At 33.7% G+C, this 131,430-nt stretch overlaps 11 protein-coding genes across 12 annotated transcripts in view; 6 read left to right on the forward strand and 5 right to left on the reverse strand.

Moving 5' to 3' along the window:
* The first annotated feature begins 11,911 nt into the window (after positions 1-11,911).
* LOC134253275 (uncharacterized) lies at positions 11,912-14,535 on the forward strand. The gene is made up of 5 exons (XM_062735790.1): positions 11,912-12,016; positions 12,271-12,360; positions 13,494-13,586; positions 14,152-14,241; positions 14,413-14,535. The coding sequence occupies exons 1-5, from the start codon at positions 11,912-11,914 to the stop codon at positions 14,533-14,535; spliced, it is 501 nt and encodes a 166-aa protein (XP_062591774.1).
* Positions 14,536-16,288: 1,753 nt separating this feature from the next.
* On the forward strand, positions 16,289-17,734 carry LOC134253243 (neuronal acetylcholine receptor subunit alpha-9-like). The gene has a single exon (XM_062735758.1). It carries the CDS (start codon positions 16,289-16,291, stop codon positions 17,732-17,734), a length of 1,446 nt encoding a protein of 481 aa, XP_062591742.1.
* A 5,898-nt stretch (positions 17,735-23,632) lies between these two features.
* On the forward strand, positions 23,633-26,018 carry LOC134253229 (neuronal acetylcholine receptor subunit alpha-10-like). Its single transcript, XM_062735745.1, has one exon. The coding sequence runs from the start codon at positions 23,653-23,655 to the stop codon at positions 25,096-25,098; it is 1,446 nt and encodes a 481-aa protein (XP_062591729.1). The 5' UTR covers positions 23,633-23,652; the 3' UTR covers positions 25,099-26,018.
* Positions 26,019-29,977: 3,959 nt separating this feature from the next.
* On the forward strand, positions 29,978-31,518 carry LOC134253226 (neuronal acetylcholine receptor subunit alpha-10-like). The gene has a single exon (XM_062735739.1). It carries the CDS (start codon positions 30,003-30,005, stop codon positions 31,431-31,433), a length of 1,431 nt encoding a protein of 476 aa, XP_062591723.1. The 5' UTR covers positions 29,978-30,002; the 3' UTR covers positions 31,434-31,518.
* Positions 31,519-33,210: 1,692 nt separating this feature from the next.
* LOC134253244 (nuclear factor of activated T-cells 5-like) lies at positions 33,211-62,962 on the reverse strand. Its single transcript, XM_062735759.1, has 15 exons — positions 62,763-62,962; positions 60,443-60,523; positions 58,964-59,032; positions 52,708-52,755; positions 49,786-50,716; positions 49,259-49,538; positions 48,701-48,891; positions 47,285-47,457; positions 46,896-47,095; positions 46,459-46,582; positions 41,260-41,358; positions 40,328-41,151; positions 39,681-40,107; positions 39,314-39,544; positions 33,211-35,854 (listed from the first exon to the last, which is right to left on the reverse strand). Exons 2-15 carry the CDS (start codon positions 60,513-60,515, stop codon positions 35,796-35,798), a joined length of 3,729 nt encoding a protein of 1,242 aa, XP_062591743.1. The 5' UTR covers positions 60,516-60,523; positions 62,763-62,962; the 3' UTR covers positions 33,211-35,795.
* Positions 62,545-75,277, forward strand: LOC134253261 (uncharacterized Nudix hydrolase NudL-like). Of its 2 annotated transcripts, none has more exons than XM_062735773.1 (3): positions 62,545-62,592; positions 73,779-73,902; positions 74,479-75,277. In XM_062735773.1, exons 2-3 carry the CDS (start codon positions 73,875-73,877, stop codon positions 75,183-75,185), a joined length of 735 nt encoding a protein of 244 aa, XP_062591757.1. In that variant the 5' UTR covers positions 62,545-62,592; positions 73,779-73,874; the 3' UTR covers positions 75,186-75,277. The 2 variants fall into 2 exon arrangements, with proteins under 2 accessions (XP_062591757.1, XP_062591758.1); XM_062735774.1 differs by having other exon boundaries at positions 62,569-62,617.
* On the forward strand, positions 63,798-66,718 carry LOC134253245 (uncharacterized). The gene is made up of 5 exons (XM_062735760.1): positions 63,798-64,090; positions 64,678-64,811; positions 65,035-65,198; positions 65,346-66,348; positions 66,663-66,718. The coding sequence occupies exons 1-5, from the start codon at positions 63,798-63,800 to the stop codon at positions 66,716-66,718; spliced, it is 1,650 nt and encodes a 549-aa protein (XP_062591744.1).
* Positions 66,830-68,942, reverse strand: LOC134253246 (uncharacterized). Its single transcript, XM_062735762.1, has 2 exons — positions 68,373-68,942; positions 66,830-67,967 (listed from the first exon to the last, which is right to left on the reverse strand). Exons 1-2 carry the CDS (start codon positions 68,906-68,908, stop codon positions 66,830-66,832), a joined length of 1,674 nt encoding a protein of 557 aa, XP_062591746.1. The 5' UTR covers positions 68,909-68,942.
* Positions 75,278-78,545: 3,268 nt separating the features above from the next.
* LOC134253247 (multidrug and toxin extrusion protein 1-like) lies at positions 78,546-92,524 on the reverse strand. Its single transcript, XM_062735763.1, has 18 exons — positions 92,435-92,524; positions 91,155-91,256; positions 88,409-88,477; positions 87,892-87,940; positions 86,893-86,992; positions 85,576-85,618; positions 85,362-85,406; positions 85,165-85,262; positions 84,732-84,829; positions 82,811-82,924; positions 82,456-82,523; positions 80,857-80,965; positions 80,668-80,743; positions 80,239-80,308; positions 79,737-79,869; positions 79,546-79,640; positions 78,934-78,988; positions 78,546-78,787 (listed from the first exon to the last, which is right to left on the reverse strand). Exons 1-18 carry the CDS (start codon positions 92,522-92,524, stop codon positions 78,558-78,560), a joined length of 1,644 nt encoding a protein of 547 aa, XP_062591747.1. The 3' UTR covers positions 78,546-78,557.
* A 2,479-nt stretch (positions 92,525-95,003) lies between these two features.
* Positions 95,004-107,680, reverse strand: LOC134253219 (multidrug and toxin extrusion protein 1-like). The gene is made up of 18 exons (XM_062735732.1): positions 107,594-107,680; positions 105,601-105,702; positions 105,310-105,378; positions 101,935-101,983; positions 101,722-101,821; positions 99,932-99,974; positions 99,783-99,827; positions 99,578-99,675; positions 99,251-99,348; positions 98,467-98,580; positions 98,184-98,251; positions 97,474-97,582; positions 97,192-97,267; positions 96,351-96,420; positions 95,860-95,992; positions 95,635-95,729; positions 95,466-95,526; positions 95,004-95,224 (listed from the first exon to the last, which is right to left on the reverse strand). The coding sequence occupies exons 1-18, from the start codon at positions 107,606-107,608 to the stop codon at positions 95,004-95,006; spliced, it is 1,566 nt and encodes a 521-aa protein (XP_062591716.1). The 5' UTR covers positions 107,609-107,680.
* A 22,053-nt stretch (positions 107,681-129,733) lies between these two features.
* The window catches only part of LOC134253279 (C-signal-like), a 3,285-nt gene continuing 1,588 nt past the window's right edge, over positions 129,734-131,430 (reverse strand). Inside the window, exons 3-5 of the mRNA XM_062735794.1 lie at positions 130,920-131,107; positions 130,385-130,525; positions 129,734-130,232 (exon numbers count right to left, since the gene is read on the reverse strand). Coding sequence (XP_062591778.1) covers positions 130,008-130,232; positions 130,385-130,525; positions 130,920-131,107 — 554 coding nt within the window. The 3' untranslated portion in view covers positions 129,734-130,007. The remainder of the gene's footprint in view (positions 130,233-130,384; positions 130,526-130,919; positions 131,108-131,430) is intronic.

Here is a 131,430-nt window from a genome sequence, read left to right on the forward strand (position 1 = left end):
TCAATTCTGTGGGACTACTTTCCCTTCGATTAATGACATAGGGTTGTAGCTTAGCCTAATGCTGAGCTGATGTAATTTCATTCTTTTGTGAAAAGATTTTTTTCTCTCTCAGATAAGCTTCTGTCTCTCTCTGTGTGTCGAATAGCTACATGTACAGGAGTCTTATTGTCCAAAAAAAAAAAAATAAATAAATAAATAAATCGGAATTTTTTTTTTACTCACCCTCAACTGAAAAAACATTTTTTTTCATTTGAGGGTGGGAAAATTTTTTTCCGGATTTTTTTTTACAATAAAAATTTCAGACTCCTTTTACATGTCAATCGGAACATCACTCGGCCTTTTCCGTCAAGTCGAGTTTTTTTTTCTCGACGGAAAAGGCAGAGACTCAGTGATGTTCCGATTGGCTATATGTCAGTGATTGTGACGTCACAATTGCTATCCTTTGTATTACGTTAGTTGTAATTACGGATGAGCTGAAAAGAAAGAAAGCGATAAATTTACATCAAGGATAACTTGTCTTTTACAGTGTGCAGTAAAATGAGGAAAGAAACGAAAAAGAGGGTAATGCCTTATTTTGAGAATTTTTTTTTTAAAATGAACTCCGTTTTCTTAAATGATTTTATTTTATCGGTCGATGTATGTCACTTGTCTCCTTCAAACTTGCAAAGAATAAATTAAGTTTATGCCTTGATTATAAAATCGAACAAAATATGACACTCTGGCGTCATTAAACTGTAAATTATTCTTTAAAAAGTTTACAGTATAGCCCCTTACAATTTTGATTTTGATTTATATTTGTTTAAATAAGTCAACCTTTGGTAACCCTCGCCCCCGTATTAAATAGTCAGGGTTTTTAAATGGATGCAATGCATTTGTCAAATAAACATAAACAATTTTTATCATCGATATTTCATTTGAAATCTATAGAAACTAAACGTAGTCTATGATATCACATATTATAAATAAAATTATTATTTAGCTATCAAAATTAAGGCATTTAAAAAAAAAATTCTTTACTCAGTCAAATTGTTGGGATAAATGGATATAGTTTAGGAATAAGCTAATATAGAGTTGTAGCCTAGCCTATTGCTGAACTGTCGTAATTTCATTCTTTCGTGAAAAGGGATCTTTGATCACCCCCCCCCCCCCCCTTTTCTGATACGCTATATCAGCGATTGTTACGTCACAATTGCTTTTCTTGGTATTACGTCAGTTGTAGTTACGGATCATTTCCAAAGGTTCAGCTGAAAAGAAAGAAAGTGGTTTATTTCAAGGATAACTTGTCTTTTACGGTCTGCAGTCTGCAGTAAAATGGGGAAAGAAACGAAAGAGAGGGTAATTAATGCCTTGTTTTGAGAAATGTTTGTAAAATATATCATGGCGTTATAAAAATGTAAATAATTGTTTTTTCTTCTTCATTTTTCTTAATGCATGTATCCCCTTATATTTTTGATTTTGTTTGATGATATTTGTTTAAATGAGTGTAGCTATAGTAATTTTCCCCATATTTAATAGATTGGGTTTTTGAATGGTCTTAAAGTGTAATATCGGTATATAATAATTTTCAACATCGATATTTGATTTGAAATCTATATACACTCGTAACGTGGGCGATGATATCACATATTTCATATTATTATTTAACCATAAAAATTAATGCATCTTTCAAAAGCAGATCTTACATGACAAGTCTTTGTACAATTAACCTTATTTTCTTTACTCCTGAACTTAACATACATTTTAATCCTCAACAGAGTATATAAATTTTGTCACACGGGACCCAAGTTCCAGGTATGGTTTTTAGCTCTACTGGTCAGAGACCAGAAGAGCTTATGCGATAGTAATGCGTCCGTCGTCCGTCTGTCTGTCTGTCTGTAAACAATTTTTCAAAATGCTACTCCTCCTACAGTTTTGGTCTGATTTCAATATAACTTGGCACACAAGTAGACTACACTAAGATACATAATTCTGTGTATCGGTTTTTGATTTCAATGAACGGTGTTGCCGTGGTTACTAAAAATAGAAATTTCTGTGAAATTCTTTCAAAATGCTACTCCTCCAACAGTTTTAGTCTGATTTCAATATAACTTGGCACACAAGTAGACTACACTAAGATACATAATTCTGTGTATCGGTTTTTGATTTCGATGAACGGTGTTGCCGTGGTTACTAAAAATAGAAATTTCTGTGAAATTCTTTCAAAATGCTACTCCTCCTACAGTTTTAGTCTGATTTCAATATAAATTGGCACACAAGTAGACTACACTAAGATACACAATTCTGTGTATCGGTTTTTGATTTCGATGAACGGTGTTGCCGTGGTTACTAAAAATAGAAATTTCTGTGAAATTCTTTCAAAATGCTACTCCTTCTACAGTTTTAGTCTAATTTCAATATAACTTGGCACACAAGTAGACTACACTAAGATACACAATTCTGTATATCGGTTTTTGATTTCGATGAACGGTGTTGCCGTGGTTACTAAAAATAGAAATTTCTGTGAAATTCTTTCAAAATGCTACTCCTTCTACAGTTTTAGTCTGATTTCAATATAACTTGGCACACAAGTAGACTACAATAAGATACATAATTTTGTGTATCAGTTTTTGATTTCGATGAACGGTGTTCTGTGGTTACTAAAAATAGAAATTTCTGTGAAATTCTTTCAAAATGCTACTCCTTCTACAGTTTTGGTCTGATTTCAATATAACTTGGCACACAAGTAGACTACACTAAGATACATAATTCTGTGTATCGGTTTTTGATTTCGATGAACAGTGTTGCCGTGGTTACTAAAAATAGAAATTTCTGTGAAATTCTTTCAAAATGCTACTCCAAATACAATTTTAGTCTGATTATAATATAAATGTGGCATGCAAGTAGACTGCACTAAGAACATAAAGAGACTTAATCAAGGATCATTATTCTATTTATTGCTGTTGAAAAGTTTCAATTTCCAACTGCTTAAGTACTTTTCTCTTCCTTTGCTATAAGTACAAACCAGTAGAGCTTCAGTCTCGACAGGGACTTCTGGTTATGGTCATATCCTGAAAATCCCGATACTTTAATAGGTGAGTGTCAAGGCCCATGGGCCTCTGTTAAGACCAGATTCAATACATTACCTTCCCAACTGTAGTATAAGCTTAAGACATATTTGTGTAACATTTTTCATGCGCCCGGATCGATAGATCCCGGTCGTATATTGTTTTTGTCCTGTCTGTCTGTCTGTCTGTTTGTCTGCAAACTTTAATCTTCGCCATAACTTTTGAACCATGAAAGATAGAGACTTCATATTTGGTATGCATACTCCACTAATGAGGTTCTGTCAAACGACACCAAGGTCAATGACTTTGTGACCTTGACTGTGACATATGCTAAAAGTAGTTTTTTTCTCCTGCAAACTTTAACCTTCGCCGTAACCCTTGAACCGTGAAAGATAGAGACTCCATATTTAGTATGCTTAATCCACTACTTAGGCTCTTTCCAATGATATTAATGTCAATGACCATGTGACCTTGACTGTGACCTGTATGCTAAAAATAACTTTTTTTGAATTCAAACTTTAATCTTCCGCCATAACTTTTGAACCATGAAAGATAGAGACTTCATATTTAAAATGCTTACTTCACTCATTAAGTTCTTTCAAATGACACCAGGGTCAATGACCTTGTTACCTTGACTGTGACCTATATGCTAAAAATAGCTTTCTTGAACCTCAACCATAACTTTTGAACCATGAGAGATAGGGATTTCATATTTGGTATGCATACCCCACGAATCAAGTTCTTTCATATGATTCCAAGGTCAGTGACCTTGTGACCTTGACCTATATGCTTATATAATTTTTTTCGAACTTTGTGCTGCTGGGCGCATAGTGTTTCACAAACACATCTTGTTTTTCATATATATTTCAGAGTGTTGATGATTGTAACATTCCAGGATGTACCCCAGAGTCTGCTTTTAAGAAGATGGCATCTGACGAGGTTCAATTTTTGGATCATTTTTTGGATCAATGAATTTTAATCATCAAATTAAAGGAACTACCATAATCTGAAATCAGATTTGCCTCACTTTAAGGTATTTATACTTTTCATTTCTGCAGATCACACGAAAGATTTCGAAAACACGACCAAAACAAAAGACTAGATCATGGAAACAGAAGGTGAGAAAAAATTTATAACATATATTGTTATTTATTTTTAGGATGTCTGTCTGTATTGTTATGTAAACTTCAACCCATAAACCTCAAAACTGCCCCCCTCCCCATTTTCTTTAAAAAAATAACAAAAAGCAAAGAAATTCTTTTTTTCATTGAATTTCATTAAACATGAAATATATAAGGAGAAAACTAACAATAACTAAGCTCCAAAGTCAATTGAAAAAATACAGATTTACAAATTTAGAGCTGTTCAAACATGAACCTCTGTTTGAAATATTAGAGGTGGAATCAGGGGCCTTGTAGTGGAAAGCATTGCATTTCGTATGGTCACATTTGCCGTGTGTTCCCTGTTATGATCGGAAAAATAAGAAAAAACCAAAATACAATATAGTATGTAAACAAAATGTGTTTGTGAAACACTATGCGCTCGGCGGCTACAAAGTTCGAAAAAGCTATTTTTAGCATATAGGTCACAAGGTCATTGACCTTGGCATTATTTGAAAGAGCTTAATTGTAGGAGTATGCGTACCAAATATGAAGACTCTATGTGCTATGGTTCAAAAGTAATGGCAAAAGTTCGAAAAAGCTATTTTTAGCATATAATTATGTCACAGTCAAGGTCACAAGGTCAATGGCCATTGTGTCAGATGAAAGAGCGTAATTAATGAAGTATGCATATCAAATATGAAGTCTCTATCTTTCACGGTTCAAACGTTATGGCGAAGGTTAAAGTTGACAACAGACAGACAAATAGACATACAGGAAAAAACAATATACGCTCCGAATCTATCGATTCTGGCACATAAAAATAACCTAACAGTAAGTTTGAAAAAAAACGCCAGTCAGCATTCGACTAAATAGTAAATTGTATTTGCTAACAAGGTCATCGTATAGACCATAGAATTGCAAAAGGATGACTTAAACGAATCTTATAATATTCTTGTTTCATCAATTTGTTCACAACTTGACTTGCTTTGAAAATTGGACGTACGACGTATGACACACGTAGAACACGCCTTTGCGTATTTGATTCAGTCATATGGAATGCATAAACTCCATATGAAGGTGAACAAGCTAATTCAGAGAATTTGTGTCCCCCGCTTAAGGAAAAAGTAAAACATGCCCAGTTCGGGGGGAGGGAGGGGGGAGAGTTGGATCCCCCTCACTGAATTTGTAGAATTATTAAATGTATACATGCATGTATACTGAAGCAAATAAAATATACCATTATGGATATAAAGATTTAATTGCTTATTCTTTATTATGTGTATAGAAGATTCTTTTTATATGGAATATTTATCACACTGTAATGATGATTTTATGAGTCAACTTTGTACAAGCCAGACCTCGTAAATTTTTCATTTCGCGTGCTGAATACTATTATTTAGTAAAAAAAAAGTATTTCAAAAAAAAAAAAGTTGTCCGTCCGGGACTTGAACTCGGGACCTCTCACATTGGAAGCGAGAAACATACCACTAGACCACGGAATCGCTTTACATGGAGTCAAGTATATGCAGAAGTGAAGTCACATACATGTATATATTCATGTTCGGTATTGTCAAAATTTTGCACAATCCATGGTGCTTGATTTATTTAGCCTTTATTAAACGGTTCTAATAGATGTAATAAGAACAGTCCGCAGAGAACCTGTTTTATACGCAATAACTCTCCTCATGCCACTGTGCTAAAAATAGCGACATAAAATACATAAATACTAATAAAACAAACGGGGCAGGGCACTTTGAGAGGGGTGAGAGAGGTCCTAGGGAGTTTTGGTATAAAATTACATCGAATAAGCTCAAAATCCTCTTGAAATATCGCCCGCAAATGATAGTGTTACACACAGACAGAATGTGTAAATTGAACTTTGACCTTTTGACCTCAAAATCAATAGGGGTCTTAATTAGGCCACAGGAAGTTGTTATGTAAAATTTCATTGCAATAGCTCAAATGGTTCTAGAGATATCGTGTGGAAACGCAAGTATTATAACAGACAGAATTTGCTTATTTATGACCTTGACCTTTGACCTTTTGACCTCAAAATCAATAGGGTTCTTCTTTAATCTATAGGGAGTTGCTATGCTTAATTTCATTGCAAAAGCTCAAAGGATTCTCGAGATATCGTGTGGAAACGAAAGCGTTACAGACAGACAGAAAGACGGACGGACGGACGGACAAACCCAAATTAATATCCCCCACTTTTCAAGCGGGGGACAAAAAGGGTATACTATGATGTATATTTATAATTCTTCATTACATAGAGCGAGTTTCACTATGGGGACAATCAGGAGACAAAACATACAGACAATTATACTTTGAAACTGGATGAGCAGATTTCCAAGATGTTGAAGAAGATCAAAGCGGAAACTGTAAATAAATGACTTTGTAGAATTCTTCATTCTTTATTTTTTTTTCTCTGAAACGAAATTCATATGCAATTTTACAACGTACACTGTACAAGTCAACATTTCTTTTTTTCAAAATTATTGAAGATAAAAGGTTACTAATATGTAAACTGGGCAAAAAGTTACAGAAGGGAAATAATCAGCCAATATACACAAGATGCTATTTAAACGTTTGTGCATTTTTTATCGTATTTAAATGCCCATTGCCGCAACAGCATCGCACTCTTTAATTAATGATAAAATAAGATCTGTTTAAGCACTTTTAACATTACTTTACATATATGTTACTATATGCTTCAATTGTTTCAATATGAAATCTTGTATAACATGTGTGAACATTTCCATCTATAAACTTGTATAATTTTTTCCACAGGAATCTGTAAATTCAGTTCCGTCTTCGCCTTCCACCTTTGTTGAATCTCAGTTGCCCTCCACTTCAGGCCAGAATAAGGAGGCCAGCGAGTCGGTATACACCTGAAATATTAAAATTTAGTTATTTCATTCTTTTATGTCAACCGACAATTCACAGAATGAACCCTTTTCGAAAAAAAAACCACATTCACGCATTATGTTACATATAAGTAGTAACACAAAAGAAAAGATACTTACAATCTCATATTTTCATTGGGTCAATTTTTTTAGGTTTGAGAATTGGTTAATGGGGATTTCTTGATTGGACGAATTTTGAATAGTTATGTATATAAGAGTTTTAAATTTATCGAAAGACATGCATGATTTTATGGGTCCCTTTGTACATTGAAATCAACGAAAAGTAAACCCCCCAGTAATCTGTAATTTGTCATATTTTTCAATGATATGGCAAGTGTTTTAAAATGACCCCTTTTTGGCAATAAGAAAGGTGGGAGAAGTCATGAGAGTAATGGTTAAAAATTAAATTGAAAAGCTTCTCGGGATATTGCCCAGAAAGTTTTACACACAAAAAGAATGAATTAACGACTTTGGCCATTTGACTTCAAAACTAGTAGGAATCTTCTTCAGGCCATACCCAGGGAGTTATTATCTGAAACAGACAGACAAACTGAAATTAAAGACCCTCACTGTTAGTGTAAGTAGGGGACAATAACAAAAGAACTGCAACACCCTCTTTAATTTCATGTTAGGTAAAGATGCTTTTAACATTATGTGATGCAAGAATGCTGCTATACTAACTCGAACAATATTTGTACATTTCCATCTTTGCTAACTTGTAAGCTTCCTTTCCAAAGGTCTCTGCAAATTCAGTTCCATCTTCGCCATCCTCCTCTGATGGGTCTCAGCCGTCTCCCACTTTAGGCCAGCAGAAAGCCACCAAGTGGGTACGTAATCATTGACTTGAAACAAAGTTTTCAAGATGGCTATTTCATTTTTTATAATATTAACCAACAATTCATACAATCATTGAAGCATCCTCCTGAGACAACAAACTCACACATCATGTAACACATAAGTAGTAACATGATTTTTGAATGATATGCAAAGTGAATGATCCTCCTTTTAGCACTACTTTACACATGTTCTTAAATCATATATTACCTAATTCTCACTTGTCAAGTGGCGTAAAGTTGTAGCAATTAAAAAAAACGTACTGCATATTAATTCATCTGTATGTGCCTTTTGTAGAAAAGTATATTGACAAAAAGGTGTTTGAATGACAATCAGGAACAAGAAGATCATTATACGCCGTCTAAAAGAATAAAAGTTCAAACTGAGGTAAACACAATGGAGAAATACATGTAACGCAAAACTTCAAGAAGTTCATGTATTTATTCTGCTAGAAGAGAAAGTTGAGGAATTGATGAGTGACAAAAAAGTGTCTTTCATAAGATCATTAACAAATATGCAGTCTTGTAAAATAGTTTGCATTCTATCAGAAGTTATCCTCTTATGATAACTACACATGATAATTTTTCAGGGAACTTAATACTGAACCTGAATGATGAGTTTCCCTCCCTTGAAAAAATAAGCCCCAGACATACTTATGTAACACTTATTTTCATATATTTCAGAGGTTTGATGATATTGACATTGCAGAATGTACCTCTGCGTTTAAAAAGATGACAGTTTAGTGTGCATCCTGTGGCATCTGTCGATATTCGGTTATTTGTATTTAGGATATACGAGCTTTTTCTGAAATAAAATTCTAAATTAAATATTATAATATGAAATTATGAAATTTTTCTCATTTTAATGTTTTTCTGTTTGTTTTTCATTTTTCTAGATCAAACCAAAGATTTTCAAACTAAGATTAAAACAAAAGACCGTATTGTGGAAACAGAAGGTAAAAAATATACATCATATATAGTATTGACCAACAATATTAAACACGTCGGTTAGTATTCGTCTTAAAGACAGGTTGTATTCCCTAATAAGGTGATTGTATCAACCATAGAATTTGTAAAATGATAACTTAAACGAGTCTGTTAAAGCTGAACACTACTCGTAAAAAGGCACAGTCCGTCATATTTCCCGTTCTTCAACGCTCTCCCTACAAGAAGGATATAGAGATAACAAACACTATTCAATCTCAAAGTCCATAAAACAATACAAAATAAGAGCAGAGCAAACACGGACCTCCGAAACATCAGAGGTGGGATCAGGTGCCATGGTGGAGTGAGCATCCCCTGCCGACCGGTCACACCCGCCATGTGCTCATTGTCATGATTAGGAAATAACGGAAACATTCGTCGTCAATTCAGTGTGTAAATAATAGACTGACAATTGGTATGAAAAACGTCAGTCAGCATTTGACTCAATGATAAATTGTATTTGCTGACAAGGTCATTGTATCGACCATAGAACTTACGAAATGATGATTTTAAACGAAACTGCTGTGTTCTTGTTTCATCAACTTGCTTGTCAATAATTTACCTCTTTTTAGAAATTGTTCGTACGTAGAGCATTCTCTTGCGTATCGAATCAACCGAGATATATATACTCCGTATGCAGGTGATGAAGGTATATTGCTGCATAAGTAAGGGAAGTTGACGATAGAAAAGTTAAAGTCATCACGTTTATCATATAGTTTGGTTGTTAGATTACCATTAGCGTCTTTTTCAAGTAAAATATCCAAGTATGAAACAGAAGTGTCAGACTCTGTGATATCTTCTATCTCAAGCTCACCAGGATATATCGTATCGACGTAGGGATGGAAATTACCATTGTTAATTGGCAATACGTCGTCGATATATCTAAATGTCGAGTTGAAGGCCACGGCAAGTGTTTTCTTCTTTTCACGCATAAGATTTTGCATAAATTCTGCTTCATATGAATATAAAAATAAGTCTGCTAATAACGGAGCGCAATTTGTACCCATGGGAATTCCAATAGATTGTTGGAATACCTGGTCTCCAAAAACCACATAGATATTTTCAATAAGAAACTCAAGCACCTTCTTGATGTCATTCAACTTCAGAGTACTTATGTGTGCAATCAGAATCTGTTTTAACAAAATAATTTTGCAAATGACCAATGACGAGGTAAGTAAATTTACAACCCATATATAAGGAGCAGATCGCTTATCAGTTCAATGTACTTTGCTGTAGAGATCCAACGAGTGTAGACGTACATCTTACACAGCCGTGCGACTCGGTCGCGATGAAATTATCGAATTTAACGTATTTTTTTCCAAAACAGGACAAAAGTATCATGCAAAATACAGGTCAACACATTATTTATAAACAGAAAATGCACATAAAACAAGGAATAAGCGCAAAAAATCTAAGACCCCGAAAGGAATACTACATGTCGGCCACGAGTTTCGAGAGTGCAATCGGGTGTAACGAAATCGAACGGTTTATATACCCGTCTGACAGTGCCTATTTATGAGAAGTGTTCAGCTTTAATATTCTTGTTTTGTCAACTTGTTTGTCCATAGATTGACTTGTTTTAAAATGTGGTCATAAGAGGTATGACATACGCAGAACATGCTTTACTGAGAGACATTAACCTCATACTGTTTGTAGATGATAGGGGTATATTATAATGAATATTTATTATTCTTCATTATATAGAGCGAGTGTCAGCATGGGGACACTCCAAAGACAAAACATACAGACAATTTTACTTTAAAACTGGATGAGCAGATTTCCATGACGTTGAAGAAGATCAGAGCGGACACTGTAAGTAAATGGCTTTTAATTTAGAATTTCTCTAACTTAGAAAAAGAACTTAGGTACTTTCAAGCATTTTAACATTATTTTATAGAAGTGTTAATATATAATTATTCTTCAGTGTTTTACACTATTAGCTCGTAAAATATATTTACATTTCCATCTATGTTTACTTGAACGTTTTTCCCCACAGGAATCTGCAAATTCAGTTCCGACTTCACCATCCACCTCTGATAGTTCTCAGCTGTCTCCCACTTTAGGCCAGATGAAGAATAAAGCCAGCAAGTCGGATAGTACCTGAAATATTAAGTTTTGACATTTCATTCTTTTATATTAACCATCAATTTATACAATGACACCCCCTCGAAATAGCACATCATGTTACACATTAGTAGTAACACAATAAAAAAACCTGTATAATCTCATATTTTCATTCTTTATTGGTGGACATAAATTTGTGAGTCTCTATGTACAATGAAAACAACGAAAATTTAACCCCTACAAAAATAGTGACGTTAAAGCAATCTTAAATTCTCATATTTTTGAATGATATGGTAAGTATTAAATGACCTTCTTTTTGGCAATAAGAGAGAGAGAGAGAGAGAGAGAGAGAGAGAGAGAGAGAGAGAGAGAGAGAGAGAGAGAGAGAGAGAGAGAGAGAGCGGGTCATACGGAGGTGGAATGGTAAAAAAAATGAATTGCAAAACTCAAAAGCTTCTTCATATATCGCCTGGAAATAAAAGCTTTACACACAACAAGAATGTTTGAATTAACGTCCTTGATGATTGACCTTTTGACCTCAAAATAAATAGAAGTCTTTCTTAGCCCATTGAGAGCTGTAGTGTAGAATTTCAATTTAAAAGCTTTAAGGCTTTTTCAGATATTGCGTGGAAACGAAAGCGTGAAAACAGACAGAATTTATATACTTATGCCCTTAACGTTTTGACCTCAAAATTAATAAGGTTATTCCTAGAGAGTTGTTGTTTCTTTGAAAAAGCCCTAAAGCTTCTCGAGATATCACACAGGAACAAAAGTGTTTAGACAGACAGAGATACAGCAAGACAGACAGACTGAAATTAATATCCCCCACTTTTAGTGAAAGCAGGGGACAATAACAAAAGAACTGCAACACCATCTTTAATTTGAGGTTAGGTAAAAATGCTTTTAACACTATGTGAAACAAGAATGATTCAGTGTTTAACCATACTAAAACTTACAATATACGTACATTTCCATCTATGTCTACACAGGACTCTGCAATTTCAATTCCATCCTCGCCCTCCGCCTCAGATAATTCTCAGCTGTCTCCAACTTTAGGCCAGGAGAAGAAAGCCAGAAAAAGGGTACGTAATCATTGACCTGAAATAAAGTTTGGTTATTTCATTCTATTATATTAACCAACAATTCATACTTTGAAGAATCCACCCAGAGAAACACACACACGAATCATGTTACACACTAGTAGTAACACGATTGAAAATTTTCGAGGCTTTAGGATTTAGTATAATACCAAATTCTCCGGTGTAAAATGACGTTAAGCTGTAGCAGTAGAGCAACTTTATGCATATATATGATCATTTTTTGGTGTACTTTGTAGAAAAGTATAATGACAAAAAGGTGTCTAGATGACAGTGGGATACAAGAAGATTATAATACGCCACCCAAAAGAGGAAAAGTTCAAACTGAGGTAAGCACACGTAAAATCAGGGAAATACATGTAAAGCAAAACTTTTCCGAAGTTCATATATTCATTCTGCCAGAGGAGAAAGTTGTGTATTTGATGGGTGACAAAGAAGTACATTTCATTTCATAAGATCATTACCTAAAATGAAGTCTTGTAGAGTAATTTGTATTCTATTAGAAATTATCCTCTTTGCTTATCAATATGGTTGGTACGTAAAATATTACGTTTAGCTATTTCATTCTTTTATATTAACAAAACAATTCATATGAGGGACCGTCGCCCCCTGTCGAAAAGACACACGAACGCATCAAGTTACACATTAGTTGTAGCATAATAGAAAAAGAAACTGTACAATCTCATATTTTCATTGAGTCTTTTCAAGGTTGGGGGATAAAATATTGGTTAATGGGAATTTCTTCATTTGAAAAGTTGAAGAAGTGGACATGTAAGCTGGGTCCCTTTGTACCTTGAAAACAACGAAAATTAAACCCCTCACAAAAAGAGTGATGTCACAGTAATATGTAATTTTACATATTTTTTAATGATATGGTAAGTGTTAAATGACCCCTCCTTTTTGGCAAAATGAAAGATGGGAGGGACAACAGGGAGTTATGAGAAAACATTGAATTGATAAAACTTCTAATACTTGAGATATCGCCCTGAAAGTTTTGCACACAAAAAGAATGTATGAATTAACGACCTTCACCTTTATAATTATCTTTTTGACAGTAAAATAAATAGGATTTTTTTCTTATCCCATATGCAGCTGTGCTATAAAATTTCACTGCTCAAAGGCTTCAGGAGATATTGGTTGGAAACATAAGTGTGAAAACAAAAAGAATTTCTGAAATTTCCCTTTAGACCTCAAAACTAATAGGGATCTTCATTGGGCTATGTTCAGGGAGTTAGTTAAATTAACTTCGCAATAGCTCAAAAGCTTCTCCACACAAGGCGCGGATACGAGTGTTAAAACAGACAGAAATATTATTATCTCCAACTTTCAGTGAAAGCAGGAGACAATAAAAAAAGAACAGCAACATCCTCTTTTATTTGATGCTTCAGTGTTTCACTATGCTAACTCGTACAATATAAGTACATTTCCATCTATATATACTTGCATGCTTTTTTTCCAACAGGACTCTGCAGATTCAGTCCAGTCTTCGCCCTCCGCCTCGGATAATTCTCAGCTGTCTCCAACTTTAGGCCAGGAGAAGGAAGCCAGGAAGTCGGTAAGTAATTATTGATCTGAAATAAAGTTTGATTATTTAATTTTTTTTAAAAAAATTAAACAATTTTTAATACGATGAAGTCACCCCCCCCCCCCCCCCCGAAAAATCACGAAAAACACAATTATGAACTAGTAGTAACACAATTAAACCTCATACTTTTATTGGGTCAAAATTTCGAAGTTTGGTGATAAAATATTGGTTTATGAAGATTTTTTTATTTCACAAGTTCTGAGTAGTGATTGGACATGGAGTTGGGGGTCTCTTTGTACCTCAAAAACAACGAAAATTAAACCCCTACAAAAATTAGTGGAATCACAGTCATCCGCGTCTTCCAACGATCGAATATCTGTAATTTCGCAAATTTCTGAATGATATGTTTAGTAAATGGCCCCTATTTTTTTTTTTTTTTGGTATTACTTTTCACGTCTCTTGAAATCATTTGGTTCATGACACAGTGACAATGTTGTAAAATATACTTGTAATTCATAATGTTAAATGGCGTAAATTTGTTAGCAGTATGGGAACTTTATGTATAGTTATTTTCATCCCTTTGTGTTCTTTGTAGAAAAATGTAGAGACAAAAACGCATCTGGTTGACAATCAGGTACAAAAGGATCATTCTCCGCCATCTAACGCAGAAAAAGTGCAAACTGAGGTAAAATACAACAGAGAAATATTCATCATTTAATGATGCTTCTCCATCTATAAATAATCTGATGTAGATACAAACTATAACATTATATATTTACTCCCATCCCTCGTAAATTTGGCCTTTTAAGTTTTATTTTATCATGTTTCTTACATAGTGTTTTTCTGTGTTATTTAGAAACAGGTTACTAGAAAAAAGCAAAAGCAGGATGGTCTGGATGCTTCTTCAGGGTGGACAGAAGCTGATAATGATGGAATGTTAGACCAGCTGGTCTGTCTGTTTGCCAAGCTGATCTTATAGGGAGAACACTGTCGAGAGCTTGTCATGTTAACATTAACATGCACGATGTTTTATCATACATTTTGTATGAATTTTAACTGCACTATATATACATTTTAATTACTGGTATATAGCATGTATATAGAATTTGTTTTGATTATATACTATGTATATATATATGAATTTTATACTATGTATTTATATGAATTTTATACTATGTATATATATATATATGAATTTTATACTGTGTATATATATATATGAATTTTATACTATGTATATAGAACACAATTTAATTATATAATATATATAATGATTGTATTTTAATTAGATACTTAGTGTCTAAAAATCTTGATTATATACTATGTATATGTTTATCAATACTATTATATTTTATCCATATAGCAATGTGTTTCATGCCTACTAAATTATTTTTAATCTTGTTGTTTTGCGTTTTGAACAATCATGCAATAAGTTTAAGAATTCTGTTTGTTTGGTCTTTCACTTTTGAGAAAATTTCCTGCATTTTTTAAATTCACTTGTAGCTTAGAACCACATAATTTTTAATAACTTATACGATGTCAGCTGTTTTAAAGTTTCTTAACATATATTTTTAGATTTCATATACTTTGAAGTATTCAAGTATTTTTGTTTTTAAAAAATAAGCTGGTGACTTTGTGAATACTTTGTTTTATTTGCAATAAACAGCGGGGAAACAGTAGGCGTTGTATTTGTTTATTCATTCCAAATGTATTCTTGGATTAAATTTTGTATTGCATGTTTAAATTTATAAAAAAAAAAAGAAGTCAAAAGATATTTGTAAAAAAAGTTTAAAGATTGAGGATAACATAACATTTTTATAATCATTAACAATTCATTTTTTTTTTAATGAAGCCTTTTGAATACACTGTGTCTTTACTTTAAAAATAGTCGCTTTTTTAAAATCATGCATTAAAACTACCAATTCTTTCCCAAATGTAATATTAAAATCAAGGACATTATAATTAACTGCGCGTCTGCTTCCTTATCAATGTGCATTGATGCAGTTTATCAGTCTTGAAAGCAGAAATAGTTTAAAATAAATGCAAAGTTACAAGATTCAAAAGATAAATGATCTGTATCTTACACTTTACACGGTTCTTTTGAAAAAAAAAATAGGTAATCCTCTTTTATAAAAAAAAATCCCCAATATTTTCCATGCAAAATAGTTTGATAAAAATCAAAGAATTTCTGTCTTGAAAACTGTAAGAAATTACAGGAATTTTACAGAAATAAGGAAAAATTTTCTTTTGTTTAACTTCTTATTTTTACACCCACAATCTGTTTAAAATGCGTTTGCTCTGCTCCTATTTTGTATTGTTTAATGGAGTTTTGATCTTGAATACTGTTCGTTATCTCCGTATATTTGACTTAAACTCTTTAAATAAAAAGCAGTTTACATAATTTGATATTTTTTTTGTAAAAGGTTGAATTACCAGACTAAGAGTTTCCGCATGATAGAGAAGTGCAAAATATTTTGATAAAAATATTTCCTTAAAACAAATAGATAGGAAATAATTAATAAAATATGTAATTAAACACTAAAAGGAACCATTGAAACAATATGCTTCATCAAAAAAATGCCGGTAATAACCTTCTAAGTTTGACCAGAGAATAGTGAATTCTATAACAAAGCTAACAGGAATAGTTTTCTAAACAGGAAACAAAAATTACCTTTAAAAAAACTTCACACCTTCATTTATTCTGTAGACAATTGAGCTGCTTAGAACTGATAATGTCGTCAAAACGTGTATTGACCGCTGTCAGCTTCTTTATTTTAGTCCCCATGGCTATATCTACTGATAACCAGAGCCATTTTGCTTCAGTTTTATACAAAACATTGTTTGATGATAACTACACATCAGCTATTCATCCGTACTGCAGTAAAAATGCTGTTAACGTAACAATAGACATGGGACTTCGAGAAATTGTGGATTTATCAGAAAAATACGAGACCATAAAACTCAAGATCTGGGTCAGACTTAGCTGGAAGGACTGCAAGCTCACGTGGAATTCTTCCGAATTTGATGGAATTTCCAAACTAGGAGTCCCATACGACAAACTCTGGATCCCAGATGTGACTTTTTTTGAAGGTATTGATGATATTGCAAACATGCCTGATATGAAACAATACAGGGCCTTGATAACAAATATAGGCGAAATTCAATATCAGTTTCCAACAACAGTACACATGACATGCGGAATGAATATTTCCATGTTCCCATACGATCATCAAATGTGTACTCTAACATTTGGTTCATGGATTCATTCAAACAGCGAAATAGAAATATTCAGTAAATCTGAAAGCGGAGACCTCTCTTCCTTTGTCAACCACCAAGAGTGGGTCGTCGTTAGTCTGAAAGCAACTAAGGTGACAGAACTATACACTTGCTGTGAAGAACCTTTCTCCAGCATTTCATATAAACTAGTGATAAAACGGAAAGCCACCTTCTACATAATCACAATGATTTTACCTTTCTTTGCACTCACTATATTATCCATCGCTGGGTTCGTTTTGCCATCTATCTCTGGAGAAAAGATATCATTCCACATGAACATTCTTCTGGCAGTCACAGTCTTTTTGCTACTGATTCAGGATACGTTACCATCATCATCTGAGTTCTTTCCCAAAATTGGAATTTACTTCCTCAATACCCTTCTGCTCACTTGCTTGTCTTGTCTGATGTCAGCGATCGTAGTATATCTATTCTACCACGATCTCAGTGGTAGAGAGATGCCCAAATGGGTCAAAAGATTTCTGGTGGATGGACTGGGTCGACTGATGTTCATCACGCCGGAAACCATCGTACGCTTCAGAGCTCAACAAACCGGGAATACGGATATCACAGATCAGGGGCAGGTGGTAAGAAAATCCGTGATCCCAGTAGACAAAGTCAAAAAGAGTCGGAAGAGCATAAAGGAAATGGCTCTGAGTGGAATTCAGAACGCTGTTTACGATGGATGGGAGGTCGAAGTAGGGGAGGTGCGGCGACGGGACGATAACCGCGTCAACTTCATGGAAACCGACAAGTCTGCGTTCTCGGATGCCAGCAAGAAGATGAACGAGTGGGAATTGCTGGCCTATACACTGGATCGATTCTTCACGGTTTTCTACATCATTGTCATATCTCTGAACACATTTGTTTTTCTTATTGTGCTGAGTCAAAATGATCAACCCTGATTTTGCAGAACTTGTGAACACAATATTAGTCTTAAAAAGAGGACTTTATAGTGTTCCTATTTAAATTACACTAATAGAAAGTATGTTTTTTCGTTTTGGTGTACTTTTTGTAATTCTTACATTCTTAACCGTAATGTGCAGGAGAATTTAACAACATCTATCTTTAGATATAAATAGAAAATTGTGTGAAGTATGAAGTGTTGCTTACCCTTCAATAATGAACATTGTGTCATTATATTATATCATGATATGATGAAAATTTAAGACAATGAATAACAAGATCAATGATTTTTTTCATCTCAACATACGGTAATAAAATATTAAGTAAATATGAAAATAACATATATTGCAGTATATACAAGTATTTGAATCATGTAAGAAATCATAATCACCGTGTAAAGGGGCACATGTGGGGTTTCGGCTAAGGGACTCCGATCCTCAGCCAGGAAGAACAACTCTTTATTTTATAATTCAATTCAAAAAGTCTTAAAATGAAGCTTGAAAATTAAATCTTTCCATGCAACAATTTTCATTATATACCTCTCAATGTGCGTCAAGGTTCTTTGAAGCTCTCAGAAAGGTGTTCTAAAAAGTAGAAATTTTTACCCCGGAAAAGCATATTAAAATTACATATATCAAGAAAGTGGTGTTCATTTTAATCTAACCATAGACATAATCTAACCATAGATACCAATGTTTATTATCATGATATGTAATTAGAGGTGATTCATGGTGCTTTGCAATGACAGGAGAATCTTTAATCACTTTGCATTTTAAAATGATCGAAGTAAATAAAAGAAATTAAAGTACACTATATGTATAAAATTTGTGGAATTTCTTCAAAAGCCTGGATACTTATGATTTTTATTTTTAAAATAATTGATAAATTTCAATTGGAAAATGCAAAGCAGGTGTTTTTATTCGCAATTCCTGAAAATATATTTGAAACTTACCAATTTTCCCTATATAATATGATTAACTTGAAAGATGAAGTTTGACGAATTATTGTGAGTAAAAACACGTTACTTTGAAAATTCAGAGACATTTTTGTGAGCATTTTCAATTAGTCAGTGCTTGATTTTCAGAACCTGAAGATCGGAGTACCTCAAGTATCATATGGGGTTTCAAATCCGAACCGGTGATTTTTGGATTTGGAAAATATATTTGTAAAAATTCTTTGCTAATGAATTCTTTGGGTCCAAATGACATGCGCACGGGTTGTAAGAATGTATTACCTTCCAATTTAGTGCAATAGACAGTTTGAAAGCCGTATGGATTGTGCTAACACTTCTGAACAGTTGCGTCCACTGGAAAAGGTTGTGTTTCTGACATTCTTTGCTCTTTAATTTAAAAAAAAAATCCGGACTTCTAAAGCTTAATTTAAGGATGAAAGATAAAGATTGATGCACAACCAATCCATGCAAACTTTTTTCTCCTTTAACAATCTCAATTTCTGTAAGAAATCTAAACTTTTGTGGCTAAATCCTATTGTGCCTAACGGGGTTTCAAGGTTTGTTAACAAGGGGTTTCAACTCAAAGGCTTTTTCCATGTTTAAATCTTTGTTTTCTTTCAAGAATATGGATTTCGTACATTTACTACGAAAAAAAGTGAATGGGCATGTGGTAGGCAAAAAGTTTGTTTGTCACCTATGTGCATAGATGAACAGATATGAAAGCCCGAGGCAGGTTGTGTCTTCTACACAAGGAAATAGAGTTCCCCTTTAGTAAATCTGGGGAGGAATTTGCTCGTAGCTTTCGGGGGGAGGCTTCTTCAAAGCATAAGTTTTTACTATTGAGAATCTTCATTGAAAGACCCCTTTTGTGTTGCAGTATCGTCATGTAAGGGTAGTATAGTAGTGCATGAATAAAATTTGGTACTGAAAAAAATGGATTCTAACACCTCCCCCTCCCTCACTCCTCACATTATTAGAAATAATATACATGTAGAGGAATTATTTTTAAAAAGTCTCTAAAGAAATGATCTTTTAAAAGTTGTTCATGAAATCATCAATAGATTTTAATTGTTTAATAAGCAAAGGTAGTTCGTTCCATGATTTTAGGTACGATGGTACTAAAATTTCCGTCGCTGAACTTTTTTCAGGTCAACCGCGAGGCGCAGTGGTTAGAGTGTCTGCTCTAGAGTCGCGAATTAGGCGTTAATCCTTACGTCGCGGGTTCGAATCCAACTGTGGGACGTGGAGACCGGTCTTTCGGATGAGACCGTATAAAACAAGGCCCCGTGTCGCAGTAGGAGCTGGCACGAAAAAGATCCCTCCCTGCTCAATAGCCCTGAGTCCCGAGTATAGTTAAAAATTTGCAGCTCTCCACTGGCAAGTGGTGGCGTCTCCTTATGAGTAAAAAATTCTCGAGAGGGACGCTAAACAATATACGATCAATCAGTCAATCGGAATTTCGGGAAAACGCAATTTTTTTATTTGAATTTTACTTTTATAAAAGTTTAATTAGATATCTAGTGCTTGGTCCATTGAACAATTACTGTAAATGTATTATATTTAGTGCGTACGATATTTGGCGGAAGTTGATACAAGATTCAAAAGATAAGTGATCTGCACCTTACACCCTACACGGTTCTTTTAAACAAAACAGGTAATCATCTTTACAAAAATCCCCATTATTTTCCATGCAAAGAAGTTTGATAAAAAATCAAAGAATTTCTGTCTTAGAAACTGTAAGAAATTACAGGAATTTAACAGTAAAATTGAAAGAATTTACATCCACAAGCTGTATAAAATGATCTAACAACCAGCTTTATGACAAACGTGATGACTGTAACTTTCCAATTTTAACTTTCCTTCCTTATTTAAGAAATAAACAACGTTATTCATTGAACATGGCGTTATGAATAGCAATTGCTCTGCTGGCATATTCCATGATGCGCGCTAGTGCATCATGGAAAATATGTCAGCAGAGCTATTGCTATTCATAATGCCATGTTCAATGAATAACCATTGTTTATTACTTATAGTTTAATTCTGGTTGTAACGCTGTATTTGATTGGATAAAAAATTTACTTTCTATCGTATAAAATAGGTTGCCTACGTCACAATGACTTGCGTCAAAAACGTATCAATCCGCCTTACGTTACATTCAATTTTTTTACAAACTGAAGTCATTTTGTTAGAACAATCATCTTTTTTTTTACTTCAAATGAATGAAAATTAAATTATAAGCAATGAATTTAATAGCTACCCATTTTATACGGTATAAACTGGGTTGGAACAGTTTACGCTTTTTTAAATAACCGCTTCGCGTTGTTGCATTCTTTGATGTTGTCAAGAATAGCTGAGGAAATCCTGGCTTACATAAGCAACGGCTTTTTGTCTTCAGTAAAGAAATACACACGGCTATAAAATCAGTATACATGTACTTGATCATTGCACCTTTTCTCTAATAAATCACAAACAATTTATAAAGTAATTGCCTCTTATTAACACAGTTATCTGAATACAAGCTGCGCCGTCGTCACATTCTCGTTTAAAAATTTTTGTTTTGATGCAGTTGTGACGTCATCGATCAACGTTATTGAAATCCTATGAAAAAAATCAATAATTTAACGCTATGATGAAAAAAAAACAAAGCTTTGATAAAGATTTTAACTCCAGAATGCTTTCTTTGATTTTCTTAAGTTCTATTCATTTTTACAGCCGAAATCCTTCTTGAAATAGATATACTATTTTTAAAAAATGTGGCTTTTTTCTGAATGTTAAAACGCCCAAGTGTGAAGAGTTATCGTTTTTTGTACAAAAAAATGCGAAAATATGACAAGAAAATGTAATAAATTGGCAGTTTTCTTCGATTTTTAAAAAGTTTTATTGACCAAAATTAATTTTTTAAAGATAGATCTATAAATCAGCAATTTTAAATTATTCTGAAATTCTTTTTTCCAAATAATATTAAATTAAAAACTTATATATTCCTTTTGCAAAACATTTCATATATATACTACTGAAAGCGTTTTGATTATGTAGTAGAGAATGTACTATACGAGTGTGAAATAGGACTTGCACTCATAGCAGAGGTAGTTGCGTTAAGACTGCATGTGGGTATGCAAATATGCAGCAATATACTTTCATCACTTGCATACGTGGTTTATAAATCTTCGTTGGTTCGATACACAAGTGCATGCTCTATGTATGAACCATTTTTAAAACGAGGTAAGTAATCATTGACAAACAGTTCGCTAAAACAAGAAATCAGCAAAATCAGCACAACAGTCTCGTTTAAAGTTATCATTTAGTTAGTTCTATGGCCGATACAAAGACCTTGTCAGCTTATACAAATTATCATTGGACCAAATGCTGAATGAGGTTTTTCATACCTATTGTTGGGCTATTATTTACACAAAACATTGTCGACGGATTTTTCTGTCAATTTTTAATAATAACAAGGGGCACACGGGGGATGTGACCGGTCGGCAAGGGATATGCCGGCACCTGATCCCACCTCTTGAGTTTTGGAGGTCCGCATGTGTTCTGCTCCTACTAGTATTTTTTAATGGTCTTTTGATCTTGAATACGAGGGGTGATCAAAAAGTTCGCGAACTAATTGAATAACTTCCAAAAAAGAAATGATATAGGGTTTCAATGTTGAAAATGTTTCAAAGTAGTCCTCTTCGATTTTAATTCGCATCTGCAACCATTCTTCCCATGCGCGGATCACGTGATATAGGAGGTCACGTGACATGCTCCTCAGCGTTCTGTCACAGAAGCTTAAAATTTTTTCCGACTCTTACATTTCTAACCATGCAAGTTATTTTTTCCAACAAAAACGGTCTAATTGTGAGAAATGGCCTAATCTCTGAAATACTATGGGTGGATAATGATTTCCTTTTGCAGAATGAGCATAATGACCATCAAAATCCAAGTCCTCTGTCTTTTGAGCGTCGTCTATTTCATGTGGATAAAGTATGGATGCCTTCACTTTTTCATATCTGATATGTTGAAAGTCTAAAGTAAACGATATTTTAGGGATTTGATAATTATATTATTGTAAAGATATGCATCTATTTTTCCAACTATAAATTGGCGATATTTTATATCAAATTGCTTAACAAAGGATAGGTCTCTCTCCAAGTTTGCTTTCACTAGGCAACAGAGCAAACATCATTTCTAAACATATCCCTTCCTTCACTCAAACAATCAATACAATTAATGAAAAAACTTCTGGCAAGTCTTTTGTCTTCATAAACCGTATACAAATCATTATCAACTTCTATAAAGGAATTTCCAAGATATACGTTTAACTTTACAGCCGTTCTTTTCTCGAATACGACTGAGTCAACCATTTTTTGTCACAACTGATCTACCATATGACGTGATTTTTTAATTGTAACGTCACAAACACGGGGGAAAACGTTCCATTGAATATTCTATTTATAGAACACGTGTATGACTTTATGTGTGCCAACTTTCATTCTGATCTGAATTGTGGTTTTGTAAATATAGAGATATAGTTCGCGAACTTTTTGATCACCCCTCGTACTCTTCGTTGTCTCCATATGTTTCACTCTAATTCTTTAAATGAAAAGCAATTTACATAAGCTGACATTTTTTGGTAAAAAGTGGAATTACCAGACTAAGAATTTCCGCATGAAAGAGAAGTGCAAAAGTAATCAAAAACGTTAACCGTTTCAATACTTTTTGGTAAAATATTTCCCTTATGATAAATAGATGGGAAATAATAGAAATCAAAATGTAATTTAACACTAAACGGAACCATAGAAACATTATGCTTCATTAAAAAAATGCCGGTAATATTCTTCTAGTTTTGACCAGAAAGTAGTATATTCTATAATGAAGCAAACAGGAACAGTTTTCAAAACAGGAAAAAAAAATTACCTTTAAAAAAATTTACACCTTCGTTTATTCTGTAGACAGTTGAGATGCTTAGAACCGATAATGTCGTCAAAACGTATATTGAATGCTTTCAGCTTCTTCATTTTAGTTCCTATGGTTATTTCCACTGACAACCTGAGCCATTTTGCCTCAGTGTTACACAAGACTTTGTTTGATGGTAGCTACACATCAGATATTCATCCGTACTGCAGTAGAAATGCTGTTAACGTAAAAATAGACGTAGGACTTCGAGAAATTGTGGATTTATCAGAAAAATACGAGACCATAAAGCTCAAGATTTGGGTCAGACTTAGCTGGAATGACTGCAAGCTCATGTGGAATTCTTCTGAATTTGGTGGAATTTCCAAGCTAGGAGTCCCATACGACAAACTCTGGATCCCAGATGTGACCTTATACGAAGGTATTGATGATATTGCAAACATGCCTGATATGAAACAATACAGGGCCTTGGTATCAAACACAGGAGACATTCAATATCAGTTTCCTTCGACTATACACATGGCATGTGGAATGAATATCTCGATGTTCCCATATGATCATCAAATGTGCACTTTGACATTTGGTTCATGGATACATTCAAACAGCGAAATAGAGATGTTCAGTAAATCTGAAAGCGGAGACCTCTCTTCCTTTGTCAACCACCAAGAATGGGTCGTCGTTAGTCTGAAAGCCACTAAGGTGACAGAACTATACACGTGCTGTGAAGAACCTTTCTCCAGCATTTCCTATAAACTAGTGATAAAACGGAAAGCCACCTTCTACATAATCACAATGATTTTACCTTTCTTTGCACTCACTATATTATCCATCGCTGGGTTCGTTTTGCCATCCATCTCTGGAGAAAAAATAACATTCCACATGAATATTCTTCTGGCAGTCACAGTCTTTTTGCTTCTGATACAGGATAAGCTGCCATCATCATCTGAGTTCTTTCCCAAAATTGGAATTTACTTCCTCAATACCCTTCTGCTCACTTGCTTGTCTTGTCTGATGTCAACAATCGTAGTATATCTGTTCTACCACGATCTCAGTGGTAGAGAGATGCCCAAATGGGTCAAAAGAGTCCTGGTGGATGGACTGGGTCGACTGATGTTCATCACACCAGAAACCATCGTACGTTTCAGAGCTCAACAAACCGGGAATACGGATTCCACAGATCAGGGCCAGGTGGTTAGAAAAACTGTGATCCCAGTAGACAAAGCCAAAAAGAATCGGAAGAGCATAAAGCCAACGGCTCTAAGTGGGATTCAGAACGCTGTATACGATGGATGGGAGATCGAAGTAGGAGAGGTACGGCGACGGGACGATAATCGAGTCAGCTTCATGGAAACCGACAAGTCTGCATTCTCTGATGCCAGCAAGAAGATGAACGAGTGGGAATTGCTGGCCTATACACTGGATCGATTCTTCACAGTATTCTATATCATAGTCATATCTCTGAACACATTTGTTTTTCTTATTGTGCTGAGTCAAAATGATCAACCCTGATTTTGCAGAACTAGTAAGCACAATATTAGTCTTAAAAGAGAGGACTTTAGAGTGTTCCTATATAGATTACACTAATTGAAAGTATGTTTCCTCCTTTTTGTATACTTTTTTAATTTTTACATCCTTAACCGTAATGTGCAGGAGAATTCAACAACATGAAGCTTAAAATGTCAACGGAAAATTGTGTGAAGTATGAAGCGTTTGTGGCAACGCTTTTTGAAAAAATTACGCACTTTGAAAAATTTTTTTAAAGTGCGTTAAAATTGGGACAAAATCAATACAATTTGAAAAAAAATTTCAAAGTGCGTTAAGAGTGTGCATCAACATTTTTTACCAAGGGGAAATTTAACGCACTTTGAAAAAAATATGTATAAAACAAAAATTCTAGACTAAGATTTTAGTAATTGAGAGAATTACTTTGTAATAATTATATCTTTCGAAAAAACTTTTTAATTTACATGTATTGAGTAAACTTCATTGAGACAAAAGAGAAGACGAGTAGAAGGTCTCTCAGCCCAACTCTTTTTTTTTCAAAGCCGTCGGTAGCAAATTAAACGTGGACAACCCCCAACCCCAACCCCCCTAAGTAAGCCCAAATTTTCAATGTCTATATTATGTATATCTTTGTAAAACATTTTTGTGTCTACTAAGCCCCCCTCCCGGTACTGATGCCTATACTACACCCAAATATATGTATTTGCATAACTATTGTGACGTTGAAAACTTTCAATAAATAAATGCATGCAAACTGGAAAAAATTAAGCACAATAAAACATTTAAGAGAGAAAAATTTGTCAAAGTATGGAAAAATCAAAATCGCTCATTTTTACATCCTGAAGTGAACTTTACACCGAAAAATTATCCAGTAGGTTCAATTATTTATCATACCTAAGATTTGCAAGAATATCGACCATACACATTTCTTTCAAAGTGCGTTAAGATGGTCGATATTAATGCACTTTGAAAAAGAAATTTTATTTTTTCAAAGTGCGTTGATTTAGTCCCAAATTTAACGCACCTTGAAATTTTTTTTCAAAGTGCCTAATTTTTCAAAGTGCGTTGTAACAAGCGTTGCTTACCTTTCAATAATGAACATTATGTTATTATATTATATCATGATATGATGAAAATTTAAGAAATGAATAAAAAGATCAATTTTTTTTTTTTTTATCTCAACATAAAATAAAACATTAGCTAATTATGAAAATAATATTTATTGCAGTATATACATGTACCAGAATTTAATTCATGTAATTGCTTTTTAAATCGAAATGCATGTATTATAATATATTATTGTTAACGTTTTCGGTATTTGTAAAAAAAAAAATTTCCCATCTTCAAGTCTTATCTTTCCTGCTACCAGATCTATATATACTCAACAAAAAGAGAAACACATATTCAGATTAATCATGATAATCTAAGTTTTTAGTTTAAACCTTAATAACTTGAGTGTGTTATGATAAAATTGTCGCATATCTGCAGTGATTTTCTTTGATCTTTGTGTGGTGATATATCCCATATCACATATCCGATAAAACTTTCCATGCCCCTTCATATATCACTGCAGGAGGCAAAAATCAGGTCATGAGAAAAAAAACTAATTTTATATTTCACAAGTTCATAACTACAGAAAAATGGAGATGTTAAGCTATTTCTTAGCCTTTAACTAAATTAAAACACATGTATTGAACTCGGTTGAAAGTTCCCAGTCGTTCAAAAGATTAATAAATTTTGAAATTTTGAAAGTTACGGAAAAATCTCCAAACTTTATATCGTTAAACTCCTTGATATTTGCTTCTTTGATTTCACATTTGTCGAATGCTAACCTCAAATACAAATTGTCAAAATCTTCAAACTCAGTTAAAAAGTCAAAGACAAATTCACTAAGAACGTCCGACATGTTGGAGAGCCAGCTTGAAATGAATTTTAAGTTTATGACTCTGAATATCTTTTTTTTAATTTTGACACTCTCAATGAAATTTACGTCATCAGACATGCGACAAGTTGCTTACATCATAGAAGCCGAGTAGTATTGATTATATCGTTTTCATGGGGCGTGGAAATAGAGGGCGCGGGGCGCCCGAGATTTACACGCCCCATGAAAACGATATAATCAATACTACTCGGCTTCTATGATGTAACCTATACATCAAACATGTCCTGTTTGTTCCAAATTGGCAAGTAAAGTTGGCGTCATTGACATTGACGTCGCCTCCAAATTCCAGAGGCATACGTCTTAACCAATCCATGTGTCCTTTGCGACCTCTAAGCGCTGGTGGATTTCCCATGCACGGACGTTGTGCACGAATACCAGCTCCTCTCAGTCTCTTGTAGCTGCAATAATGTAGCGCTCTCCGAATTTTTTAATCTGATGTTTTCTGGAGACCCCCCCCCCCCCCCCCCCCCAAAAAAAAGGAGAGGGTTGTACATTTCTTGCGAACAATTTGTGCACTTTATGTTGATTTCAGCAGTTTGTATAGCAGTTCTGAGTCGATTGCTTCAGGGGCTGAAGGAGGATCTGACGGTCCTGTCTAGGTGTGGTAACCCGGTGACGGCTGTTCTTGCTCAGTCATCCGTGTTCCTAGCTGGTGGAGACGTGCGTTTAACTGCTGCAAAGCCGATTGATGTACGCCAAATGCAGTTGCAACTTCCAGTTGCGTAGCTCCGGTTAGTATCATTGTTAGAGCCTTGTTGCGTTCATCTTTGTTTAGGCGTGGCATTGCAGCATCAACATTAATTCCAATCAAAGCAAAAATATGGGTTTAATAGGAGTGTTTATTATTTCTCTAAATCCAAAATTTCAGTGAAAATAGATCCCGGATTTACAAGAAATCAATGAAAAAACTATTTTCATAAACATGATTAATCAAGGGAAATAATTCAACGATTGGGATTTAAAAGCCCATGATGTACTTTAAATAGGTCACAGCTATCCAATGATAAAAAAGATAGTTGTTAAACAATATGTGTTTCTTTTTTGTTGAGTATATATTTTTCTTCAAAACATGTAAAGGGAAAAAATATTAGTAATCAATTATTGAATTAGGAAAAAATCAGCATCTGATACAGTACATGATAAATTCCTTTGTTAATAAAAAAAAATGTCGAGAGATAAATGTATCGCAATTAAAAATCGGTTTTAACAGTTTCAAGGAACTGAAAGCAGAGATTTTAGGTAAACTATTATAAACTATTGTGAATACTACAAAAATATTGACAAAGGAAAGTAGAAATAATCATTTGTAAGATCATTCTAATTTGGTGAAAATGACTAAAATGGTTCTCATTATCAAACTCTAATAGGACAATTCATTGTATTCATTCGAATATTTACTTCGAAAGTTACTCTTAACATGGGTTCATTTATAATAGAGAACACTACCTGATACTGTATTGACATTTTCTTGCTTCCTTAATGTTAAAGTAAATGCCGAATAAAAACATGAATGGTATTGTTTTCATTTTGAATAATTTGTCTTACTAACAATTTAATCAGTCAGAAGATAAGGAACATTGATCAATCAAGTAAACAAAACGAACCGTAACAGGACCAAAGCATTGTCCTTTAAATGCAACGGAGATAAGATCAGGTGCCTAGGAGGAGTAAGCAGCCCCAGTTTACGGGTCACACATGCCCTTATACATGTATTTATGAAGTAAGATTGTCATCCAGTGGCAGAGATTCACAACACCAAAGTCCAAGGTGTATCATTTCTCGATTATTTTTGTTTATTGTATGATGTAGCCACATCTTATTGCATGTCTGACCTTGGTTTTTATCGCAAACACTTCACAGCTTATACAGTGTGAAGACTGTCTGATAATTAAATAAAATGTACAAATGATGGCACAATATTATGTGCAATAATAATGACAGTAGCTTGACTTTGACAAAAGATAATAGATTTTTTTTCTTCTTGAAAACTTTGAAACGGCAGTTCAGATTATTCAAGGAATGAGAAACATTATTTTTTTTTAGGAGGCAGTTTTTAAAAATTCTGTAAGATTTGTGCTTGCTGTATTTTTTTTCTTCTAAATGATGGTTGTCAATCTAAACTTTGTCGCTTACTTTTACATTAGGGATGCAAACGGGGTAAGTTTTATAATGTAAATTTAAATGAACTACGTATTAAGTAAGGTCTATCTTCACCGGAGTTGTTAATTACTGAGTATTTAAATGAGTATATCATTTTAAATAAGGCCCCCAAAAGCAATAGTTTCCTGCTAACAGCCTGGAAAAAAATAGATAGCGAGCTAAGGTATGTAGGAAAAATGTTTATTTTTTTAATTTAATTTCATTTTTTCACAACTGTATTTTTTGGATATGAACTAACACAAACCCAAATTAAACATCAATATTGTCTTTCAAAATTAAATTCCTTGCCTTTTGATGCATAACTCAAGTAGTATTGTATTAAAGTCCATATTTAAAACATATATTTCATGAAATACCACTTGTATATAAATTTTTTCACTTTTGAAACATGAAATTCCAGATTTTTCCCCCAAAACTAAAAAAACTTAAGGGTCGGGTGCAAATAATAGGGTAGGTCGGGTAGCAGGAAACAAGACTTTTTTCAGCCTTAACATGCTAAACTTTTCATTAGTACATGTTAATATCCGATAACAATGGTAATGCAATTTAATCAATATTAATTTTGTAAAATTGAAAATAGTTTCCCTAATTATAAATAGATAGGAAATATTTCATTCAAATGCTTTTTAATTTAAAAGAAAGAAAGAGAACACCCATTTCTTGTAAAATTAAAACATAAAGAAATACTAGTAACTTTTGAGCTACCCATTCTCTAATTATGTAATCAAGAACAATTTGTGAACAGGAAAATATCTTTCAGATATCATACATTGATTAGGATAATGCATGTTACGTTGTTGGACGCAAAATGTCGTCAAGATGTGCATTGAATGCTTTAAGCCTCTTCATTTCAGCATTAATGGTTATTTCCAGTAATGGCCAGAGCCAATTTGCTTCAGTTTTGCACGATTCTTTGTTCAAAGGTAACTACACACCTTATATTCATCCTCACGTTAACTGTGGTAAGAATGCTACTTATGTAACGATCGATCTTGGCTTGCGAGAAATTGTGGATTTATCCGAAAAACAAGAGACCATTAAACTGAAGATTTGGGTAAGACTTAACTGGAAGGACTGCAACTTCGTCTGGAATTCTTCTAAATTTAAAGGAATTTCGCAGATAGGACTCCCGTATGACAAACTCTGGGTTCCAGATGTGACCTTATATGAAAGTATTGATGATATTGCAAACATGCCGGATATGAAACAGTACAGAGCCTTGATAACAAACACAGGAGCCATTCAATATCAGTTTCCAACAACAGTACACGTGACATGCGGAATGAATATTTCCATGTTCCCATACGATCAGCAAATGTGTACTCTAACATTTGGTTCATGGATTCATTCAAACAGCGAAATAGAGATGTTCAGTAAATCTGAAAGCGGAGATCTCTCTTCCTTTGTCAACCACCAAGAGTGGATCGTCGTTAGTCTAAAAGCAACTAAGCTGACAGAACTATACACGTGTTGTAAAGAACCTTTCTCCAGCATTTCCTATAAACTGGTGATAAAACGCAAGGCCACCTTCTACATAATCACAATGATTTTGCCTTTCTTTGCACTCACTATATTATCTATTGCTGGGTTCATCTTGCCATCCGCCTCTGGAGAAAAAATAGACTTCCACATGAACATTCTTTTAGCAGTCACAGTCTATTTGCTCCTCATTCAGAACTCACTGCCCGCATCGTCTGAGTTCTTTCCAAAAATCGGAATCTACTTCATTATTACCCTCCTTTTAATTTGTTTGTCCTGCGTGATGTCAGCAATCGTAGTATACCTGTTCTACCATGATCTCGGTGGGAAACAGATGCCCAAATGGGTCAAAAGAGTTTTGGTGGATGGACTAGGTCGACTGATGTTCATCACACAAGACAATGTGATACGCTTCAAAGCTCAACAATCTTGTGAAAAGGAACCAGCAGAAAAGAAATTGGAGGACATGAAAAGACCAAAGGTCAAAAAGAGTAGGAAGATTGTAAAGCCAGCAGTTTTATGTGAAATTCAGAACGCTGTTTATGAAGGCTGGGAAAGCGAAGTAGGAAAGGTACGTCCGCGAGACCCTAATAGTGTGGGCTTCTGGGAAACCGAAAGGTCCAACAAAAAGATGAATGAGTGGGAATTGCTGGCCTATATATTGGATAGATTCTTTACCGTTCTTTATACTATTGCCGTATTCCTTAATACGGTTGCCTTTCTTATTGTCTTTAGTCAAAATGATGCACCCTCAACTTAATTTTTATATGAGGCATGTCACTCGCAATTTTTATATGAGGCATGTCACTCGCCTGCTCTTGAGAAATAAATTCATTTGATCAGAACTTCTAACATTATTAATATGCATTTCAATTTAACTTTTATAACATATTTGATTTTAAATAAAAGCAAATTAAACATTTTTTTAAAAAATTGTCTTAGTGAGATGCATGGGGAATATTAAAGGCAGGATATTAAAAAGAAAATTCACAAAAAAAGTTTTGTTTTATTTAAACTACATGTATGTTTAAACTTTGGTTCTGAATGTTTCACTAAAAGAAAATTTCATGTTATTATTTTTATGGCAGGTCCATCCAAAATAGGTTTCGAATGATATTTTAGAATAAATTGCATAAACACCGTTTAAAAAAATTGCAGCTTTATTGGAAAGTCGATGAACTTACTTTATTTTCTGCTAATAAATGATCATAATTTTATCCATGCCTGAAAATTTACATCACTGTCCCAAAAATAATTAAACTGCTGTAAAAAAAAAATTCAGACGCATTGTATTATAGCATATTCTAGAAGTGGTGTAAATAAGACTTGGATTCTAAGAAAATCGAGAGAACTTTTAGAAAAGGTTAAAATCTCTAACTTCTCAAACGTCAGCAGCAGGAAACGTACGAATTTTCTACACGTACACAACTTTTCCAAACAATGAATAAAAGTACTATGCTTTTTGATTGATGCTGTTGGAAAGCATTGCAACAATGTGTGTATATGAACCAATAATTGAATACACACAATAAGCTAAAATTATTCCAATAGTTTCCAATAACCAGAAGTCTCTGACAAGACTGTAGCTATACTGGTTTATGCTTATAACGAAGGAAGAGAAAGGTAGCGTTTGAATTTGATTTGCAACAGCAATAAATTTTTATCATTGTTTAGTCATTTTCTTGGCAAGATTACTAGTAATTGAAAACTGACCAAAACTGTAGGAGGAATAGCACTCTGAAAGTATTTCAAAATTTTTCTCTACTTTTAGTAATCATGGCAATCAAAAAACCGATATACAGAATTATGAATCCAAGTGAAGTCTACTTGGATGCTAAATTATATTGAAATCAGACCTAAACTGTAGGAGTAGCATTCTGAAAATAATTCAAAGAAATTTCTTTTTCTAGTAACCATGGCCACACCATTCATAGAATATATAGAATTGTGTTCCTTGTTGTAGTATACTTGTGTGTAAACTTATATTGAATTCAGGCCCAAAATGTAAAAGGAGTAGCATTTTGAAATATGTCGCAGAAATTTCTGTTTTTAGTAACCATGGCAACACCGTTCATCGACATCTAATACCGATAAAGTGAATGACGAATCTTACGGTTTTCAACGTGTGTGCCAACTTATATTGAAATCAGATCAAATCTGTTGAAAGGGTAGCATTTTGCAAATATTTCAAAGAATTTTCTTTTTTAGTACACTATATACGCAACACTGTTCATTCATATCAAAAACTGATTAACAAAATCATATATCTCAGTGTAGTCTTCTTTTATGCAAAGTTATATTGAAATCAGACAAAAACTGTAGGAGGGGTCTTCGTCCAGTAGAGCTTAAAATGTGCAACTTCTTTTTATTCCATAAAACAATATTGACTGGCAAAATTCAAAACTTTTACAGAAGAAATAAAATAACACTATTATTAATTCGTTTGTTTTTTTTAATACTCAATGTGACATCTAGTAAACAAAGATAAAAATCAGTAGAGTAAAGAATTTTCTATGGGGAGAAGCATGCTGTTTTAAAATAAAAAGTTTCCAATTAATTACCTTTGGTAACAAGTCAGCAACAGTATGAAAGTGATAGTCAAATTTGAAAAAAGCGCATCACTTTAATAACATTGAAAAGCCAATGGAAGAACATGGCCTTAAACTAATGGTGGAACACGTTCTGTGTTAGTTATAGTTAAGATTTGTAGCAATTTTTGTCAGGATTTCACTTCTTGATTAAAACATAACAAATAAAAACTGTAACAAGCTGAGAACATAATAATAAAAACAATACATATATATGTGTAAAACAAATCTATTGTCTCTCTTAATAATTAAACTGAGGCCAACACTACATATAATGCAATGAGGAATGAAAATACTAAAGCCATCCGGCAAGCATTTCTGCGCCATTTATATTAGTAATAATGAGAAATTACAAGACACAATGAATTTGATTTGACTTGGATACAAGCAAAATGATGTCAATATCACAAAGTACGAAGCAATCTAAAAACAAACATGTTAACTGTACACGGCAGACTTAGGCTCGAGATTCAGTTCCCCGAATTTTACATATATATGTCCATCAACCTCTACAATGTACAGAAACCCTCTTCCAACTCTTTCTAAAGGATACATGTATGTTCAACGGTAACTCCCAAAGGACTAAAAAAGAATCCTTATACATTGCTGCTATGCATAATCCACTATAAAAAATTTCAAGCATTTTTACATTTCATTTTTGAGATTGAAAAACTGGAAATTTATAAAATTTAAGGGCTAGTTCCAATATTATAATCAACAATATACAAGTTTATTTTTCTATGCTGCAAAAATTTACTATTTATGTTACAAATCTTAAATATTCTATTGAAATTGACTAAAAAAGCACTTCTTTTCTTGAAATAAACTTTCAAAGGTGAACACATGTATGGAAAGATTCAATATCTTCCACAAAAACTCTCTAGTTCTGTAACCCCTCGGGACTTCGGGTGAACTTTCCCTATTATGCCATAAAAATCATCAGATTTTAAATAACATACAATGTGCTCTAAAAGGTTAAAGTGTTGCTGAACCAAACACAGTGTAGCTATTTATGAGCAGTGATAAAATTCTGTGATTAAAATGACAACATTGACAGTGCATGAAATAATCTCACAGGATATGTACATCTAAAGATACCAATTAACCGGTATATAGGAAAATATAATGACTTTGTCCAAGGAACGATGAAAAATAATCACAGCACCAATCCATCTAGTTAATACTAATCTGATATAGAGGCCATGATGTCCAATCCTAGCACTAAGTTAATATCACAAGAAGGTGGAAAAATATCTGATTCACAGAACTCTGAAAAAGTGTTATTACACGAAAAAGTCTGTTTAAATTAAATACATTGTACAGATATAAAAGACAATACAAGGTATAAAGTCGTTTTTGCCTCTAATATATTTGATTCATATAAAAGACTATGACTTAAGCCATTAATTTTGCAATGGACAAATTTAAGTAGGGTTACAATGAAGATGAGTGATAAAAAATGCTTTGTGGTTGAGAATTGAACACAGTGAAATTTGTATCAGAGAAAATTTGTAATTTTTTTTTGAATAAGTAAAAAGCTAATGCAATGTATCAAAAATTGTTTGGCTGTTTCAAAACTTTATTGTTTCCTATCAATTCATGGTAGTATACAAAAGTACCTTTTTTCACTAAAAGCAGTTTCATTGGGAAAGAGAAATTTGATAATGATATATTTCTTTAAAATTAAATTTCAATGTTCTAAGACTCAAAAGGTGAAAGAATACATATGTAAAATACCATGCACAAACATTTTCTTACATCAATGATTTAATTGACATAATATTTTTGAACATCCTACTCCCAAAAAACAAAAATTTAACTGGAGAAATAAGAAGAATGATTACAATAAAAAATAATAATACTAATAAATATGAATAGGTACACACAAATGTTGAAGCTGCCAAAGTAAATTCTACTTTCTTCTAAAATTCAAAAATTTTTCAATGTACAAGAACACATGTGAAAAGGGAAAAGATACAGTTACCTTTAAATTTCTAGTTTTCAATATATGGGTATAATCTTTAATTAAAGTGACACTTTCCTTGCAGCATCAACTATAACCTTACCCTTTCTTAAACCTTCAAAAATAATCTGTACCCTTACAAACAACCTTTTCAAAAATTTTAACAACCATGCTTTGTGGTCCTGCTTCCATCAAAAACAATTTTCATTACAGCAGAAAATTTCCCCAAATATTATGAAAGTAGTTTGAAAAATCTAATTACTACACAAAAGTAAAGTATAGCATTGAGATCTGATAAATTATGTGACTCTAAAACATTGAAAAGAAATTTAGAGTGTATACATCGTTAAGACAAATTTGGGATCATATACAAGTCCTGTGCTGTGAAATTTTGCTTGGCTCTTTGACATTTAAAGTAACTACATCAACAATAGAATAACTAAAGGAAAAAATTACCAACATAAACAAACACAATAAAGTTTTATCACAAAATAATTGTTGAATAAATACTGAAAAATCAATCTGCAGGATCCGTCTGTCTTTTTAATACCGTCATTTTGGTGACAAAAAATTATGTGCTGCCACCTTGTGGACGCAGACTGTCTAAAATGGATCTCAGGATGTTTTCAACTGTAAAAGAAAATAAAACCTAAATTAGAACTATAAATATTCATCAATACAACACTGTAAAATAAATTTTACGATGGTATGCACATTTTACAGCCATTTTAAATCTCTTCCAGTTTATAAGTCAAATTCACAAAGGCCAGAAAAAATGGATATTTACAAATCATTTTATAGTATTTCTAATAATTCTTACAAAAAGTTTCATTTTTTAAGACAAGTTTTTTTATACATCTGGGTTGCACAGGAAGAATTTCAATGGATTGTTTATGTCACAGATTATTCATATAGATGTAAATATTAGATCTATATACCTTTATTCATAACTCTTCCTTTTTTTAATTGCTTAATTAAATATCACTTCCTAGAGATTATGGATACAAACATGCATAACCAGAACAGAAATGTTCTACCTTCCTTAAAAATATGATTTTTATCTGGAGCAGTTTACAAGTTAAAAAGATGCAGACAAAAAGGCAATTAAAATATGAATTAATGGACAAAAAAATTTGACCGTAGGTGACTTTTTTAATAATGAAAAAATGGTGTGGCATTTTGTATATGATGCATTATTCCTAAAAAAAGGTCGATTTAGTTTGTTAGGTGTTCTATGAAAAGGGAATCATAATAATACAAGCACAGTAAGTCTTTCGAAGGAAGTCAGAGGAGCATATTGCAAAAACAAAATTAAAAAAAAAAGAAATATTTCCTGTGTGATTTTTCTTTCAATTCTTATTCTTTTTAACCGCTTACAAAACATTTTTCCCTTCTCTGAAATTTCAATCAACAGGAACACAATAAATGAATAAGCTGTTATATATTACATTGTAAAAAGCATTAACGACTTTAATTAACAGGACACATAGGTCCTCATAGCAAAGCAGTAACAGGAAAGTGTAGATGTCTTTTATAATACATGTACTAATATTTCCTCATTTGGTTAGGTTCCTTTGAAACATCTGTGAAAGAAACATGTGGTCAACATTGCTATGGAGCATTTGCATTTTATTTATCTTAACACCTTTGAATGTTTCAAGTGTTAATCAGAACATCTCACTGTTATACAAGACTTTGTTTGGAGGTGACTACATACCAACTCTTCACCCTCACTGTAGTGAAAATGCCATGAACGTAACAATTGATGTTGGCCTGCGAGAAATCGTGGAATTATCTGAGAAAAATGAGGCCATTAAACTCAAAATTTGGGTCAGGCTTATATGGAATGACTGTAACTTTGTATGGAATGCTTCAGAATTTGGTGGAATTTCTGAAATAGGAGTACCGTATGACAAACTCTGGATCCCAGATGTGACTTTGTTTGAAGGTATTGATGATATTGCAAACATGCCGGATATGAAACAATACAGGGCCTTGATAACAAACACAGGAGAAATTCAGTACCACTTTCCAACAACAGTGCACATGACATGTGGAATGAATATTTCTATGTTCCCATACGATCATCAATTGTGTACTATGACATTTGGTTCATGGATACATTCAAACAGGTATATAGAGATGTTCAGCAAATCAGATAATGGGGATCTCACTTCCTTTGTCAACCACCAAGAATGGATAGTGGTCAGTCTAAAAGCCGCTAAAAGGATCAATGCATACATCTCCCGTAAAGACCCCTTCTCCAGTGTTTCCTACAAACTGGAGATAAAACGCAAGGCCACCTTCTACATAATCACCATGATTTTGCCTTTCTTTGCCCTTACTATATTATCCATTGCCGGATTCTTTTTGCCATCCATCTCTGGAGAAAAAATAACATTCCACATGAACATTCTTCTGGCAGTCACCGTCTTCTTGCTTGTCATCCAGGATACACTACCGTCATCTTCTGAATTCTTTCCCAAAATAGGAATCTACTTTCTAATCACCCTTCTGCTCACCTGTCTGTCCTGTGTGATGTCTGCCATAGTTCTGCACTTGTTCTACCACGACTTCAGTGGTCAACAGGTGCCAGAGTGGGCCAGTCTAATTCTGATTGAGAAACTTGGTCGCCTGATGGGCATGAAACAACATTATCTTCATCCTGCCCAATCTCATGAAAGTAGTCTTAAAGAAAGAAGCGAGGAACTGGCTGAAAGAAGCAGTGTGATTCCCACAAACAAAAGCAAAAAGAATAGAAAGAGTATCAAGTCACTCTACTCTCAGGCCTTTGAGAATTCTGTCTATGACAATTGGGAAAAGGGTGAAGTTCAGGGACAAGACCAAAAGAGAACTAGTTTCCAGGAAACGGACAAGTCTGCATCCTCTGAAGCCAGGAAGAAACTGAACGAGTGGGAAATGCTGGCCTATACATTGGATCGATTCTTTACCGTTTTCTATGTTTTTGTTACAACTATTAACACTATTGCTTTCCTTATTGTAATGAGTGAAAATGATAATTAGCAAATCAGTTAAAACAAGATTTTGGAGGAAATATATTCCCAAGGGGAAGAGAATTGTAATTGTGTCATATATTGCCTTTTTGTACTATAGAAACAAAATCTTTCTAGTAAATCAAATTTCAGCACAATATACATGTAGGAAAGTAATGCGTCATATTTAAAAGAAATATAAAACAAATCAAAAAATATTTTCATGTGGACAAAGATTTGTGGTTTGTTAAAAAAAATATAGTTTGAGAATTGCTTTCACGGTTAAATATTTGCTGGGTAAAATTATCTTTGTAAATTTTACATTTATATTTCATGGTCCCCATACCTTGAAAACAATAAAAATTAAGCCCATTTAAAAAAATCCTTGAAAAAAGTCTTAAAATATTCTTATGTTTATCAAGTGTTTATTTGATACAATGAATTTATTCTTTGAAATGAGTGTACATGCTGTAGTTGTGCCACTGACGCCATTAAACCTGAATAACAATTCATGTGTGCAGATTTTTCTGAATTTTAAATTAATTATGTTTTCAGCAATTATGATAACTCTCTTTCATTCATTTATTTTTTTAATGTAATTTTGAACTTTACAGTTGTAAACAGCACACAGACAATAACACTTAATTAATGATATGTTACAGTAAAACACATGTTGTTAACAGTGCTATGGATGAACAATTCTGATTTGTAATCATGTAATTCTGATAATGAAATCTTAAAGTGCTTTAATGTTAGTATACAATGTGTTTAGTGTACATGTATCTATCAATTATTGTATAAACACTACACTGCGAAGTATCAGAGATCTTAGATATGTAAAAACTTAAAAGATACTGGAATTACACTTCTAGTCAAATTTATAAAGCCCATACTGAGCATTTCCAAAAAATTATGCATGCATGAATTTATCATTACCGGTACTTTTTTTATTTTATACTGATCTGTTTTAGAATACATGCATTTTATCACAGTGTTTTTTTCCTTGTTCAAATAAATCTATACATTACCTAAAGACTGAGTTCTCTGATAAGCATGGATAAAGCAGTGTAACAAGGAGACATAATGAAAGCTCTACCTTGTAATTGGTCATTACCCTGTGAGGAAGGATTGCTCCCCTGACCGCCCAGTATAACAATACTAGGGGGCTGTGCTGGGGCAGGGTTTGGCACAAAGTTATTAGCTGAGGAGGGCTGGGGTTGTTGACCCAGAGTCGGGGCAGCAGCAGGTGGTGGGTTACAGATGATGATCTGGGGTACATTCTGCTGCTGTTGCTGTTGTTGAAGCTGTGGCTGTTGCACATTTAGATCTAAAATCATAAAATGTTTATAATTACTTTGAAGTTTCTTTCAGTAAAAAAAATGCTAGATGATTTGGTTTAAATGAAATGTGTGCACAGTTTTGAGGTCTGGCATTGTATCAGTAAACTGCAAAGATTGCCTTACTATGTGTGGGAATAGAACTGCTGTTTATAAGCTGGGGCTGTGGAACAGACATTTGAACCTTCATTTCAGGGGCCGATTCTCCAGTCATCGATGTGATGGTATGGAGAGGAACATTCATGTTCCTCAGAAGAGTCTGTGTGATGGACGTATTTACACCACTGTTAGCAATCCCTGCTAGTCCAATCCCTTGACTGAGGTTGAAGCTCTGCTGGCCACTTTGTATAAAGCTGTTATGAGTCTGGAAGGAGGAGGTTGTCGGGAAGCTAGCGGGAGAGCTGACTCTGTTGGACTGGATGGAAGCTAGATGTGTGGCCAGTAGCTGAGCTATACTGGAGGAGGCCTGGTAGTTGTTCTGTGAGAACTGAGGAGCCACCTCTGGTGCGGGGGTGTGGGGCTGCTCATGGATCTCATGGTGGTTCCATTTCTCCTGAAAAATATGAATGTTACATACATTGTGTATGTTTAAAAAAAAAATTCTTTGGTAATGTGCAAATTGAAAATATTAAATATTTATAAGAATTCAAACTTTATGTTATCTGGAAATTTTAAAGAGGGGTTCTTCAAGTGTATATTTTTCCTGTATATTGTTATAAAGTTCATTTTCTTTACAGAAATTTCACAAGGATTTCAATGTCTTAGGTACTCACATTCAGGATAGCTTCAGCCATTTTGTCTATGTTTTCTGGGTGATCCTTTTTGGCATCTTGTAAAATATTTGCAAAGTCATGTGAAACATCTAGAATATTGGCATGGGAATTAAATGAATTTGAACCATTGGATGCCAAAGAGGTGTTACTGTTCTGTCGGCTAAGTTGTCTTGATGGTTGTGTGCTTGTTACCGTGGTTCCACCATAATGACTAGAGTTGATTTCATGTGTATTTGTGTTCATACCTCCTAGTTTTACATTAGAATTAAGACCGGCATTAAGTATTTTATCCACATCAATTTGCGAGACACTTAAGTTTGCCTGGGATACAAGGTTGTTCATATTAAGCCCAAACCCTTGCTGTTGATTTCCATTTCTCACATGATCTGGGATACTATGTACTCCATGCTGTTGCATTGTGGGAGTTGTTCCTTGAATCATGGGACTTTGCACTTGCTGGTGCATGACTTGATTCCCTTGTTGCAGAATGCTGTCAATGGCTTCTTGTTTGCTTACCACCACTTGCTGGAAGATAGCACTCTCTAGGCTAACAGGAGGACTCATTATGGAAACAGGGGTGTGAATCACCTGTTGATTGAGGTCTCCCATTGACAGAGAGCTAGCCATGTTACCAGAATGCTGCATCAACTGTGACTGAACAAGATTTTCTTTTGTGTCCATGTTCTGCTGGGCGTTCATAGGAGAGGCATCCACCTGCATCTTCATGTCCATGTTGAGGGTCCCTGGGGGCAGCTGGAACATTCCTGATCCATTCTCTGTTTGTTGTTGTGTCTGTTGAATTTGATTATTCAGCTCCAAGGCCTCTGTGAAATGAACGGCATTGAAAATTAAGAAACGAAACCAAAACAACTTTACTTCAGAAATTTCAATAAAAAAAACTCATTTAAACTTCAGAAGATGGCCATCTTTACCTGGAGAAATTGTAAATGAAACTCTACGCTTTTGGAACGTGTCTGTCTCCATCGGTGTTTCATGCTGTTTCCGAGGGGTAGTTGGAGCTTGTTGTACAACTATAAGTATTCATTATCAAAGATTAGATATTTATAACTTAGTGACATCTAAGACACTTTCAACTGACTATATCCATGTCTAAAGGAACAAAAACAAAAAAAAATTTTCATGCAGTATATGAGTATCAGCTGAGAATGATAGAATTATTTGACCTCTAACATTAATTATACACAGAGAGAGAGTACACTGGGAGACCCATGAAATGTCAGGACCATTGTGTAGTCATAGGATGACATGTTTCATACCAGACAAGGTTAGGACACTCAGAGCACAATCACACCGTTCTACATTAAGCTACAAGTTTTGAATTTTGATGACATTCAAACAAAAACACTCAACATGTCATCCATTGTACAGATGCACAGTTGTGACAGGATAATCTTTTTTTTTTAAATAAACATTTGAAATTCAATATTCCATGCAAGTAAGCAAGACATTTTGGATATAGCAAATTGAAAGGTTTATGTTTATTTTTTGGTCTTCTCCTGCAGGTCTGAAAGAAAACATTATGTAAACATCATATATTTCCAAATCTGAAAGATATTTAACACCCCTTACACTATGCATATGAAAATTCACAGATATTCAGGTTACAATTGTAATCAGAAATACCTAACCAACAGTAAAAGCAAGGGTTTGTTCCCGTTTTGCACACATTTGAATTACAGGTAATTAAAATATGTGTGAAAACAGGAATTAGACCAGGTGAGATAATTACTTAATTGCTATAGTCTATACCATACTTAGTAAGTAGGTGAAAGGTGAACTTATAGTGAAAAAATAAGAGAATAAATACAAAGTTAATGTATTTAATATTTATTTATCTTAAGACCTTCTTGGCTTGGGCATTATTTTTCAAATTAATTTTTATTCTCTATTTTTTTATTTGTTGTATCTTTAATTCATTTTGAATTTTATCAAGATTGAAAAGTATTCTTTTTTTAAGAAATTGGACTTAAAAAATAAATATTAATAATTTATTTAACAAAATATTCAATAAAATCAAATTTTTTCCCATAAATATATATAGAATTTTAATAAAATGCTTATAAAATTATATCAATTTAACAAAATATTCAATAAAATCAATTCTTTTCCCATAAATATATATAGAATTTTAATAAAATGCTTATAAAATTGTATTTAATCTCTTAAAAATACATTAAGCTAAATCAGATATGCACAGGTAAATCCAAACCAAAAATCAGACTATAACTGCTATCAAAACACACTTCACACCTATTGTTCTATACCTAATTACAAATGTGTGCAAAACGGGAACACACCAAAGCAAGAAACATACCCAAGTTTAACAATTATCAGAACATTATGATAATTGCTTAATTACAAAAAAAAAACTTGATGGTAGAACCACCTGTTTGTGGCAACTCTTGACCTCTGGCTTCCTGACGGGAGAACCTCAAAAAAAGGCTCAAGGTCATCATTTGAATATCAGCCACAGTTCCGTCGAACAAGTGCGTCTAAGGGAAGATCACATTTAAACAATGTTAGCACAATCTCCCCCCAAACAAATAACTAAAACCACAGCATATCAAATGGCCTCGGTGTTTTTTAATCAGAGATTCTGTTTTTCATGTTTAAACATGTTAAAGTAAACTTTCCAAGCTTTCGAAATTTTGTTCCTGAGTAAAGTGAAAAGATACACACAGAAAAATCAAATTTTCAAAGTTTGGGCCATATATGTCAAACCTCGAGTTTGGAACTGTTAGTGTACTTAAAGAGTTTTCTTCAGGCCAATTAATGAACAGAAGTGTCTTCAACTCTATGCAAATGTTTTCAAATAAATTACTGTAGATCACTTAGTTTTCGCGACACCTTATTTTCGCGAGATAGTCATTGACTATTTATTAGCGAGACAAAATTTCCACGAATTGTGGTCATTGCTCTATATAATCTTAAGGAATTCTATTATACGCGAGAATGAAATTTTTGCGAGCATACCGTCTCGCGTAATTACGCGAAAATAAAGTTCTCGCGAATAAAAAGTGATTTACAGTAATGAATTGTGACTTTTTACTAGGGCTGGGCAATAATATCGATATTTCAATATATTGCAATACAATGACAAACAATATCGTTTCGCAATACGATTTTGTAAAATCGATATATTGGCAATATGCTTAGATTAAGGAATTTTGTCATTAAATGTAAAAATGGACTTATGAATGTTTGTTATTAAGCCAAACATTAAGACAGAAGTTGTTTTGTGGGAGCATTTCAGAGCATAACTTAAAGAAATCAAGATTTTTTTCCGTGTAGGTTATTTATCTTGGTTATGTACATTCTGCGTGTAAATTAAAATATTTACATTTGCAAATGTTTTCCGTTATATAACACTACTGAAAGCAAGCGTTTTTATAACTGTATAAATACAGGTACGGGGTCAAGAGGTCATAGATGTTCGTATGGATAAACTTTCGACGTAATTTCTCTGTGACGTCATAAAGGGTCGACGCGCGGTCAGTGGATTTGCCGTTGGGTTTGAAAAATAATGCTTTTCACACGTTTAAAGTCACTATCAGGCAAATTTAAAGTATGAAAAAGTCACAAATGTAAATATAAGTAATAAGGTATCATTTTTTGAGTGTTATTGGGATGTAAAACGGGTTGGCACATGATCAAATCTTCCATAAAGCCCTTCGGGCTTTATGGGATTTGATCACGTGATCAACCCGTTTTACATTTCAATAAAACTCAAAAAATGATACCTTATTTCTTAAGTAAATATAGTGAAAAAATGCCATTTTTATTACGTTGAAAATATTGCAATACATATCGCAATACAGTTCAAAATATCGCAATATATCGCAATACGAAATCTCCGGCCAATACCCAGCCCTACTTTTTACAGATAAAACTCTGAATGATTATAAATAGATGTAATTAATTATTAAAGGTATAAATGGAAGAAAATGGTAAAATTAATCATTCACGTAAAATTTCAAGACTAAAGCAAAAAAATAAAACTCAGGAAAAAAACATTCTTAGGAAAAAAAAAAAGCATCTTTCACTAAGTGGTAACGAGATGGAAAAAATGGTGCTGCAGCTATATCTGTGGATTTGAAGTACATTTATGTACTAAATGACATAATTAACAATCATAAAAACTTAAAAAACATTTTCAGCCATAAAATATGCATGTAAAAGTGAAATATTTCCTTACAATACCTCATGGTTCCCGATCCTGGATTCACACAAAAGTTACTAATTTATTCTTGATAGGCATCCCTGTACAGAACACATTTGGAAACAGAAATTTTCCTGCCCAATTTTTGTTCTGTTGGCTTGTAAAATTTATCATGTGAATTTTAAAAACTAAATCCATGTACAATTCTAAAGTTAAATAATTCCAAATCCAAATTTCAGTTGTCTCTGTAAAGCTAAATTGAAACTTCCCCCCCTTGATATTTTTTCTTTCTCCTTGACAATTTTATAAACATGCGTTTTCATGAACTATTTTCAAAGATTTTCAATTAACATGGTTTTCAATAAGTAAAGTCTGAAAATTTGGCAGGAAAATGCTGAAAACTAATTCTTGCATTATTAATATCAATATCAATATTGAACATGGTGCTTGAACACGGATGCCAATCTAAAAATGAAAGATCATTGATTACACATCAGAAACCATCCACACGCCATCTTTCAATCACAAAAGTTAAGAAATAATATAAAGAATAGAGAAAATTCAATCTGAATAGCTTGGTTTCCTCCATTCATTGTCTTGCCTACAACTCTGACACGTCAAATATTCACTTGAACCCAGAATCGGAAATTTCATCCCTTGTTACTTTCATCTCTCACATGCCACACACACAAAAAAGAGTTCCAAGTTTTAACCCCTGCCTCCATTCTGCATACACTGGACATGAACTTTCAGAAACAAATGTTAAATCCACCACCTCTTAGTATAACCTTTATAGTTTCCAGTGATAAAAAAGACACCATATTCTGAATTTTTTTTCAAACCACCATTGCATTCTGAATCTCCTTTCATCACAAGTCATTAACACACTCGCACTGTACAGAATATTGTTAATTGAAGAAAATGAGATTCTAAAAAAAAATCATCAAGACCATGAAATAAAACCTTGGGCAGACAAAAGGAATAATGCCTTCAGCTAAACACAGAGGTCTTATTACTAGTGTAACATGGTAAAGAAATCATACTTGAAACAATACAATAACCATCTCTCTTTCAAATATTTCTTACACAATTGCTGGCAAGAAAATGAACAAGTAATTCCAGTTCACATTTAATGCACCACTCTTTCTGAGAGCAAACCCATATTGTGGCATTTTCTGAACCTATCATTGAATTAAGGATTTCCTCAACTTAAATGAAAATGTGGATGGTTCCTAATCTGTCAGTCTTGTGGGCTGTTCTCTGGGCTTTTTCTAAAAAGTATCCCATCCCCCTTCTTTTCCGAACATCAATTTTGTAAATGGGACTTGTTAATTGGTGGTCTTCTGCCACTAAGGGTCAGCAAGAACCACTGAGAGATGAGACACAACACACGTGTGACCTCCTTCGAGCTATGAGGGTTCTGAATATATACACAGCAGCAATTTACAAGTACAGCTTTGCCTTCGTGTTCGCATCAGCGCTATATAGACAGCAATTTCAATTTTTTGGTAAGATTTTAGCCTTAATTTAGTCTCAATTCCATTTCAAGGTTCAACTACATGCAAGAGCAAAGCAAGGGAAGTGACTCTAGTTGTAGCTAGACTGTTCTCACAATCAGGCGTACTGCTGCCAGCACTGTTGATACCAACAAGAAAACATTCAGATTAACCATTTACCCATTACACCTTATTCATTATTCTCTCCATTTCCCATTTATCCTTATCATAGCATTCTTATGAAATAGTAAATAATTGAATTATCTTCACTAATGACACCTGTAATGGTACTTGTGCCACTCTTTCTATGTCATAAGGAGACATTACATCATTAATCCCCGAAACATTTGTTAATTAACTGAATACCTTTACCCCTCACTGCCCAAAGGAGGTTTTCAGACTGACCATCATTTCTATGAGGTTTAGGAGGGAGATTTTGAAACTTGTGTCCTTACCTTGAGTGTATGTGAACTGGGTGGGGTCGCTTGCCTTACCAGCACAATGAACAACCAGTTGAACCTTTTTGGATTTGATAAGTTCCAGGTTATGGTATGGTGGTATAGTACATACTAAATGAGTCTGCAAGAATTAAGAATCAAATATAATCAAAAGGGAAACAGATGCAAAATTTTAAAATAAATACTAGCTTCCCTACTGTTCAAAATTATTGAATATCATTGCAGGGGATGCTTACTCCTTCATGGCACCTAATCCCATCTCTCACTTTTTTGAGGTCCATGTTTGCTTTGCTACTGATTTACATTGTTACAATGGACTTTTCAACTTGATTACTGTTCGTTATCTCCATATTTCATGTAAGATCATTTAAAGAAAAATGATGATGAATGAAAAATTGATTCTGAAGCAATGACAGCATCTTTAAAAAGCTAACCTGCTGGAAGTAATCTTTATCAATATCTGCCTCTTTCTGCCATGTGATTTCTCCTTCTTCGTCGTCATCCTCTCTCTCCTGGAAGAAAACTTTGGTCCCCTTCATGAAGTTTTTACCGATGATAAATATCTCTCCTCCGCCCTCCACGGTGGACTCCCGGCAACTAATCTTACAGATCTCAGGCTGACCAATGGGCTGAGCTGTTATAAAGATAGATTTTTTACAGATCTCAGGCTGACCAATGGGCTGACTGTTACAAAAATAGTCTCCATCATGAATTTTATAATTATTTTTAAATGTACTAACTGTTTATAACATTCAACTTTGACTACAAACAAGTATCATGTCTCCTAAATTTAAATAATTGTTCCTCTCATTTATGTACTTACTACAGAGTATGGAATTGGAGGAAATCTGCAGAGTTTGCATGTTGCCATCAGCTTTCTGAAACATCACACGGAATATCAAGCGAGCCTTAGTGCTCTTTTTCTTGGCTTTGGCCAGTCCTATTCGTTGTTCAACATCAGCATTTCTTAGCTTAAGAATTCCTACGTTGTCAACCCTATAGAAAATGAATCACATTTATGTATATAATTCCATATATAAATTCAACTGCAGATCACCTTCAAAAAAGCAACATGATTGTTGAACCCCCCCCCCCCCTTTCCAAAAAAAAAGAGTTATATACATTTTAAAATGCTTCCTCCAAGAAATGGATGATAACCTTTAATAATTTATTAACTTTGATCCAAATCTGACAAGCAGACTTAACTTTATTCTGACAAAAAAATCTTTATAACCATATTTAAAATTGTGAACAGCAAAATGATGTTTTTTCCCTCCATTTCCTTTCAACAACTCTTTATATACAAGTTTTATTTTTTCCATATACATGTACTTACAATAAACAAAAAACGAAAAAATTAAAAAAATCCATAACACAATGTAAGAAAGTGTTGGTGATCTGTTTTATATCTGAAAGAAAGTAAGTAAACTTGCAGTATAACTTTCCTTAGCAGATCGAATTTTCTTTTCTCTCTTGCTACTGACTTAAACGTAAATTTCCTTGGTATACTTTTATTTTTGAAGAGTATAAATTAAGTAACATAACAAAATCTAGGAAATGTAAAATACACATAAATACAAGTATAATGACTATCATTATGTGGGTGTATTCATATTGAGCACATATTAGTTAAAAAAAAGCATGATGCACTATTACCGAGTGCCTTTTAAGGCATGAGTTGTGGCTGAAATATATGACTCATTGATGAAAACAATTGGTTTTTATTAAGGAATGAAGCTTATTTCAACTTATTTTATACGATATAACATAACTTGGGGCAGTTTACGCTTTATAAACCGCGAAGCGGTTTATAAAAAAGGGTAAACTGCCCCAAGTTTTGTTATATCGTATAATAAAAGTTGAAATAAGCTTCATTCCTTATAATGTAATTTCAGTGCAGACAATGAAACAATTTTCACCTCAGAATAAGGCTTCACATTGATTAGATTTTAAAAGTAACATCAAGCGGAGTAATACGTTTATTGACGTAACTCATTGTGACGTAGGCAAGTTATGTTATACAAAATGGATAAAATCTTTTATCCAATCAAATGACGTGTTACAAGTTAAATTAAATTATATGAAAATAATCCTAAAAAACAAGTGCTTGAAATTTTTCCATTTCCTTTTAACAACCTTTTAAATATAAATGTCTATTATTTCCATATACTTACAATAAACAAAACAAAGTTTAATTCTGGTCATAACTGATAACTGCAATATTACTACTGGTACTTACGATACACTCATATCTTCTACTGCCTTCATATTCATCTCTATGACAGTTGTTCCCTCGATGTCCCTTTCACGACAGGGTGTAGAGTTTTTTCCGCAGACTTTACAAGCTTGGTAGAAGCCGTGTGGCTTCACTCTGCCTGAATCATTGCCCACAAACACCCACAGTACAGCAGATTCCACCTTTCCTATCAGCTGAAAACAGGACAAGCCATATACAAGTATATAAATTATGGATTTCCATATAAACCTTTTATTCATATAGTGTTTTTTTAAAATTTCCTTTCCAGAAAATCTTTATCTCTGAAGTTTCTCTCTTTTCTCAAATACTGTTAAATCACTTATTTTTGTGGGGTCCAATTTTCATGGTTTGATGATAAATAACAGGGTCTGGGGGATTAAATCTTGTGGTTAAAGGAGAAATATCATTCTGCAGTACGAAATATACTGGGATATGAATTCGTGGGTCTGACACTTCATTCTATGAAAATAACGAAATTAAACAACCATGGAAATAGTTCATTTCACTGTAGTTATTTAAACAGAGGTAGGAGTTTTGTACCTTGACCATAGCATGTCCATCCCCGGCTTTGTTTTTGACAGCTCCCCTGCTTCCCTCCGTCAGATATCTAGCTCTGTGTTGTTCCTCAGGCTGGTCCACTATCTGAAGTTCGTAACCAGGCACGCGACACGGGAATTGTTGATTCAGGGAGAGTTCTCGTAGCCTGTGACGGGAGCGAGTCACATGATTTGTACCCACTTTAGGAGAAAGCTGTATATGTGTGATCTCAGGGACGTTCACCTCGTCTGCTTCAAAGTCTGGTCTCAAGGAAGATATTATGCTGAAATAGCAAAAAGTTATCTCCATCAAAAATTGAAAATAATGAGATTTGTACCTATTTTTAACAGGTCTTTCACCCATGAAGTCTGCTTTGTCAAAAATTTATCTGTAAAAACACATTTGAAAATTGTCAATTAAAAATCTGAAAACTGTGTCTCAAATTTGAGGCTTAATGACAATAGAAATATCTTAAATAATCATTACAATTAAATATTCAGTCAAGAAGATGAAACCAAATGTTACAGTACCTTACAGAAGATGTACAGTCAGTGTCATCTTTCTCTCCACTGAATGTAAACACTGGAGATACATCTGCCCCAAACTTGGTAAAAGTAAATTCTGTCGTGCAGGCCGTCGCACTTCCGCCATCAAACAAACTATCAGGTTCAGAATCTGCTAATGAAGTCCCAGCGTTGGAATTCCTGTGAGTTTTTAGTGATTTGTTTGGTTCGTGATCCACAGTATCCCAAGCAAATTCTTCCACTTTCACATCATCGCCATGCTCTATCCGCAGCTGTTCTGATTTAGCTATCAATGTAGACTGTGTATTTGTCTCAAACAAGGACACAGGGGATGACATGGAGCTTCTGATCTCTGGACTTAGCTGACTACAGTTAGATGTAGGACTGTCAATCATTGAAGAGTCCACCCCACTGGTCAGAAGATTATGCAGCACAGACCCTTTGTCCTGTGAGGATTCGTCCTTTGATGTGAGTCCATTGTAATTCATGAACGACTGAGAACTGTGAGGGTTCTGTTGGTACAGCACTGAATCACTTGTGGTAGAATCCACTCTGTCCATTTGTACAGTCAGTGTCCTGTTGCTGTTTCCGTGATCATTTAGGAATATATCCGAGGACGTCCTGACTTCTCCGTAATTACTGGAGCTACTGAGGAACACATCAGAGCTCCCTAAACTAGAGACTGTACAAGGACTGGAGACTTGTGTGAGAGTAGGCTGGACTGCAGCTGTGTTGATGGAGAGGGAATGGATGGGGGAGGTGACACCAGGGATTTTGAACACATTCCCAGCATTTCCAGAGGAAGATGTGGGGGAAGCCACCTTAAGAGGGGTGGCGGTCAGGAGGGCCTTCAACTTGTTCATACCTTCCAGTTTCTCTGGTGAAAACTTCACATCTTGGGCAGGGTTGGATACAGGCAAAGCTGGTGATAAAAATAAGATGAGGATAAATAAAAAGGCACATATTAATATTATTGATTACAGACTCTTTGTTGTACCATTTGTTCATAAAATATACTGAAATTTCAATTCCACTGAGATGAGTAAATAGATGTATTGTCAAAAGACATTAATTTTATGTAAAAAAAATTACAGGACTGTACATCACTTTTTATTCGCAAGAATTTTATTTTCGCATTATTACTTTCTAAGATGTTGTTTAAAAATTAAAATCTAATGGCAAAACAGAAAGTGTCAACTTTAATATAAAGGACTGAGCATTATGCAACAACTTTCCAGTCATTGAATTTGATTCATATTTTAAGCCAGATGCTATGGCATTCACAATTTTGAAAGAGAATCATAACTATTAACAGTTGCTTTTCAAAAAATGCTTTTCAACTAATCAGTAATATTCAGCAATAATCAGTAGTGTCCCTACCACACATGAACCCCTGACCCTTAGGCCTAGCTCCACACATTGCACAATTTTTGTACAGGCATTATTGCTTTTCAAAAATATTTGATTAATACCAAGGAGCAGGTTTCAAACAATTCATTATATATTATATTTTCAGTATATACATACAGCCCCCCTCTATGGAACCCCTGACCCTGGGGCCTTGAAATTCACAATTCTGGAAGATTATCATAACTATATAGGTTATATAGTTCATTCTGCTTAATACCCAGGAGCAAAGAAGAAATTTATCAAAGATTTCATGCATTTGCACTATATAATTAACACCAGAATCCCTGACTGGGGCCATAAAATTTATAATTTTTAAAGAGTGCTCATCATAACTACATAGGTAGTTCATCTGCTTAATACCCAGGAGCAAAGAAGAAATTTTTCAAAGATTTAATGTATTTTCACTATATAATCAAAAGAGCCCCGCCCTAACACCAGAACTCCTGACCCTGGGGCCATAAAATTCATAATTTTGGTAGAGGCACTCTTGCTCATCATAACTATGCACGTAGTCGGTTTATTTAATACCTAGGAGCAGAGAAGAAGATTTTCAAAGAATTCAATCATGTATTTTCACTATATAATCAATAGAGCCCCACCCTAACACCAGAACCCCTGACCCTGGGGCCATAAAATTCACAAATTTGGTAGAGGCACTCTTTTTCATCATAACTATGCATTTACTTAGTTTATTTAATACCCAGGAGCAGAGAAGAAGATTTTCAAAGAATTCATGTATTTTCACTATATATCAATTTGACCCTGGGGCCATAAAATTCAAAATAGAGGCACTCTTGTTCATCATAACTATGTACTTAGTTAGTTTATTTAATATTTTTTTCATGTATTTTCACTATACATAACTAACACCAGAACCCCTGACCAGACAATTTTGGTAAAGGCACTCTTGCACATCATAACTATGCACTTAGTATTAAAGTTTATTTTATACCCAGGAGCAGAAAAGATTTTCAAGGAATTCATGTAGTTTCACTATATAATCAATAGAGCCCCGCCCTAACACCAGAAACCCTGACCCTGGGGCCATAAAATTCACAATTTTGGTAGAGGCACTCTTGCTCATCATAACTATGTACTTAGTTGGTTTATTTAATGCCCAGGAGCCAAAGAAATAATGCATTTTCACTATATACTTATTTAGCCCCGCCCTAGCACTAGAACCCCTGACCCCAGGGTCATGAATTTCACAATTTTGGTAGAGGACTCGGTGCTGATTACAATCATGCAAACAGTTTGACTGCTTGATGTCCAGGAGTAAAGAAGAAGATTTTTTAAGATTACATTAATTTTAGTGGTTTTCAGGGATCATGAAATTCACAAACACCCATAGATGCTTTGTGCTAAATTTGGTTGAAATTGGTTCAGTGGTTGCAGAGAAGAAGCTGAAAATGTTCAAATGTTAACGCACAACGCACGACGACGGACGAAAACAGATAGCAATAGGTCACCTGAGTTTACTCAGGTGACCTAAAAATTATGCTTAAATCGTCATTTGGCTTATGAGAATTATCCCATTGGTTCCAGACACCTGTATGGCAGTCAACCCTGCAAAATGGAGATTAATTATAAAATTATAATCAATACACAATACTTTATTTCATTACAGGTTGGCTTTTTCTAAACAGGATATGCAGCTGATGAATAAATCAGTCTAATGTAATGTCTCAAAATGCTTCTGAATCAAGCATGAAGTGATAGCTAAGCTGTTGAAAAATCTGTGTTTTTGTCACTGATACAGACCTGGAAAACAGTAAATCAAGTGACACAGCATAAATAAATGTATTTTACCAATTTCTTTGCATGTTAACTCTGCTGATTCAATGCATATAAATAGTAATTTTTTTAACTGCTCAGACATTTTTATAAACAGCAAATGAAGATCACAAGAAGATCTTTCCTTGGACATGTTGGATGAAAACAATTGAAATATTATACCGGTACACAGATTATTCATAATTCCTTTAAATTCTTTCGAATGTATTTGGGAAATTCCTGTAGAATGACTGAAAAACTGTTCAGGTCGAACACATTTTTCCTGTTTGTAAAATGAAATGACAATTGTTCTCTTGCCAAGTTACTGCCCATGTGGGGCTTAATATTCAAGATCAAACCTGATCCATCAACTTTAGTCTGGATATTCATTTAGAAAAACATTTCATTTGAAAAATCCAAAAATTATTAATATTATGTATCCATATTTGCACCATTCTAAAGTATAACAAATCTAATCATTATTTTCTATCCTCTTATTTTAGCTCTCTTAAGAATTGCAAATTGATGTGTTTACATGTAAAGGCTCGCTATGATGGGCTCTATCCTTATAAAAAAAGAATATTTTCTGGTTTTTTTGGGATGACAAATCCCATTGTGTATCCTTTCTACCGGGGCTAGTGAATTTTTAGGGTTGGGCAAGTGAAATTTTAACTGACAAGTAAAAAGTCTCTCACTTGCACCGTGGTAAATTAAGTAAGATATTAACAAAATATAACATAATCAATTATCAAAACTAATATATCAATATCTATGCCAATATTCTACGCCTATGTAGTATTTTTTATATATAAATCATATATAAAAATACATATAAAATTTAATGGTAGGGCAGGCAAAAATTCAGGTAGGGCAAGTGAATTTTGACCATGTACTTGCCCTTGGTCAAGTGCCTTAAAAATCTATTTGTCAGCCCCTGATTTTTACGAGGCATACACCTTGAATAATAACTGAATTTATACTATTCCTATGAAAGTTTTGGAAGAATTTTCCTGTGCATTCAGGAGGAAAATAAGCTTCCTGAAGTGTTACCCTTGTTAAGGGGATCCTTCTGACAAACAGACATTGGCCAACATCTTATACTGTGTTCACTCTAACCAATCAACAGCAAATCCCCATCCTTTAGCATTATCTCAAGAATTAAAACCTTGGCAATGGTAATGATGATGGATTTTTATGCAGATAATTATTATTTCCAAGAAATATCTTTAATAAAACATCTGCACATTTTAGGGTATGATTACCTCATTTTAATTCAAATCATTTATAAGACCAGAAAGAGGTTTAAATGTGCCAGGCCCACCAGTCGATTTAATAACACTGTCAAACAGTAACAAATTAGGCATTATGACCTGTGTGTACAAACATATTTCTCGATCTGTTCCTTTTCACTAAATCAAACAAAGTTTTTATAAAAATTTAAAACAGAATGAAATGAAATACAAGGTCAATCACTCATACAAACAGAAATCAGTGACCTATAACACGTGGGAGAGAGTTGTCCTGCAACAAACCTATTGACCAAATTTGGTCACTCTGACACACTTTTAATACACAATGTCATAACATTACGAAGCTTAGATCAAGAGATCAACCAAACTCAATGATAACAATACCACCTTGTCGGCCCATAGTACACTGGTGACCAAGCTAGTGGACATGTACTTAACCAATAAATCATGATAATTGACCTCTTTCTACTGTGAAATTTAACGGTGTTGCAATCTTAATGGTTTATAGTCACTCAAAGGTTGATGTCACATCATTTTTATCTTGAGCCAAATTTATCACAGCAACATCTGTAAGCTGACATAACCTAACTTTGGCAGCAACTATGAACTATCTCTGTCATTTTGTTCTTGACTATTACCAGTAGATCAGAAGTACATGTACTTGCCACAGTGAGTTCATGTGTCATTGGACTGACTTCATTTGCTTTGCAGATAACAGCTGTGAAGAATTAGGGCCAACACTTTCTAGGTTAAGAATTTATGTCTGCTTGCAACTTCTTGCTGTTCTATTTCATGCTTGACTTCTTATTACTAGGATTACAAATGGGATTCCCATATAAAATTTAGCTTCTGTTCATTCAGAAACAATAACTAGCGCTTTAAATTGAAGCATATATTCGTGTGCTATCTTGTGTAAGCATTGATTATTTTATACTGTTGTATGTCTTCTCTCAAAAAGGAAGTTATAAATATGCCGCATTATGCAAATCCGTTTACTGAAATGTTTATACATGGCATCTCTTACAACCTATTGTTCCTACAACATAGAAGATTACTGCACTGTATAGGTGTTTCAACCATCTGCGTCACATACTGATTTTAAATCGCATTTGTCTGTGCCAGTTATGAACAATGACCCAGATAGCCTATCCTTCTTTTCACCCCACTGACCAAGATAAAAAAAACGGTAAACACTGCGTATTAAAATACTAAGCATATACTATGAATATGGGCCAAGATCTATTTTTGAAACATTTGGGTCACTGTTAAAACACTGCGCTAAAATCAATTTCAATTCCTAATGTTAATCAATTGAATGGAGTTTTGATCAGTGCACTAGCTTTTAAAACCTGTCTGGTTTGAGCACGTCTTCAAAGATCTTATCAGATGAAAAACCCTCGGTTGTCAGAAAACATTCAGAAAAATAAAAAAAATAACATGAACTTTTCAACCTATGAATATTATCTGTAGACAAAATAAAGACCATTAATGAAAAAACTGCATACAAATGAGTCTCTCAATGCAATCACAGCTAGCAGACAATTTTATTAGGCTATGCAAAACATCGAGATAAACATCTTCAAGTGCATTTGAGGACTAGCAAATCTTACAGCTGTGCTTTACAACTCACATTCCATTATGTCTGGTATGTGTATTCTCCTCATTTCTCCCGTAGTGAACACCTCATAATGATGAGTAGGGAAAAAAATTACAAACTTTGAAGCATTTTCACAGAACACTTTAAAAGAGTAATTTCAATTTTCCTCCTATCACTAGAATCAACTACAAGTTTTCTAAATGATGATTAACACATACTACTCATCTTCATTACTGATAGATCACCCATAGGCCGAGAAAGAAGCCAGGTCACTGGGCATAGTTCTGTTTGATCTTTCCATGTTTACAGCACACTACTGTTTGCAGAACATGGAACATGGAGGAGGATACTTATTAGTTAGTATTGACCTTGGAGCAGAGAACGCCAACACTGCACATATACCTTGTATCACTTAACCAAATTTTCTCTGCCAAATACAATACTGACGAAAGCCTTGTTACTGGGTAACACACGGCTTCTGCCATATTTAACCGACACGTGAATTCCGTGCTCAGAAAAAGCAAACTCAGGAATAAAAGTAGATGATCCGCGGGTACAGAAACGCAAAAGAATCACCAGTGTGTCATTGGACAAAAGTCGAATAAACCGTGATGAAGCTCAGAGCGACTCTGTCCCAAGTTCTCTCTATACTTTGGCATTTGAAGTTCAATAAACACACTTCAGCACAAAGGATCAATGACTCCGTGCATGTTTATCGAACTCTCTCGATTGATATTGCAGACCTTGAGGGCAACAAACAATATCTTATCTGGTTTCTGAGGTACATTCAAAACAATATCATTTGGTGTTTTGTCATTTTTTCTCTCTCAGAAAAAGATGCTACACTCTTTCCTCTATTTTATATTACATTAAGAGGCCCATAGGCTACAACACTAACCTGAACTATCAAAATTTGGAGAAGAGAATTACAAAAACAAGAAACAGATCTTGTTTTCATTAACTTAATAAAAAAATGGCCAATTTTTAAATAAAAAATCAAATTAATTTTTCAATCTACTAAAACTATGGTGCCCAAAACAATATCAGGGTCACTTGGAAACATATTATGCCAAGACATAACTTCACAATATTCTTTTCAATTACTAGAGATATTTTTTAATTTAATTTTAGAAATAATAAAAATTTCTACTAGTTTACAAATTTGCTGTTATTTCTAAAATCAAGGTAACATTTTCACTTGGTATTCCTACAATACACATATTTTTAAATTACACTAATTTAAAATAATGAAGATTTTAATTCAAAATTGCATAGGATTTAAAAAAAAAAAAGTTCCTTATAGATTAAAAGAAGTTGGAAAAGAAATCCCATGATCAGAAAAAAAAAGAGAGAATAAACTGAGAAACAACAGCTACTAAAAAAATCAACAAATAAAATGGGCGTATTTCACTCAAGTACATGTAATATGTTACCTTCAAAATTACTATTTAAAAAAAAACAAGACCAAAAAAAAATTTCTAGACATCCTAGAATAAAAGAATGCTTAAAATTTCTATTTATTGGTATTTAATAAGCCTCAAAATTTTAATGTAAAAAAAATGATACTTGCCCTATCAAAAAAGTATTCAGTATGTCTTTATCATTAGAGAGACACAGCCCATAGCCATGCAGCAGGGCAGAAGACCAAAGGCCGACAGCTGATAGAGAGAGAGGAAATTCTGTTATTGGTGGAGCTATCATTGAACCTATTCAAATACTGCCTGATAACGAATCTGTAACAACCAACAAACACACAAGTACATACAGTGCACCTCACATCATTTTATTTCACCTCAATCCAAATCAATCAAAAATTTTTCTAACGTTTCATTCACCGACTCTGAAATTCGAGTTCATTCAGTGACACCCCACCTACAGCCATACCGACCAGCATAAACACTCTGAATCAAATTAAATGTAATCGATTTTTCTCCCTGCATTCATTGATTTTTTTTTTAAAAAGTTCTTCTTTTGTGTTATGTAATACAGGTCCCTGTCTGAGAGAAGACAAATATTGTCTACCTTATACAACACTAAATCCCCAGGAACTATTCATTTTCTATACTTCTCAGACAAAATGTTGTACTGTCACCCACAGCACATTCATTTAGCCTGCAGACACAGTGTATTATATCATCATATACCATCTCATATTAACAACAGCCCTTTAAATCTTTCAAATTCAAGAAAACCTACTCTGCACCTTTTATCTGCCATACAGAAATGGTATAAAAAATCTGAGTGGATTGCATCACGAACAAGGATGTTTAATCTCTAGAGAAGGCACAACAACAAACTATTAAAACATACATAATTAGACAAACTATATTTAATTTCCTCTTTCTACAACAGCTGGTCTGCCATGATTTCAGTCCCTAATGAGCACTTCTATCACAAGGAGGAGTTCTGTATCATTCTGATAACATTGGTCTGTACATATGTTATATACATGTACTATACTTTGTATGCAGAACAAATCAGGATTCTGATCAAATTCTTCATTGAAGGGAAAAAACACAAAGATTAAACCAAAAGCAGCATGCTGATAATTAACATGACATCATTTCGTTTAAAAAAAAAACATCCTTTAGATTTCCAGGCAACATTACGTTTAAATGTCCCTCAAATGTAAAACCATCTATATTTCTTATCACTGCATGAGGACACCCCTCTCGGTTCACCAGCTTCTAGAATGTTCACTGTCATATGATCATCTTGCTTATAATGTTTAGGAGATCAAAGACTTAATATTAAATCCATGCAAACTTTTGCATTGCTTGCAATTTTCACGCATTTAAGTACAAGTGCCAAACTTGCAGCACATTATTAAATGAAAATATGTTATTTGGTTAATAATAATATATGTGCAACTTATATGAAATGCTTTCATGTCAGAGCTATTTTTACATGTGATGTGAAAATATGAATGTCTTACTTCAACTTGGAGAGTACCTTTCTAATCATTTGATATAACATTTTAAAGCACAACAAGAATATGATATGTATTTTTAATACAAATTACTGAATTTTTTTGTTTATCTACTTGATTGCCTTTGTCTACACATGTACCTTTCATGCCTCTCTGGGGGCCCTTAATTGGAAATAAAATATTGTCTATTTTTATTGCTGATTCAACTTAAAAAACTCTTCTCACCTAAAGATGATGGTGCTGTTGACACCCCCTCCATATTGCTTGTCACAATTCCATTCAGTGTAGAGGTTCCTGAAGGAAAAGAATGTTACCACATCAGCATCACATTTACCATGTCTACTGTGTGTGTCATAATGGAAGTATGTATCACAAAAACATCAATACATTTACAAAGGTCACCAAGCATCAAAACAACGTACCTGAACTGTTCTCTGTAATGAATATTGATGACTAATACAGCTATAGATACACATGTATATATACCAAAATAACTGAAAATATACACTACGTGCTATATGTGCTATAAGAGACAATGCTTTAAATCCTTAATGAGTGTGTAATTATGAATTAAAATATGTTTTTAATTTGTTTCTGTACTTTACTCTCTCTCCCAGTGGGATACAGATTCAATTCTGGATACATGTTTATCCTTATTCAATAAAATGTCAGCAAAATGCCATGATGTGCTTGTACACGACTGGTTCCAATACCATGGTCTATAATTACAACTTTATATATGTAAGATACCGTCTCCAATATTATTTTGTTATGCATGTACATGTAGAGTCAGATTTATATGTTCCTGTTTTAAATGTATTCCTATTTATATATAAAAATATTCATTCTCACACCTAGCATACACTGAAATACTTATCTCCTAAGCATTAAATCGTCATGCAAAGTGATAAATTGCGAGACCAACTTAAATTTGTACAAGTCTATACAGTCTATACCAGCACAATAAAATAATGTCTAGTGTATTAGAGTCATGTGATTCTTAATGAAAACATTATCATTCATCATGTCCTAATGTGTACCTTCCAGATTGCATGGTCTTCTTTAACTCATGTTTGTCAATGACAGTATCCTTTAAAATACAGATATATAGTCATAAATTATCCTCCGTTCTATCAATAAATCAATAATATTTGCCAGTGAAATGTGTAGAAATTAAAAAAATTTGATTTATTTTAACACACATTGATCTATGCATTTACATTTTCACAGTGCACTTTTATATATAAAGCACTGATTAAATGCCAATAGACTTGTATGTCACTAACAGCTCTCTGCATTGGTACTAATTGTGCTGACTATATAAAGTCTGTCAGAACTGTCATACACACTAACAGTTCTGCTAAATATATATGAACATTGATTGATTGCATAAAATATTTCTTCCATTCTCCTCTTTAACCATTCCTAAAAAAAATAATGATACCCAGTTTCAAACATCTACAGTGCCATATAAATTTGCAACTAAAACATGCAATGCTTTTAATTAAAACCTGGGTATCCAATGACCAGTCATACAGTATGGTGAACCTTTAAGTAATATTGAGGTCACATGCCACAGGTGCAGAGTAACAATTAATCTGACATGCTTGTCTTGGTGGGGGATTAGATAAGTTCACCGATATTCCTCCAGCCTTGCCCCTTTACTCACCTTTACCCCCCCCCCCTTTGGGGACCCCTACTCACCTGAGACACGTGCCCCACTACTGGTCCCCAGTAAACCATTGAGTAAGTTGGACTGATTCCCTGGAAGGTCCATCTTCTCTTCTGAAATTCAAAAGAGCTATACTCATTGGTGTTCAAATGTCAGAATGTACCGGTCAGTTCTGGTCCTGAATCACTAAATTTACCTACATAGCATTGGTCACCTACCTGAAGTAGCTTTATTTAGCTACCAATGCAAACATTATTTCTTTTGAATTATCATTTTTCTCAGCATGTACAGAAAATCACAATTTGGTGCAATGATAATTTTCAGCTTTAAACTCATCTGAAAACAATTCATGAAGAAATCACTCTTGAAAATGTGACTTTCTCTGCACATTGCAATCAAAGTTAGAATTGAGGCTATAAACAACAGTTAATTTAGGATCAAACAGTTACTTCTTGAATGAAATGACAAAGAAAACCTGTGAGTTCTGGTTAACATGATAATGGATTGGCAATTATTCAACACAATTTGAAGTGATCATACTTTAATATCAACACCTCACCGAACAATGTGGTGGACAGTTACTCAAACAAATTGAAATACATGTACATCTTTTGCTCAAAAGTGTTCAAACACAGCAATGTTTGAACTATCTCTGCCTTAATGGATTGTATCTTTAAGACCCCTCTCTACACTGCACACTAAAGAGTTCTCTTTCTATGGTATTTTTCTGAGTTAGAGTGATCTGCCCTTAGATCTAAATTCTAAAAAATAGAAATTTACAGTATATTACTCAATTTGTAATTAATTCAAGTATTCTAAAAATCTTCACATTTTAAAATGCCAAGATAAATTAATTGAACATGTTATTTACATGTATTGTCTATATGGAAGTAAACAACAGTGATTTTTATTCACTGATACTGTGTTGTCTTTGAATATTTTTCCCTAGGGTAAATGCCACGCACCATACAGTGAAAATTACCAGTAAATAAATATTAAAATAAGCTGAATATTAACTCTTTTATATAATATATTTTTCTCAATGTCCAAAAAAGATTTTGCACTGGTGTAGAGAGGGTCCTTAATATCCCTAGTATAAATATTAGAAAATATGTCTTATTTCTCTTCATTCTTTGCTTACTTTGAAGCTCATTATTACCACCTAAGCTTTGCATCATATTTAGGCATCTTGTCATAATTAAGACTGAATGATACATAGCTCTCTGATTGGCTGAAATCCAACTGTCCAGAAATCATAATGCAAACTTCACCTGCCTATGACCTTCCAAGTGAACATTATATTGATTTTTAGATGAGGTCTCGTGACTCCATTAGGCCTCTATTATTTTAGAGTGACATCAAAAATTGCTTGTTCGAATATCATATGACATTTTAAAATCATATTTTAAAGGGGAAGTTTTGATAATTTATAGATGAATTTTTTGGCTATACACTGAACACATCCCTATCCAGTACTAACTTCATATTTCCAGACTGAGTCGGGAGAGGACATGCAAACATTTTTTCTAAAGTTGGCCCAATGCAATTATATATAGTAATGAAGGGATATTTGAACAATTTTAAATTATTTTAAGCAACATATTAAGCAAAATATGGCCAATGTTCAGGTAAGATTTCCAGAGTTACCTTTTTTGGCAGGCATTGTTGACACGTCTGAGATTCAGAAGAAGTGTCAGTCCAATACTTTTAGTTTCGACAAAATTCACGAATCTCACCAAGATAGCATGGATAAGGCAAAGATAATGTTAATGATGGTGCAAGGAAAATATGTGCAAAATATTAAATTTATACCTAAATCACTTAGGTCTATAGTTTTAAAGATATTATGTTAGATATCATTAACAGACAGACAGACGGACACAGAGTTAGGTGATCCCTCAGTGTTAATGTGATTTTTGCCCTACATCATTTATTATTTTATATGTCATCAATAAATTGTTTGTGTTCAAGAGAACATATGCTTTATGTGTTTGTAACTTCAATACTTCATTCCCAGTACTTAGTAAACCATAACGGTAATCAAATAACACATGGAGGTGGGGGAAGGACACTGTGATCCGCCACTTAATTAATGTTGTTACTATCGTTCCCACGTGATCGAATGATTAAAATAACTTTGAACTTTGCCTTTATCAGGTATCCACCGAAGATATCAAAACAGGTAAATGCGCACTCGTCAGATACATGTAAGTTGCAAAAACCTTAATAATTTTTCAATATTTTCACTTCAGGTTATTGAATTTTTGTATACAGTTCCTATATTAATGCGCTAAGGGTGCAAAATGGCTCCGACAGCCATCTTGAATTTTTTCAATGACTGAATATACATACCTTATTATATGTTTCGTCCTTATATTCCCTTGATGAACGTATTGATATATTAAAATTTATCTCTTTTTGCATAACTATGTCCACAGTTTCTTTATACATCACAGTCTTTAGCTATGTCACAATATTTTTAAGCCAAATAACACATTTCCCGTTTCCGAATTGCCCTTCTACTTCATGAATACATTAACCTGTTAACCCATAAGCTTCGCCAAGAAGGATTGTTATTTCTCTGCATTCTGATTGGTTGATTTTCCACAACAAATTACGTAATAATATATATTTATAGAGATGTGATTTAAGAATCAAAACATAATTAACATAAGAATGTATTTTACAAAAAAGTTTTGTCATTCCATGAATTATGATCAAATTTCTCGGGGTGGGCCCAAACGATCGATGGTTTAAAAAGAGATATCTTTAAAAAAAATAATAACAAACGAAAAATTTTGCTTTTTAATATTGGAAATTCGAAGTACCTTTATTTTATGTTTAAAAAAGAGTTATCAGCCCAGGAATCTATGTGTAGGCCTAGTATACAGGTTCCTGGCCAGTCGACAGATTTTTATATGGGAGATGAAAAAAATCCTCAAGTTTTGAAAAATAATAAGGGGACGACCATTTGATTCTGAGCAGCTGAGGGGGGGGGGGCCTGGCAAATTTTTTTGAGACGGATTATTTATTTTCATGCCTGTCAAGGACAGATTATTTATTTTCAAGATTATCGAGGACAGACTATTTATTTTCTTCTTTGTCTTACGGCACCTTGATCGATTGATTCTAATAGCCAACATCGGAACTATTATTTCGTCTTTAATTCCGTCGCGGTTTTAATATTTAGTGTGTCTAACGAGATCTCGTTTTTGGCGTGAACTTGGGCAACATTTTGTAAACAAGGACGCGCTGCAGAACTTGTCATGTCTTATGATGTCAAATAACCGCGTCTTACCTGCAAATAACCATGGTAAATTACCATTGTATTGCCGTGGGATGTAACAATGACTCCAGGAAATCTAACAGATCAGTAAATACCCGCATATGGTAGATAAAAATGGAAATGTTGTCAATTTTTATGTATTGCCTTCCGCAACTAAAAATCCAAAACTTCGGCGCCAGTGGATAAATGCGGTACGTCGTAAAAATTTCAAACCTAGTAACACAGATCATTGGCACGCAGTATGCTCCAGACATTTTGTAGATGGAAGACCCACTGACACTAACCCAATACCAACTTTATTTGAATATAATAACTACATGCATGACCAGGCCCAGGGTCAAGGAAAGAGGAAAACGTTGACTTCAAAATACAACAGTACTTCATCTTCCCAGGGGTTTGTATTTTAGCTTCTCGATCAATGATAATTTTACATAAAAATGTGATACCCATATTTCTATTATCAGATTATTAGGCCAAACGAAAATATATATTCTTGTTTCCTGTTCCCTGACCAAAAAAGAAATAGGGTAGGTAGGTAGGGAAAAAATTAATTTCATAGCTCAATGGATGGAGAATATGTATCATGTAATAACAAGAAAACAGTATGTTTACACTTTACAGAGCAGGTTTATTAATAAAGATTTATAAAATAAAGGTATCCTGTGCACTTTATATGTATTATCTCTTTTAATATTGTTGGCCGGGTGTCTTTAGTATTTCAGGAAAATATCCCCCCCTCCCCCCCCCCCCCCCAATGAATATAAAAAAAAGTTAGGGTTGCAGGGTAAAATGTTAGGGTAGCTCGGGTGACAGGAAACAAGAGTACATATTAATTTCTTGCGTAAAGAATATATTCAATATAATTTGCATGAATAATCAATATCTAAATTTCATTCAGAAACACACACACACACAAATATCTTTTTATATAGCATGAATTATGTTGTAATAAAAACTGTTAATCAAACATTTTACGTGCAGAAATGAAAGTCACTCTGAAGGAAAAAAACAAAGGACTTCACAGACTAGTGTATTTGTCCAGCCAGTACCAGTGGCAGAGTTATATCAAGGCATACAGCATGAAATCATTATTCCTGACAAGGAAGGAGGAAAAGGTTGGAAGACACAGTTTTCTTTAAAATAACTAAAAACATAACACTTCTTTGATTTTGTTTAAAAAGTTTGTCATTTATCTATGTTTTTTTTTCTATTATCAGAAATGTCTGGATTAAAGAAACTTGCATAATCAATAATAACAAATATATCCAAAAAGATCATAACCAGTATATTTTCATATGCATAAAAATATGCTTTTGTATATGTATTTTTCTTTCACAGTTCCAATTACAACTGATACACCATATTCCCTACCTGGTATCATGCAACATGACCACCCATATGTAGCGAGTCCTGTGTCAGGTTCATCTCATCTTAGTGACACAGACTGGGCAGATGCTGATACCCAAATAACAAATTTGGAACATGAAAATAGGCATCTGAAGGTATTTTTACAGCAGAGCAATTGTTTTTTTTTAAATTATTTCATGTTATGTCACATAAATACATGTACAGGGTGTTTGAGCAAATATGTATTCTCTATTGTTTTTAATGTTTGTTTAAAAAAATTTAATGTGTGCTTAACTTTGTAGGTTCATTGTGAACAACTTGAGGAGAGGGTAGTGGCTTTTCAAGAGGAAAACACACAACTGAAAAATCAGTTAAATGAAAGTGAAAGACAAAGAAAGGAAGTTGAATCCAAACTTCAAAACAAAGACAAACTTTTCCGAGAGATTTTAATAGATAAACTAACGAAGTGTGACAACCATGTAAGACTTTTTCTTGGGCTGCCTTCTCTTCTGTTTTTAAAGGGTTTGTTCGACATATTGAATGGCGCAGCTTCCAGTATGAAGTATTGGACTCGTAGATCATCAAGTCATGAAAAAAAGTGGCACTCAGAAAATTTAAGGAGACCTGGTAAACAAAGAAAACTGCAGTTATTTGAAGAATTCATTTTGGCACTACTTCGTCTGCGTTTAGGCCTGAACACCATGTTCTGTTCAGTTTTGTTTGGCGTGTCTCAGTCCACAGTTTCTTCCATATTCACCACATGGATGTGTTTCCTAGATCAGCAATTAAAACCATTACTTAAGTGGCCATCAAGGCAAAAAATAAAAAAGCATATGCCTCTTTCCTTCCGTTTAAAATACCCAAACACAAGAGTCATAATTGATGCAACAGAGATCTTTGTTCAACGTCCGAGAAATCCTTCAGCTCAGAGCAGAACTTGGTCAAATTACAAAAACAAGAACACTTTCAAAGCACTGGTTGGGATTTCACCAAATGGGGCCTTTACATTCATATCTGAATTATGGTCTGGAAACATTTCAGATCGCAGCATTACTCTGAGAAGTGGATTTCTAGATCTTATTCAGCGAGGTGATCATGTTATGGCAGATCGCGGATTTCTAATTAATGACCTCCTTCTTCAAAGGGGAGCCCAGCTGAATATGCCACCATTTTGTCGGCCATGTCAGTATGGAAAAGGCAAATACTTGACATCTAAACAAATTAAGGAGTCGAAAAACATTGCCTCATTGCGCATTCATGTGGAGCGTGCAATTCAGAGACTGAAAAGTTACAAATTCTTTGATGGTATTATGTACATAAAATCATTGTCTGTTGCAAATCAAGCCTTACAAGTAGCGGGTATTTTTTGTAATTTTATGGCTCCCCTTGTCAGCAAAGTTCAGAAAAAATAAGATTTTCTAACTAAGTAAATAAAATACCATGATTATTGTTTGCAAGTGCTATAACATTACAAGTGCAACAACTTAAATTTTGTGCCAAAAGTTCATTCTTTCACATTATTTATTTGATATTTATTTAGTTCACTGTTTTGAATGAAGGAAGTTTTATGTTAGTGTTATCTGTTATGTACTGTTATATTGACATATCTATTATTACAGATTTACTGATTAAAAGTTTATATGAAGGACAAATCTTTTTTATCAGTGTTCCGTAATGCTGCACTAAGTCTGCAATATTCAAAGCATGTAGGAAAAAAAATGACTGATTTGGATATGTTTCGAACAATTTCTTTAATTTTTTAAATATAAATTGCATAATAATAAATTCAGTTGATGATGATTTTTGGAAATATAAATGTCTTATAAAACTTGACAATTTTTTCTTTCATACATTCCCATATTTGTCCATTGAAGAACACTCTTTCAGAAAAAATTCCTGAGTGTGTGTACAAAATAAAATCACAATAGGTACGTTTTGTAACAGCCATTTGACACATCATTTGACAATAATATGGTGAGTTACTGTTTTTCCTTAAAACAGGAAATCCATTTCTTAGTTCAAAATTTTTTAAATCACATGCTGCTGCCTCCTTTGGATTTTTATCTTTATACTTGTATGGACATTTAATTTCGAGGCACCCCGGTAAACAACAATCACACTCTAGTAAACCATCTGGTGAGGCACCAATGAAAGGAAGCTCATCATCGATTATCAGGCCTGCACTGGAATATCTTAGATTAGTGTGAATTTTCCCATTTAACTCCAAATACATATCTCTAGCTTTTGCTTCATATTTCCTACCATGTACAAGTGCAGGAATACAATTAGATTCTAAAGTAGCATATTTTTTACAAAGAATTTGTGTAACAAGGCTACCATTTTCATTCCGACCACTGAAATGCAGGCAGTTAAACACAGATGATGCAGTAATGCGACCTGCTCTTTGATGATGCCATACATCTGATGAGTTTTGACCAACTGTACATTTTGAAATTTTGACTGCAAGATTTCTGTCAAAATAAACTCTAAGACCATCAACAAATTCTTCAAAGGAAGCATTTGGATTCATCACATAAAAATTTTGAGCAAATTCAGTCACATTCTCACACACACTTTCTTCAAATTCATACTCAGAATCAGAACTATCAGATAGGGTATATGCTGCACATGCAGCCAATTTTTCTGCTTTTAAAAGTTTGTATATATCTTTTTCAGTTCGATTGTTTAATTGTTCATTAGTAACAGGTGTGTATTCTTCATCACATGCCATGGGCTGAGGTTGGTTGTTTGGTTGCTGTCTTAGATCAAGGTCAGTAATTTTTACTGGTCTTGTTGACCTCACAGGATTTGTCCACTTAGCCTTTTTATCAGTGACACCAATCTCTGTTCGATCATTCAGTCCTAGGCAAAATTGTTGAAGTCCAAACAGCAAAGCAGCAATATGCTTACATGTACCATCACCACTACAAAAAAAATTATGGTACTGCTATTTATATTATGAAGTCAAAATTTGGCATCTTTATTCATGCTTTGATACCTTTGCTATCGTTTAAAAAAAAATACCATTTATTCATGCAGAATTTTAATTTTGCGAATCGTTGAATGCTTTAAGAAATATATTATACTTTTAAAAAAAATCATTACAGCTTTTCTTCTGGAGAACAGTTAGTTATTTCCGCAATCTGATAATTTTTTCTTTTAAAAACATTGGATAGAAAATTCTGATCTGTATAAATATAAAATGCTTATAGAGCAGCCAACATTTAAGAAAAACACTGATATCATGTCACAACCTAGAATTATAATTTCAATCCAATGTTTTCTCAAACGTCCGCGACGAATTATAGTATAATAGATCTAGTACATACGCAACACATGTGCACTCTCCAGAGACAATTGTTCCATTCTCTTGTACCAACAGCCACATTTTGTAGGGCTCAGCTGTCTGTCGTTCCTCTGGAGTGGATGAACCTCTGATATAGCATAGATTAGAGTCGAGTTTAGACATGGCCACGTTACTAATGTGACCATTTGAATGCAAGCGGTAGCTGTTGTCGGATTTGTAATTTTTCAGTCTTTCATTTGTCCACAGGCAACTGGTTTTTAAATAATACTGAATATCATACGCCTCAATGGACGGTATTTTATCTAAACAATCATCCCATTTAATATTTGGGGAACTGGGATGTGGATATGTTACGCCATGGACAGTCCTACGTTTCAGTCGATCTGCAGAATCTTGTGCTAAATCGCATTTTGGCTGCAAATTTTGTCTACACGCTTCGCGAGCTAAGTCTAATAACTCATGTTTTCTGTAGCCCGATACCCTTATACCACGATCTGTCAAAAATTTCTTTAAATCGGGCAAAGATTTTTGCACAAGAAATGATTCGTTCTCTGCCATTAGATTAGCTACCGATTTGTTTACAAAAGTTGCCCAAGTTACGCCTCATTTTTGTGACTTCTTTTTTAAAAGAGTTCCACAATTTTGGAGTTCCGATATTCCGTAAAGACTAATCATTTATATACCATATGCGGATTCAGGATGGGGGGCGTGTATAACTTCGTTCAGGCAAGAGGTCTAGGGCCGCCTTAAGGCCCCCAGTGGGTCTGGATGAAGCACTGGTGGAGGCCAAGGGAGGGAAATTCCCCAGAAGCTCTGGGGTTTTCGGGTATTTTAAGAGTAAAACAGGTACAATTATAGTGGTATTGGTTATTATGTAGCAAAGTGTGACATTATTAATGTTGGTCATATCATACTTTGAATGAAGGGGGTTCAGGGGGCGAAGACCCCTGAAGCTCGTGGGTTTTTGTGTATTTTAAGAGTAAAAACAGGCACAATTATTTAGGAATTGGTTAGTTATGTTCCAAAGTATGACATAATTAATACTAGTGATACCATACTTTGAATGAAGGGGGCCCAGGGGGCGAAGCCCCCTGAAGCTCTTGGGTTTTTCACGTGTATTTTAAGAGTAAAACTAGGCACAAAAATATTGGTATTGTACTAAAGTATGGCAATATTAATATAATTCATATCATACTTTGAAATTTTAGGGGAGGGGTCATACACATGTATGCCTTCCTTAAATCCGCCACTGAATACTTTGTATTAATTTATCGGGAAGTATAATTCTTTGACAAGAAAATTTATCTTTTGTGGAGTTTAAGAATTGGCTTGTATTTAAAGTGATTCATCACATCTACTGAGTGCACATTGTCATGTTGATCAACTGACTACAAGTATCCAGTCTGGTAATATTTGGTTCTAAAATGGCGAGCGAAGCGAGCCAAAAAAAAAACAACTGAATTGAAGATTCTGAGGTTAAATTACACGGAAATAAAAAGGTGTTTTCACAATATTTAAATATCATAAGTCAGGGTCAGATTATTTATTTTCTTTGCAGAGGAGGACAGATTATTTATTTTCAACATTTTCAGGGACAGATTATTTATTTCCAAAATCTGCCAGCCCCCCCCTTCCCCCCCCCCCTCAGAATCAAATGGTCGTCCCCTAACCTGATATTCAAATTCCTGGCTGCAGAACTCTTTAGCGAGAGGGATTCCAACCCGGAAAATTGAATCTTGTTTGGAATTCCCGCACGTAAAATATATCCTACTCTACGATCATTTTTTGGTGGAGGAAATTCTACAGATACAGAAAATATCCCACTATAAAACAGTTTTCCGAAGTGGGAGGAAGATTTTAGAGGGAGAATCGTACTTTAAAAGACCACAAAATCAGCAACAGCACACGCCTCACCAAAATAAAAACTTTTTCCTCTCATTTTCCATAGGGAGGCATCCCTGCCTGGTTTCTGGCTAGATCTAACAGTGACTATACAGTTTTGGCGGAACGGCAGCGCATGAAATTTTCTTCTCTGCCACTCAAATTTATTATAAAACAATGAATTTTGTTAGAATTTTTACACAATCGAAGACTTGAAGAAATTTTCAAATGTAAGTTAAATTAATAGTTAGGGACTAAAGTTAATAAATATATCAATTAAATAATTATGATTTCCATACAAACGTACAATAATGTTAGCTTTTAAAAGCTTCGAATGATCCAATCTAAGTACAGATTTGGGCAAAAAAAATCCTTAGAATTGTTTTTCTCTTTTAGTAAACTATCTTTTTTTTTTGGTATATTTTGTATCTTTATATGACAACTTTACCATATATGAAAAGAAGAAAATCATGATTGTAAAAATAATATATCCTAAAAATATAAGAAAAAATAGAGAAAATTCAGATTAGCCAATGTCCATTTTAGTTATATTTTTTTTATGTCAATTTGGTAATATGATCTCATATAGATTCCACGGTAACGTCTTTAGATGCAAAAATCAAAACATTTAATCTTTTGAAATACATGCGCCATTCAAACAATGTCAAGGTTTTGTGATTTCGGAATGACATTGATGCGATGGCACAATGACGATATTTAGCGACGATATCTTTTGCTTCATCGTGCTATTGCACGATCGTCATCTTATAGTTGCGCCATTGTATCATTGCCTTATCGCACAATCGCTTCATCGTCATTGTATACGGGGTTGAGACCAGGAACCGTAATGGCGAAGGACTGGTTGAATTCTGTGCTACGTATAACCTCGTGATTGGCGGAACCCTCTTCACATATTGTGAAATCTTCAAACTGACATGAAATTCCACGCTCTCTATTAGGTGTCAGGGTGAAGCGGAGTGCAGACGTAGGCAGCGACCATCATCTAGTGATAGACTCATCAAGATCGATCGAGCTTACAACAGCAGAGGCAAGACCAACTCAAATGCGATATATCTTCAGATACCGAGGGACAACAGCGTGAAAGCTGCCTTCATCAGCGATTTAAGAAACAGATTTCAAATCTTGCAAGACATATCATATGAAGGTGAGGAGACCAAAGTGGACAACACATGGAAGCAAGTCGCCAAGTACACTGAAAGCAGCAAAAAGAAACTAGACCTTCGCAAGAAAAACACCAACAAAGACTGGATCCAACAGGAGACTAGAGGAGAGAAAGGGAATCAAAAATAAAAAAAGATGCTGTAGAACAAGTCCCCACGACTGCGTCAGAGGCAGGAGGAGCTGTAAAGTGAGACCATCAAGAGAGTCAAGATGCTTGTACGCCATAACAAGAGAGAAAGCATGGGGCAACTTGCAGCTAAGACAGAGGGGGTGGTAGAACGGGGAGAGCAAGGGAGAGTATACAAATGTGTAATAAAAGATGACACACGGTGGACCTAACAAGGAAAAACATGGAATACTGCTGACAACAGAAAAAGAAGGAGAGAGTTGAACTGAACACCTCCACGAAGTACTTTATCACTATCACTAGAATTAAACCACAGAGAATTTGGACATCAACACTGACCCACCAATTAAAGATCAGATAATGGATGCAATCAAGAACGGGAAATAACCAAGGTGTAACAAGGCCTAAAATAAAATATTGTTTGTTTGCAGTTACCTACCGACCCACTGAAAATGCACCCGACCCAAACTTTTTTTTAGCCATTTTGTAACATTATTTTTTTCCCCAAATTTTTCAGGATACTGATTTTAGTGTTTCATTTTCAATTTTCTTCTTTATCAGTCAGTGGTTTATACCAAGAATGGAGCATATTCATGTATAGTAGGCCTATGGAGAACTCTATTTTGTGTTATCTAACAAAAGTCTGAAAATATTTTTTTTTCAAAGAAAAAAAAAAGAATTCCTACCTACCTACCCAGACTAAAAATTATAGGTCGGCAACTGCAAACCAAGAATTTTTTAAGCTTGGCCCAATCTATTGTCTACGCCAAATAAGATCTTAGCCAAGTATTATTTAAAGAATTCAGACGCTGTTCACGCTGCACTGATCGAGGAAGAAGCAAGCAGGATTTAGTAAGCATAGAGGATGTACTGACTAGATCTTTGTACTCCGCAACATCAGAGAAGACAAAAAAGAAAAGGATGCAAAGAACATCATGGCGAAAGCGAGATGAAAGCCATGCCTCAGACGTTGACGAGTCTAGCCCTTGAAATACAAGAGTGGGGGAATTTTGTTACTTCCTTACACACAACAGGGTGTAAAGGACGAGATGTTGTAGTGACTGACAAAGCATCCTTCCGAGGACTTTATTGAAATAGATTAAATTTCACAAAAACTTGTTCATGTACATGAAAGAAGAAAAACACTTTCCATGGCTTTCAGCTCACCATTTTGATATACCCGGTACTGACGACGTTTGATCAATCAACAAAAGTTTATTTTTCATAATTTGTGTGTCAACTCGATATGCATGTACCGTATTCCAGTGAACTTCAAACTGAAGAAATCATTGAATCTGCCACATCTTCATATTGGACGTTTCACTGACTACATGTATAGACGAAAAGGATCAACTTACACCTAATTTGTATGACCTTACGAAATGAATAAGCTTTTCCATCGTCATCTTCCCTGATTTATATAGTAATATTCGACTACCACCGGTACCTGTAGATGATGTTTATTCGATACTCAAGAGCATGTTCTGAGTGCAATCAATTTTCTTAACCGATGTAGGTTGTCTGCGTGGCGCAGTGGTTAGAGCGTCTGCTCTTGAGTCGCGGTGTAAGGAGTTGATTTTTACGTCACGGGTTCGAATCCCACTGTGGAACGTGGAGGCCGGTCTCTCGGATGAGACCATATAAACCGAAGTCCTGTGTCGCAGTAGGTACTGGCACGAAAAAGATACTTCACTGTTCAATGACTCTGAGTTCCAAGTACAGGACAAAATTTGTAGCTTTCCACCGGCAAGTGGTGGCGTCTTATTATGAGTAAAAAATACAACAAACACAACCGATGTAGACTACTAACAGATAAGTTCATGTCACAAATACGCAGTATCAAAAAACCTCGTTTTTAGTCTGCATTTTGAAAATTTGATGATCATAAAACGACTTTTTTAGCAAATATTACCTATCATTGGGTCATGTTTTGGCTGACTTGTTTCATACCTATTGATAGGCCTTTGTTTTTATACTTAAATTTAATGCTCCATCCTCTTGTTCCGTGTACCTGATTAATACATAGGGCTCAAAACGATACTAATAGCATATCAAGGACTCATTTCAGATTCTGCCCTAACGTTTTTGATCAAATAATTCAATTTTATTATGGTAAATCGAAAAATTTTGTACAAAAGAAAGATTGTCCAAGTTGAAGAGCTTTGGACTTATCTTCCTGAATTATATTTTTCTCAAGAAAATATATTACATATTTTATTGATTTTATCTTCATTTCAGGTTAATTAGTATGGTACTTTGATCTGTGAACAAACAGAAGCTCGAATTAAGGCTGAACAAAATGTTTATTTCGCCAACATCCACACGCTGAATAGGATGACGACTCCAAACTCAAGTGAACTAGGTATATGCAACTTATTTAATACTAAGTACTAGTTTACAGCTGTACGTAATTTACTAACCCAGATAATTGAGAGATAAACGAAATAATAGAACACGATTAACCATTACGGGTGTGAATATTGACACTTTGCAGTGGTTTACCATGATTTAATTTTTTTAAAAAAAAAGTACCGACGTATGGCAGACATAGAGAATAGTCAGTAAGAACCTTGGTATCAAATCCATCAACCATTTAATTGAATAAAGTTTCATCTTCGTCGTCATCTTTGTCTAAAAAGGGTTTAAGACACGTTTTACATCGTCAGACGTGAACCGTGAATAACTTTCAGAACAAGTATTACCGTGAGCCTCAGTTGATATTTTGATTTTCAATACTACTCTCAATTATGTTGACACTGCTTTTTTTCAGCCGAAAAGATACAAAATTTACCAAATCCACATGTATATGCAGCTTTTACTTTGCATGGTGAATTTTTTGATCGCCTATTATGTATACGGATCATTGTTCTTGTTTATATTTGAATAATTTTTTTTAAAGTCCATTCTAACTTTTTTGCACTGAATATTAATATTTCAGGCTTGGTTTCAACAGTCGAAGAAATAAGTGAACGATTGAAGAAGTTTGACGTTCGACACTATAACGCTGAATACACTATTCCAGAAGGCTTTGTTTCAGCAAGTGTCCTGGTACCATTGTTTATCAAAGACGGACAAGTCTACGTTCTCCTTACTTTGCGGGCTAAACATTTGCGGTCTCATGCTGGATTAGTCGCTTTTCCAGGAGGTCATGTGGATGAAACTGACCAATCGGTTGTAGAGACCGCGTTACGAGAATCGGAAGAAGAAATTGGGCTACCTGCCAAGAATGTGGACGTTCTAACAGTACTTCCCCCTTGTTTTGTCCGACCAAATAAATTCGTGAGCTTAGTGGTTGGCATCATTCCAGCAAATTTTGAACCAGTTTTGAACGAAGCAGAAGTTTCTAAGGCTTTCAGTCTACCATTAAAGAGATTTTTGAAAGAAGACGTGAAAAAAGAGTTTCCGTTAAATGGAATTGTTCATTGGCTGTTCTTTTTTCACGATATAGTCGATGGCGAAAAAATTGAAACTTGGGGCTTCACGGGCATGTATTGTATGCTAATAGCGTTAGCCCTGACTTCTTCCGACCTAACAATAGAAGTATCAAAAGGAATCGTTGTCAATAAGGACTCAGTATTTCAGGAAAAGCGTACTTATGCGGATTTTTTAAGATGGACTTCTGCTCTTCGTAATTCAAAACTGTGATGTTTGCATTAATGAATTTGACTATGAATGCTGTACAGTCTGTTTTATTTGGATCTGTTAACAAAGTTTTATAACTTATGTAATAACTTACTGTGATAAAAAAAAAATAAATCAATTCAATAATCAAAGCTCTTTTTCCGAGACCACTGATGTCCAATTTTAAATATTTTTTTTTTTTAATATTAATATACTTTCTTTCAATTATAAAAAGTAAAAGCATATAAAGATTCGTCCTTCAATATTCTTCACTTGTAGGTTAATGGCTCCCTAGATTTGGCATACATCATTATACAGTAATCATATTATAAGGGACTGTATTATTGCTAGGAAATTCCATGGGATCAGGCGACTGGGAAAAATAAACATCCCCTGTCGCTCAGTCGCACCAACTGTGAGCGCTGTCCTATGTATCCCCTGTCGCTCAGTCGCACCAACTGTGAGCGCTGTCCTATGTATCCCCTGTCGCCCAGTCGCATCAACTGTGAGTGCTGTCCTATGTATCCCCTGTCGCTCAGTCGCACCAACTGTGAGCGCTGTCCTATGTATCCCCTGTCGCTCAGTCGCACCAACTGTGAGTGCTGTCCTATGTATCCCCTGTCGCTCAGTCGCACCAAATGTGAGTGCTGTCCTATGTATCCCCTGTCGCTCAGTCGCACCAACTGTGAGCGCTGTCCTATGTATCCCCTGTCGCTCAGTCGCACCAACTGTGAGTGCTGTCCTATGTATACTATTCAGGTAGAGGGAACATTTTGTAGTCAAATTCAGTATAAAAACAAAGGCCTTACAATTGGAATGAAGCAAGACAGCTAAAATACGACGCAATGATGTGAGATATTTGTTTACAAGGTCATTATAAAGGCCATACAATTCATGAAATGCTGCATGACTTAAAAAAGGTGGTTAAATTCCCGTTACATCAACTTATTTGTCAGTAGCCTGTTTTAATTTTAAAATTGGCCCTACTCGGTATATACTCTTGCAAAATGAATATGTTGGGAGAAGTTCACACTTTGTGCAGGTAATAACGGGATACAAGGTATAATACATGTAAAAAAGAAGGAAAGGTGACGATGGAAAAGTTGAAATCATCTTCCTAATTTGTCTTGCAGGTTAATCGTTTGATGGCGTCTATCGTCTATGGCCAGTAAATCATGGGGAAGACTCTTTTGTTTCTTAAATTTCAAGTTCACTCCGAAATATCTAATCAACATGTGAATGAGAGAAACGATTGTAAATTGATGATATATAAACAAGCAAAAAAAAAATGCCCAATTATTAACAAATAATTGTGAATTAACAGCGCGTTATAAACAAGATAATGTATCAGAATAGAATGAAGATGTGCAAGCAGAATGATTGTGTAAATGTTGACCTGAAGATCAATGCACACATCTTGATGAAGACAGCAATTTATTACATAACTTTGATTTGTAATGGAGGAAATTCTGCAAGAAATAAAAGCCTTCTAATTTAATTTTCATGCAGCTATAGTTTTTTTTAAGTAATGAAGAAAATTTAATGATTTGAAGGAAGCAGTTTAGTTGGAATGCAGCCAGTGCTTCACGTTTAATGCAAAACAATGACGTCGCTTTTTTCTTTGGTGACGTAAAAGTCCGATTATATAATGAGAGTGTTTGCTTAAAATAGCTCAAATAAATAAGTTCAAGCATATAAAATAGAAAGTATAAGTATAAAAGACAAAGTATAAGCATACTGCACTATGACAAAGAATCAGTATATTAAAGCTGAATACTGTATTCGTTAAAGGAATTTGTCGGCCACATTCTATCGGTCTCTCGCTAATCGCTATACAAGTATCTGAGGCACCCTAAAGTCGCTCCCTTAGTCACTGCACTGTAATCAATCGTCACCGGTGTAGACAGACGTATATGTTATACGTACAGCATTTTTGGTAGCGACAAAAATAACTATTCTAATGCAGGAGAGTAAGAAACTTACAACAGTTTAACAGGTCAGTGCAGTATACAGATAAACAAAAATACACGTAACTGCAATAAGAGGTAAACAAAGGGAATGCAAGATAACCAGCAGTGTTACAACGCACTTTGAAAAAAATTTTCAAAGTGTGTTAAATTTGGGACCAAATCAACGCACTTTGAAAAAATAAAATTTCTTTTCAAAGTGCGTATATTAACGCACTTTGAAAAAATGTGTATGGCTTGGTCAATCTTAGGTATGGTAAATAATTAATTGAGCCTGTTTGATAACTCGTCGTGGAAGAGGTCACTTCAGGATGTGAAAGTGAACGATTTTGATTTTTCCATACTTTGAAAATTCTCTCTCTCTCTTAAATGTTTACTGCACTTATTTTTTTCTAGTTTGCATGCATGATATCTAAACTAAAATGAATTCATTTGAAAGTTTTCAAAGTCATAATAGTTATGTGAATACACACATTTGGGTGTAGCATAGGCATTAGTACCGAGGGGGGGGGGGGGGGCTTAGGCACACAAATGTTTTGCAAAGATATACATAGTATAGGCATTGAAAATTGGGGCATATCTAAGGGAGGGGGGGTGTCCACTTTCAATTTGCTACCGACGGCTATGTACAATGTATAAGAAAAAAAAGAGTTGGGCTGAGAGACCTTCTACTCGTCTTCACCTTGTTTTCAATGAGGTTAAATGAGTGCAGGTAAATTAAAAAGTTTTTCGAAAGATATAATTATCACAAGTTGTTTCTCCCATTTAATAAAATCTAAGTCAAGAATATTTTTTTGTTTTATACACATTTTTTCAAAGTGCGTTAAATGTACCCAAGGCAAAAATGTTGATGAACACTTAATGCACCATGACTTTTTCAAAGTGCGTTGATTTTGTCCAAATTTTAACGCACTTTGAACAAATTTTTCAAAGTGCGTAATTTTTTCCAAGTGCGTTGCCACACAGCAGGACCACGTGCTTCCATTCCATGCCAATACCCGTGACAGCAGTCAGGTCAGACTCAGATTTAACGAATGTGAAGAGTATACAAAAATGACCTCTGCCTATTCACTCGTGTTCAGCTTTATCAGCATAAGATGAAAGAATTATTTGTTCTACTAATACCAGTGTTTGTTTTTGAAATATTTTTTTTATAATAGATGCATTTGTGCTAATTTCACGGTAACATTTTTCTTTTTTAAGAGGATATGATTATCGATTAAATAATGTTAACAGTGAAAACTCTCCAATAACAATTTTCTTAGCATCCATATAATTGGTTATTATTAAAACGATATTTACACTTCCCTGTCGTATTCGAGAACTTATCGTAATGTTCAATGTACAGGATACGCAATGCAATATCACAAAGAACAACTGTTTAAAAAAACTATATATATGTCTTTATTATGGCAAAAGTATTTTTTTATCAAATGTGAACAAGAATTCTAACGCAAACACCGCCAGTAAAAATCAACAAAAATAGTATCAAAACGAATATTTTACATAATATGCTTCGTTGATTGGATGATAAATTGTCTGTTTTATCTTGTATCTCATCCCCGCCTAGAATAGAACTATCCATGGAATTATAACATTTATAACTGCCTTCATTCAAACTGACATCTGCCATTTGTATTGATTGCTTTTCATCATGAGCTACAAAAGTAAGACATCTGTATTAGTTTCCCTAGGATGATCTTCAGCATTTGACTATCATCAGCTGTGATTCAATGATAACTGTGATATACTAAATGGAGTAATGTATTGCCTGTTTATAGTTAGCAATGATATCTTGTACTCACTGATTATACTGTCAGTTTCTTTGACTGATCCTTCCAGACACGCTCGCTTTAAAGCCTAAATGATATAAATGTGAATGCTATAATAGTATTTAAATATTTATAAGCTTGTGAAATTTCAGTCTTATTAAGACCAGCCCCTTTTCCTTTCATTTCTGTCGAGTGAAAGGAAAAGGGGACTGGTTTTGATAAGACCAGTGAAAATTTCACTTTCTAGTTGAAATCTTCAAAGGAAGTATCTTTACCGTTTCAAAAGATGTTTCAAAGAGGGACTTTAAAGTAAATACTGCAAGCAAGGCTAGCGTACTACTGGATACTAGTTATTGAGTATGAGAAATAGACTCTTAGAATTTTTTCCCAAGATAGAATATATGCCATATTTACTTATCACTTAAAACAGTTTAATAAATATGAAGTAAACAGTTATCATAAGAAATAAATAATTGGCAATCACATTTATTGTATTATATTAGATGATATTAAATGACATGATATGATATGATAACATGATAGATAATTATACAGATATCAGATATATGATGCATGTTAGATTAATATATATCGTGCTATATGACTGTATGATACAATGTACATTTAACCATCCAACACCCAAACCTTGCTGGTCTCCTTCTCCCAGTCAAGTGTGAAAATTCTGACACAATATATCACACAGACTACAAAAGATCCTATGATCATCCCCCAGTAGGCACCTGTCAAAGAGTGAAAAAAAAAGAAGAAGAAACGTTCATCTCGATAAATGTTGATTACCAGAATGCTAAACCTAGAATACAAAGGGATATAGTTACCAGGAACCTTTAATGGGGTTGCCAGCATCAATGTCAGGGATATAGGTAATGAAATTATATAGTAACCAAAAAAGTTGAAAACAGCACCAAAAGCCTGAAGACCTATTCCACGCAATATTCCACCACAAGTTGCCTAGAACAATATAGAAACAACTATAGAAAAAATCTGAAAAACCAAGGTTTTTGGATAACAAGAACAGTTGTATAAGATTTTGATGAAGCTTGTTTCAAATAAAAGTACATGTAATATATTATGATTGCACCACAATTATAAAAAGACTTTGAGTTAATTCTTTTATCGCGGTGTGGGTGTTGTGGTGGGTTGGGTAACAGGCAATCTTTTCATAAATTAAGCATTATATGATTTACATCTAATAATTTCATAGAATGCTACTAAATAACTTCATTATTGCAACATCTACATGTACAGGGTTGTACATGTATCTGTTTTCCAAACGATTTTTGTCATACGAGAGAATGAATGACAAAATGAAGCTCTCACTTGCACGGTATCAAACACTTTAAATAAGGCTAGCTGTAGCAGAAGAGAGGAAGCCAAGACAAGAACATCCCTGGAACAGTAAACAGAAGATACAAACTTAAACAAAACAATTAAATCCACATCACTGACTTTTAATAGTAGCATCGCATTACATTTATATGTATTACTCATAGATTTGGATATACTAGTATATTTGTATAATTTATTTAATTTATTTCTATGAGGGTTGATCCAAAAATTCGTGGAATTTCTCTCTAAAATTTTATCGTCAATCCTTGTCTTTTTCCAAATATTTTATAAAGAAGAGACTCGAGGGATTTGTTACTTTTTTCAGTTATACTATCTCATTTAATATTATATGTGCCCTTATTAGTAATAAGTATTGCTGTCATTATTTTTAGAAGTATTAGGTTTCAAAAATATACTCACGAATTACTTGAAAATAGTTTTGGAATAAAGTCTTTCAGAGTTACAAAGAAAACAGCAATTATGACCGCAAAACATGCTGTAAAACATTAAACGGCAACTTTTACTATTCTTCTTTAAGAGTTTGAAAATTTAAAAGAAAGCATTGAATTTTATTAACATTCAGTAAATATAGAATGAGTGCACACTTACATCCGCAACACATGGCCACCCTTGAGGCCACGTGAGCCATTTTTGAATCTCCCGCGCCTAAAAACAATCCTACACGGATACCCGCCGCAACGGACATACCGAAAACAATCTAGGTATATTTAAAACATAAGGATTTTATTTCATCGATTGACGATCATCTACATAACATGTATTTTTAAGGTTAGAAAAAATGGTACTAGGCCAAAATAAAAAATACCTTTGTTTCCCCTAACGCGACCGACCCAATGAAATCGCACCGATTGAAAAGATTTTTAAACTAAGACGATTCAAATATTATTTTTATTGTTAACTAAGTTTTATAATATACAATATCATCAAAATCTGTTTTTTTTTCACAACGGCCTACATTGTTCTACTGAAATTTTTAAGCATTTGTTGGAAACAATGTTGAATTTAAGGTACGTAATACATGGTAAGGCCCGCCTCCTGAGCAGATGAGGGGCTCATGCACCTAGTGAACACATGATTTGATTTCACTGCATTTTAATTAATTTGAGTTTGATCTAATAAACAGTTCATCTATGTTCCTATGTTTATTCCATTAGCGAACCCATAGGATTTGTTGTAAATATCATATATGTATGCATATTCATCCTGATAAATATAATTCAGATGTCCTTTCTTCGTGCCTTTATTTATGGAATATTTATGGGTTACACTTTGTAACTATGACATATTGTAGATAGCATTTTTATCATTTGTAGATTCGGTTTGATTCAATTAAGTATTGTTTACATACTCTTTCCAAATAGTTTTGAAATCATGATTCAGCTTCCTGAGACGTCCATGCAGTGTATTTTTCTTTAATTATGCCCTTGAAGATTTGTTGTTTCTTTGCTTTTAATCCCTTTGAGATTTGTCCCCATTGCTCCAGATTTAGCCATTAAGCAATAGGGGATCTTTTTTTTGAGCAAGCATCTTCAGCGACACTGGACAAAAGTTTTTATCCCTTTTGAAGGACCGTATTCAACGTTCTTCATTTGGGATTTGAATCTGAGACTTTGAATTAACCACTTAATTCTTAACTCCAAAGTAAAATGCTTTAGAACCACTGCAAAACTCATGGCCCTCAAAAAAGTACATTGATTGTCTATAGATGTAGATACGGACTGGAGGCTGATGGAAGGTTTGAAAAAATATACTCGGATGTCCGGTCTTTACGTATTTGGAAATCTTGTCTTCTCTTACTTATATAATTGTACTCTGGCTTGAGATATTTCACAAGTTCAACTGAATAACAGTTGTGAATAAATTAATCAGGAATTTTGCAATTAAACGGCATATGTGTGGTACTTAAAGCATTTTGTTCACAAATCGCTTTCTTTTGTACTTTTCTTCTTTATAAAGATAATTTTCCATTAAATTTTAAAATGTATTTTCAAAACTGCTATCAGAAAAAAATTGTTAACCTACCTACCGACCCAACTTGAGAATTTAGGGTCGGGTTAGGGGAAACAAAGATATTTTTAATTCCAGCCCTATAGTTTTTATTTCTAAAAATATATCGAAAAAAATTCCATTAATTGACATAGTGCTGACTTATGAAAGATCTGATTAAAGTTATAACAATTAGTATACCATATAAATCAGTCCACCGATGTTATAGACTATTGCATTTGCTGCTAAATCAACTTTTCCAAGTAAACCTACAATATTCATAGTAATTGCATGTAGTAAAAGAATGAGATGATGTAATTATGAAATATATACAGAAAGAAATTGAATAATCTGCAGTCTCTCTTTCCAGTCGAAATTCCATGACATACAAAATCAAATTCACAGAGGAAAAAAAAAAGGATTGCTGAGAGACAACCTTTGATTTTGCATTGAATATAGTATGTTCAGCAAAAATCAAATAAAAAAGTTAAACAATAAAAGAAATCTAACATAGGTTATGAAACGTGGGTAACATTTTATCAAATACTTAACTTACCACTTAAAAGGACAATTATTTCGAGGCCCCAATATTCCATACATATCATGAATAATCCGGGAATAGCCAGCTTTACAAAGGCTCCCCAGCCATACAAACTCCCCTTACTCCAACCTAGGATGTGCAGTTATGTTCGGCATAATCAATGGTTAGTACACACAAACAATTATAATCATAATTTATGAGACATGCTTTTCAGTCATAAATTCTAAGTTTCATTAATAGTTAGACTATGTAAATACTAGTGATATATTCATCAAATACAAACATTTTATCCAGCGGAGATCACTTGTAGAATTAAAAGAAAAATATATACTCTGAATTCGACTCTATGATCTGATACCTGTAAACACAGTGTGTGTATTGTGTGTGTTTCTTAGTGAAAGATCGAAGTTGGATTTTGAAATGATTAAACTATGTAATTATTGAAATATGGACTAGTCTTTGTAAAATTAACATTGGTGGTGTAAGGATAAGTATATTGTTTTATAAAATAAACAAAAGGGAGAAAAACCATTTAAACTAAGTAAAAACATGTGATGAGAAAATACTAATATTTTATGATTGATATGATACGACTCAAACTCGTTGTGGGTTATCCATGGGTATATAAAAGACATTACATTTTGGATGAATAACTACTATGATATCCTACATTTTTATATATTCGAAATTTGTTTAAGACAAACTCGCTTTTGGTGAGAATTGAATCAGAATGACTAGATTTTATCATGCTAGATTGAGATGGTTGGTAAAGGGTCTACGCCCTCTTCATCATCTTCTCTTCAGCATCGCCGCTAAATGCAACGGAGGAAGATTCAAGATGGGTCAAAGCAGTTGGAATGAAGAAACAAGGTAGCTGAGTGAACTGGGAAAAGGCACGTCAAGTGAAGTTGGGACGGAATGATATTTGGAAGATGGAACCATGCAGACTTCAGTTTAAGTTGAAATTAGTTTATGATGTTCTTCCGAACCCAACTGATCTGCTAACATGGGGAGTGACAGATGATTAAAAATGTGCCCTCTGTGGTAAACTATAGCACATATTATCAGCATGCTCAGAGGCTTTGAAAGATGGGAGATACACCTGGAGACATGATAGAGTCCTAGAGTATAGCTGACACCTTTAAGAAAGGTATCAAAAATCCAAAGAAGGGCACAGAGGACCTGAGATTCGTCAACTTTGTGAAAGAAGGTGGAAAAGGACATAAAGTTAGTGTTGAAGGAAGTGGTCTGCTTGGGACAGCAACAGATTGGCAGATGCGGGCAGGCCTCAAGGAAAGATTAGTATTTCCATCTGAAATAAAAGCCACAAACAAGAGGCCAGATATTGTCCTTTGGTCAATGGTTACAAGACAGTCAATTATTTTGGAATGAACAGTGCCATGGGAAGATAGGATCGAGGATGCATACGAAAGGAAAAATCTGAACTACCAAGACCTTCTGAAAGATTGTCAACAGACTGGATGGAAGGTCTGTTTTTTGGAGTGGAAGTGGGTTGTGGAGGATTCGTGGGGCAGTCTATGTGGAGGGCACTGAGAGCCATTGGAATAACGGAAGCAGAAAGAAGGAGATTGATAGGGAGTCTGTGCAGGGAGGCGGAATCAGCTTCCCTGTGGTTGTGGAGAAGAAGAACAGAGAAGTGGAAAGACAATAAACAGTAGTGAAATAGACAGTAAAATAGAATAGCAGTGATGTAGAGCCAAGTGGTTCCTGGCTGGGACCTGATCACCCTGTCAGCACACCTCTGGAGGCTGTGGTGGGCAATGCTGAGACAGCCGATGAAGGAGGATCCACCTGAGGATGGAACCACTCACCTTTTTATCAAGATGTATACAAGTAATAGTAAAACAGAAGGAGAATCACGAATCACCATGCGACTTACAGTGTAAGGAGGGAATCTAGTTCTCTAATTTCATACCTGTCCATGTGGCCTTATAGGTTCCTTTACATCTGATGAACAGCACGTGAAGTAAAGCCGAGAACCAGTGTGTTAAAGTTGCAGCGAGAGCAGCCCCTCTAGAATATTGATATGTATTAAGTAGTGAGTACTGCTTTTATAAGACCACAACATATTTTAATAAATAAAAACAACCGAATTATCATTATATTATCCCAAATTAGAAAAAGTCAAAGTAAATATAATTTGATTTTTTAAAGATACTTAATTAAGTGGGAAAAATACGTATATACATTAAAAAAAATTCATGAGATTACATTAATTATGCTTGATTGTTTTTTTTTTAAATCAGCTATGAATATAAGATTTAAAGGATACAACTGTAATTTATTGTGTTGCACCAAAATGGGTACCGTGTAAGATCTCCATGTTAAAACATCTGAATGCTCTATACCTTGTTTCCATTCCGACCACGTAGATAAACAATGCATGAAGTCCAGCATTCATAATATTTATCATAATCCCAATCAGTAAGCTTGGTATAACAATCAACTGAAAATAATATTTCAGGTCTTCAAAGATAGTTAACAAGTACTGTGACCACCCCCTCTATTTTGTACTATTTTTTGGAGAAAAAAAACTTTTTTGCACCTGAACTTGCATGTACTTGGAGAGTAGAATATTAATTCCATATACCTGAAAAGATAAAGAAAATTAAATTACAATGTTCAATAATAATTTATTAAAGGATTTATAGTCAAATTAATATGATATAAAACAATAGTTTTTAACCATAAATAAAACATTAGAATATTATTAATGGCCTGAAATCAATATTTTAAGATAATTCATATATAGTTCTTACCGGTAAACCGGCCATAAATATTGTGGCGTACTCCCCAGCAATTCTACAAAATGTATGTTTAAATAAACTTTATTGTGGTAATGGTAAGGATCAACATAATGATATGAACAAATTTTAGGAATGGCAAACAAACAAATCAGTTCAGTAAATTTACCCTCTCTCTCTCTTTCTCTCTTTCCAAAAGAAAACCTTATAAATGGTACAAGGGGAACACGCATAAAACTAGAAGTCTCTGTCGAGACTGAAGCTCTACTTGTTTATACTTACATGTATAACAAAGGAAGAGAAAAGTAGTTTGAGACTTGAAACTTTACAACAGCAATGAATAGAATAATGATCCCTGATTAAGTCTCTTTTTGTGGGAAGATATTGCAATACGACTACAACTGTATGGGTAGCTTTTAATAAAATTTTACAGTATTTTCAATTTTATTTACCATGGCAACATCATTCATCAAAATAAAAAAAAAATTAAGACAATTATGTGTCTCAGTTGATCAGTGTAGTCTACTTGCATGCCACATAATATTAAAATCAGACTAAAACTGTATTTGGAGTAGCATTTGAGAGTATTTTACAAAAATATGTATTTTTAGTAACTACGGCAACAATGTTCATCGAAATAAATAAAAAAAGCTACATGGAATAATGTATCTTAGTGTAGTCTACTTGTGTGCTAAGTGATATTGAAATCAGACTAAAACTGTAGGAGGGGTAGCATTTTCAAAGTATTTCACAGAAATTTCTATTTTTAGTAACCATGGTAGCACCGTTCATCAAAACCAACAACCGATACACAGAATTATGTATCTTAATGTAGTCTACTTGCCTGCCGACTGATATTGAAATCAGACTAAAACTGTAGAAGAAGTAGCATTTTGAATGTATTTCATAGAAATTTCTATTTTTAGGAACCACGGCAACACCGTTCGTTGAAATCAAAAACTGATGCACAGAATTATGTATCTTAGTGTGCCAAGTTATACTGAAATCAGACAAAAAGTGTAGGAAGAGAAGCATTTTAAAAAATTGTTTACAGACCGACAGACGGACGGACGCCGAATGCATTACTGTCGCATAAGCTCTTCTGGTCTTTGACCAGTAGAATTAATAAAAAACTCAAAGCTAAATATTTCAGCCGAGAAAAACATCAACATCTTTAAATAAATGCACACAGCTTTTTAGGAAACAGTATTAGAATTTTTTTTAAACAATTCTCAGAATTAAATTAAATAAACAATAGATAACTTGAAAAAAAAACCATCATTTGCAATTACTTTTTAAACTGTGCGTTACTTATTTGAACTACTAGTATACCTCGAAACAACAATATCCTGTCCTATTGACTGGAGAATTGTTCCAGTGTTCAGGAACAGAGTCCAGCAAGGTAAACAAGATAAAAGTAAGATCCAGATACCTAGAAAAGAACCATTATGTATTTTATATAACGCATGTACACATAAAGTTTCTTTTCAATACCCAGGAAATCGAACGGGGTTCAAGGATGCACCAAGTTAAATTCAATCTGCTGATATGAATGTATTAGAGATTCTGTTATATGTAAAAGAATCTCCAACGTTTTCTGCAGCAGTTCATGTGAATATTCAAAGAATGTCATTGACGGTGTCTTCAACCAACTACTCTTAGAGGAATTGATTGATGGCAAACAAAATGGCGACAAAATTTATGATAAGTATAATTTCTTCAACAATTCTTCCAGACATCTGCATTTATTTACGAAACAATTTGCTATTATTAGGTGGTCTTAATGTCTCAAAGTCGATCGTGCTTTTCATACTATACTGTGCTCACATTTCTAATTCGAGGCAGACTACGCACAGCTAATTTGATAATCCAGGGCTTTTAACAATCTTGCAAAGTTTGTTATAGATACAATGATCTCATTTGCAAATCAACCTGCCTTTATATCAAATGCTGACTTTTCACAAAACATATTGTCAGGGCATTATTTTCATACAAGATAACCCCCGTTTTACATCGTGTTGCGACTGTTCCATATGAAATACTCATACATGGCACCCTAAACCACCTCTGATATTTTCATTAGCCCGTGTTTTTTCTGCTCTCAATTTTAACCATTTTGTTGAATTTTGTTTCATTATCACTGTTTCTTAAAATACATGTATATGCAGATTCTAGTAAAAAAAATACCCACAAGCTGTATTTTTGAATGAGAAATCTATGGAGATAACAGTATAATACTCAAGTTCAAACGTCAATTCAAATCTGGAGCAGAGCAAATTCGAACCTCTAAAATATGAGAGTTGGGATCATGTGCCATGGAGGAAACTGTACCTTTCTGCAGTATAATGCCAACTTTTTCTTTGTTTCCGCTTCCAAGTGTCTGAAAAATATATGATTGTAAATACTAGCATATGCAATAAAACATTTTGATAAAAAACAACACCCATGCAAGCACTTTCATTGAAATAATACAAGTTGTGGGCAGAACAAGCACTGAACTTTAAATTGTCAGAGGTTATATCAGGTGCAACAGAGGATTAAGCAGGACCACCTGCTCTTTGTCATGATCTAAGAAATTCGTTCTCAGTTCAGTATGAAAATAAAGGAGTAACTACATGAATTTGTATTAAAACAAAATCAACATTCGACCCAATGACGAATAGTATTTGCAAAAATTTGGAAAAAGGGCATTGTACATATCTTCTATATAATTTGCAAAATCTTAAACTTCTTGGATTAGCCGTTTTCTTCATAAATACATTTATAGACAATTTTTAATTTTATTTTAATATTATATATTGAAAATTCAAACAACTAAATTTAAAAAAAAAGTCGCCATCTAAGTTACCTGAGAAAATAAAGTATCTACTGCCGAAGACAGGCCTAACATCACACACATTCCAGAAACATTGATAACCTGTAATAAATAAGTCGAAAACTGAACCTTGTCCTAATGATTTTACAATTTTAATATGCATTCTCTATAAGCACCGAAAAAGTTTATTATAAAGCTTGAAACGACTTCTCTCCGATTTGTATGAAATTCGCAGCACAGGTGCATCATGAAAGACATTTTTATGCGCCGGGATCGAAAGATCCGAGGCGTCTTCATATATTGTTTTTGTCCTGTCTGTCTGTCTGTTTGTTGACTCTTTGTCTGCAAACTTTAAACTTCGCCATAACTTTTGAACCATAAATGGTTGAGACTTTATATTTAGTATGCATACACCACTAATTAAGCTTTTTCAAATGACACCAAGATCAATAACCTTGTGACCTTGACTGTGACTTATATGCTATAAATAGTTTTTTTCTGCAAACTTTAACCTTCGCCATAACTTTTGAACCATAAAAGATAGAGACTTCATATTTAGTATGCATACACCACTGATTTAGCTCTTTTGAATGACATCATGGTCAATGACCTTGTGACCTTGACTGTGACCTATACGCTAAACATAGCTTCTTTGTCGGTAAACTTTAACCTTCGCCATAACTTTTGAATGAAGAAAGATAGAGACTTCATATTTGGTATGTATACTCCACTAATTAAGCCCTTTCACACGACACCAAGGTCAGTGACCCTGTGACCTTGACTGTGTCCTATGTGCTAGAAATAGTTTTTTTTAACCTTCACCATAACTTTTGAACCATGAGAGATAGAGACTTCATAGTTGATATGCATGCTTCACTAATCAAGTTCCTCCAAATGACACCAAGATCAATGACTTTGTGACCTTGACTGTGACTTATATACTAAAAATATGCTTTTTCGAACTTTGTTGCCGCCGGGCACATAGTGTTTCACAAACATATCTTGTTCCTAGATACTGTAAACCAACTTTTATCTCGTGCAAGAAATATCATCGAGTTTCGCGACCTACTTTTAACTCGCAAATATTAATCGATGCTATGTAAAATATTATTTTTATAAAAAGAATATTTTCTTATTGAAAAGCGTGTTAAACTTCAATAATGAAAACTTTACCTTAAATGTTTAATTCATTTTTGAAATATCTGAATGTAATATATACTGTAGCAAATAATATTTATATTCATTCCGCATGTCTAAGGCCTGTATTAATGTGAACATTCTCTCAAATTACAATAATGGCCCAGCGGTCTATAATTCAAAAAACGTTAGGTGGCAATCTATGATTAGTAGAGTAGAACCATCCTACAAGTAAAGGTTACATGTATGTTTATTAAAAGTATGTATTTGATAAAATAAGGTAACTTGGATTTCACGCTGACACATCATGTTCTTTGTATATAAGTAAGCATATAAACATTGTTCTTCCAGCGTATGAAATATCAAAAACGCAAACAAATAACGCAATTAGATAATGCTGAACTCATAAGGAGTATTTTCTGTTGTTGAAGTTATCTCCCTTATAATTTGAAAATGTATTCAATTTTTGCATAAATAAGCTATTCTGCTTATTTAATTTTGAAGAAAAAGGATCAAGTATAAAGGTTTTATAACTCTTTTAATAAAACGGTTAAGAACTGCTTCCTTTTTGTAAAATAAGCATTTTCATCTTAATTTTTAATGAAAAACTATGAAACATTTATGTTTCTTGCGTATGTTTATTTATTTCACAAAGCAACATAAACTGAGTCAGTCGGACAATATAAAAGGAAAGAGAGAGAGTGAGAGTGGGGAGAGAGAGGAATAGAAGGGAGGTAAGAAGAGTGGGAGGGAGAATAGTCTCTCTCCTAATTTATCTCCTCAATTTTTTCCTATTCTATCCTTACATAGCAACAAAAACATATACGAGACCCACACAATACAGCGCAACTCCGCAATCCACAACAATTCACCACTACAGAACACATTTCACCACAACACACCGCATTTTCACAACACTACATTTAGAGAATGAGAGAGTGTGTGAGTGAGAGTGGATGGAGAGAGAATGAAGTGGAGAGAGTGGAGAGAGAATGGGGAGAGAGAAAGAGGGAGTGCGTGTGAGTGAGAGTGGATGGAGAGAGAGAGAGAGAGAGAGAGAGAGAGAGAGAGAGAGAGAGAGAGAGAGAGAGAGAGAGAGAGAGAGAGAGAGAGAGAGAGAGAGAGAGAGAGAGAGAGAGAGAGAGAGAGAGAGAGAGAGTGGAAAGAGAGAGTGGAGAGAAAATGGGGAGAGAGACAGTGACAGTGAAGAGAGTGAGAGTGGAAAGAGAGAGTGGATAGAGAGAGTGAGAGTGGAAAGAGAGAGTGGAGAGAGAGGGAAGAGAGAGTGGAGAGATAATGAGAGTAGAGAGAGAGAGAGGAAGTGGAGTGAGAAGGAGAGAGAGAGTGAGAAAGGAGAGAGAGAGTAAGAGTTAAGTGAGAATGGGAAGAAAGTGAGTGTGAGAGAGGGTGAGTGTGAATGTGAAAATGTGAGTGAGAGAGAGCATCAAAAGTTTGCAATATACATGGGTGGCTGTATTTTACGCCCAACAGTTAGTTTACTTAGTTTATAAAAAGCCACAGGCATGTAACTCGCTCATCAGCAACATTACCTGTTTAATCATACAAATATATATACTTTTTAAAAGTTTATTGGAGGTTACTCAAATCCCATAAAACCAAAGCTAGTTCTTCGTGTACTTACTGTTGACGCCAACGCCACACCATCAATAGCTTCCTTTCCAAGATGTCCACAGAAACTCTGGCTTACGAACACGGGCAGGAACATTAAGAATTGTGTCAGGGCCTACATATTAGTAAACCGATTAAAATTACAGATTTCTCACTCAAGTTCTATTAAATATTGTAGATACAATTAATGAAAAAAATCTTAATTTAGAATTTGAGAATTAAGGATAACGTTTATGCTTATAAAAATCTATGTTTCGTTTGCGTTCATTTATTGCCTCACCCGAGACTCTTTGAATATGGTCTGTTTGGCGTCAATTTGGTTACAAAAAGTTTGCTATTTATTTTTATAACTTACTTCTGAATGGTTTAATTCTGTTGTTGACTTATTTTAAATAAATGAAACGAATGTAAGTAAATCTTTTATAATATGAAATAAAATTAGATAAAAAAGGTGTAAAAGAAACACTTATAAGAGCAATTACAGGTGGTTGATCTTTAACACACTATAAACGCTTTACCCAAAAGGTGTAATAACACTTAAGGCAATAAAAGTGTCTTTTCACCAGTCTCCTCAGTTTTATTTAGTACCCCATTTTCTCTTTAAATTGTTTTGCTTCTTATCTGGTATACCCTACATCCATTCTTTTCTTTATACGTTTACAAAGCATATTCTTTTAGCTTGTTTTCAAACCGTCTTCGACTATTAGTGATTGGATTCTACGAAACATGGGTTCACGTACTTCATGAATGATTTTATGATTTTTTTTGTTTTGTTTTTTTCAAAACATGATCTTATTCTAATTGGCTAAAAAAAGTCTTAACAAGATACATGGATAAACTAACCAAAACAACATTTCATGAAAAATATTCTAAAACATAAAATGTGGTTTCTGTTAAAATTGTAATCAGGGAAATAATAAATTATCTAGGATTTGATAAAAATTCATGGATGCACAAAGGCAAAATGACATTCTGTTTTTTTTTTTTTATTTCTCAGAAATTTCCAACGTAATTAATTAAAAAAAAATATTTAAACAATATATAACCATTAAAACCTGTCCACAATAAACGAATGAAATTTCATCTAAAATTACAGTGACATATAAATGTACTAAAATAATAGGCAAAAGATTGATAATGAAGATAAAAATATTAACTTTTTAAACAAAATCAATATTTTAGTTATTGTTTTTTATATACATTTAATTAATAGCAGTTTCATACGGAAACGAAAAATACGGTAGATATATGAATTTTCCATTCATAGACTTGTATTAAAATATCTTAACTCACAATAGGCCACGTGATCTTCAATAACTCCCTTAATTCTTGTTTGTACGTCTGTGTCTCCCCATCAAAACAACATAAACATCTTGTTTTCATTTTCTACAATCTTCACAGAAAACAATTTTTACACACACATGTATTCCATATTGCAAAAATTTCGCTGAAAACTAAAGTAGTCCCTTTATGTGGTCCCTTTGTATTTATATGTTCTTGCTTTACGATAACCATATAGTAAACTAAAGTAATCTCTCAATACTTACTTATACATAAAAACTCAACACAAAAAAGGTTTTCTGGGATAAAGAGAGTTCTTGTATGAATGATGTGAGTCGCCCGCGTGGCGCACTGGTTAGACCGTCTGTCCAAGAGTCGCGAAGGAAGGAGTTGACCCTTACGTCGCGGGTTCGAATCCCACTGTGGATAGAGACCGGTCCTTCGGATGAGATCGTATAAAACGAGGTCCCGTGTCGCAGTAGGTGCTGACACGAAAAAGACACCTCGCTGCTCAATGACCCTGAGTGCCGAAATAGGACAAAATTTGCAGTTCTCCACCGGCAAGTGGTGGCTTCCCATATGAGTGAAAAATTCTCGAGAGGGACGTTAAAACAACATACAATATATGAATGATGTGAATGTTGCAAAAATATGTTAATATATGTGCATTCAAATAATATTTCCTTTAAATATATAAAAAGAATCACTTGTACGAATAGGGGAAAAATATAACAATATGAAATCTGATAATTAGAAAGAGAAGATAAGTAAATATCGTTAAGTGAAGTAAATTCTTTGAAATGCAGAATGCACGAAGAAAAGCATGGTCTTCAAAATGAAATGCTGATCATTTCATTTTTCATTTCATATCCATTTACAAAACAATTCCAATAATATCATTTATAATATTTTTAGAAAGATTTGAAAAGTTAAATAGCTTACCAATCTGGAATAAAACAGGTTAAATTGTAATGGTTAGAATAAAATGACCTCCCTCTTTCTCAGTACCAAAAGTAACAGTGACGACTTTAGTGTCCTTCTTTCGACCAAAGAAGTTTTATATTGGTTTTATTTTTCACAGATTGCCTTCAGAATTATTGTACTCGCCACTATACCTTTTAAACTCAATAAAAAAATGTTTCGACAAAGAAACATCAGCATTGCATTCTAGCAGTACAGTTATTCTAGAGAACTCGCAATTCGATTTACCATTATATTCGTTTTACTTCCACTGTTGGACAAGGAGACCGGTTCTTCGGATAAGACCGTATAAACCGAGTGGTCGCAGTAGGTCCTACCACGCAATAGATCCCTCAATGCTCAGTGGCCATAAGTGCGGAGTAAAGGATACAATTTGCAGCTCACCACCAGTAAATGGGGAGTCTCCATAAAGGTAGAGGTGGAAAATTCTCGGGAAGGACGTTAAACAACATAAAAGCAAACAAACATATATTCATTTTATCATGCTAACCAATATGTTATTCTTTATATTAAATCTACTGCCAATAAAGTATTGAGTTCTATTCTATCTCCACTGGCCACTTGGGTTAAAATTATAACGGAGTACTATTAGAATAGAGCTACCAAAAATAGAACCCAGCTCTCATATTTATGAGAAAAATGGCAAAGTCATTATTTGGCTATAGAAGGTGACCATGTACAATCAAGCCAGGTAGTAAATTGCTTTGAAAGTTTAATTATTTTATTCAGTTGTATGCGAGGAGTACCCCCAATATTTTAGAAAAATGTAAGTTTCTATGTATTGATATGGAATGCCCGAGTTATCTTTTCGATAATATTATTAATTATAAAATAATAAGATAGGAGCTCACAATACTCACTATGTAATTTATGTAATACATGTTGTTCAAATATTATTGAGATCACAATAATATACCTACAGCTTTCTTCCCGGATAAAATAGAACAATACAAGATTTTTTGAATTGTTATTTATTAATAATGACAATGAACATTGACAAAACAGAAATAGGGAGATCCAGTAACCTTATACAACTTTTTTATATTCTTTTACATGCATTATTATCTTCTTGCAAATGCAAAAATACATTTGTGTGCAATGTAGGAATGAATCTGAAAAGCCATTACTGTGAAATCACTTATATATTAGGAGGTTAAATTTTCTTTTTTCAAGGTATGAAGAGACGCACGAATATTATAATACAATTCTTTAACCACGATATAAAATCCCTTTGAACCAATATATTTTTCTCAAACCACAAAAAATTGACCCCTCGCAAATAAATGATTTTACAGTAAAAGGCTCCACACCAAGTTTATCAAAATTATGTGATTTAACTTCATTATGGAGTATGACATTAAATATGATAGGCATCTGTGATTTCACTTTTGAGAAAGGATGTTTTGAATATTTTTCACTGTACAAAAAATATTGATTATTGAGACACAGTTGAACTTTATTCTTGAATAATATTCGTACTTCTTTACGATTAGAAGAAATCTAAGTGTTAACTTCTTCGTTTTGAGTTTCAATTTGCCATTAAATGAAATGTTTATCAAAATAATAAAATACAACATTTAATATCCACAATAACATGAAATCAAACATGAACAAATATTCTTACACAAACACAACCAGCCAGTATTAACAGAAATGATATCAAAATGATTATTTTACATAAAATACTTTTTTGATTTAATGGTAAATTGTCCATTTTATTTGTTTTTTCCCCACTCTGGATAAAGTCATCAATGGAATTGTAACACTTACTCCCGTCGTTTGAATCTACATCTGTCATTTGTATTGGTTGTTTTTCATCTACTACAAAAGAAAGAATGTACAATGTGATTTTCTTTTACATCACATTAAATTCTAAAAATGTAAATAAGTACTACCGGTACCTTTGCCTTAAATATATAAATTGAAAATAGTCCTGTAGTAATTTAGCTAATTGTGCTAATTTTTATTAAATATTCATTGTACATATTTCTTTTTCATTCAGTATTTATTTGCTATAAATTAAATAACAAGGGTATTGATTAAAGAAGTAGAATAGTCTTACATGATTTAATTATGATTTCTGTGTCTCTGTTTGCATCTTCAATTCCAGCTCTCTTCAATGCCTAAATATACAGGTATTGAATTTAAATTTCTTAATGAAATGTATGTATCGACTCGAATTCAAAATAGTGCAAAAACAGTTGTTTCAAAGTATTAAGAAAATCCCAAACCTTGCTGGTCTCCTTCTCCCAGTCAAGTGTGAAAATTCTGACACAGTATATCACACAGACTATAAATGATCCTATGATCATCCCCCAGTATGCACCTGTTAATCGGTATCAAAACACATTAGGTAATTGATAGTTTCTTCGATTTAAATATATATATTTCTAAAAAAGTAATGTTTAAAGGCGTTGTTTTCAATTAAATTAACATTCAGAAGATACATTAAATACCTGCAACTCGAAGATAAGTAGCCATCATCAACGATAACGATATAGGTAATGATATGATGTAGTATCCCACAAAATTGAAAATAGCTCCAAAAGCTTGAAGACCTATTCCGCGCAACAATCCACCACTTGTTGCCTAAAAATATAAAAATCATTGTTTTACTATAAAATATACAAAATACCTTTTTCATTCGTAGCACAGACTCCGTTGTGCTTTTGAGAACTGATAAATTCCTTCTTTGAACCAGTCTGTTGTGTTGCGCCTTTACACACATTTATTGCTGTTTGTTCGATCAGTAGGTAAGAAAAGACCCCCATAAAAATATATATTTACTTACGTAATATATATGTTTGTGCATTTTATGCATAAATTTGACCTAATTGGGGGAAAAAGTATAATGGGTGGGTGCCTTAGTTATAAGAACTTGTACCTAATCCCGAATACATTACAAAAAAATATGTGCATGCAAGTCAAAACAAAGTGATAGACGTACCTGTATGGTATCAGAAACTTTGTATAATGCAAGCTGGAGCATCAGAGGTGACGCTAACTCTAAAACATCCCTACAACAAGTATACTGGTCAGTATATTTAAAAATCGTTATTTTTATCATAAGAATAAACATTTGATTTAATATCTAATGTTTGCAACATCCCTGCGCTGTACGTCTTTTTAGCTATTCTAATTTTTGTTGTTGAAATATGATCCTAAACGTTTCACTGATATACAACTGGTAGAAAATTTTGAAGGTGTTCCAGCTCTTTCCTTATTTTCCCTAAATGTGAAGCAGCTAGATTGAAAGAAGAATTTTAAGTTACAGAAAATGATGTCAATTTTTCTTTATTATACAAACATTAAGTTATACATATATAGGCCTACAACACAATAAAGAACAATATTTGGCCATGGAAGCTGTGTATTGAGTTTCAATCTGCCATTAAATACAATGTAAAATGTAAAATACTTCGGATTTTCTGCTTTTAAAATAAGGAATCCCAATTGTTATGAAATATTGCTTCTTTGAATTGAAACAAAACAATTTTGTTAAATGCACAAAGAGGCAGGAAATTTCTTCAAAACTACTATACCCAGTTTTTATTTCAGAGACATATTTTTGAAAGGTCTCAATCAGTTCCAATGTCAGTAAAAGCTATGGATGAATATGAATTGTTTTGCTATACCAAGCTGGAAATACCCGCAGCAAACACAGCCTTCTACGTAGCTTTTTTTCTATTTATTTGACATAAACTAACTCTCCATGTCTCGTGGGTATACCAATGTCCTTCTCGATATAGGAAATAATCGCGTGTTTCTGCAACACCCTCTTTACTTACTGATCATCTGTGAAGATTCGAGGGATATAGTCTTTAAGACAGGCAAATAAAACGGCAATAAAGACGGCAAAACACGCTAAAAGAAAAAAATTAACAGAAGATAAAGTAAAAGAAGCAATCCAAACATGATCACTTTCCTCGACTCTGAAGGTTCGAATTCTTTAATGTCAATGGCTAACATTGTGAACTTTGAAGCTTAATTCAAAGTAAAGGCTGATTTAAAAAAAAATTGTGAAAAGAGACAATGTAAATATTATTCAAATACACAATATGAAAACTTACACCCACAGCTTAAGGCTACCCTTGAAGCTACTTGCGCCATTTTGGAATCCCCTGCCCCTAAGTAGAGTCCCACACGGATTCCTCCCGCGACTGACATCCCGAACACGATCTAAATTAAGATCAATAATTAATATATTGTCTTTTAATACACATAAACATTGTGTATATCTAAATTATGATCAATAATTAATATATTGTCATTTAATACACATAAACATTGTGTATATCTCCCGAGACTGGTGAGATCAATGATTAATAATATGCTTTTTAATAAACATAACCATAGTGTAAAATAATCATAATTATAGGAAATGCTAAAATATTAATTTTTCTTCATTAAAACTGTCGCCCACATGGCGCAGTGCTTAGAGCGTCTGCTCTAGAGTCGCAAAGTAAGGAGTCAATCCTTACGTCGTGGGTTCGAATCCCACTGTGGGATGTGGAGACCGGTCCTTCGAATGAGACCGTATAAAAACCGAGGTTCCCTGTCGCAGTAGGTGCTGACACGAAAAAGATGCCTCCCTGCTCAATGGCCCTAAGTGCCGAGTATAGGAAAAAAATTTCAGCTCTCCAACGGCAAGTGGTGGCGTCTCCATATGAGTGAAAAATTCTCGAGAGGGACGTTAAACAATATACAATCAATCAATCATTAAAACGTTACCTAAAATACATCATTAGGAGATGAATATCATAATATAATTATACCTTACCATATATGCCAGACCTCCGACAACATAAATTATTGTATTTGCTGCTAAATCGGCTTTACCCAAGAAACCTGAGAAAAACATCTGTAAACTTCAGGGTTAGGAACAAAATTCCATTGTTTACTTCACTGTATATACTTATTTGAAATTAATATAGATTTGAAAATAGTTAAAATCGTGATTGAAGCATTTTTGATGTTTTTTTTTTATTATAATTCTGTTGCCTCAAGCAAAGGAAAAAAATAATGAATGTAAAGTGATTATAAAGAAAAATTAATATACACACCACTCATGAGAATAAGGATTTCAAGGCCCCAGAATTCCAAACACAACATGAATAATCCAGGAATGGCCAACTTTATAAAGTCACCCCAACCATATAAGCTCTCTCTACTCCAACCTGAGATATAAATTTTATTGTTCATTGTAACAGAACCCATCAAAAAGATTCAACACTGTATTCTTAAATCCCCCTCTCTGAGAGATCAGTTTTACAGCTGGATCATTTCGAGAATATATTTTGTTTGGAAATGGTGTGCTACCAGCTGGTAGTATACTAATTATTAATTATTAATCATAATACAGTTGAAGTTGGTTGGAAATGGTACTTGTGCATAGTCGCCGTTCGGTTCTAACCTTTTTAAAAAAAAAACCAGAAAACGAATTTCAATAGTAATTTTCATTATCATATAATATAGTCCTTGTATAACAAGTGCGTGGACCAACCTGCGAATCAAGTAACATTTTCATACTAAACAGTTATAACATAGAGAAAAAAGTTTGGACAATCATCCAAGTACTATTTGCCTGCAATCGACCAATACCCTAAAAAAGTTTGAGACCTTTATTTACAGTCGTAGCGCCATTATTCTGTAGACTTTTTAAAGAAATTTGATAAAATAGAAACATACTGCATTAAATATGCATTTTATTTCTAACATATATACATACATACATACATATAATTCATGCATAGTATATATTTCTAAAGCAATACAAAAAAGACACATGAAGTGACCGTGATATACTTATGATAATTATTTCGCGCCAAAGTTTTGTAAGATTATTACCTTTCCATGTAGTCTTGTAGTATCCCCCACATATGATAAACAACACGTGCAATAAAGCCGAGGACCAATGAGTTAAAGAGGTTGCAAGAGCCGCTCCTCTAAAATGAAATACATCTACAAGTAAAGGCATCTACTAGCTGGTACATTAGCTCGGACTTTATAATCTTTTACTTTGGAGAGTGACTCTTTTATCAGTAGCTCTAAAACTAGTAAATGTACTATAAAGAGAAAATTAACTAGGCTTGAAGGTCAACCTATCTAAAATGATAAAAAATATATACTACAAACAAAATCAAAAGTAGATCATAATACTGGGTACAATAATACCTGGTTTCTAATCCTATGGCGTTGATAAACAAAAAATGAAATCCTATATTCATTGCATTTATCATAACACCAATAGAGAGACTTGGTATAACAATAGCCTGAAAAAATTGAAAAAAAAAAAAAAACATCCTTAATTTAATTTTAAAACAGTCTAAACTAGAAAACAAAGATACTGCTGTATTAGTCCGATTGGTCTGTTTCTCACCTGTACTTGCAAAAGTTTGGACAGTAATAAAGTCAATCCATAGCCCTACAACATATATATTGTTCAAATCAAAACAAGTTGATATATCCATGCAAAGAGAATTCGAACTTTTAAAATCATTTTCAAAGTCTTTTGCAAAAGCCCCTTACCGGTAGCCCAGAAATGAATAGCGTTGCATACCCTCCTGCAATACTATAAGCAATAAAATTGATGAAACATGAAACTCTTAAAATATGCGAAGTAGCTAAGTCAGCTCAGTAATGAAAGATAACAAAACAGACGCGGGAGAGAGAGAGAGAGAGAGAGAGAGAGAGAGAGAGAGAGAGAGAGAGAGAGAGAGAGAGAGAGAGAGAGAGAGAGAGAGAGATTATATACAGGTTATGACTATGAGAGAGAGAGAGAGAGAGAGAGAGAGAGCTGTTAACCATAAGTATTGTACTCAAAGGCCGGGATAAAATCCTTCTTTCTTTACTGGATGTGAGGCCTATTATTCCTTAAAATGACTGAAAGCAAGAAGGGGGGATGATATAGGAGTTATGTGTTACCTTCTAAAGTTTAATGATAACATTAAAAATGAATATATATATTTAAAAAGTAAATTTACAAAACATGAATGCTCCATTTAAACATTAAATGTTTTTTTTAAATCTTAGAAAGAAAAAAATACAAGGTAAATCTTAAAACATCCCCCCTTCCGACCATTTAATTAAAACGTGCTAGTCCGCCATATACAACAAATGCAGCCCGATTTCTACCATGCATTAGGTTTATAGACATCTTAATCTGAGCGAAATTAATATTCTTTGGCATTTTAAAATGTATGTTTTTCAGATACTGCGGTCGAATTTTCTCTAACTTGGTGTAGTGTAGCAACTTTTGGACTTCCGGTCATGAAACTTTCATTTATGCTATTGAAACACATGAGCCTGATGAGTAGTTGTATAGCGTACATTTGCATCTGCACTCTTTTTTTTCTTTATTTTGAGAATTTTTAGCATTAGCAATGAAAATCAATCATTTTGAGGAAATATAGGAATCATATCCGGTAAAGAAAGAAGGATTTTTTCCCCGGCATTTTAGTACAATAATTATGATTAACAGCTGCAAAACCTCGAAAATCCAAAATATTGTTAAAAATTTTATTAAAAATGCAAAATTTTGATTTCTGATAAGAGGGCTAGAAAGCAACTTCCGGTAGTGGAAAGAAATTCATTCAACCGTTAAATAATTGATTTGGCAAAGTAAAAGTTGTCCTAACTTTTTGGTACATAGTTATAACCCGAATATAATTTTCAACCTAAAATTAGGGTGTTGCGTTTCCATTGACGGGGAGTATATATACATACTCAGAAATCTCCTCCAGACATTGAACTATTTTTCTCCTCTGATTGATTGTATGTTGTTTTACCTCTCGTTCTAAATATTTTACTCAAATACCGACATCACCATTTACCAGAGAAGGGCTCTAAATTTATACCTTTTCTCAACACGTTCGGCCATTGAGCAGTGAGAAATATTTATCTCGCCAACGTCTGTCATTAAACGGGGCCCTGGTTTTTAAGATTTCACACGAAGGACCAACAACTTTCACTTCTAATGCTGAGCGCTTTGACAGTTATCAAATGCTATTTATGCTTAAATCGACTTAGGTCAGTAGCGAATCCAGGACCCCCGAGCATTAATTTCTCATCTGAAAATTATACATGTAGTTCACAGCTGAACCCACTGTGTTATTGATACCCATCTCTGCATGTTATACCAATGGGCATTGCAAAATTGGTTGAAATAACCCCAGAACGGAAAGGTTCTACTTCTTCAAAGAGTCCTTACAATAAGATGAGCTGTTCTTTTCGTGAATCGTAAACACACCTATAAATGTCTTTTTTATTAAGTCATCAGAAATGTTTAGTTAAACAGTATAGACAATTAAAATAATAACCTTGATACAACGCTATCCATTCCAAATGATTGAAGAATTAGACCAGTATTCAAAAACAACGCCCAACAAGGCAAACAAGCCAGCAACAGGATCCATATACCTGAGAAAAAGGAATTCTATTTATCATCCTTCTTCTAAACACATCGTAAATTTATTAGAAAATCTGATTTTAGGCAACAAAATTATTTTGGTAATAACTGAAATACTAATAACCTTTTTGTAAAATAACACCAACTTCCTCCTTGTTTCCACTCCCATAAGTCTGAAAGTAGTATTGAACAGCAATGATTACAAATGTTACTGTCATTTATACCATTTTATCCTCAATTTATTTTTAATCTGGTAGCTTTGGACTAGTGGTTCGTCAATACGAACTAGAAATATGTCCATAGGACATGAATGCCCCGCTGAGGATATATTAGTAAGGCAACATGAAAATTTGCATGTGTAGAAAATTTGATCAGAATATCTTGAATAGTGATGCAGTTGAATTGCTTGTTTGAAAAATATAGGTCAGATCCAGCAATCGAAATAAGTCTGGTAGTGTCCATCCCTAGATGCATCATCAATGCAAGTTTGGTTCAAGCAGGGCTTATAGTTGCTTGGGAATGAAAATATAGGTCAGATCCAGCATCCGAAGCAAGTCTGGTAGTGTCCATCCCTAGATGCATCATCCATGCAAGTTTGGTTCAAGCAGGGCTTATAATTACTTCGGAATGAAAATATAGGTCAGATCTAGCATCCGAAGCAAGTCTGGTAGTGTCCATCCCTAGATGCATCATCCATGCAAGTTTGGTTCAAGCAGGGCTTATAGTTACTTCGGAATGAAAATATAGATCAGATCCAGCATCCAAAGCAAGTCTGGTAGTGTCCATCCCTAGATGCATCATCCATGCAAGTTTGGTTCAGGTAGCGCTTATAGTTACTTGGGAATGAAGATATAGGTCAGATCCAGCATCCGAAGCAAGTCTGGTAGTGTCCATCCCTAGATGCATCATCCATGCAAGATTGGTTCAGGTAGGGCTTATAGTTACTTGGGAATGAAAATATAGGTCAGAACCAGCATCCGAAGCAAGTCTGGTAGTGTCCATCCCTAGATGCATCATCCATGCAAGATTGGTTCAGGTAGGACTAATAGTTACTTGGGAATGAAAATATAGGTCAGATCCAGCATCCGAAGCAAGTCTGGTAGTGTCCATCCCTAGATGCATCATCCATGCAATTTGGATCAGGTAGGGCTTATAGTTACTTGGGAATGAAAATATAGGTCAGATCCAGCATCCGAAGCAAGTCTTGTAGTGTCCATCTCTAGATGCATCATCCGTGCAAGTTTGGTCCAAGTAGGGCTTATAGTTCCTTAGGAATGAACCTGCTCCAAAAACTTTATCCTGGTCACCCATCTGGAAAAAGTAGGTCAGATCCAGCATCCGAAGCAAGTCTGGTAGTGTTCATCCCTAGATGCATCATCCGTGCAAGTTTGGTTTGGGTAGGTCTTATAGTTCCTTGGAAATGGTCCTGCTCCAAAAAACTTTAACCTGGTCACTCATCTGGAAAATGTATCAGTAGGTCAGATCCAGCATCCGAAGCAAGTCTGGTAGTGTTCATCCAGAGATGCATCATCCGTGCAAGTTTGTATCAACATGTGAAGTTTGATAACACCATCTTGAATGGTATGTTTAAAACTGAGCTAAACACTAATTTGAGAAAAGTGAGGTCAAGGTCAAAGGAAAGGTCAAGGTAATAAAATGTTGATGCAGTTGCATAGCTCTCATCAATATCTATCAGCATATGAAGTTTGATGAAAATATCTTGGATAGTTTCTTTGAATCTTAGCTTTGAACAGAGCCAAATGCAAAGTGTGACGGAAGGACGGAAGGACGGACATGACAAACACTATATGCCCCGGCCATATTCATGGCGGGGCATAAAAATATCCCCGCCCCTCAAAAAAATAAAATTCAAAAGCTCATGAGTTGATTTCAACCAAAATGCACAGAAAGAAGGTTTCAATTTATGTTTACTCATATTTGAAGAGGAAAGGTTCCTTTCTAAAGAATCATCAATTTGAAAGGTGTAATCTTGGTGTAAGACCATTGCTTATCTCTTCGATTAATCTTATTCTAAAGGAGAGTCATACAGGTTCATTTTTTATATGGTTAAAATGTCATTTTCTTTTAAACATGGGGAAAGAGTACGAGGTTGAAAAAAAAGGTTAAAGTTTCCAAATTAAGAAAGGTAAATCTTTTAAAATCTGATTTTTAAAAACAAGGCCATGATAATATAAAAACGTCACATTAAGACGCATGGCTCAAGTATGCACTTTAGTAAATTTTCAACTACATCATCTAGAAGCCACTTGAGCTAGACTGAAAGCAAAAAAAAAAAAGCCATGTAAAATCACATTTTTTTCGAGGTATGAGGAAAATGTATTTGTTTGTGGGGATTTGATTGCGTGGTTTGAGAATGTTTAGTAAGAAATGCATACGAAATTTTACATTTCGTGGTCGTCTTAAATTCGTTGGTCCCTCAATGCCTTGAAAACAACGAAAATTAAAACCCAACGAAAATTAGTGATTTCACATTAAGCATTTCTCTAAGTGAGAAACTATGCGATTTCTATTACATGTATTTGAATAGAAAAAAAACTGATCATCGCTTATCGATCTTGTTTTGAGAAAAAGTTTATCTCTATTATTATTAAAATTTAATGCTTTAGTAATAAAGTATAATTCTGAGATTGATACTAGTGTATAAGTATTCTCTTCTCTTATTCGAAATTTAATTTAAAAAATTGGATAAAGTTGTTAAAACTATTTTGTATATTTCCTAAATTAAAAAATGGGTTATTATTTAGCACCAAAATAAGTCTGCCCTCTGCTCATTTGTATAAATCTAAATTAAAACATACAATACATCAAGAAACTGGGCTTTTTTTTCGTTGTATTGAGAGAATTTTGAGAAAATAACAAGAAACTGAAAAAAGATATAATTGGCTTTGCTTTTAATGCGATGAAAGTTTACGCTCCAATTTACATGTACAATAAAACTAATACTGCAATGTAAGAATTTAGAAACCTTTAAAAAATAAATGTCAAGCTGTAAAAAGTAGACATCGGTCAGTCATTAAACAGAATTACACGTACACGAGATCCAAAGAATTGAGAAAAAATAGAATAATAGTCATGTGGTGATTTAATACTGTTTACAGGTATCTACATAATAACCAACAAATAAAAGAGAGATGGGTACACCGTTCTTTGTAATATTTGTTGTTAAATCGGATAACTCAACACGTTAAAGAACACTGATTTAAACCCTCCCGCAAGTTAAAAGTGTAGGGTTTTAAAAAAAAAGATCTTCTTTGCTTCAGAAAATTGAACTTAAATCAATGACGAAACATCACTTACTCAACAACATTATTTACATTATTTATATTTTCATTATTTAGTTCCAACATTGTTAGAATATGTTTTCAAAAAAAAAAATTAATCATATAAAAAATAAATATATTTGAAAAATTTGCTTCATTATAAAATATTTAGGATATTAATTAAATTCCTTTCCCTTCAGAGTCTTTACATAGAATACCTGTGAAAATAAAGTATCAGCCGCTGAAGACAAACCCGTTATCACACACATTCCAGTCACGTTAATAATCTGTAATAAAAATGTTAAAAGGGTTCTGTTTAGATTTGAATTATATTCCTCACTTTCAAGAAATGAGATGACTTAGAAAAAAAAAATTTGGGGGGGGGGGTAATTTAAAAAATAAATCTCTCGCTTCTCTAAGAAAACACTTACTACCAATATTGATATGAATTTCCTAGAAATTTCAGAAAGATCACAGTTACATGTTAGATATAGTGTATTTGTACTTACTGTGGAAGCAAGAGCAACGCCGTCCATTGATTCCTTTCCTAAATGTCCACAAAAACTTTGACTCACAAACATTGGCAAAAACATCAAGAATTGCGTCAAAGCCTAGGAATTAATTTCATAATTGATGAAAGAAATATATGAGGATTACGAAAACTATTTATTTCAAAAGTACATTAAACAATACAAAATTGGAACAGAGCAAACATGGACCTCCAAAACATCAGATGTGGAATCAGGAGCCATGGAGGAATGAGAGCATCCCCAGCCGACCAGTCAAGATCGGGAAATAACGAAAAAAAATCCGTCGAAAATCCACGTGTAAAAAATGGCCTGACAAAAAACGCCAACGTAATGATAAATTGTATTTGCTAACAAGGTCTTTTCATCATGTTAGTCCTATGATTTATCCACATGAATATTTTTTCACATGGGAATCATACAATTATACTCCAACAACAATGACGTAACAAAATACATCTTCAAAGAAGTTATGCCTTGTTTACAGTTTTATATTGTTCATTTAGATTTATTTTAGATCGATCAGTTTTCATTATTTTTCACCTTTTCTATATATAAAAAAAAAATGAACATTGCATTTCAATATTCTGAAAAACAAAATAATGATACAAGGATATTAACACTCTCGTTACAAGTCATTATTTCGCAAGTTTTATGGTTGATTCAATGACCTTCTTAGTCCAAAATATCTTACGTTTTCCGAGCTTTTCTTTTTTTACGATTTTTATATTTCAGAAATTACAATCTATCATTAAATCGAATGCAGACAGGTGTTTTCTACGTTGATTGTTATCCCATTATTTACACAGTAAATTGTCAAAAGGTTTTCTGTTGTTTCCAGTCATGACAAGGGGCAGAGGGCGGGTGTAATCAGTCGACAGGTGATGTTTACTCCTCCATGACACCTGATCCCACCTCTGATGTTTTAAGATCCGTGTTTGCAATGCACCCGATTTGTATAGTTTGAACGTATTTTTGAGCTCGATTACTTGATTACTGTTTTTAATTTCCTTATTTCATTCTTTTATTTTTGACCTATTATAGGAGCTTCATTATTTGGTTTGATTTTGACATAATACTTTTCATTTTGCTCATTTTTAAGAAGGCAATGAATTTAAGATATTGAGGGTATCAAATTTTTTATTGCTTCATGTTAACGTATTAATATATTGAATTTCTATTGGGTATAATAGTATTACGAACTAAGTATCACTAACAGTAGCCCTAATGGGATGGGATAGGTTAGATATTTTAAACAATTCTTATTTCATAATTTTGGAAGCTTTGTCTATAGATTTCATTTTTTATAATGCGTTTTAGCATTCTGTCATTTTTAAACATTATCAACTTTTCTCAATCACAAACAATAAAATACCGTCGTCACACACGTATATATCCGTGTGTGTATATATACTGATAATATGGAAGGTATGCAAGTTTTCCGAGAGGGCTAGCTGTAAACGGAATAGTGAAAATATAATTATGTGACTTAAAGATAAATAATAGTTTCACTATAGGTTATGAACCTCCTTTTCTAGACGTTCCATCCCTAATGACATATAAAAATAAAGAACAGTAATCATGTATATAAAGTCTCAATAAAGCTGTTTTTTTTTAAATAAAAATAAAAATAAAATGAAATAAAAGGGAGGTGGCATCTAATTATTATAAAACAAAAAATAGTAATTAGTTGCAAAAATCTCATTTTATCTTTAGTCTGTGTTTTATTAAGTAGAAATACACTTAGTCTCATCATATAAACATGTTTTGTGAAGGTGCTTTTTGAAATCATATAGTGTATTTTTAAAAAAAAAAGTTTATGTTTAATGTGGAATAGGAATTCCTGTTCTAAGTTTTTAACCATCATGGCTTGACGGTCTATGTTTTTTTTTAAATCACCTTATTCCAATATACAAAATACTTCCAAAGCACATCCACGTTCGAATTTGTTATTTTACAGTGAAAATGTACTCACCATTGGCCAAGCCATCCTAAGTAGCTCCTTTATTTCTTTTTTGTAAGTGTCCAAATCTCCAGGACAACAACACAACCCATTTACTTTCATTTTCTGATAAAAGAAAAATTACATAATTACATTTCATTGTTCATCATCACTCTACTAAGGAAATTTTTCATTCAATTATTAATTTAGTTTTTGTCACAAATTTGCGTTAAAGTTCAATTACTTGTCTGTTTCAAAACGTTTAAATTTGATCAAATTAAAGCCTGTTATTTCATCAAGGAAACCTGGAAAAATATGCAGACATTTACAAAAATCCTCTTCTTTGCATTACAGTGACATAGTACATTTTATGTAAAAACACAAAGATATATAGATTTTCTATAAAATTATATACATTGTACAACATTTAAGAAAGCAATTCATACAGTAACTACAATGCATTTTCATTTACATACAAAAGCTTAGCTTTTCGTATTCCAGTTACTTCAATGTATTTAATTGATTATATGTGTAAGATTTTTGATTCAGAAACATCATTTTAAATGATGCACTTTATACTCACTTTTAAAAGAGTCGAGTCTGTCCGATGGAACTGTAAAATACAAATATCGAAAGGAAATGTGTTAAGTATTTTGTATGTCTAAGTCTAAAACTTTAAAGACGTACACTGTTTATTTCCCACATTAAATGCCAGATTGATGTATATTAAAATGTACTTTTAAATGATTTATTATGAAGTATTTGGCAAATCCAAAACATCAATATTTTTAGTTTTTATTTCAATTTTAAGCGATGCTTCATGAACAAATCAATGCGTTCCAATCTGTCGGCAAAGAGGAAATCAAAACATCTGCTTTTTGATACAAATGCATTCAATTGTATCCATTAGTTGAAGAATACAATCTTAATCATAATATTTATAATTATCATTTAAAATCGAAAATATTAGGTTTCAAACAAAATAAAGAAATCAGACGAAAACTATAGGAGTAGCATTTTGAATTTCTATTTCTAGTAACCAATGAAACACTGTTCGGTGAAATTAAAAACCATTTTACAAATTATGTATCGTAGTGTAATCTTTGTGTGCCAAGTTATATTAAAATCAAATCAAAACTGTAGGAGGAGTAGCATTTTTGAAAACTTTAAGTTGTTTACAGACAGACACCTTGCTATCGCATAACATAAGCTCTTCTGCTCTCTGACAAGTAGAACTAAAATGCACAACAAATGTAACAACAGAATTCTGAATTAGGACCTCAAGTACCCCTTCAACTTTAAGACATACCTCTTACTATAATCCTGGTAACGTCTCTACAGAGTTCAATCTTAGTTTAAAATTCAACAGAATGAAAATATTAAAAAAATTAAATAAATACTCAATTTCAGAATTGAAAAGTAAGGTGCTTACTTCCTTTTAGAATATTGTTTACCGATAGTACTATTCATCAGATTAAAGTGACCCTCTGACAGTATCCCCCTTTAAACAACTGAAAATTCCATGCCCCGATTAATTCACAAAGATAGATTCAGTGAGGTGTTTGAGACGAGAAAGAATTCGAAGCTCCATTATGCTATTGATATCAGCATGTATCAAAATTGTTTATAGAATTTTGTGTAGTCGTGAAAGGATTTAATATTTTTCCCTAAGAAGATAAGCAAGGTACAAATATCAGCATGACATGTCAAGCTATGAAGAGTACCACATCAAAAACAAAATTTAAATACAAATACAAATATTCATTGGCACAAACACAATTACAATATTTGGCAAAGGCATCATATTATGAATATTTAAATAATAAACTAGAGGTACAATGAGCAATGAGCTCGCTAAATGATACCCCCGCCTCCCATATAAATATAATGGCAGTGTCCATATTTTTTTGCCTTGGGAAACCCATAATATGTGTCGGATCAAAAAGTAAAATAGGAGGTGCACAATGGCAATATATAATAAAGATTCTGTGAAAGTATCATCAAATTTCATTTAGTGGTATGAGAGGAACTGCAGATAAAAGATTGATACCCCAAAGCCTTCACAGACGGACGGACGGACATAGACATCCCAATAACATAAATATACCCTCCCGCTTTTCAAGCGGGGAGTATAAACAAGAAAAGAAAAAAAAACAAGAAAAATAAATCATGCATATTTTAATGCTAACCTCTGGAGAACTAAAATACGATGCAAAAAAACCTTACATAGTCACAATAACGTTGAGTTAATTGTGTAAACCATCTTTGAATGACGATATTGAAGACAAGATTAGGTTTTAAAGAGTTAATTACATGAAATCTAATGGGTAACAAGCTGCATCTATTGTTAGCCACATGTGTTCTGGCATTAAATAAGAGTTGTCGTCTCATTTAATAATAACTAGAAATTACCGGAAGTACAAATGTTCAATATTTATTCATCTTAACAGAATATAATATACGAGGGGTGATCAAAAGTTCGCGAACTATCTCTATATATACAGAACCACAATTCAGATCAGAATGAAATTTGGCACATATAGAGTCATACACATGTTCAATAAAAAGCACATATAATAAAACGCTTTGTCCCATGTTTGTGACGTCACAGTGTAACAATGACATCAATATGTAGGTCACTTGTGACAAAAAATGGTTGATTCAGGCGTATTCGAGAAACGAACGACTGTAAAGTTAAACATATATCTTGGAAATTCCTTTGCAATTAGTATAAAAGAATTTGTAAACGGTTTATGAAGACAGAAGACTTGCCAGAAGTTTAGTCATTAAATGGATTGATTGTTTAAGTGAAGGAAGGGAGATGTTAAAAAATGATGTTTGTTCTGTCGCCCAGTGAAACCAAGCTGTGGAAAAGAAGTGTCCTTTATTAAGAAATTTGAAATGAACGATTACAACTTACAGTTTGAAAAATAGTTGAATATCTTTAATAATATAAATATTAAATTCCTAAAAAATCGTTTACTTCACACTTTAAACATATCAAATATGATAAAAAGAAGGTGACCTATTTTATCGACATTGAAAAAACGACGCTCCAAAGACAGAGTACTTGGGTTTTGATGGTCACCATGCTGGAAAGGGATATCATTGTCTACCCATACTATTTCCGAGATTTGGACATTTCTGACAAATTGACTGTTTTTGTTATGAAAAATAACTTGCATGGCAAGAAATATAAGAGTAGGAAAATTTTTAACTTATGTGACGGAACGCTACGAAGCATGTCACGTGACCGCCTATATCACGTGATCCGCGCATGGACAGTACGGTCGCAGATGCGCGTTAAAATCAGAGTTGACTACTTTGAAAAAAAAAAAAAACACTGACACCCTATATCATTTCTTTTTTGGAAGTCAATAAATTACATATACTAGTAGTTTGCGAACTTTTTTATCACCCCTCGTATATCAACTGAAAGTCTCGTATTCTAAAAAAACAAACAACAAGGGATAATTGTTATCAAAGAAAGTCAACAAAACGAATTTACCGTCTGGTGAAATAAAAAATAACAGACCTTAATTTTTTCGTTTTCATTTGCTGACAGACTTGATCTCATTTATCTTGTTAACGACGTTCGATCCTGATATTTAAAGTCTTAAACTTTTTTTGCCAAGTATATTTTTAGTTTCTACATACATAGCTTAATTAAAATACAAATCAAAAAATGGGGGTCACTACGCTTCTTTTGGCGCTACAGTACATTTAATATGACCTTTTTGCACTGAAATTTGTGTCTTAATTAAAAATTATATTTTTGACGTTTTCCCTCCAATATTTTTATTCAATTAAAGCATGAAACAAAATGAACTCTAAGTTTGTTTAAAAAAAGACACTTAAAAATTGTGACTAAGAAAAAGTTTTAAATTGCTTCACATGATCAATTATTTGACTTTTCTGCACTAATAAAAAGTGATTTTTCTGGCATTGAAAATTTAATAAGCAAGAAAATTATTTTAAAGTCTTAAACTTTTTCTGATTTTAAGCAAATAGGCCAAATTTATCTTGAATATTTAGAAAAGAACATCAAAAGCGGGGGTATATGATGTAAATTTTCAGATAATACTAAAAAAGTGTCAATTTTACGTTAAAATTGGCTAATTTTTTCCCCCGGATTTTCAGAATATATTTACTATATTTGTCACACTTTGTTGATAGAATACATAAGAAATAATTTAATTAGGGATGTCAATTTTACTCGGGCAGCTTAGTCGAATAGTCAGATGCTTTAGTCGAACGATAGTCGAATATTCGTTTAATTTTGATTATTTTTTCATATCATCTTCACTATTTGTCTTTTACAGACTAGTTTACTATATTTAACCTACGCTATCTGAATTGTAAACAAGTACGCAGTACAATAAAAACTGTACATCAATATGTATCCAATGTATTTAATTTCAAAATTAATATATTAGCTGCACATTTTATCTAAATGCAGGATATCAAAAGCTGGATTTGTCCTTTCTTTACATAACGGTAGTACATGTACCCCATAATTGAAGCCAATTTCTACGTGTCCGTCATTGACCTTTGACAGGTAAACAATTTTAAAAAGTGTGTCTCTTATAAAAACAAAGAGGGAGAGAGAGAGAGAGAGAGCTTGGGATAAATTTTAATTATAAAATTTTGTGCAAACAATCAATGATTGCATGAAATTAATACAGAAAAAGAAAACACGGTTTAATTACTCTCATAACTGACTCCAATTTTCATATATTTTGAAGACATGTTTGCCGAACATACGTACAAATAATTTCCTTTGAACAGTTATACCGTACCCTTAATTTTTACATATGAAAATATTGATCTGTAAATAAATGAAAGGGGCAAATATAAGTTTATTGCCTTGAATTCAACATTACTTAGATGAAACAGATTTTTAACGAATAACCGACTAAAGAAATTTTAGTCGATAGTCGGTATGATCGAACGATAGTTGAGTACTCGAATATTCGTTGACATCCCTAAAATTAATAGTTATTTCAGAACCAGCATAGCACAGTTAACTGCAAAAAACAGCTTTTTGTGCAACCAGGATGGAAAAATAGGAATCCAAAATTAACAATAATGTTATAGTTCAAAATGGAAAAACTGATCATTTTCGTCTAAAAAGCCTTCCGCCACAAAATATAGTCCCTATCTTAATATTACTTGAATGGAATTTAATCGCTGTTTTTTCATTGAATATAGTTAACTTTGCACTCTAGAACTTAAAAATGATGCAGAATTTTATAAATAAAGGACCTGACCAAATAACGCTCAAAATCTCAGGATCGAACGTCCTTAACATACACTGTACATGTATACTTTAAAAATTGGAATCATGTAAAATAATTTGTTCGTGATGCATATTATGAAAAGCATACAACACTGAGAGAATTACCTAGTTGATTTAACTAATGTGTCAAGTAAAGCGTTCTTCGTGATTAGTAATCAATCTGTGTACTAGCTAAGATAGTGAAAAGTGGAGTAGTTGTCGTAAAGATACTTAAATACCTAGTGAAAGTTGCTTATAAGTTCTTAGATTTACTAATGTTATCTAGTAAATCTACCCAATACCTAGTAAAACTACTTTTGAGGTAGTGATTGTATGGACAGTAAATTTACTAGTCTTCCCAGTGACTTTCACTGGTTATTTTTTTCAGTGAAGTAATATTGAAAATCAAATGTTGATCAGTTCGTGAACAAAAGGACTTCGATCGAAACCAGTGAAATAATTCTGATTTGAATATAAGAATATTTATCATCAATGTATAGTTATAAAAATGGCATAATGAAATTTTAAATGAAAATTAATTAGTAGAATATCTTATCACTCTGGAATGAGAGGGTTATCTTTCAGCTCATAAACCTTGATCAGAATTTCTTCTTTTTTTGTCAAATCTATCAACAATGCCATCTTTTCTTAGTCATGTAGTTTTATGCTCGTTTTATTTTTTCACCCCATTCTTATGTTATCCTGACACGTGGTGTAGGTTGATCCAATCAAAGGTTAAAGGGTAGAACCGGTTTTATAAATGAAATTGGTAGCAATTGGAAATTGCTATAATCTGTTTCTCAAATAATGTGATTCCAGACCTTTCTGGAAGATTTTCTAGTTATGAAGATGGGAAGGGAGGGGTTTAAATCTACTTATTCATTACTTTTGTTATCTTTATGTACGGCGAAAATTGGAGATCAGTAGTCCAAAATTGCCCGATGCACCTGTAGAAAAAAAATGTAATTTGTGATTGGCTTTCACATTTATGGAATACCTGACCTACAAGTATTCAAATGAACCATTTCACCGTTATTTTCCTTTGTAAAGAAATAGGCGTGTAATTATAAAGTAAAACTTATTTAGTACGAACACGGTTATGGCGAATATATGGATATAGCAAAGTTTTTCGGAGTTCCAGGCAAAGTTCTTAAAAATTCTTTCTAAAATCTTATGGTTACAACCAACTCTGATATAGCGATTTTAGGAATATAGCGAACTGATTTTGAGTCCCATTTTGTTAAAAAAATAACGAAATTTACAACCTTTATAATGAATATTTCAATGAACTCAAAATTTAATATATATTGAGCTGACTTTATTTTCGGTAGGTATTTGTGTATAAAATTCAATTCATAATAAAGACTTAATTATCTAAGGTATGTTTTGTAATAATTGCTTTCGTACCATATTTATTTAGTAGTAATACTTGAACAAAAACGTGTATATTACAAATTCCCTATAAGAATTCATTGTACCGATATAACGAATTACGGATATAACGAATTAATTTCACAGGTCCCATAGACTTCGCTTTAACCGAGTTTTAGATAGCTCAAAACGTTCTATACGTTCAGGAAATTTTAATACTTTAATGCGCTTCATTGTAGGATTGAATGACAGTGATCTTTGTATCGCTGGAATCGAAGTTAGTAGTTGGTTAATTTGTTCTCATTCAATGAGACTTTTGACACTTTCTTGATTCATTATGAACGCAACTCCTTCTCTACGCTGCTTTACAGATATTCCTGAGTTAAGGGTACAGTGTGACTGTGAGAGTCAGTCGTTCATGATTAGTCCATCAACATTTAGTTACTAGTATTTACTGAAACCCATGATCAATACATCATATGTGTCCATTTCTTTAATGATCTGAGCTGTTTTGGAGATTTGTTTCATTGTCCTTACATTCCATGTAATGAACTTGATGGTTTTCTTGGGATCCATGGTGATACGATTCCTGCTTAAGGATTCACTTTGTAGACTTTCTCCTTGTGCATTCAAACCTTTTCCTTTGGCGGTCCGTATCCATATGGATTATTACTGTTTGTTGATTTCTTGCATTGGTTTTTGTGATATGTTTTTTTTTATGAGATGAAGTTATCAGCCTCATGCTCGACCCCTACCACGAGGACCAGAGGTTTTCCTTCTAGGTACCCATCATACATGTGTGCTGCCCTCAAAGGCTGATGTGTCAAGATCTACCAGGATTTTGATATCCGAGTGTTTCTTCTCCTAATTGAGTTGTCATCCAAGGCTAACATTCGACTATTTACTCATAGTGTGGGCAAGGTTGATGAATATTAGGGCATTTCCACACGTCGGTGAGCCTACACACTTTGCTTCTCTGAGATCCTCTTCAATTAAGCCATGGAACTTGTAGAGGGTTTGTACTGGCAATGATAGATTTATGCATTCTTCTCCCCTTTTCACCTAAAAGAAGACTAGCCAGAGGCAGCAATGGATCTAGAGACGTTTGAATAGACGCATTTCACTACCCCGTAAGCAACCACCTACACACGATTATATCATCCTGATATTCCATGGACCGATCGACTGCATTTATTTGCTGTAATTGGAACAGCGTTGTCTGTGCTTGCTATCCAGTATGACATATTCTGTTGACTTGGTTTTGCAGACCATGGTTTTCGGTACTGTATAATTTCTCATTCACATATTAAACGATCTAACAAGCTGTGTTCCATTTCCTTGATTACGCAGCTCTATCCTGATTGGGTATAGCTGCTTCCTACATTCTTGGTAGCAATTGGAAATTGCTATAATCTGTTTCTCAAATAATGTGATTCCAGACCTTTCTGGAAGATTTTCTAGTTATGAAGATGGGAAGGGAGGGGTTTAAATCTACTTATTCATTACTTTTGTTATCTTTATGTACGGCGAAAATTGGAGATCAGTAGTCCAAAATTGCCCGATGCGCCTGTAGAAAAAAAATGTAATTTGTGATTTGCTATCACATTTATGGAATACCTGACCTACAAGTATTCAAATGAACCATTTCACCGTTATTTTCCTTTGTAAAGAAATAGGCGTGTAATTATACAGTAAAACTTATTTAGTCCGAACACGGTTATGGCGAATATATGGATATAGCAAAGTTTTTCGGAGTTCCAGGCAAAGTTCTTAAAAATTCTTTCTAAAATCTTATGGTTACAGCCAACTCTGATATAGCGATTTTAGGAATATAGCGAACTGACTTTGAGTCCCATTTTGTTAAAAAATAATGAAATTTACAACCTTTATAATGAATATTTCAATGAACTCAAAATTTAATATATATTGAGCTGACTTTATTTTCGGTAGGTATTTGTGTATAAAATTCAATTCATAATAAAGACAGTGGTCTTTGTATCGCTGGAATCGAAGTTAGTAGTTGGTTAATTTGTTCTCAATCAATGAGACTTTTGACACTTTCTTGATTCATTATGAACGCAACTCCTTCTCTACGCTGCTTTACAGATATTCCTGAGTTAAGGGTACAATGTGACTGTGAAAGTCAGTCGTTCATGATTAGTCCATCAACATTTAGTTACTAGTATTTACTGAAACCCATGATCAATACATCATATGTGTCCATTTTTTAATGATCTGAGCTGTTTTGGAGATTTGTTTCATTGTCCTTACATTCCATGTAATAAACTTGATGGTTTTCTTGGGATCCATGGTGATACGATTCCTGCTTAAGGATTCACTTTGTAGACTTTCTCCTTGTGCATTCAAACCTTTTCCTTTGGCGGTCCGTATCCATATGGATTATTACTGTTTGTTGATTTCTTGCATTGGTTTTTGTGATATGTTTTTTTTTTATGAGATGAAGTTATTAGCCTCATGCTCAACCCTTACCAAGAGGACCAGAGGTTTTCCTTCTAGGTACCCTCATACATATGTGCTGCCCTCAAAGGCTGATGAGTCAAGATCTACCAGGATTTTGATATCCGAGTGTTTCTTCTCCTAATTGAGTTGTCATCCAAGGCTAACATTCGACTATTTACCCATAGTGTGGGCAAGGTTGATGAATATTAGGGCATTTCCACACGTCGGTGAGCCTCTGAGATCCTCTTCAATTAAGCCATGGAACTTGTAGAGGTTTTGTACTGGCAATGATAGATTTATGCATTCTTCTCCCCTTTTCACCTAAAAGAAGACTAGCCAGAGGCAGCAATGGATCTAGAGACGTTTGAATAGACGCATTTCACTACCCCGTAAGCAACCACCTACACACGATTATATCATCCTGATATTCCATGAACCGAGCGACTGGAACAGCGTTGTCTGTGCTTGCTATCCAGTATGACATATTCTGTTGACTTGGTTTTGCAGACCATGGCTAGCATGGTTTTCGGTATTGTATAATTTCCCATTCACATATTAAACGATCTAACAAGCTGTGTTCCATTTCCTTGATTACGCAGCTCTATCCTGATTGGGTATAGCTGCTTCCTACATTCTTCAGTGGAGTTGGAAAATTGTTCATGAATCTCAATTCCTGATCCTTTTAATTTTTTTAAGCCCTTTTCAGTACACTGGATCGTTCACTTTCAAAATAAATTTTGCTACAGTTGGTCTGATGAAATCGCCTGAAACGGTGCACATTACCAAAATCCAGTGTCCAGTCAATCTTTATTTCGAAACACTTGTCAAATAATTCTCGTAGTTTAGTCTCAGCGTCTTTATCTTAGATCCTAGATTCTTCATCTTAACCAGTGACCACTAATCATATATCACAGAACGCCAATGAAGGTCCGACTCTCACTGAACCCTGTAGATGCCATAATGTATTCTTTTTCTGTTTGTGAAAATTTCATGGTTTTACCAATTCAAATACAGTAGTTCCTTTTGGATGTTTTCAGTTCATAGCATATTTGTCATTTATTTCTTACATTATTATATTCTTCTTAAACCCGTCTACTTTATTAGATATAAATTCAGCACATTTTTCAATTTCCGCAGATTTTTACTAATTTTTGTATCAAAATTATTTTCTGAATACCGATCACGATTTTATACACGAGCTTGATGAAAACTAGAGGTACTGTGAGCAATGAGTTCACTAAATGAAAACCTCCGTCTCACATATAGTTATAATGACAGAGTAAATGTTTTGCTCTGGGAGACCCGAAATAAGTGTCAGATCAAAAGTAAAATAGAAGGTGCACAATGACATTCTGTTATAAATAATTCGTGAAAGTATCTTTAAATTTTATTCAGTGGTATAGGGGGAGTTGTGATTAAGAGATGGGTGCCCCTAAATATTATACAAGTACATGTACAAAGAATAACCGTCTCCATGTTTTTCTATATGGGAAACCCCAAATATGTGTCCGATCAAAAAGTAAAATAGAAGGTGCACAATGACACTATGTAACAAAGATTCTTTGAAAATACCATGATCATTTCATTTCATTCAGTGGTAAAAAGATGATTTGCGCCAGAGAGATGGGTACCCTAAGGAGTAACAGATGGACATCCCGATCACTATACACTGTACACCCTCCCACTTTTCAATCGGGAGTAAAACTAGAGGTACTGTGAGCAATGAGCTCACTAAATGATACCCCGCCTCCGATATGATTATAATGGAAAGTTTTCCTCTGGGAAATAGGAAGTATTCGTTTCGTGTCTGCGCGATATCTTGAGAAGCTTTTAAGCTTTTGCAATGAAATTTTACACTGCATCTCCCTATGGTCTATGGAAGACGCCTACTGATTTTGTAGTCAATAGGTCTGCATGAGTTCAAGGTCGTAAATTCAAAAATTCTGCCAGTTTCCATACTATCGTTTTCTCACGATATTTCGAAAAACTTTTGAGATTTTACAGTGAAGTACTTAGTAAAAATTTCTATACCATAACTTCTTTTGGCATCAGGAAAGCCCTATTTATTTTGAAGTCAAAAGGTCAAAGGTCAAGGTGGTAAATTCATACATTCTGTGTGTGAAAATTTCATGAAACTTTCATTTTCAGGCGATATCTCAAAAAGCTTTTGCAATGAAATTTTATGCTATTACATTCTATGGCCCCGCCTGTCCTTTTTAAAGTGCGCCCCCTTCCCCTAACTGTTCATGTGTTTTTTTTTTAAAGCAAGCGACATAATGTTTTTGAATTAGCTTGTTGTAACATAAATTTTGTTTTAAAATTTGGGGCACGTTCAAGCAAAAATTACAGACACAATTCAGTAGGTGAACCCGAGCTAGGGAAGGGTGGTCACGAATAAGAGGTTTTCCAAAGGTAAAAGTTATTTTGATTCTTGATTATAATGGCTCATATAACAGGATAAATGTAATATTTCTCATGCATCAATCTACATATAACACTTGCACAACGACAATAGAACTGCGCGAAAATACACATAGGCCATCTTAATTTAAGGAATAACTGTCTTATTCGATTTCATGATGTGATCAATCGATTGGCTTAAAATTATCACGCAAGCCAATCGATTGCTCATCGTTATGAAATTGAAAAATCTGACAGTTATTCCTTATATTTACATGCTTTGATTCCGCCAATCCACGTGCTCCAAGCCCTGCTTCTGTCTAGCTGTTTGTCCCGCCCTGCATGTGATTTTTTTTGGAACCGCGCCAATACATTGATGGGGAAATAAAGTACATTTACAATTTGTAATTTTATCTCGGACAAAGACATTGGAAATGTAAATATTTCCTAATGAGCATCTTTCTTTTATAATTCAGAACTTTCAAAGATCTAGACTACCCAGACGAGCAGTCATAAAGTTTTTAGGTAGGGCTGGGACGATACAACTTTTTCTATATCGATACGTATCACGATATTTGAGCCACGATACAATATGTATCACAATATGTTTAATTGCTTATAAAATCTTTTTTTGCATTGAAATAAACAAATCATTTCTTTGTAAATAAGAACAATTTATTCAAAATAGTTGTTTATATTGAGGATGAAATACATTTTCTTTTTCAATGTAATTCTTACTCTAAGCTAAGAAACACATTCTTTAGTAATATTTATAACATAACAAAGAAAATTAATAATTTAAGCAATGAGAAATATATGTTACAATTATATGTAAACAGTAATACACTTAACAAAACTTCTAAGTGTTCACTTTAATAAATGTATTTATTTAAAAACTACTTTATAGAATGGTATGATATTTTCAAATTATTACAACCAATGAGTCTTTTCAAGAATTGTAGAAAGAAAAAATTAAATATCACCGATGAAAACCAATGTTCCGTGACAAAGCTTAAAAACAATAAATCTGTACTTTGCGGCACGTGTTTTGTGTAATAAGCATCTTTTTGTGCTCATTATCAAATTTTAAAAACTGTTTTTACTAAAAAACACAAAACATTGGCAAAATGACCATTGAGATACAAGGAAGAGCCATTGGAATGTTGATATCTTGACTATCTTTGCACCACGTTTTACTCACTTTTATTTTAGTGCTTAATTGTACTTGGTATTACTTTTAAAAATTATCAAACAGTATGAAAACCCATTTAAACACCTTTTTCTATAGGCTGTGCTCATTTTTCATCAACAGTTTATCACAATTTGAAAGTTTTTGACAAAATTTAACCACACCGGAAGTGACTTTGATCTTCTTTTTAGGAGAAAATTTCGCATCAAACCAGGTTAAAAGAGAGCTAAAGTATCTTGAAAAAATCTTAGAAACATAAAAACAAACCATTTAAACCGTAAGAAAATGATCATAAATCAGTGCTCCTGGCAGTCTTATATCAGCTCAAGCAGTTTGAATTATCCTTAAAGCGGCGCACTTACGTGCTAAACACCCAAGGATATTGACCAAAAGGCATTTATGTGACGATACACTGTCATATTCCCGGATCTGAATCCCATTGAACACATTTGCGATTTTAAAAAGAAATGTCAAGCCCCCCCCCCTTTTTCCTCACAATTTCAATGGTTTGGAGAGATCTATGCAGTACATCTAGGTGTGGCAGTAGATGGGTCAATCTCCTATTCAGGGGTACATGGTATCCAACAATAAAGATTGTCTTGTGGTAATTAGAGCGAGTAGTGGGTCGTACTCCGTCGAGATTTTTTTTGTGTGAATTTTCATTTTGAGGGTACATCATTTCCTTGACACTTTGCTTAAAATTCTGACGAGATACCTAAATGAAATTTACGCAACATCGAACTTAAATATGCATCCTTAACCAAGAATTAAAGAAATTATTTATTGTTTGCATTTGTTCTTTAAAACTTCAAAAATATTAGGTGAACACTTAGAAGTTTGGTTCAGTGTATACAAAAAGTCTTGAAAGTTACTGTTAAATTTATCAGAGACTGTTTTGAACTTAGAAGTCAATTACTTGACAATTTTTGAAAAATATGTAAACATTTAATGATGTTCAGTGGGCCTTTGCCAATTATTGTAATTGTGTTTGTGCCAATAAAGTATTTGTATTTGTATTTGTATTTGTATGTTGTAAAACAAAAATATTTTACTCAAGCGGTGTTAATTATTATTTATTTCATATTCTATATTTATATTTAGCTTATTTGTCCTCCGCTTTCGCGAAAGCGAGGGGACATTAAATCTCATTCGTCTGTCCGTCTTTCCGTCAGTCTGTCCGTCCGTCACAAAAACTTTAACCTTGCCCATAACTTTTGATTTAGTGGAGCTATGACTTTCATATTTCATATGCGTATTCCTCGTGACAAGACCTTTCTTTGGGTACCACCAAATTTGACCTTTTGATCTTGACCTTGGAGTTTGACCCACTTTTACAAAAATTCCAAACTTTTAATTTGGCCATAACTTTTGAATGGTAGGTACTAGGACTTTCATATTTCACATATGAATTCTTTGTAGCAAGACCTTTTATTGGATACCAACAACTTTGACCTTTTGACCTTGACCTTGGAGATTTCCGTACTTATGAAAAAAAAACTTTAACCTTGACCATAACTTTTGAATAGTAAGAGCTAGGGCTTTCATACTTCACATATATAATTCTTGTGAGAAGACCTTTCATTGAATACCAATAACTTTGCCCCTTGGACCTTGACCTTAGAGTTTGACCTACTTTTTAAAACTTTGACCTTGGCCACAACTTTTAAACAGTAGACACCAACACTCTTATATTTCACATACGTATTATTTGTGGCAAGTCCTTTCATTTGATACCAACAACCTTGACCTTTTGACCTTGATCTTGGAGATTTTTGTACTTATGAAAAAACTTTATCCTTAACCATAACTTTTGAATGGTAAGGGCTAGGGCTTTCATACTTCACATATGTAGTCCTTTTCAGAAGACTTTTCATTGGATACCAAGAACGTTAACCCTTTGACCTTCACCTTGGAGTTCAGTGATAATTACTAAATAGATGACTTATGATAGGGTGTTCATATTAGACACAAAATGTCATAAAAAAAAGACATCTCACCCAAAGACACCGAAAGCGGGGACCACAATTCTTTGAATTTGCTTGTTATTTTATATATTAAACCCCAAACGTTAAATAAACAAAGAAAAAGAAGTAAGATTTTTTGGGCGACATTTCGATATTTCTTAATACGTATCGATATGCGTATCGTCCTAACAGATATCACGATTTATCGATATCTCGATATATCGTCCCAGTCCTATTTTTAGGACAATGGTTTTAAACAGACTTTAAGTTATTAGATACTGAGTTAAGAACTATTTTTTCAAATAACAATCCTCAAATCAGAACGGGGATATATTGCTGGCTAAAATAACGTATAAATTAGAGCAAGAAGATTTAGAAAAGGTGGCAGGGGAAAATAGAGGTGTCAGGAGAGCCAGGATGCATTAAGAATCATAGGATGGAATTTACACGGAGGTTTTGACAATAAATGGAAAAGATAACAATTTGAGAAACTTTTTGTGCACGTATAACATAATTTGCCTATTAGTCTGGTCCGATTTATAGAAAAAAATACTTCTAACGGCAGATAATTATTATTTGGTCCAGCATAGTTTTTTAACCTATTTCAAGTATGCTGAATCCGAAAAAATATGCTGGCCTTCATGAAAATGGCGTTAAAGAGGTCAAAATGGCGATTCAAAATGGCGGACATCCAATTTTTCTAATTTTCTTTTAATGTCGTTCAAAAAAGGAGAAATAATGTGTGAATATCTCACTGAGTGTAATACAAGTATAAAAATGATAATAGAATGCTAACATTATTAGTTTAACTCAGAAAATTTAGTCGTTTCTACACTTAATTCGAATTTTCTCTGATTTTCTTGTCTATTGTTTCTATATTCTGCTTTGCTTAGGATTTTACATTTGCAAATCCATACACTGCAGATTTGTATTTTCCCCTCTACATCTCACTATTCTACAACTGAATGATGGCGAAGCTGTTAGTTAAAAGTCAAAATGGCGATTCAAAATGGCGGATATTCATCTTTTTCTTCAAATTATTTAATTCTTAATGTCGTTTACATAGGAGAAAGGATTTGTGAATATCTTACTTCAAGCGTAGTACAACTATGTAACATGCCAATAGAACACTAATTTGATCACTTTAAATCGGAAAATTTAGTCGTTTAAATTTGAAATGTGTTATTTAGCTCAAAATGGCGATTCAAAATGACGTCTGATACACTCGAATTTCATAGAAACTGCTTAATTCTGGTTAGTTTTGCAGAAAATAAATTACAGTTTGTTTTTAATATACATAGTATGTATAGTATATTGATTAGCCCATTAAATATGAACAAAAAGTACTTGAAAAGATTCATTTTTTTCTGGAAATAGTTAAAACAAACTTGACTTAAGAGTTTCCAAATTTGACCGTATGTGTTTCAAAGCCTTTGAGCCCCCATCCACCTAAAATCACTCCCGAAACCTGTCATTATCAACTCGCACTTCTACCTCAACATCCCTCGGCATACCATCAAATATAACTGAAGAAATCCTTGTCCGATTTCTAGCTTTTTAGCACTAAGAACTTAGTATTATCCCCTAACATGTTCTATTCCAGCTTTTTTTTTGCTATATGTTTCAGTCTGTCTTCGGAATTTTGGTATTTTCAACATTCAAGTCAAATGGTGCCCCGTGTCAAGGATGGCAACCCCCTTGGCATGTAAAAGATCGTTTCTCTGGAGTTCGAAAAAGAGTAAGCTCACTGGGGGGCCACCAGAGAAACCAAAATCCTTCAAAAACCGATTATTTAAACTGATAGTCCGCCGAAACATGGCTGAAAAATTGCCGACTCGGCGTTTAGCAATATACAATCAATCAACCAACATTCAAGAACAACACATTTATGTTCAAATGTGAAAAGTCTATTTTGTTTTACAAAACCATATGCAAAATGAACTAGAGATACTGTGAGCAATTAGCTCATTAAATGATACCCCGGTCTCCCATATGAATATAATGACAGTGTCCATGTTTTGCTATGGGAAACCCAAAATATGTGTCGGATCAAAAAGTAAAATAGGAGGTCACAATGGCAATATGTAATAAAGATTCTGTGAAATTTCATTCAGTGGTATGAGAGGAGTTGCGGATACGAGATGGGTACCCCAAAGCGTAACAGACGGACGGACGGACATACCGATTACTCTATACCCTTCCGCTTTTCAAGCGGGGTGTATAAAAAAATCTCTGATATTCAAGACATATAGCTCTTTATTTTGTGACCTTGTATAGATTTGTTATCTTTTAGGGTAGAAAGGTCATTCTATTAGCAAGAAAATCCTCAAACTTGATCATCTGAAATCACATTGTGTGCATATTTTGGTGAGAATTGTAAAATAATGCAATTTAAGAGCGCCTGCAGATTCCTCGTGATTCCTGTAACTTACAAGCTTTCGTACCAATAGGCCTAAGCCATTCCTGATTTCGATCTAGTCAACACTTCTCTTGACAACAACATTTTCTTGAACACTTCAAGAACGTTACAAGGCAACTTGATCCACGCTTCTTTGTTAGGATACTGGAGGGTTGTATCAAGAATCGAGGGGGATTGAACACAAATATTTTCTTCTATCAGATTTTATAAATTTCAATTTTTTAAAATTTTTATACACTGTTCAATACAAAATTATCCATTCACAACATGAAATATTTGAGATTGCAGATACATTTTTGACTGAAAATAACAAAATGCAAATGTTGGGACACAGAATCAGAGCTGGATAATCAAGAAAATTTATGGTTTACGTATATCATTATACTGATCATTCTTAATATATATGTTTATATTTGGATATTATAATGTATTCAGATTTATATAATGTAACAATTACTAGCCCTATAAATGGTCGTGGTCAATCATTTTAAAAATCATACTAAGTTATGTTGTACTAGACCTTCCACGTGAACATAAACATTTATATTTTTTCTATACTGGACTAAAAATAGATCAATAATTTCCAACAACTGAATGTTCACTCGCCTTAATGCTCGGGGGATATGCTCTTGGGGTAACTTAATTTTCATATTGTCCTCAAAACGGCAATAATTGTTTGATATTATTAACTTTTTATATGAAGAAGCATGGTGAGACAGGTAAAAGGTAAAATGTCTTCGGAGTTGTCGTCAAAAAATTATCTTAACAATAGAAGTAATTAAACAAAAATGCGTGTTATAAAAATCCTAAGTCATTAACAAAAATATCCTCCAACTTTCATTGCATATCTGAACATTATTTTATGAATAATAAAAAAAAACAAAACTGTAATTTATTTTCTGCAAAACGAACCAGAATTAAGCAGTTTGGGTATTTTTCGAAATTCGAGTGTATAAGACGTCATTTGAATTGCCATTTTGAGCTAATTAACACATTTCAAATTTAAACGACTAAATTTTCCGATTTAAAGTGATCAAATTAGTGTTCTATTGTTATTTTACATAGTTGTACTACGCTCAGTAAAATATTCACAAATCCTTCCTCCTAGTATGTAAACGACTTAAGATTTAAATAATTTGAAGAAAAAGATGAATATCCGCCATTTTGAATCGCCATTTTGACTTTTAACTGACAGTTGCACTATCATTCAATTGTAGAATAGTGAGATGTAGAGGGGAAAATACAAATCTGCAGTGTATTGATATTTGCAAATGTAAAATCCTAAGCAAAGCGGAATATAGAAACAATAGACAAAAAAATCAGAGGAAATTCGAATTAAGTGTAGAAAAGACTAAATTTTCTGAGTTTAACTAATAATGTTAGCATCCTATTATGATTTTTATAGTTTCATTACACTCAGTTAGATATTCACTCATTAATTCTCCACTTTGAACGACATTAAAAGAAAATTAGAAAAATTGGATGTCCGCCATTTTGAATCGCCATTTTGACCTCTTTAACGCCATTTTCATGAAGGCCAGCATATTTTTCGGATTCAGCATACTTGAAATAGGTTAAAAAAACTATGCTGGACCAAATAATAATTATTTGCCGTTAGAAGTTATTTCTAGCCTTCTTTTTAAAAATCAGGACCAGACTATATCTGAATGCTGGCATTTTACTGCTATTATTGTCCCCCGCTTTCGCGAAAGCGAGGGGACACTAAATCTCATTCGTCTGTCTGTCAGTCTGTCTGTCCGTCACAAAAACTTTAACCTTGCCCATAACTTTTGATTTAGTGAAGCTATGACCTTCATATTTCACATGTGTATTCCTTGTGACAAGATCTTTCTTTGGGTACCACCAAATTTGACCTTTTGACCTTGACCTTGGAGTTTGACCCACTTTTACACAAAAATTTTGAATTTTTACTTTAGCCATAACTTTTGAATGGTAGATACAATGACTTTTATATTTCACATATGTATTCTTTGTGACAGGACCTTTCATTGGATATCAACAGCTTTGACCTTTTGACCTTGACCTTGGAGAATTCCGTACTTATGAAAAAACTTTAACCTTGGCCATAACTTTAAAACAGTAATGGCTAGGGCTTTCATACTTCACATATGTAATCCTTGTAAGAAGTCCTTTCATGGGATAATAAGAACTTTGACCTTCTGACCTTGACCTTGCAGTTTGGCCCACTTTTTTGAAAAATTAACCTTGGCCATAACTTTTGAAGGTTTTGGGCTAGGGCTTTCATACTTCAAATATCAAATCCTTGTGACAAGACCTTTCATTGGATATCAAGCACTTACACCCTTTGACCTTGACCTTGGAGTTTGACCTACTTTTTAAACACGTTAACCTTGGCCATAACTTTTGAATGGTAAGTGCTAGGGCTTTCATACTTCACATATTAGAAGTAATCCTTGTGAGGAGACCTTTAATTGGATACCAAGAACTTTGACCCTTTTACCTTGGAGTTTGACCTACTCTTTAAAATTTGGGTACCAATACATTTAATATGCATTTAAGAAAAGTTTAATCTTCGCTTTGTTGCCATAGAGGGTCATCAGTGTTTCACGAACGCATTTTGTTCCTTTTAACTTTTGATTGAGAAGAGACAGGGATTTAATATTTGACATGTGTATTACCAATGATAATATATTTCCGAGCATGCTATGATTTCTGACTCCTTGACCTTGGCCTTTATGATTGACCTTATTTCAGAAAAAAATACAACTCTGGTGATAATTTCTAAATGACATACGATAGGGCGTTCATATTTGACATTTCGCTTACAAAGACACCGAAAGCGGGGAACCACAATTCTTTGAATTTGCTTGTTTACGTGCGTACACATTGTTCTCCTGTAAATTACCCGCTTCTGTACTGCACTGAAACTGATTGTAGTACAGTATTTTGTATATATACGGATAAGCTGTAAAGCTTAAAGTTACAATAAAGAAGAGTTAGACGGGGGTCGCTGGGGGTCCATTTTAGACAAATGCCCACCCAATTTACATCCCCACTCGTGGTGGTACCCAATGTTTGATAATTATATTAATATTAATATACATTTTAGGTGTGTTGCAGCTTTGTAAAAGTAGTAAAATTGTTGAAATAATAATGCAACACAGCTGCTGTATCAATATATAATTTATGTACTCTATGTTTAAGGAAAATATTCAGAACACGCTAATTCAAAGAATCTGTGTCTCCCCTTCTTTGAATACTAAGAATTTATTTTACAATTATTTCTTACCGTAAATCCTAGGTTGGATATAGCAATTATCACAAGATTGGGTCTTTTCTCCCCAAAGTCTAAAGTTGGAGTGCCTGAGAATTACAACTGAGCGAAAGTGCGATGGGTCGAATAAAAAAAACCTGTTGGACTACTCACACTCTCCGTTATAATACTGTAACTGACCACTCAGCCGTAAAAATGAATGAACGAACAAGGCAGTGAATGAATGTAGAAACAAAGTAGTGACAATATTTACCAGATTATGATAATGCCTATGGAAACTATATAAAAATGATATATATGATTTGTTAATTGAATTAGTTGTAACTTACTATGTCGTACATGTATTCTATAAATTTTATGTTCCTCACATTTCCGATTGTCCGCACGTGGTTTAATTTATTGCCTTTCAGCATTTCTAAAGGCAAGTCATCTTGCATTTGCACCAGCTTAAAAATACTCCAAAAAATCTTTATCAGCTAGTTTTCGAACAAAAGAGGCAATTTAATTTCTACCCCTTAATTCCATATTTGCAGCATGTGTTTCCAAAGCTATGTGTTGGGACAATTAAAATTAAGGCGTAAAATTTTATCACATATGAATGTTTAATAAAACTTTGTTTGCCGATTTTAAATTCTGAGTTTCTCTTTCGGTGGTCTGATGTTTTTTTTTCTTGGGAGTAAAGGAAGAGTTTGGTAAACAATTGCAAGATCTTCTTATGTGTCTTTGTACGTATCTTATAAAGCTTTGGAACAATCTAATTCATATTTAGTTTGAAAGACAAGGATAGTAAAATTGCTTATGTTTAAGACTGACAAATTTAAAAAATTTAATGAATAATCTCTTTTATTGAAGGGAAAGTATATATTTCTTTGACACGCAGTTTTACATGTAGAATTAAATCAAAGTGCGTCTGAAATATAGTGGCAATATCGAGTCTTACAAAAGTTAAGATTGTTATGTGCTACATGTAAGTTAGGTTGAATATACTAATCAATTATATAGCACCAATAATTACTGAAGATATTGCAGAGACACAATTTATTACCCCTGGGTTGCTAACCGTAATGTAATGTCCTTTATTCTGAGAATCGGATTAATCTCAACTTATTTGCTTTGTTTGATGTACAATGTAGTAAATAAAAGTCGCCAAACAAACAGTTGATTTTCATCGTATCTGGTCCATCACTTAGGATAGTAATCGACAGCATTCATCAAATAGAGAAATAAGGATCAATTTATGTGTTTCAACTTTGTCTGATTTTAAGATGCTATCTTGAACCCATAAGTGACTTGAGATCATATAAAGATTTCTAGAACCAGAAATTTTCCTTGAACCATTCAAATTTGTTATGTAAATTTAGATGTAACAACTGGCCCCCCCTATTGAAACTTTTCCCCAACCTTACTTACACTATAGGAAATGTTAATTTGTACTTTATGTGCCCCCCCACTTTATAGAAATGTATGAAATTATGTTTAAGAATTGGTACAAAAAAGAAATTACAAAAAAAAAATATATTTCAAACCCCCCCCTCCCCCCCCATGTAGACCAAATATAGGATTTTCAACTTTTTACAACAACAAACTTTCCAGCATTGAAAAAATTATGTAAACTTTTTTTGCTTGTCAACTTTTTCAGGTAGATAAAAAAAAATTTTGAACTTTAATATGGCCCCCCCACTTTCAAAATCGATGTATTATATGCCATTAATGTGTAATGACCACCTCCTCTCTACAATGTATGTTTGTACACTTAGGAGAATAAAAATCATTGTCATTGTCATTGTAGAGGGGGAATTTTTCTTAAAGAAGAGCAAGGCGTGGTCTTTATTTTTATATTTTAATTCTTATTTTATATGTGAAGATCCAAAATCTTCAAACAACTTGACAACTTGCTGAATGTACAATACTATAATAATATCTAGATGTGCTTATGTGGACATTTACCTACTTAAAAAGATCCTATACTTATCAGTCTTATAATACAATCCTGATATTTGACAGATATATTGGAACTAGAAGTATAACCTTATCCAGCTACTTTATATATAGCTGCCATTCCATTGCAAGGGTAATACAATTGAAATGCTTGTAAAACTCCTATCAGATATCACCATGGTAACGGTTTCCCGGAATAATCTGTCAGAACGCATGCGTTGTCTGCGTTCATTTTCAACATCTCCTCCAGACAACCTTTGACGCTCTGGGAGGGGGTAACAGGAGCGGCGGTGGTTCCCATGTCTGTTTGAACCCATCCCGGATGTAAAACGCCAACGTGGATTCCCTTGTCCTTCAGTTCGTTGTGCAGAATCTTACACAACATGTTCAGAGCTGCCTAAACATATGAAAAATGTACTTTTAAGCATTGCAGATCTTCATAGCAAAAAAGAAAAAAAAAGAAAAACTAAAGTAAAAAAAGGAACCAAGAGAATAATATTAATTCGATAATGATAGAAACTCAGTTCAATGCACCGATTTCCGACTTACTTTTGAGACTCGGTATTCTACCGAATTTGATGTTTCAGTCAGTGTAATGGAGGACATTATAGAGGACATATTTACTACGGCGGAGGAAGGGTTGCTGTGTGATGAGGTCTGCGCAGATCGTAGAAGTAGTGGGAGAAATGTCTACAATCAAAGTCAAGGTATGAAACAGGTCTGTAGGAAGCAATTTCAGTTGGGGGCACAGCCATACATTTTCATTTGGGGGCATTATTAACTACATGTACCAAAAATTCCTTGACAAGCAATTGAAGAAAAAAAGTCACATGCAGACGTTTTTATTGATGGGGCACAAACAAATTGTAGGTATGTTTTCTATAGTTTATCTGTATATCGGCAAAATTATTTGGAGGGGGATTCCTACGTATACGGCCATATGAAAAAAAACATCTGACATAGAGCATTAATTTTTACCATGGGGGTGACTTTGCGCTTGAGGATACTTAACATGTACTTAATTCTAAGATGCAAATTGCAAGTAACCATGAGTGATGCATCAATTTTAAGCAAATATACTTACCTTTGTTGTAAACAGAGGACCATTAACATTTGTATTGAATGTGTCTAACATCATTGCCGGTGTTACGGCTTCCAGCGATGCCTTTTGATTAATGCCAGCATTGTTAAGAAGTAGATTTAGTCCTTGTTCTCCGAGTTTAGACTCCACAATTTTTCTGGCTTCGTTAAAAGAGTTAGGTTCGTTTACATCTGAAATTGAAATGTCCATTTCTTCTATTTCTTAATTCAACTTACAAATGAAAAATAAAAATAAAAATCAGAAACATCTATATACCGGGTATTCTTTGTCCATTTCGTCTGTAATAACCCTAAAAGTCCATGTCTTAGACATTTCTTCCAATAAAACTTTTTTACAGCCCTACGTCTTATCATTATGACGAATTTCTATGTATGGAACAAAAATATTAATATAAAATTAATAATTTGTTTTCCTCAGATCCGTTGGATAGAGAACACCTAAGACATGTATAATTTTTATTATGCGCCCGCATCGAAAGATCCGAGGCGTATAT

This window comes from Saccostrea cucullata, unplaced genomic scaffold, assembly GCF_032062105.1.
Source record: "Saccostrea cucullata isolate Sc308-1 unplaced genomic scaffold, CSIRO_AGI_Scuc_v1 ctg28, whole genome shotgun sequence".
Classification (NCBI taxonomy): domain Eukaryota; kingdom Metazoa; phylum Mollusca; class Bivalvia; order Ostreida; family Ostreidae; genus Saccostrea; species Saccostrea cuccullata.

Bases quoted from the DNA above. Each gene is read 5' to 3' on its own strand.
- LOC134253219 (XM_062735732.1), bottom strand. The intron at 99,975-101,721 runs GTTATTATTTTA...TATTGCTTATAG, and splicing joins ATGGATAGCGTTGTATCAAG to TATTGCAGGAGGGTATGCAA. The intron at 97,583-98,183 runs GTAAGGTATAAT...ATCTTAATTTAG, and splicing joins TCGGAGGTCTGGCATATATG to ATCGTGTTCGGGATGTCAGT.
- LOC134253243 (XM_062735758.1), top strand. From the start codon at position 16,289: ATGTCGTCAAAACGTGTATTGACCGCTGTCAGCTTCTTTATTTTAGTC.
- LOC134253229 (XM_062735745.1), top strand. From the start codon at position 23,653: ATGTCGTCAAAACGTATATTGAATGCTTTCAGCTTCTTCATTTTAGTT.
- LOC134253226 (XM_062735739.1), top strand. From the start codon at position 30,003: ATGTCGTCAAGATGTGCATTGAATGCTTTAAGCCTCTTCATTTCAGCA.
- LOC134253261 (XM_062735773.1), top strand. From the start codon at position 73,875: ATGACGACTCCAAACTCAAGTGAACTAG. The intron at 73,903-74,478 runs GTATATGCAACT...TTAATATTTCAG, and splicing joins TCCAAACTCAAGTGAACTAG to GCTTGGTTTCAACAGTCGAA.
- LOC134253245 (XM_062735760.1), top strand. From the start codon at position 63,798: ATGGTAGATAAAAATGGAAATGTTGTCAATTTTTATGTATTGCCTTCC. The intron at 64,091-64,677 runs GTTTGTATTTTA...TTTTACGTGCAG, and splicing joins AGTACTTCATCTTCCCAGGG to AAATGAAAGTCACTCTGAAG. The intron at 65,199-65,345 runs GTATTTTTACAG...TTAACTTTGTAG, and splicing joins ATGAAAATAGGCATCTGAAG to GTTCATTGTGAACAACTTGA.
- LOC134253247 (XM_062735763.1), bottom strand. From the start codon at position 92,524: ATGAAAACAAGATGTTTATGTTGTTTTGATGGGGAGACACAGACGTAC. The intron at 80,744-80,856 runs GTAAGTGTGCAC...AATGTTTTACAG, and splicing joins GGTGGCCATGTGTTGCGGAT to CATGTTTTGCGGTCATAATT. The intron at 80,309-80,667 runs GTGAGTATATTT...TTACTGTTCCAG, and splicing joins AAACTATTTTCAAGTAATTC to GGATGTTCTTGTCTTGGCTT.
- LOC134253246 (XM_062735762.1), bottom strand. From the start codon at position 68,908: ATGGCAGAGAACGAATCATTTCTTGTGCAAAAATCTTTGCCCGATTTA. The intron at 67,968-68,372 runs GTATGTACTAGA...TTTTTTTTGTAG, and splicing joins GGAGAGTGCACATGTGTTGC to TGGTGATGGTACATGTAAGC.
- LOC134253244 (XM_062735759.1), bottom strand. From the start codon at position 60,515: ATGGACCTTCCAGGGAATCAGTCCAACTTACTCAATGGTTTACTGGGG. The intron at 59,033-60,442 runs GTGAGTAGGGGT...CTTTTCCTTCAG, and splicing joins TAGTGGGGCACGTGTCTCAG to GAACCTCTACACTGAATGGA. The intron at 48,892-49,258 runs GTACAAAACTCC...TCCTGTTTTCAG, and splicing joins ATGGACATGCTATGGTCAAG to CTGATAGGAAAGGTGGAATC.
- LOC134253275 (XM_062735790.1), top strand. From the start codon at position 11,912: ATGTCTACACAGGACTCTGCAATTTCAATTCCATCCTCGCCCTCCGCC. The intron at 13,587-14,151 runs GTAAGTAATTAT...TGTTCTTTGTAG, and splicing joins AGAAGGAAGCCAGGAAGTCG to AAAAATGTAGAGACAAAAAC. The intron at 14,242-14,412 runs GTAAAATACAAC...TGTGTTATTTAG, and splicing joins CAGAAAAAGTGCAAACTGAG to AAACAGGTTACTAGAAAAAA.